The 144,179-nt window shown below is 41.3% G+C and overlaps 2 protein-coding genes across 2 annotated transcripts; one reads left to right on the plus strand and one right to left on the minus strand.

Moving 5' to 3' along the window:
* Window positions 1-3,753: 3,753 nt before the first annotated feature.
* On the plus strand, window positions 3,754-6,576 carry LOC108717244 (integrator complex subunit 9-like). Its single transcript, XM_018264108.2, has 2 exons — window positions 3,754-4,116; window positions 6,185-6,576. Exons 1-2 carry the CDS (start codon window positions 3,938-3,940, stop codon window positions 6,291-6,293), a joined length of 288 nt encoding a protein of 95 aa, XP_018119597.1. The 5' UTR covers window positions 3,754-3,937; the 3' UTR covers window positions 6,294-6,576.
* A 14,286-nt stretch (window positions 6,577-20,862) lies between these two features.
* Window positions 20,863-72,080, minus strand: extl3.L (exostosin like glycosyltransferase 3 L homeolog). The gene is given in 6 exon segments (NM_001094249.1): window positions 20,863-22,064; window positions 23,384-23,512; window positions 24,971-25,115; window positions 29,298-29,425; window positions 51,037-53,619; window positions 72,019-72,080. Coding segments are annotated over 5 exon segments (2,760 nt in total). The 5' UTR covers window positions 53,185-53,619; window positions 72,019-72,080; the 3' UTR covers window positions 20,863-21,854.
* Window positions 72,081-144,179: the final 72,099 nt, after the last annotated feature.

Consider the following 144,179-nt stretch of genomic DNA (forward strand, 5'->3'; position numbering starts at 1 on the left):
AGGACTGTCTCTGTAGAAGGAACTCTACAGAGACATTTTATTGGCTCCTCTCTCCTCACCACCCACCCACAGGTACTGTGCTTACTTACTGTACTTACTTTACTTACTGTACTTACTTTACTTATTTACTGTACTTACTTGACTTACTGTACTCTCTTGCTGTACTTACTTTACTTACTGTACTTACTTTACTTACTGTACTTAGTTTCTGTACTTACTTACTTTACTTACTGTACTTAGTTTCTGTACTTACTGTACTTTACTTACTTTACTTACTGTACTTTCTTACTATACTTACTTTACTTACTGTACTTTACATATGTACTTACTTTACTTACTGTACTTACTTACTGTACTTACTTTGCTTACTATACTTACTGTACTTATTTTACTTACTTACTGTACTTACTTTACTTGCTGTACTTACATATTTATTTACTGTACTTACCTTACTTATTGTACTTCCTTTACCTACTTACTGTACTTTACTTATTTTACTGTACTTACTTTACTTATTTACTGTACATACCTTAGTTCCTGTACTTACTTTACTTACTGTTACTGTACTTACTTTACTTACGTGCTTACTTTACTTGTTTACTTTACTTACTTATGTACTTACTTTAATTACTGTACTTTACTTAATGTACTTACTTTACTTATTACTTTACTTACGTACTTACTTTACTTACTGTACTTACTTACTGTACTTATTTACTGTAATTACTTTGCTTACTATACTTACTTACTGTACTTATTTTACTTACTTACTGTACTTACGTACTTTATTTACTGTACTTACTTATGTACTTACTGTACTTACCGTACTTATTTACTGTACTTACCTTACTTACTGTACTTACTAGACTTACTGTTCTTAATTTACTTACTGTACTTACTGTACTTTCTTGCTGTCCTTACTTTAATTACTGTACTTACTTTCTGTACTTACTGTACTTTACGTACGTACTTACTTTACCTACTGTACTTACTTACTGTACTTACTTTGCTTACTATACTTACTGTACTTATTTTACTTACTTACTGTACTTACTTTACTTGCTGTACTTACTGTACTTACATATTTATTTACTGTACTTACCTTACTTATTGTACTTCCTTTACTTACTTACTGTACTTTACTTATTTTACTGTACTTACTTTACTTATTTACTGTACTTACCTTACTTCCTGTACTTACTTTACTTACTGTTACTGTACTTACTTTACTTACGTGCTTACTTTATTTGTTTACTTTACTTACTTTAATTACTGTACTTTACTTAATGTACTTACTTTACTTATTACTTTACTTACTTTACTTATTGTACTTACTTACTGTACTTATTTACTGTAATTACTTTGCATACTATACTTACTTACTGTACTTATTTTACTTACTGTACTTATTTTACTTACTGTACTTACGTACTTTACTTACTGTACTTACTTATGTACTTACTGTACTTACCGTACTTATTTACTGTACTTACCTTACTTACTGTACTTACTTACTAGACTTACTGTACTTAATTTACTTATTTTACTTACTCTACTTGCTTTACTTACTTACTAGACTTGCTTTACTTACTGTCCTTACTTTACTTATTTACTGTCCTTACTTTACTTACTGTACTTTACTTATTTACTGTACTTACCTTACTGTTACTGTACTTACTTTACTTACTGTACTTGCTCTACTTATTTACTGTACTTACTTAACTTATTTACTATACTTACTTACTGTAATTACTTTACTTACTGTACTTTACTTACTGTACTTTCTTGCTGTACTTACTTACTGTACTTTACTTGCGTACTTACTTTACGTACTTACTATACTTACTGTACTTACTTTACTTACTTTACTCACTAACGTACTTACTGTACTTACTTTACTTACTTACATACTTATTGTACTTACTGTACTTACATACTTATTTACTGTACTTACTGTATTTACTTTTCTTTCATACTGTACTTGCTTTACTTACTGTACTTACTTTACTTACTTTATTGTACACACTGTACTTTACTTATTTACTGTACTTACCTTACTTACTGTACTTACTTTACTGTTACTGTACTTACTTTACTTACTTACTTTACTTACATACTTACTTTAATTATTTACTTTAATTACTAGCTGTACTTACTGTTACTGTACTTACTTTACTTACGCACTTACTTTACTGTACTTACTTTACTTATGTACTTACTTTACTTACTGTACTTTCTTACTGTACTTTACTTATGTACTTTACTTACGTACTTACTGTACTTATTTACTGAAATTACTTTGCTAACTATACTTTCTTACTGTGCTTACTGTACTTACTGTTCTTACTTTACTTGCACTTGCTTTACTTACTGTACTTACTTTACTTACTGTACTTACTTGCTGTATTTACTTTACTTATTTACTGTACTTGCGTACTTACTTACTGTACTTACTTACTGTACTTGCGTTACTTACTATACTTACTTGTTGTATTTACTTTACTTACTGTACTTACTTACTGTACTTACTGTTCTTACTTACTGTGCTTACTTTACTGTACTTACTTTCCCTGCCCATTCAGCTGTCCATCTTCCACTGTTTGAATGAGGGTAGACTTGCAATGATTAAAGAGAAAGTTGCAGAAAGGCAATTTGTAGCTTTGCCAAAATAATAAATGCAAAACCAATAATAAACAAAAATTATAAAAAACAGAAGAAAAATACTCATAGTTCACCGAGCCTATGGGTGCATATGTATAGATACAACAACAAGGTTTGTGAGTTTTTGTAAAAAAATAATAAACCAAAAAGTGGTTAAAAATTTTAATACATTTATCAGGACAATACAGGTGAAGGCCTAACGAGTTTTATGCCTGTTGGGGCAGTTACTCATAGGCTAATGGGCACAACCCTGTACAATTCTTATATAGGGGCTGTGACCAATCACAAATGTGAAATCAGATGACAAATTTACCTGTATTACATACAAACTTGCATTTACAAGTTATAGACGAATTGTACAGGGGTGTGTCCTTTAAATAAATGTATTTACATTTTTAACTACTTTTTGATTTATTGTTTTTTTTTTTTAAACTCACAACCCTTGTTGTTGTATTTAGACTTGCAATGACACATGCCTGTGCTCTATGACTGGCCCCTGGCTCATTTAGGAATTTGCATAATCAGTCACATTTCCCCCTGTCGATAAAAGAGACCCTTTATGTTTAGTGGTTACGGGATTTTGTCATTGAGCAGGTACCAGCCCAAGGCAACCACAGCCCTTTAGCAGTAAAGATCTGTGTCTCCAAAGATGCCCCAGTAGCTCCCCATCTTCTTTTCTGCTGATTCACTGCACATGCTCTGTGCTGCTGTCACTTACTGAGCTTAGGGAGCCACTCACAATATACAGTACACATAGAATAGAAATGTCACAATATAAGGCTGATTAGTAATTAATACACATAATTACTACATGGCAGCACAGAAACCAGCGCAATTAGCATCAGAATTGAATAATCAGCAAACCTGTAGCATCAGCTTATATTACAGCCAGGGAAGCTCATTTTCTGCTGGATAATTAGTGACGAGCCCTAAGCTTAGCTTCTCAACAGCCAATCAGAGCCCACTGAGCATGTGAGTGTCACAGACACTTTCCAAGATGGTGACCCCCTGTGACAAGTTTGAAGTCCTGGATCATTGCTGCTATTGACAAGCTCAAACTTTAGCCTCGTGCGATAAGTTCACTATATAAAATATGCCATTTTAGCCCTATTCAATTTTAGGGTTTAGTTCTCCTTTAACAAACCAGTGAAGTCTCAGCGGCAAGAGAGGTGACTTTTGGTGCATTGTTTCAAGAGTCAGAGCAAGCGGTGCAGAATGGGATAAACATTGTCACTTGTTGTTAATCATAGAATCTCATTTTGTCCCATGAACAGCCATGACTGTAAGCAGTGGGGGCAACGTGCTGGTTCCCGGTTATCTCTCCGGTGTAATATACGACCTGTTGGAGGGCCTGTACCAGTACATCGACTCTGCCCGACTTTCCAACGTCCCTTTCTACTTCATCTCACCTGTAGCCAACAGCTCCTTGGAGTTTTCCCAGATCTTCGCAGAGTGGTGGGTTCTCGACGTCTCACGGCCCATTGTTGCGTCGAATCCCTGCAGCTGATCGAGAATAACGTGATAATATGGTATTTCAGGGTAGAAGAAAGAGAGATGGGAGCACCAACCATCAATTGGAGAAACAGAAGATGGTGTGCAGGGTGATCGCATATAGGGACAGAGAGAAAGACTGACACATATACAGTAGCTGCACCTTCCCATCTATTGGATCCAAAAGCTCATATGTGTAAGTTAAAACGTAACTTTTAATAAATATTTTAAAATAATGTCCAAAAGAACATCCGTAAGGCTACAAATGTATTGTTATTGTTACTTTTTATTACTCATCTTTCTATTCAGGCCTCTCCTATTCATATTCCAGTCTCTTATTCAAAGCAATGCAAGGTTGCTTGGGGAATTAGGACCCTAGCAACCAGATGGCTGAAATTGCAAACTGGAGAGCTGCTGAATAAAAAGCTAAATAACTCAAAAATCATAAATAGTAAAAAATGAAAACCAATTGCAAATAGTCTCAGAATATCCCTCTCTACATCATAAAAACAGTTTACTCAAAGGTGAGCAACCCCTTAAAAACTAAAGTTAGGAGCAGAAGGACAGAACAATTAAAGGGGAAGTAAAGTGTAAAATAGAATAAGGCTAGAAATGCTGTATTTTGTATACTAAACATAAACATGAACTTACTGCACCACAAGCCTAATCAAACAAATGATTTATGCTTTCAAAGTTGGCCACAGGGGGTCACCATCTTGTAACTGTTATACATCTTTGCAAGACTAAGACTGTGCACATGCTCAGTGTGATCTGGGCTGCTTAGGGATCGTCATAAATGATCAAAACAGCACAAGTCAAATAATATCTGCCAGAAGCTGATACAGCAAGACTGATTAATAATCAGAATATACAGACTGCACTGGGTCCTGTGTTGTCATGTAATCTAATGTGGATTTTATAGTTTTTGTATTGTTTAATACAAACTTTCTCCAACTCTGCAGAACCAGTGGCTGCAGCAAAATAATCCTCCAAATAGAATCCCAGTTTATCTGTTTAAATCTGGCTCCATGATCTTTGTCCCTGCAGCTGGAGTTGGAAACAGTAAAGGGGATGTAAAGTCAAAAATAAAATCCAATACAAATCTCTACAAAGTCGCCGACTGCTCTACAGGGAAACAAACAAAGCTGCTTGAGTTCTGCATGGCTGGGAAGTAAGGCGGGGGCTCCCCCTGCTGTTCATAAGTATGATTGTTTCCTGCAGAGCAGTTAGGGACCGTCTGACAATTCCTATCCACAGCAGTAAATGAAGGGGGGATGTCACTGCATACAGTCAGGTTTCTTATAAAAACGGTGCACATTTTTTAATTAAAGTATATTGGAGATAGGTTTCTTTTTCATTAAAGAAAGTAAAAATGGGATTTATTTTTTTGCCTTTACATGCCCTTTAAAGGCAGTAGGGTTACAGCATGTAAATGAGCTGTTGTGAGTCCAGGTATTGAACCTGCCTAACCGATTTATATACTATACTGCAGCTTAAAGGCACAGTCCAGCAGTTTCTATTATGAGCAATTAGGTATAACCCATATGTTCCACTCCAACATCAGCCCTTCACCCACATTGAGTCCCCTCCCGGTTGTAAGATAGGTCAGTTTCCCATTAAAGTAAAGTTCCAATGCCCTGCCTTACCGTTCTTCAAATGCTCCTGACTCCTACATTCGGGCTTTATCAAAGGCAAATAAATATAAAAATAAAATATATTTATTTAAAGTTACATTTTATACACATGAGCTTTGGGATCCAATGGATCGGAAGGTGCAGCTATAATGTTCAGTCTTTCTCTCACCCCTATATGTGGTATTTCAGGCAACCAGCAGTCGCAAGACAAATATTGCACAAACCCGTATACACATTATAGACATGATACTGGATATAAATACATGAGTTATTTCCCAGTGCAATTCTGTGCCAGGCTTTACTGCTAATTCCAGTTATGACACAAGAATAACGCAATACATTGTTTTAAACACTAGATGGCATATTCAGACTTTACCTTTTTTTAATCATTTTCTTAGGCTGTGCCATAATAAGCAGACCAAGGTGTACCTCCCAGAGCCTCCCTTTCTGCACGCTGAAGTAGGTAGTTCTTTTCTATTAACCTGTATTTGCCTGTCTGTTAAGTGACTGAATGTAGTTAATTCACCGCACATCTGTCAGTCAACCTTAGACTACACTGGTGCTGCAGGCTCTCTATTTGTCCGGCTAAGTACAGTAGAGAAGCCGCACACAAACACTTATATGTAGTTGTGCAGTTTATCCCATTTGTTCAACCAACAAGTATTAACGTTTTCAGGGGGAGGGGGTACAACCCTCCCTTTGTCAGGATCCTGATCCCTAATATAAGCAGCAGTCCTGTCCTGCTTTATGGCAGCTGAGATTCTAGCTATCTGTATAACAGAACATTCTGTCCCAGTGGCTGCACAGATCCTATCTGATCCCCATTGTAAGCAGCAGTCCTGCCCTGCTTTATGGCAGCTGAGATTCTAGCTATCTGTATAACAGAGCATTCTGTCCCAGTGGCTGCACAGATCCTATCTGATCCCCATTGTAAGCAGCAGTCCTGTCCTGCTTTATGGCAGCTGAGATTCTAGCTATCTGTATAACAGAGCATTCTGTTCCAGTGGCTGCACAGATCCTATCTGATCCCCATTGTAAGCAGCAGTCCTGTCCTGCTTTATGGCAGCTGAGATTATAGCTATTTGTATAACAGAACATTCTGTCCCAGTGGCTGCACAGATCCTGTTTGAAGAAAGAAGAATAATACCTAAAATCTATAAATGTAACAGTTAAATGATTTATTTAACGGACTGTTCCCGCACGGTACTAGACAGTGATCAGAATCATGAGCCCATCATACATATACAATATACAATCCATACAATGATATGTTCCAATGTTCCAAACTAATGGCAGAATGATGTCATCTTACATGTTGGAATAACATTTATATATTCCTCATGTCTTGCCTGTAGAGACAGTGATGTAATGGAAACTATTTCCAGTGTGACAGATATGTCAGTGTGAGACAGCTGGAGAGGGAAATGTAACAGTAGGATCCAGAATTAAAACGGCTGGACTATTCTAGTCTGTGGGACATATTTCCCTATAGCACGAGACTTCCCTCTGTCCGACCCCAAGCCTATAATAAACCTATAATAAGCCCAGGGCAGGAATAGCAAGACTAATACATACTGTAATGCAGAGAGAGAAAATAGATGGGCCTTGGTATTTGGAGAATTCTTTAAAATCCATTGCTGGTGTAGTTTATGCTTTTTACCCCAAAAAAGTAGATAAAATCCGCTGTGTGGGTCACAGGTTGATACTAGAATGCGATTGAGCCTCAACAGCCCAACAAATTGCCCACTGTTCTGTTAGATCTTCAATGTAAATGGTATAGAAAAGGTTCCCTCACATATTAGAGGAGGAAGTACTACAGGTATGGGATCCACGGAAACCCGTTATCCAGAAAGCTCCGAATTACAGAAAGGCCGTTTCCCATAGACTCCATTATAATCAAGAAATCCAAACTTTTTAAAATGATTTCCTTTTTCTATGTAATAATAAAACAGTCGCTTGTACTTGATCCCAACTAAGATATAATTAATCCTTATTGGAAGCAAAACCAGCCTATTGGGTTTATTTAATGTTTACAGGATTTTCTAGTAGACTTAAGGTATGAAGATCCAAAGTACAGAAAGATCCATTATCTGGAAAGCCTCAGGTCCCGAGCATTCTGGATAACAGATCCCATACCTGTATAGATAAACTCTTTAAACAGGAATCTAAATTATTATTTTTATCTGGGTACTAGACAACCATTAGGAACGAATCTTGACTAGTGATGGGCGAATTTCTCCCGTTTTGCTTTGCCGAAAAATTCACAAATTTCCTGGAAATTTTTTGAAATGCCGGAAAATTCACGAAACACGAATTTCGACACCGGACAATTCTGACGCCCGCAACAATTTGACGCGCATTAAAGTCAATGGCCGTCTGTGACCTAGCACTTCCGGCGCAGAAATTTATAGATTTGCACCTGCTCCTTTTGTGATGTCACTGCGGGGCCAGTCGGGCGCAGGTCTATAAATAGAGGGGTAACAGCGGGCCGGGCCAGGTGCGGATTGGGAGGGGGCCAGTAAGGGTCGGGTGCAGGTCGAGAAATTCTCCAGCCTATGATTAAGTGTCCACAAAGCACGAAACGCGTAAGGCTACATCATTTGTGATGTTTCTTTGTTACATAAAATCTACTTTTAATCGCATGAAGCATTGGAGTGAAGTCCTACTATGAATATCGAATCACATTTATTGCCTCCCAAAAGCTGAAAGTCTGGGGCTTGTGCACCTGGTCCCCCCATCCTTATTGGTAAGTCAACCCTGTATTGTACTACAATCAACACTGGACATTCATTTGAACCTCAGAATAAGAGGAGCCCATTGCAATAGAGGAACAAGTTGTTGTATTTGCCTTTGTGTTGCAGCTGATCCAGAGCAACAAGCTGAAGCATTAGCCCAATATACCCGGAGACTTCAGCAATGACTTCAAGCAGCCGTGCGTAGTCTTCACAGGACACAACACTCTGCATTTCGGGGACGTGGGGCACTTTATGGATCTGTGGGGCTAGTTCAGTCTTAAGTTATACTCTATACCAGGGATCCCCAACCTTTTTCACCCATGAGCAACATTCAGATTTAAAAAGAGTTGGGGAGCAACACAAGCAGGGAAACCGTTCCTGGGCGGTGCCAAATAAGGGCTGTGATTGGCTATTGGTAGCCCCTATGTGGACTCTTCATCTACAGAAGGCTCTGTTTGGCAGTACACCTGGTTTTTATGCAACCAAAACTTGCCTCCAAGCCTGGAATTAAAAAATAATCACCTGCTTTGAGGCCACTGGGAGCAACATCCAAGGGGTTGGAGAGCAACATGTTACTCACGAGCCACTGGTTGGGGATCACTGATCTATACAGTGTCACACTGACTGGAGGAGACTGGAAATTGCATTTAACGCACCAATAAAGGCCAAATCATAAGCAAAATAATGATATTGTTTCTCCCTTCTTGTCTGTGGGCAGAGCCAGATTGATGCCCTGGCCCCGTATCAGCCTTTAGCCATGAAATGTGTTTATTGCCCAATAGACACTCACCTCAATTTCATTCAGGTCACCAAACTGCTCAAGGAGGTGCAGGTGAATATTGCGCCCCATTTCCCAGAATTCCTGCTGACATCACACATGTACAGTAACACATTGGGGCTCATTTATAAACACCGCGCAAATTTATTCCTGGGCCGTAAGACAACCAATCAGTGATTAGCTTTTTTTTTAGCCAGCAGCAAGATGAACACTGAAAGCAATCATCTGATTGGTCTCTATGAGTTACTGCCCAGGTGCAAATGTGCACAGTGTTTATACATGAGCCCCACTCAGTTTAGAAACGAGTTATCATGCAGAGTACATTGGCACCATATAGTCTGAATTAGGGAATAGAGGTAGGGATCCCAGGAACTAATCTCAATTAGGGGACAGAGGCATATAATCTGAATTGGGCGATATAGATCAGGGTCTGGTGCATATAATCCGGATTAAGGAAAAGAGGTCTGGATCTTGTACATATAATCTGGATTAGGGGACAGAGGTGGGGGCTGTTGCATATAAGGAACAGAGGTCTGGGTCTTGTACATATAATCTGGATTAAGATACAGAGGTCTGGGTCTGGTGCAAATAATCCAGATTAAGGGGCAGATTGCTCTGGTGTATATAATATGGATTAGGGGACAGATATGGGGGCTGTTGCAAATAATGAACATAGGTCTGGGTCTTGTACATATAATCTGGATTAGGGGTCAGCGGTCAAGGTCTGGTGCATATAATTCAGATTAGGTGACATGGGGCCTATTGCATATAATAATCCTTCATTAGGGGACAGAGGTGGGGAATGTTGCATATAAGGAGCAGAGGTCTGGGTCTTGTACATATAATCTAGATTATAGGACAGAGATCAGGGTCTGGTGCATATAATCCAGATTAAGGGCATAGGGGGGTCTGGTGCATATAATCTGTATTAGGTGACAGAAGTGGGGTTGGTTCCATACAATTTTATTAGGGAACAGGCCGGCAGAGGAAAGCCCAGAGACCCCGCCCTTCAAACCGCTGCTTAGTGGCTCCAGCCCCGTGGAGCAGTTTGTACAGACCCTGGAGAAGGTAAATCGGTCCCTTCCATCAGCTGGGCCAGGTCACAGGATCCAGAATCTGGGGAAGAAAAATACTCATTTATCTGTTAAAGGGGTGGTTCACCTTAAACTTAACTTTTAGTATGTTATAGAATGGCCAATTCTAAGCAACTTTCAATTGGTCTTCATTTTTTATGTTTTATACTAGGGATGCACGGAATCCACTATTTTGGATTTGGCCGAATCCTTTGAGAGAGATTCGGCCGAATACCGAACCGAATCCTAATTTGCATATGCAAATTAGGGGTGGGAAGGGGGAATATTTTTTCTTCCTTGTTTTGTGACAAAAAGTCACACAATTAGGATTAGGATTTGGTGCAGCCGGGCAGAAGGGCCGAATTAGAATCCTGCTGAAAAAGGCAGAATCCCAAACCGAATCCTGGATTCAGTGCATCCCTATTTTATAGTTTTTTCATTATTTGCCTTTTTCTTCTGACTCTTTCCAGCTTTCAAATGAGGGTCACTGACCCCCCTCCATAAAACAAATGCTCTGTAAGGCTACAAATGTATTGTTATTGCTACTTTTTATTACTCATCTTTCTTTTCATCTCCTCTCCTATTCATATTCCAGTCTCTTATTCATATCGATGCATGGTTGCTAGGGGAATTTGGACTCCAGCAACCCGACGGGTGAAATTACAAACTGGAGAGCTGCTGAATAAAAAGCTAAATAACTCAAAAACCACAAATAATATAAAATGAAAACCAATTACAAATTGTCTCAGAATATCCCTCTCTACATCATACTAACAGTTAACTCAAAGGTGAACAGCCCCTTTAATACTCTATTGGAAAAACCTATAGCGAAAAATGGTCTAGTTCCCCTTTAATATAAAGCACAAGGTATTAATCCCTATAGGATCCCACAATAAAGAGCAGAGACACGAGGAATGTAATATTCCTCTCACTCACACGTGGCTCCTACCCACCTCCTTCTCCTTTATTCGTGTCTAGGAGTTATGGGGGCTCCCGGGAGTTGGCACTTTCCTCATATCTCACGTCTCAGCGCCTTTAATACATTCTGCTGAGTCCCCCAGAAATATAGAGCCGCGTCTCTTTAAATCTCTGGAGCCTGATTAGAATTTTAATAAACTCACTAATTGTAATTACTGGAAGGGGAAATGAATGCCGTTCCCTTCTACAGGCCCCAAATTATCCTTATTATAAAGGTTCTCTCTTCCCTCCAATAAAGAACTGGTTCAGTATTAACAGCCTGAGCGTCTCCCCCCTGGATATAATATTCTCCTAGAATTATGCTTTTAATATAATAACTGCACTCTTTATAGGAAAAACAAACCCTTTTTTAGTTTACCCTGGGGACCCCGAAGAGGCTTCTGCTGCCTCCTAAAGCCCCTCCTCCCCACACAGCCCCCCAATATCACCCCAGGACCTCCTTATAAAAAGCAGAGGAGCACAGTGAGGTTATGGCTGCCATATGTTCCTGCTTGACTCCTCTTCCAGAATTATGTTCTACTGATCCAAGATCTGCTTCTGCACATGTTTCTGGTTGAGATCTATGAGCAAACTTAGGGGCTGTTCCTGCTGAATTGTGCTTAGTACAGAGGAATACCTATGCTGCCATAGTTTTATGGGATCTCTCTGTACAGACTATGAACAAACTTAGGGGACTGTTCCTGCTGAATTGTGCTTAGTACAGAGGAATACCTATGCTGCCATAGTTTTATGGGATCTCTCTGTACAGACTATGAGCAAATTTAGGGGCTGTTCCTGCTGAATTGTGCTTAGTACAGGGAATACCTATGCTGCCATAGTTTTATGGGATCTCTCTGTACAGACTATGAGCAAACTTAGGGGCTGTTCCTGCTGAATTGTGCTTAGTACAGGGAATACCTATGCTGCCATAGTTTTATGGGATCTCTTTGTACAGACTATGAGCAAACTTAGGGACTGTTCCTGCTGAATTGTGCTTAGTACAAGGAATACCTATGCTGCCATAGTTTTATGGGATCTCTCTGTACAGACTATGAGCAAACTTAGGGGCTGTTCCTGCTGAATTGTGCTTAGTACAGAGGAATACCTATGCTGCCATAGTTTTATGGGATCTCTCTGTACAGACTATGAGCAAACTTAGGGGCTGTTCCTGCTGAATTGTGCTTAGTACAGAGGAATACCTATGCTGCCATAGTTTTATGGGATCTCTCTGTACAGACTATGAGCAAACTTAGGGGCTGTTCCTGCTGAATTGTGCTTAGTACAGGGAATACCTTTGCTGCCATAGTTTTATGGGATCTCTCTGTACAGACTATGAGCAAACTTAGAGACTGTTCCTGCTGAATTCTGCTTAGTACAAGGAATACCTATGCTGCCATAGTTTTATGGGATCTCTCTTTACAGACTATGAGCAAACTTAGGGGACTGTTCCTGCTGAATTGTGCTTAGTACAGGGGATACCTATGCTGCCATAGTTTTATGGGATCTCTCTGTACAGACTATGAGCAAACTTAGGGGCTGTTCCTGCTGAATTGTGCTTAGTACAGGGAATACCTTTGCTGCCATAGTTTTATGGGATCTCTCTGTACAGACTATGAGCAAACTTAGAGACTGTTCCTGCTGAATTCTGCTTAGTACAAGGAATACCTATGCTGCCATAGTTTTATGGGATCTCTCTTTACAGACTATGAGCAAACTTAGGGGACTGTTCCTGCTGAATTGTGCTTAGTACAGGGGATACCTATGCTGCCATAGTTTTATGGGATCTCTCTGTACAGACTATGAGCAAACTTAGGGGCTGTTCCTGCTGAATTGTGCTTAGTACAGAGGAATACCTATGCTGCCATAGTTTTATGGGATCTCTCTGTACAGACTATGAGCAAACTTAGGGGACTGTTCCTGCTGAATTGTGCTTAGTACAGGGGATACCTATGCTGCCATAGTTTTATGGGATCTCTCTGTACAGACTATGAGCAAACTTAGGGACTGTTCCTGCTGAATTGTGCTTAGTACAGGGAATACCTATGCTGCCATAGTTTTATGGGATCTCTTTGTACAGACTATGAGCAAACTTAGGGACTGTTCCTGCTGAATTGTGCTTAGTACAAGGAATACCTATGCTGCCATAGTTTTATGGGATCTCTCTGTACAGACTATGAGCAAACTTAGGGGCTGTTCCTGCTGAATTGTGCTTAGTACAGAGGAATACCTATGCTGCCATAGTTTTATGGGATCTCTCTGTACAGACTATGAGCAAACTTAGGGGCTGTTCCTGCTGAATTGTGCTTAGTACAGAGGAATACCTATGCTGCCATAGTTTTATGGGATCTCTCTGTACAGACTATGAGCAAACTTAGGGGCTGTTCCTGCTGAATTGTGCTTAGTACAGGGAATACCTTTGCTGCCATAGTTTTATGGGATCTCTCTGTACAGACTATGAGCAAACTTAGAGACTGTTCCTGCTGAATTCTGCTTAGTACAAGGAATACCTATGCTGCCATAGTTTTATGGGATCTCTCTTTACAGACTATGAGCAAACTTAGGGGACTGTTCCTGCTGAATTGTGCTTAGTACAGGGGATACCTATGCTGCCATAGTTTTATGGGATCTCTCTGTACAGACTATGAGCAAACTTAGGGACTGTTCCTGCTGAATTGTGCTTAGTACAGGGAATACCTATGCTGCCATAGTTTTATGGTATCTCTCTGTACAGACTATGAGCAAACTTAGGGACTGTTCCTGCTGAATTGTGCTTAGTACAGGGGAATACCTATGCTGCCATAGTTTTATGGGATCTCTCTGTACAGACTATGAGCAAACTTAGGGACTGTTCCTGCTGAATTGTGCTTAGTACAGGGAATACCTATGCTGCCATAGTTTTATGGGATCTCTCTGTACAGACTATGAGCAAACTTAGGGACTGTTCCTGCTGAATTGTGCTTAGTACAGGGAATACCTATGCTGCCATAGTTTTATGGGATCTCTCTGTACACAGTGCTACGCAATATGTTGGCGCTATATAAATACATGTTAATAATAATACAGCCTATGAGCAAATGTAGGGGTTGTTCCTGTACAGAAGCAAATCATTGAGTTAATGCTACACAACATTATGTTAATTTAGGATCTTTAGGCATCAGATTAAGATTAAGAAGAGCTTGCGCTTCACCCGTCCCAGCTGGAGCCTCTCGAGTATCGTTAAAGTATTTTCACAAGATGTTTTTCCCTCCACATGACGCAGTCGGAGAGGAATGAAAGTGTTGAGTAATCCAGTGAAAGGGAAAGTAAATTCTCTGCTTCTAATTACAGACGAGTTAATAAAGAAGGGGGCCCCGGGGGCACATTCCACAACAGAAAGGGCCCGGTTTTCTCTCTTTTTCTGCCTGAGATGTTACTGTTATAAATTCCATTCCGCATAATGTTTCTGTAATTAGGGGATATTGATGTCCCACACCCCAAATAAATACAGGCAGATTCATTGGCTCCTGATAGAACTGACCTGAGTGTGTGTGACTGTGATAGGGACATTAGATTGTAAGCTCACTGGGACAGGGACTGATGGGAATATTCTCTGTATATGTACAAATAAAGCACAGAGATTAGTACTTTATATATATATTCCCTGCCCCCATTAAACTGAGTTGCCCGGTAAGATTTCGGGGGTGATTTAATATCAGATGAGGGGCCCCTTAGCCTGGAGGGTCCCAACAGTTCAGCCTATTTATCTGCCCTTGTAAAGAACTTGACCTAGAGAATCACATCTCTCAAATGGGCCTTTAGCTGAGAGTAGCAGTTCTACAGCAGCTGAGGAGATGAAAGGGGAACGCAACCCCAAAACTGCTTTTTGCCTTATAAAAGTAAACATTTTAAAGGGATGGTTCACCTTTAACTTAACTTTTACTGTCATAGAATTGCTATTTCTAAGCAGCTTTTCAATTGGCCTTCATTTTTTATAGTTTTTGAATTATTTGCCTCCTTCTTCTGATGCTTCCCAGCTTTCAAAGGGGGGTCATTGACCCCATCTAAAAACAAATGCTCTGTAAGGCTACAAAAGTATTATTATTGTTACTTTTTTTTTACTCATCTTTCTATTCAGGTCTCTCCTGTTCATATTCCAGTCTCTTATTCATATCAGTGCATGGTTGCTAGGGGAACTTAGACCCTAGCAACAAGACTGCTGAAACTGCAAACTGGAGAGCTGCTGAATAATAAAAGCTAAATAAGTCAAAAACCACAAATAATAAAAATTGGAAACCAATTGCAAATTGTCTCAGAATATCCCTCTCTACGTCATACTAACAGTTAATTTAAAGGTGAACAACCCTATTAAGGCTTTAAAGTGCTTTGTAACTGGAGCAGAAATCCAAACCTGGTTAGGGTGAGATGGGCTAAAAGGAGCCAAAAAGCCTTTCACAAGCAATTAGATGTATTTACTAGTCTCATGTCATACACACAGCACTGGCTAAATACCAAAAATGAGAGATTTAATCCTCCCATAAGGCATCATGGGAGGAGACATGCAAATCACTCCTTTATGTCCCTTTGGAAAACTGGAACAGTAACAGTTTGGCTGCTCTTATTCTCTGCACTGTGGGGCAAATTCACTAACAATCGTAGTTTCGCCAGGCGCAACTTCGCCGCGCTTCGCCAGGCGTAGTTTCGCCAGCGCTACGCAAATTCACTAAAATCCGAAGTTGCGCTCAGGGGTAGCGTAAGGTTGCGAAGTTGCGCTAGCGTTGATTCGCTATGTAAAGCGAAGTTACGCTAGCGAAGGCTAATTTGCATACGGCGCGAAATTCAAATTTCAATGGAGGAACACGTATCTGCACTACAAATGGCTAGAAAACCTTCAAATCTGCAAATAAAAATTTAATTTTGCCCTACACATGTGCCCACTGTCTAGGTAAGTTGCCATGAGTCAGGAAATGTAGGGGGGAAGGAGGGGAGCCCCAAAAAATGTTTCGATCTTTTTCAGCCTATCACCCATAATGTAGAAAACACGCCAGCGTTTTTTGGGACTTAGAAAAAAATTTGACTTTTTTTGAAACAATCCCTATCTACTCTATTGCGCTTCGCCAGGTCTGAGGTGGCGAAGGAAGTCTAGCGTAAAAGGTAGCGTTCAGTACACTGCGCAAGTTAGTGAATTTGCGTAGTTACGTCGCTAGCGAAAATTCGCCAGGCGTTTTGGCGAAAATGCCAAACGCTAGCGAATTGACGCTAGCGTTCGGCGCTTCGCGCTTAGTGAATTTGCCCCTGTGGGTTCTGATGCCTGAAACAATGTAGCAGAAGCCGGCGGATTGACTGAATCAAAGAGAACTGCTACGTTTTATTTCATTATGCATAAAAAACGTTTAATTCTGGGATGTAGATCCTCTTAAAGGGCAGAGACACAGGCTGCTATTTCGGGAGATTAGTCGCCCAGTGACAAATCGCTTCTTCTTCGGGCGACTAATCTCCCCGAACTGCCTTCCCACAGGCTAGAATGTAAATCGCCGGCAGGATGGCACTCGGATTGAGTTTCCTCGTCAGGCAACTAAGGAGAACGAAGTGTTCCGATTTACAGCCTGCGGGAAGATACTCGGATCACTTCGGCTTTCCTGAAGTTGCCCGAAGTTTCACTTCCCAGTGCCACCCAGCTGGCGATTTACATTCTAGCCGGCAGGAAGGCAGTTCGGGGAGATTAGTCGCCCGAAGAATAAGCGATTTGTTGCTGGTCGACTAATCTCCTGAAATAGCAGCTTGTGTCTCTGCCCAAAGTGTCGCACTGCTTAATAAGTCCCCCCTAAAAGGGTCCATGTGATGTTTTCTTCCTGTCTAAGAACCATCTCTGATCTGCTCATCCCTATCCCATTCCCTGTTTGTTCTGATCCTATGGGAATCATCAGCACCCCCCTCCCAACACATTCCATGTATCTGCTCATTTCTGTACCTTTATTGGCCTAAATAAGGGGGGCCTTTCATGGCTGCTGGTTTGGCCCTAAGAGGAAAAGCCAGTTTAATGGATCCCCTTCTTCATCAAATACTGAGCTGTCATCAATGAAGCAACATCCCATTGTCCTACGTATGAATAGAAGCCGATCCCACCAGCAATGGTCCAACATCAGAGAAGAGACCAACTTCATATCATTCATTATAATAAAGGTTTATAGGTGACATCACAGACGTGGTTGTCCCATAATATAATAGACTTTCAGTATAATAATAGAATTTCATACCTTGACTTCCACCTTCTGGAATCTCTAAGGAGCCAAGAACTATTTGCTTATATCTCAGGGTTTTTGTGGATATAAAATCAATGGAAGGAGATTATTTGTATCCGGTCAATGGCAATTAGGGAGGAAGATGATCAGAATATTGTCCAACTACAACTTATCCGGCCAAGTGGTCAGTGCGGTGTCTGGGCAGTTGTATTAAACTTGAGCGGAGGATGTGCTGCTCCATATCACTTTCTTCCCACATATTCTTCCTCATATTCCCTGGGCTCCCAGCTCACGTGTCCATAGGGCTTCTTTGAATACCCCAAATATGTCTTTTACCCATAACCTCTTCTGCTCATGCACAGTCCATCAGTGGCTTCCCAATGTGCTTCTCCTGTTGAGTTGGCAGCTTAGTGACCAATATATGGGTCCAAAATGACCCCTTGGCCAACACCATCGGAACCATTAAGCGAGGACTGTGTGAGGCTGTGGTTTTCATGCTGTCGGTCTGCAATGGGCCCCATATAACCCCACCACGGGATCAGCCAAGTTTGTCTCACCAGCTGCACCAACAAGAGAGGCAAAGATGTCCCCAAACAAGTGGATCTCCCTGTGTACGGCCAATGTTAGGGGCAGTTCTCCCTCCCCATCCACCTCCAATCCCATGATTCATATTTAGCCTTTACACTACTAACCCTACTCACTACTCATGTTATCCCATGGCTACAACATAATCACATCTAAACCCTCATCATTGTCAGCCATTCACAAGATCCGAAGCCTCAGCAGCCGAACAGAATGAACGGACTCAAAACAATGCGCTGGTGCAAACTTCCTGCACCCTTATGTGGATATCAGGATTTTAGATTAAAATGATATATATAAGGGTTATGTATTGTATAAACTGCAATGATTATAGAACAGGACTCTACACTTCAAGGTTAGAGGCCTTTCTACTAATTAGGGTTGTAGAATGTTTGCACAGAACTAGGAATACATCTGTTGTCTCATGTCACAAGTATCCCTAGTGTAAGGTTGAGACAGACACCTATAGCCTCAAAAACACCCACAGATACCATTCTGGACACTGCTAGCACAGTAAATGTATTTATTTGGACTATACTTGGGTCAGGAAGGATTATACTAAAATGTACAGAGAGGCATAGTTATGTTAAACCAAGGACGATGATTGGATGTCAAGGGATCAGCCCCATGAGGGAAGAAATGGTTAAATGGTTGCATGTAATATTACTGAAATGTCCCCCAACGTCCTCAAGAGCTTTCAGGACGTGTGAGCTATTATTTAATACTCTGTATTGTAATACTCTGTATTAATGTATATCTCAAATAAAGCCGTCTGGTTAATTTCCTGAGAGAATCTGTTTGGTTCAAGTCAGGCCCAGGGGGAACTTTGGGGCCAGGCTCGATTTGAGAAAGTATTTATTCAAATCCAAGAGGGACTAAAGGTGGCCATACACGGGCCAATAAAAGCTGCAGACAGACCAAGTCGGCAGCTTATTGGCCGTGTATGGGGGCCCCCAACGGGCTTCCCCGATCGAGATCTGGCCGAAAGTTAGCCAGATCTCGATCGGATGGTACTAAAAAACCCGTCGGATTGCGGCCACATCTGTTCATTGCTACGGTCCCGCAATCCGACCGCCCGTTGTCTAGGATCCGATCGTTGGGCCCTAGGGCCCACTATCGGATCGGCACGATATTGCCCATATCGGAGAGAGATCGCTTGTTTGGCGACATCGTCAAACGAGCGGATCTCTCCGTGTATGGCCACCTTTACTCATCGTGGCTCGAGAATCTTATATCCCTGGAGGACTATAGGAGGATAAATCCGACACCTTAAATTTTCCCTTTCCGACTTCAATTCCATTTGCATTTCTTCCATACATTTCTGCAAAGCTTCATGGTCCTCCTGACACTTCCCAGTAGCAGCTGTTCCCTCGGACTATATTACTGCCCATTCTCCTGATTTAATTCACTATATATTTGCTTTATGAAGGTGTTCCTGGTATGTTGGTCTGTTTCATTTTCACTGGTTGAGTAATACCATGTGACACACAACTTTTTGGGATTTTTAGGAAAATATTGTAGCAGAAATGTATCAGATCATTTTTCACCTCATTCGTATTTGCTGTGGTTCCCAAACTGTGGGCCTGGCCTGGATGGAAACCAATGTTGGCTAGGAGGGACAGTCTGAAGGCCACTTAGTAAACTTGTTTGTGTTGAACACCTATTTTTCATCCTAGACACCCATGGAGGCCCATCATGAAGATAAATCAGGGCAATATTTCACTCGATTTCATACAGTTGTAGCCAAAAGGCTATTATTTTTTTTATAATTTATGAAGGACCCTGATCAAATGTTGGGCCTCCAATAGGTGGGCCTGGAACAAATAAGTCAAACAATCCCTATGTTAGATCTATAAAAGGGTCCCATGATGGAATGTGCAAGTGTGGACCTCATCTACAACTCAACTTAATATTTGTCTATGGGATCATTATCTGAACCCTGATTGGATGTCATTCATTGAGGGCATCATTTTAAGCTCAAGAGTAGAGCGAGTCAACAGCCAAGGTCTTGTACTCAAGTGCCCAATCGTGGACTCCATGTTACAGTGCATTTACCCAACAATTTTTTTTTAATAAAAAAAAAACAGTCAAGATTAAAAGGAACCTGTGAAATACTTTATTAAGACATCCATCACTTTTTAGGTTGCCATGGTCCAAATTTCATAAAATTGTAAATGTAAACGTTTCGGAGTCTGAGAGTATTAAATATGCTCATCTTTCGATTCGTACTCTGGAGCTTCAAAAAAAACAATCACAAAAAGAAGAAGATCCGTGTAAAAACCAAAAAAAAAAATAAAACTGTAAACCTCATGAGGACTCGCGAGAGTTCTAAAATAATGGGGGGGGGGACTCAATCTACAGAAGAGTCCCGATGACCGACCAACCCTTAAATCAGTGAACTAAATAAAAGAAACTGCTCCAACACCGTAAATCCTTAGTGTCGAGGTTGCAAATCTTACTAATGGGTGGAGACTACGAGCCAACGAGTACGTCAGAAGTGTTTTGTGCTTGATCCGCGAGACGTAAAACCGCTGTGGTCGTTCGTATTGGTTCTTCATGGTCTTAAAACACAACATTGAGACAAACTATCCCTGGTTGGAACCAGAAACACAGACACGACTCCACACCAAAAATGGTCGAAAGTGACTTCATACACTGATTTTGAGGGTTCCTTGAGTGTGACCTACAAGAGTGAGGGAAAAGCCACAGGTTTGATTTCCTTTTTTTTTTACATTTTTTTTTTTTGCTCTTCTTAGAATTTTCGTTTGGGAGGCAATCTTGTCTCATCTCTATAGAGGAACGAGCATCGCTGGCCATCCAGAGGGATCTGAGAAGACTCTCCGTTGGACATTTGTGTGACTGCGAATACTAGAGTGTCTATAAAACAGTTACCACATTAGAACCACTGATTTGCCCAGAAAACCCGTCCATAGAGGCTCTAAATATATATATATTCTACATCTCTTGACCTGTACAACATATTTATTCATGTACAAACGTGAAACCAGTAAAAAGCAGTTCTGTGCTTTCTTTCATCTATGAGGTCTACGTGAGAGGTGGAACTGGGAGGAGAAGAAGGGGACGAGGAGGCCGTTGCGACTGAATTCATTGGAGGTCATCGCCGAAGTTCTGTTGGCGGTTTCTGTGCATCATGATTGTTATGAGGAAATCCCTTCATTTCATCCAAGGCTTGGTTGCACCTTCCTGCTGACGATTATCTAAAAAGAAGCTTACCCATAATGCACGTGTGCTCTATACTAGTCATAATTAATGCCATTCGGGAGGCCATGATTTTTAGAAAGCAGAGGAACAATCTACGGTCTCTATGAAATCGTTGCAGATGAGGTGGATGGGATTCAATGGGGTGCTGGAGAGAGCGCCACCCTATGACCCTACACATGCACGTCATTTCTAGTGAATGCTCATGGAATAGAAGAGACTACAAAGGGAATAAAAGCTTCACCATACAAATAAAACCTCTCTCTGCGGGGTTATAAAAAGAAAAAAATTACAATAAAAACATAATTTGTCTGGCCGATATACAAAAAAAGGTTATTTGTCCCAAAGTCCTTCCTTTCTTCCATGTAAAGTAGTGTTCTAATTCATTAGTAGTCTACGCTCTACTGTTTTTAAGACTGGAGAGAAGATTTGAGTCAGTTTTTGGGGAGCGAGAGTACCTATGTATTTTAGAAGGGCCTCGGAGGGACCCCCCAGCTACGTGGCCGTTAGATGAACTTGAAGCACTTGGTCTTGTCGTGGGGGAGTCGGGTTTTGAAGAGAACAGAGTCCACGCGGAACTGGGTGTAGAGAAGTGGCATGTATCCATACACCTTGACGAAGAAGTTAATGCATTTGTGGCGCTCGTGGAAATGGGAGTCGTCATGAGAGAGAGCCTGGGGGCAACCGGGACAGCGGAACGTCCAACGAGAGGTCACCTGATAATACAAAAATAGTCACCAACCTGATGTGTTGCACCATATGCTGCATATCAACAAGGTGGGGACCCCTGGAACTATAGCAGGGTGACACCCCAATGTTTCTATATATCTGTAACCTTGTTATGAGCTAAGGTGGCCCAGTCTGAAGGCCAGTTAGGGGGAGATTTGGGGTGAGTGTTTATTTGTACCCTGGGTACCCCTGGAACTATATCAGGGTGACAGTTACCCCAATGTTTCTATATATCTGTAACCTTGTTATGAGCTAAGGGGGCACAGTCTGAAGGCCAGTTAGGGGGAGATTTGGGGTGAGTGATTATTTGTACCCTGGGTACCCCTGGAACTATAGCAGGGTGACTGTTTCCCCAATGTTTCTATATATCTGTAACCTTGTTATGAGCTAAGGGGGCACAGTCTGAAGGCCAGTTAGGGGGAGATTTGGGGTGAGTGATTATTTGTACCCTGGGTACCCCTGGAACTATAGCAGGGTGACTGTTTCCCCAATGTTTCTATATATCTGTAACCTTGTTATGAGCTAAGGGGGCCCAGTCTGAAGGTCAGTTAGGGGGAGATTTGGGGTGAGTGATTATTTGTACCCTGGGTACCCCTGGAACTATAGCAGGGTGACTGTTACCCCCAATGTTTCTATATATCTGTAACCTTGTTATGAGCTAAGGGGGCCCAGCCTGAAGGTCAGTTAGGGGGAGATTTGGGGTGAGTGATTATTTGTACCCTGGGTACCCCTGGAACTATAGCAAGGTGACTGTTACCCCCATGTTTCTATATATCTGTAACCTTGTTATGAGCTAAGGTGGCCCAGTCTGAAGGCCAGTTAGGGGGAGATTTGGGGTCAGTTCTTATTTGTGCCTTGGGTACCCCTGGAACTATAGCAGGGTGACTGTTACCCCAATGTTTCTATATATCTGTAACCTTGTTATGAGCTAAGGGGGCCCAGTCTGAAGGCCAGTTAAGGGGAGATTTGGGGTCAGTTCTTATTTGTGCCTTGGGTACCCCTGGAACTATAGCTATGGAGGACCTTGAGCACAGTTTGAACCTCCAAGGCTTGTAGTGAAACCAGTCCAACAATTACCAGTGTTTGTGTAAGTTTCCTCCAGTAACTCACTCTTTTTTGGTCTCTGTAACTAACTGGCTTATTATGCAACTCCATTATCTAAATTCACATAACTCTACTGTTACCTGCCAGTGTCTGATGAGTCCGATATAATTCTCATGGGAATGTCTGGAATATTGTGAGACTTGCTATATAATCTCTGCCCCAGACAGATCATTCACACAGTAGTCGGTCACTGAGCCGTTACCTTGATAGGAGGTTTCCTGGTGATGTGAGAGACCAGGAAGTTCATGGCGATATCCTCACAGTTGATGTACTCATCCACCATATCCCGGATGGCTTGTGGCATGACGTAGGAATACAGATACGCGTAGTACTGAGGAGGGAAGGGAAAGTTCTGTGAATTTCTTATTCTGTTTCAGCAGCAGAGGAACCTGAAGCAACAGCCACACTGCCCACATGGAGCAAATCCTGGATCATCACACATCTCCAGGGACTCAACATGCTCAGTGGGACTCATTCATTTGCACCTATGAGACCATAATGACCCCCGCAGAGCAATCCCACCCCACAGGGCAATCATTCCCTGCAGAGCAATCCTCCCCCGCAGAGCAATCCTCTCCCGCAGAGCAACCCCTCCCCCCGCATAGCAATCCCCCCACAGGGCAATGATTCCCCGCAGAGCAATCCCAACACACTCCTGCCCTACACTGAAGGCTGTAGAAGATCCAATTCAAACTCATGGTGCACCAGAGGGGGGCCCCATCGATCCTAAAACAAATTCCAGTCAAAGGATAAGTAAACCTTAAAGGGATACTGTCTTGGGAAAACATTTTTTTTCAAAATGCGTCAGTTAATAGTGCTGCTCCAGCAGAATTCTGCACTGAAATCCATTTCTCAAAAGAGCAAACAGATTTTTTTATATTCAATTTTGAAATCTGACATGGGGCTAGACATTTTGTCAATTTCCCAGCTGCCCCAAGTCATGTGACTTGTGCTCTGATAAACTTCAATCACTCTTTACTGCTGTACTGCAAGTTGGAGTGATATCACCCCCTCCCTCCCCCCCCCCAGCAGCCAAACAAAAGAACAATGGGAAGGTAACCAGATAACAGCTCCCTAACACAAGATAACAGCTGCCTGGTAGATCTAAGAACAACACTCAATAGTAAAATCCAGGTCCCACTGAGACACATTCAGTTACATTGAGAAGGAAAAACAGCAGCCTGCCAGAAAGCATTTCTCTCCTAAAGTGCAGGCACAAGTCACATGACTGGGGGCAGCTGGGAAATTGACAAAATGTCTAGCCCCATGTCAGATTTCAAAATTGAATATAAAAAAATCTGTTTGCTCTTTTGAGAAATGGATTTCAGTGCAGAATTCTGCTGGAGCAGCACTATTAACTGATTCATTTTCCCATGACAGTATCCCTTTAAAAATAAGTGAATGTAAAATAAAGAAAGAGGCTGCTCTGATGTTCTTCTGCTTAGGAATAAAATTAGAAACCTTTCTCACATCTTTCCTAAGCAGAAGAACATCAGCCTCTTTCTTTCTCCTGACAACTTCCTTGACTACTTGGTGGTCAGACTGGTGGGAAAATGACCAGCAGGTGGCGCTGTTGTAACACAATTCATTCATATTAACAGTACACGTATCCCTTAATATCTTGGAATTAAAAATGAATAAATAATGAATGTACATTGCAAAAGTGCTTAGAATAGCCCCCTCGTTAATCTTACATTCACTTATTTTTAAGGTTATTTATCCTTTAACACACCTAGTTTTATATATCTACACAAATGTCATTCCATATGAAAGAGGTTAAAAATATTACCTTGTGAAAAAAGGCGGCGCCAGTCAGTACCATGGAGAGTTCACAGGAGTAGTTGGAGTTGTAAAGCCAGGACCTGTGAGAGATGTCCCAGGCATGATAACGACCAGGGAAACCCACAATCCGATCTCTCGCCTCTCTCCAAACTCTGCGGGAAAATGGCAGAAAAAGGGATAAACGGAGATCATAAAATAAGATGGGGGTTCAAGAAACATTTTCAGTCTTCTAAAGAAGCTTCAAAATCGTATGCAACGAACATGCAGCTCAATCACGAGACCAGAATTGGGGGTTCGGAACCTTGGCTCTAGTTCATCTGGAATACAGTGAATAAAGTGCCCCCTCTTGTAAAATATAAGGATATTATAAGTTACAGAAGAGTTCCATGACCCTATAAAACATGAGCGAAGGACATGGAACTCCGAGGTAACTTCTAATATCCTCATACTTTGCAATTGGGGGTACTTTATTTATTATAATACACAAATTTCAGAGACATGTGACAGAAATGACATCAGAACTCACCGTTTATAACTGATGACATCAGAACTCACCGTTTATAAGGATATAATTTATAGGATATTCATGGCTCTTGTGTATTATATTTTGACAAATATTACATACAGGTATGGGACCTGTTATCCAGAATGCTCAAGACCTGGGATTTTCAGATAAAAGGGATCTTTCCATAATTTAGATCTTTATACCTTAAAAGGGTGGTTCACCTTGAAGTTAACTTAGTATCTTATGGAATGGCCAAGTCTAAGAAACTTTTCAATTGGTCTTCATTATTTATTTGTTAATAGTTTTTGAATTATTTGCCTCTTTCTTCTGACTCTTTCCAGCCTTCAAACAGGGGGGTCAATGACCCCATCTACAAACAAATTCTCCGTAAGGCTACACATTTATATTTTTTATTAATCACTTTTCTGTTCAGGTCCTCTCCTTTTCATATCCCAGACTCTTATTTAAATCAGTGCATGGTTGCTAGGATAATCTGGACCCTAGCAACCAGATGGCTGAAATTACAAACCGGAGAGCTGCTGAATAAAAAGCTAAATAATTCAAAAACCACAAATAATAAAAAATTAAAACCAATTGCAAATTGTCACAAAATATCGATCTCCACATCCTACTAAAAAGTTAACTTAAAGGTGTACAAACCCTTTAAGTCTACTAGAAAATCATGTAAACATTAAATAAAGCCAATAGGCTGGTTTTGCTTCCAATAAGGATTAATTATATCTTAGTTGGGATCAAGTACAAGTTACTGTTTTATTATTACACAGAAAAAGGAAATAGTTTTTAAAAATTAGAATTATTTGATTATAATAGAGTCTATGGGAGATGGCCGTCCTGTAATTCGGAGCTTTCTAGATAATGGGTTTCCGGATAACGGATCCCATACCTGTATAGTGTCTACAAAAAAGAAATCAGTGACTATAATAAAAAAGGTGGCCTATAATGACGCAGAATGACAATGTTATTAGACATTATGTATCTCTCTGAATAAACAGATTTTAGAAAATGACGGGAGAATCAAGGCTTAGACTGTCGGGGGGAGAGACGAGAGAAAAGTCGTTATTCAAATGAAGTGCCGAGCTGGATGCAGAATATCATTATAGAGTCATTTTATGGACATGAACGAGAGGACAAGCCCATTAGCACATAATTAAAATGAGTGACGAGAGACAGAGGAGCTGGCGCTTATGTTACTGAAACAATACGGACGCACAACATACACTTTAGCACAACAAACGCCTCTTCCCGTTACAGAATGTGTCTCAGAAAGGAGGAGGCAAAATAAACAGAATATAAACTGCTAATAATTTCTATCATCACAGATTGACGAGCGACTATTAAACACCACTGCCAACACTCACACATCAGCTATGAGACTCACTGTTACATTCTCTAATAATGGCCTCTGTCAGACACCGTATTAATCATGTGACCGCTCTCACTCTATAGCACCCAGGCCCCCTGCAGAAGGAATGTGAGTGGGAAACAAAGGGGTTGTTCCCCTTTAAATTAACTGGTAGTATGATGTAGAGAGTGATATTCTGAGACTATTTGCAATTGGTTTTCATTTTTTAAGATTTTTGAGTTATTTAGCTTTTTATTCAGCAGCTTTCCAGTTTGTAATTTCAGCCATCTGGTTGCTAGGGTCCAAATTACCCTAGCAACCATGAACTATGAATAAAAGACTGGAATATGAATAGGAGAGGCCTGAATAGAAAGATAAAAAGTATCAATAACAATACATTTGTAGCCTTACAGAGCATTTATTTTTTAGATGGGGTCAGTGACCCCTATTTGAAAGTTAGAAAGTCAGAAGAAGTGAAAAAATTCAGAGTAGGGGAAAAAAATTAAGGCCAACCGAAAAGTTGCTTAGAATTAGCCATTCAATAACATAATAAAGGGGTGTATGATGTAGAAAATTTGCAATTGGTTATATAAATTTGTAGCCTTACAGAGCATTTGTATTTCGATGGGGTCAGAGACCCCCATTTGAAAACTGGAAAGAGTCAGAAGAAGAAGAAGGTAAATAACTATAAAAAAAACTAAATAATGAAGACCAATTGATATAAGTCCTTAATTATGTCTCTTTATAGGTCCCTGGTGAGGCCTCATCTGGAGTATGGGGGCAGTTTTGGACTCCAGTCCTTAAGAGGGATATAAATGAGCTGGAGAGAGTGCAGAGACTAAGTGCAACTAAACTGGTTAGAGGGAGGGAAGAGTTAAATTATGAGGGGAGACTGACAAGGTTGGGGTTGTTTTCTCTGGAAAAAAGGCGCTTGTGAGGGGACATGATTAGACTTTACAAGTACATTAGAGGACATTATAGACAAATAGCAGGGGACCTTTTTACCCATAAAGAGAATCACGTACCAGAGGCCTCCCCTTCAGACTAGAAGAAAAGAAGTTTCATTTAAAGGAACAGAGTAGGGGGTTCATCACAGTCAGGACAGTGAGGTTGGGGAATGCACTGCCGGGTGATGATTCAGTTAATGACTATAAGAGGGACTTGGATGATTTCTTGGACAGACATAATACAAAGGCTATTGTGATACTAAACTCTATAGTTAGTATAGATATGGGGATAGATCATTTATGTGACAGTAGGGAGGGGCGTGTGTATGGGGCTGGGTTTTCATTTGGAGGGGTTGAACTTGATGTCTTTTTTTCAACCCAATTTAACTATGTAACTCTATGTAACTATATACTGTATGTAATGTCATTCCCACGTTTCTATCCCTTTAAACAACCGCTCTGCTACTTGTCAGCCAGCAGGGGGCACCAGTGCATTGCTATTAATACAAACCTGCCTTGAGCTTGTGAGCTCTGCATTATACAGACTTTATTTTACAGCATTCACTGTAGAGTTTTGGGGGGTTTACAATGAGAAAGCTCAGTAATATAAAACCAGACATTGCCTTTTACACCAGCCCGGGTTATATTACTTACGAGCCCCCAGGGTTTTGGTTCTTATTCTTGGAAACAGCAATAATTCTATAAAAGGGATACAAATAAGTGAAGTGTCAGCTCCTTTAAATAACACAACTGCTCTGTTGCCATGAAAGCAGACAAACAGATTCACCAGGGGCTGCACATTCAGGTTACTGATTGGATTTGACTTGAGTTTCTAATTAAAGCTCAAGTGCTGAATTAATCAATATAGAACTATAGCAGGGTGACACCCCAATGTTTCTATATATCTGTAACCTTGTTATGAGCTAAGGGGGCCCAGTCTGAAGGTCAGTTAGGGGGAGATTTGGGGTGAGTGTTTATTTGTACCCTGGGTACCCCTGGAACTATAGCAGGGTGACACCCCAATGTTTCTATATATCTGTAACCTTGTTATGAGCTAAGGGGGCCCAGTCTGAAGGTCAGTTAGGGGGAGATTTGGGGTGAGTGTTTATTTGTACCCTGGGTACCCCTGGAACTATAGCAGGGTGACACCCCAATGTTTCTATTTATCTGTAACCTTGTTATGAGCTAAGGGGGCCCAGTCTGAAGGTCAGTTAGGGGGAGATTTGGGGTGAGTGCTTATTTGTGCCCTGGGTACCCCTGGAACTATAGCAGGGTGACTGTTACCCCAATGTTTCTATATATCTGTAACCTTGTTATGAGCTAAGGGGGCCCAGTCTGAAGGTCAGTTAGGGGGAGATTTGGGGTGAGTGCTTATTTGTACCCTCCCTATACACAGACAGGCAGAGAAGAAAGTAAAGTTGTTCTAATCCTCCAACCAAACAACTCTGCCCATTTACACCTTCAAGGCAAATACATGGCTGAGACATAGAATAAGAACCCCCCTAAACAAACAACCTACCGAAAGCCAAACATGATTTCGTCATGGCGGAGATGGGCATCATCATCAATAGAGAGAACGGCTTCTGTCTCAATCTGATCCCAGGGAAGGAAGCGATTATTCAGACTGTTCTTCTCCGTGCGGACAATCTGCCAATAAAATCACACGGTTATGCCGAATCATCAATGAATAAATGTAACACAACCCCTCGAGCCCCAAAAAGAGCCCGTATGATGGGTACTCGGCTGTAAAGGAGGTCTGTGAATGCAGCGACTCTGATCAGCTGAATTTGAAGATGAAAAAAAGTGCTTCTTTGTGCCCAACAATTGCATGTAAATACGGCTGGATTTATCTCTATTTACCAACCTGTGGCCGGTAGTGGCAGGCTGGGAGCTGTAGTCCAACAACTAATAGGCAGTGGGTACTGGTGTATGGAACCCATGCACACGTTATATACAATGTTCATCCACGGTCTTTAAGTTAACTATTAGTATGTAATAGAATGGCAAATATCAAGCAACTTTTCAATCGGCCTTCATTATATATTTTTTATTGGTTTTCAATTGCCTTCTTCCGACTCTTTCCAGCTTTCAAATAGGGGTCACTGACCCCATCTAAAAAATGCTCTGTAAGGCTATTGTTACTTTTTATTTCTCATCTTTCTATCCATATTCCAGTCTCTTATTCAAATCAGTGCATGGTTGCTACGGGAATTTAGACCTTAGCAACCAGATGGCTGAAATTGCAAACTGGAGAGCTGCTGAATAAAAAGCTAAATAACTCAAAAAACACAAATAATAAAAAAAGAAAACCAATTGCAAGTTATCTCAGAATATCCATCTCTACATCATATTAACAGTTAATTTAAAGCTGAACAACCCCTTTAAGATGACTGTGACTATACGGGCCCCAGTGCACCCTCCTCACTCACAAAGCAAAGGGAAGGCAGGAGCAGCCTAATAGTCTCTGTGCTTCAGTCTATGATAGAGGAATATTCTCTGTGTCCTGGTTCTAGAAGCACATGCCCCCCTCAATTTGCTCTGATGAACCCCTTTTTGGATGCCTGACCTTTCAGTGCTTGGTCTGCGACTGCTTTGCTCTAGATATAATGAGACTTTTACCTCCTAATATCAACATTAACCAATTACAAAAAGATACAGGATCAATAACAGGCGTGGGATCTGTTATCTGGAGACCCACTAACTAGAAAGCTCGAATGCCATTTCCCATAGTGCCCAAGACAGTTGGAATATTACTGCTGGTTTTTGGATCTCTCTGGATAGCAGGCTTGTGGATAACAGATCCCACATTCCACCAGGTCAGTTTCAGACGAAGCATGAGGGAGATATATATATATATATATATATATATATATATATATATATATATATATATATATATATATATATATTTAGTATTTGGGGCGGCAGACGGGTGCCAAAGTCAAAAGTGCTGTGATCACCCATTTGCCATTCTTGGGGTTTGGACGTTTCCCTGCAATGCACCGACTGCCTTATAACTTACACTGAGAAAGATCTGAGGTCGCAGCCAATGATTAATGAGAGGAGAGTGAAGTTGTTTCTCTGCGAGATGCAAAAGCTTTTGGAAAACATTTTAATGTTCCGTCTGCCAGTTCCAATAAAAGAGCAGCTATATAACATACTCCAGCCCACTATATAAAGCCGCTCACTGGAGATCATCCTGACCTTGGCTAGACAGCACCCCACCCTCACCAGAGCAATGAGCTTCATTAGCATTAGATGGGCCTATATATATATATATATATATTTATATATATACACATGTATAGTGAGTGAAATGGTATGAAATTAAAGTAATCCTCCAGTAAGTCACAGGATATTTAATAAGATTTTACTTCTCTGCACAGAACCAATAAATCCATTTGTTGCTTTGTTTAAGGGCCTGTTAAACACTAGAGGAGATCAATCAATATTTCCATATATTTTTTGGCACCAATTAGAACCCAAGAGAGGAACCTGCTGTACATCTGCTTGTGTAAAATAACAACACACAAAACCTGTAAACAGCCAACATAGAACCTGGAATTTGCCCCTACTGGGACAGAATGTTCTGTTATACAGATAGCTAGAATCTCAGCTGCCATAAAGCAGGACAGGACTGCTGCTTACAATGGGGATCAGATAGGATCTGTGCAGCCACTGGGACAGAATGCTCTGTTATACAGATAGCTAGAATCTCAGCTGCCATAAAGCAGGACAGGACTGCTGCTTACAATGGGGATCAGATAGGATCTGTGCAGCCACTGGGACAGAATGTTCTGTTATACAGATAGCTAGAATCTCAGCTGCCATAAAGCAGGGCAGGACTGCTGCTTACAATGGGGATCAGATAGAATCTGTGCAGCCACTGGGACAGAATGTTCTGTTATACAGATAGCTAGAATCTCAGCTGCCATAAAGCAGGACAGGACTGCTGCTTACAATGGGGATCAGATAGGATCTGTGCAGCCACTGGGACAGAATGTTCTATTATACAGATAGCTAGAATCTCAGCTGCCATAAAGCAGGACAGGACTGCTGCTTACAATGGGGATCAGATAGGATCTGTGCAGTCACTGGGACAGAATGCTCTGTTATACAGATAGCTAGAATCTCAGCTGCCATAAAGCAGGACAGGACTGCTGCTTACAATGGGGATCAGATAGGATCTGTGCAGCCACTGGGACAGAATGTTCTGTTATACAGATATCTAGAATCTCAGCTGCCATAAAGCAGGACAGGACTGCTGCTTACAATGGGGATCAGATAGGATCTGTGCAGCCACTGGAACAGAATGCTCTGTTATACAGATAGCTAGAATCTCAGCTGCCATAAAGCAGGACAGGACTGCTGCTTACAATGGGGATCAGATTGGATCTGTGCAGCCACTGGGACAGAATGCTCTGTTATACAGATAGCTAGAATCTCAGCTGCCATAAAGCAGGGCAGGACTGCTGCTTACAATGGGGATCAGATAGGATCTGTGCAGCCACTAGGACAGAATGTTCTGTTATACAGATAGCTAGAATCTCAGCTGCCATAAAGCAGGGCAGGACTGCTGCTTACAATGGGATCAGATAGGATCTGTGCAGCCACTGGGACAGAATGTTCTGTTATACAGATAGCTAGAATCTCAGCTGCCATAAAGCAGGACAGGACTGCTGCTTACAATGGGGATCAGATAGGATCTGTGCAGCCACTGGGACAGAATGCTCTGTTATACAGATAGCTAGAATCTCAGCTGCCATAAAGCAGGACAGGACTGCTGCTTACAATGGGGATCAGATAGGATCTGTGCAGCCACTGGGACAGAATGCTCTGTTATACAGATAGCTAGAATCTCAGCTGCCATAAAGCAGGACAGGACTGCTGCTTACAATGGGGATCAGATAGGATCTGTGCAGCCACTGGGACAGAATGTTCTGTTATACAGATATCTAGAATCTCAGCTGCCATAAAGCAGGACAGGACTGCTGCTTACAATGGGGATCAGATAGGATCTGTGCAGCCACTGGAACAGAATGCTCTGTTATACAGATAGCTAGAATCTCAGCTGCCATAAAGCAGGACAGGACTGCTGCTTACAATGGGGATCAGATTGGATCTGTGCAGCCACTGGGACAGAATGCTCTGTTATACAGATAGCTAGAATCTCAGCTGCCATAAAGCAGGGCAGGACTGCTGCTTACAATGGGGATCAGATAGGATCTGTGCAGCCACTGGGACAGAATGTTCTGTTATACAGATAGCTAGAATCTCAGCTGCCATAAAGCAGGACAGGACTGCTGCTTACAATGGGGGATCAGATAGGATCTGTGCAGCCACTGGGACAGAATGCTCTGTTATACAGATAGCTAGAATCTCAGCTGCCATAAAGCAGGACAGGACTGCTGCTTACAATGGGGATCAGATAGGATCTGTGCAGCCACTGGGACAGAATGCTCTGTTATAACAGATAGCTAGAATCTCAGCTGCCCATAAAGCAGGACAGGACTGCTGCTTACAATGGGGATCAGATAGATCTGTGCAGCCACTAGGACAGAATGTTCTGTTATACAGATAGCTAGAATCTCAGCTGCCATAAAGCAGGACAGGACTGCTGCTTACAATGGGGATCAGATAGGATCTGTTGCAGCCAATGGGGACAGAATGTTCTGTTATATAGATAGCTAGAATCTCAGCTGCCATAAAGCAGGACAGGACTGCTGCTTACAATGGGGATCAGATAGGATCTGTGCAGCCACTGGGACAGAATGCTCTGTTATACAGATAGCTAGAATCTCAGCTGCCATAAAGCAGGACAGGACTGCTGCTTACAATGGGGATCAGATAGGATCTGTGCAGCCACTAGGACAGAATGCTCTGTTATACAGATAGCTAGAATCTCAGCTGCCATAAAGCAGGACAGGACTGCTGCTTACAATGGGGATCAGATAGGATCTGTGCAGCCAATGGGACAGAATGTTCTGTTATATAGATAGCTAGAATCTCAGCTGCCATAAAGCAGGACAGGACTGCTGCTTACAATGGGGATCAGATAGGATCTGTGCAGCCACTGGGACAGAATGTTCTGTTAAACAGATAGCTAGAATCTCAGCTGCCATAAAGCAGGACAGGACTGCTGCTTACAATGGGGATCAGATTGCTACAAGGAGTCAGAACCAGCAGGGAAGAAAGGGACATATTTGCTTGTAATTGCAGTTATACATAAAAAAAACAACTGTTTTTGTGTGTGAAGTTCCCCTTTGAGGAAGACTAAAAGTGGAATCAGAGTCAGTACTCAGCAGTAGAAACTAGATAAAAATGAAGGTATTTCAGCCCTGGTACAAAAGTGGGGGGAGCAGAGCAGAATTTAGAAGGAGAATTCCATGGGAAGCCGCAGGCTACTGCCATCCACACAAGACACATGACTCATCAATTTGGCATCAGGGCTCAGAATAAAGGAACAGCACAAGCCGAGGAACATTTTACTTTAAATTTCCAGCGGCCAGGAGCAAATACAGTTTTTTTGTATATGGCCGTGAGAAGCGGTGACTTTGTCTTGTTGCAGCACATGTACAGAACGCTGGTGTTTTAGTCTGACAGGTCCTACTTAAGTCATACTGACACACACACAAATGGACTGCCCCATCCTCTTCTAATCATTAATTACATTGAGTAATTACTTTCGTTAAAAAAAAAAAAGATAAATATATATACAGATGTGGCCGCGATCCGACGGGATTTTTTGTCCCATCCGATCGAGATCTGGCCGACTTTCGGCCAGATCTCGATCGGGGAAGCCCGTCGGGGGGCCCCATACACGGGCCAATAAGCTGCCGACTTGGTCTGTCGGCAGCTTTTATTGGCCCGTGTATGGCCACCTTTATTCAGCAGCCCATACTAATTAGGAAAGAGTTTGGGGGCACACAAAGTAACTGACTTAACATTCAGTGGAAAAGACAACAGTTTGAGCAGCTAGCGTTAACAAGCAAGTAGATTGTGAGCTCTTATGAGCAGAGTCCCAGGTTCTATTTTTATTCTTATACACTTTACACTTTAGCCAGAATTTCTAAAGAAAGAGAATGAACAGAAAAAGCAGAGAGAGAAGCTTGGTGTCCCTTTAAAATGCAAATCCTGATTTAGCGAAGTAATAAGTCACGCTGTGAGACTTCATGGGGGTGGGTCGGTCGCACAGGGACAGTCATTGAGAGAAAGAGAGCGCTCTGCTTCAGGATGTGTTTTGGGAATCGCACTCACTATATAAATTGACTTTCAGAGGGATGAATAATTAAATAATGTACTAGTGAAGAATGAAGGGACGTATAATACAGAATAGAATGAAGGGGAAACATAGGGTGCAACGAACAGTTTTAGGATTGGTCTCCTGCAAAACGTCAGATAATGCTGCGCTAAAACTCCCGGCACCCCTGGAAGCTTCAGCTACTAGATGCACGCTGCGTATAGGTTTTACTTGAACATATACAGTTTCCCATAAAACACTGAAAACAGTATCTCACAGAGCAGAGTAGTCATTTCTCCCCCCGAGTTCAGTCTGTCTGTCTGATTGAAGTTTATCACAGCACAAGTCACATGAGTGGGGGCACCTGGGAAACTAACAATATGTCTAGCCCCGTGTCAGATTTCAAAATGAAATAGTGCAAAAGTCTGCTGGCGCAGCAGTATTAACTGATGTGTTTTGAAAAAAAAAAAAATTTTCTCATGACAGTAGCAACACTGTGTATTATGAAGAGTGCACATGGGACGGCTCTGGGAGTAAAAGAGCAGCAATACTCCGGGGCGGGCGGTTAGTGCAAGCTATTTTTGAGACCCCTGAAATACACATTGTATTCCTCTCCCCTTCTGCCGCCGACTCTGTCACGAACTTAAAATAAAACTGAAAAGTAGGGCAGGTTAGAGGGAGCAGAGATGTGCACATCCGCCTGGCATATCTCTCTCTCTGCAGGAAACGCTACACCCAGGAAATTAGTACCTCTGCACCCCCACAGGAACCTGCCCCACTCACAGGCACCCCCAGCCTCCGAGATGGACCAGTCTCATGTAACTGCTCACTGACATTTCTATATTGCAGCAATACGACTGTTTCACTGGAGACAAAGAGAAATTCTTGTCAGACAATGCTAAAGGTATTTGAAAATACATTTTTTTTGTAGGAAAATATAATTCTAAGCAACCATTGGCGGCAGTGGTTTATATGAATAAAGCATGAAAAATATGCTTTTGTAGTATCATATGCCATTGGTTAATCCATTCCAGAGACTCTGCCATTTTAGCTACCAAAGTCTGTGCCTCTGGCTAGTATGAGGCACTTTCCCCTCACACAAACCAAAGGTGCACAGAGTCGCTAGCCAATGAGTTTGCTCTCACGCTGCTTCCTGTCAGGTTATTAGTGAGAGACATAAGAAAAAGGCGGCTTTCCTGACAGGATAACATGGCTGGAATGAAGCACTGTCCCTCTGGCTGGTATAAGGAACTGTGCTCTCACACAAACCAAAGCTGCACATACTCGCTAGCTTACATCGAGTAATGGAACTAGAGGGGGGCAGGCCCTGGAGCGGGGCGCGCAGCCAGGCCCCCCGACCACCTACGTACGCCCAGAATCAGTCCGGAACCCGTGGTGCGCGAGCTGCCGGGGGGGGGGGGGGCTGAGAGGGTGATGGCCCTGGCCCAATCGTACCCCCTGCTCCCACCGGTAGTTACGCCACTGCTTACATCAGCCAATGAGTTTGCTTTCACGCTGCTTCCTGTCAGGTTATTAGTGAGGGACATAAGAAAAAGGCGGTTTTCCTGACAGGACAACGTGGCTGGAATGAGGCACTGTCCTTTTGGCTGGTATGAGGCACAGTGCTCTCACACAAACAAAACGCGTACATACTCGCTAGCTTACATCAGCCAATGAGTTTGCTCTCATGCTACTTCTTCCTGTCAGGTTATTAGTGAGAGACATAAGAAAAAGGCGACTTTCCTGACAGGACAACATGGCTGGAATGAAGCACTGTCCCTCTGGCTGGTATGAGGCACTGTGCTCTCACACAAACCAAATGCGTATATACTCGCTAGCTTACATCAGCCAATGAGTTTGCTCTCACGCTGCTTCCTGTCAGGTTATTACTGAGAGACATAAGAAAAAGGCGCCTTTCCTGACAGGACAACATGGCTGTCCTAAGAAAAAATTCATTGGCCGATATGAGCTAGCATGTATGTGTGCCCTAGGTGTGTATGAGAGCTCAATGCCTCAGACCTATCTTTGACAGACATATTAAATATGTTCATGACACAGAAGTTCTCCATTAAAGTGCATTGCACACTCAGGCTACTACACTTCTGAGCACACCACAAGCCCCTGCTGGAAAGGAGGGAGATGAGCCGAAAGAGAACGTGTCTCCTAAGTGCTACTTAGCCATGATAATTGTACAGAACATCCATATTCATTGTTTACAAGACAAATTCAAGCAGCACTTGTCCATATGTCTGTGCCATAATTATCTCTCATCCTCAGACTGAGGGCGGGAACGGGACAATCAGTACTCTAGGGGAGAGAATAAAGAAGCTGCCTCTCTAAGGGATTATCACTAAACATCACAACACACGGGAAAGAGAGTTTATATCAGTCTGAGGCTGTATGGGGGATTAGTAATGCTGCTGCAGACTGTACTGCTTTACACACCACCTTGTAATACAAATCTAACGTACCCACTGAACCCACTAGCACAAATATCACGTGGCACAAGTGAGCTGACCAGAGCACATTTACCAGTTGTAGTGGGCTACTTACAGGATACTACACAGGCCGATACAGACTACAGACAGGCGGAGTATCTTCACAAGCATGGTAAAGTGCAGTGCTGGTTTTCCAAAGTCGTCCATAGTTGCCTCACGGGGAAACTTCTGGGGACTTCGGAAAACGAAGCACTGCGAGTGCCATCCCGCAGGCGATTTACATTCTAATCAGCGGGAAGGCTTTTCGGAGAGATTAGTTGCCCTAAGGCTAGGGCCACATGGGAAGATTCAGGGAGATTGGTCGCCTGGCGACTAATCGCCGCGTCTTTGAGGCGACCAATCTCCCTGAATGGCTTGCTGGTATCTCGTACCCGCTAGCGCTAAAGTCGCCTGTGCCTATTCACATGCGGCGATACGTTTTTCAAAATCGCTCGAAATTGCATCACGAGGCAATTTCGAGCGACTTTGAAAACGTATTGCCGCGTGTGAATAGGCGCAGGCAACTTTAGCGCTAGCAGGTGCAAGATAACAGCAAGCCATGCAGAGAGATTAGACGCGGCGATTAGTCACCAGACGACTAATCTCCCTGAAATCTTCCCGTGTGGCCTAGCCCTAAGAAGAGATTTGTCGTTGGCCAACTAATCTCCCCGGAATCTTAGCGGGTGTCACCACCCTTAGGTGAGTGGCATATGCTGCTACTGGGGGGGATTAGTCAACCAGTGGCAAATCGCCTCTTCTTCAGGTGACTAATCTCCCCTAAATGCCTTCCCGTCGGCTACAATGTAAATCGCCGGCGGGATGGCACTCGGAACGCTTTGTTTTCCGAAGTTTCCTTGTGAGGCCGGCTTCGTAAAGCTGAAGTGATCCGAGTGTCATCCCACCGGTGATTTACATTGTAGCCGGCGGGAAGGCTTTTAGGGGACATTAGTCGCCCAAAGATGAGGCGATTTGTCGCTGGTTGACTAATCCCCCCCAGTAGCAGCGTGTGTCACTGCCCTTAGATTTTATGGTGGGCTGCAGGTTGGACATTATTTACTTTTCCCCTATAAGGGGGCCCTAATTCTCATGCTCTGCTAGGGCTCACTCTTTTTTCTAACCTCCCAAAAACAGAAGGCACAGAATTTGTAGCCTTATTGCTCGCTGTGTTTTAGCTGGTTTTAAACACAAAGCATAATGACATTTCAGAAGGTGCAGCTGAATTGTAGCGTCAACACGGTCTTTCTGTGGTTTGTATAATCACAGTATCTACAGATGTACATAGACCTGCATTTCCTGCCTGAGATAAGGGCCCCAAACTCGCAGCAGCTCTCAGCCCTGGGGCCGTGTGTATTATGACTGAACTTGCAAAACCTCCAACCACAGCCCCAACCACACAGCCAGCTATCTGTGCTGCAATACCTTACATGCTCTCCCCAAAAGATAAAAGGAAACCATCAGATGAGATACACTAACACCACCTACTTACGGCTCTCCAGGCGGTTACAGCAGGACTAGGGGGGGGGGTCTATCCTCACACATATTTGAAAGAAATAAACAAAGGAACCTATAAAATATATCCATAGAAATTGTGTTGCGTGATGTCATCAGTTAAAAAGAGCGATGTCACTGTGTGTCACAGCCAAAGGGGCCTTGCCTATCCTACAGGTACAAAAATGGAATGGAGCTTGTTGAACTACTCCTCATCCTGCAGAGCATTTACCATTGGGATACAATACACATGGAATTTCAGTGTAAAGAGTCCAGCGGATTTGCATAATCACCTGCAACGCAATAAATTCATCCGCCAGGGAGGCCAGCGGGGTTTAGTCACGTCACCTCCAGAAGCAGGAACAGCCCCGTCATAATGTTTATTTTTATAGCATATTCAAAATGAAACAAATTGTGTGTAAACACAGATACTTTTCATACAGATACCCCCAGGTAGTTTTCACAATTACTATGTTTCTGAGATGTTTAGGCTCTGTTAAGGCCCTATACATGGGCTGTTGATTGAACAGCCATGGATTAAGGCTCAAGATGGCCATAGACGCAAAGATCCTATCGTACAAATCGAGGATTCGTACGATTTTTGGACCGTGTGTGGAGAGTCCCGACATTTTTCGTCTGGCGGAGATCGGTCGTTTGGTCGATCGGACAGGCTTGATTTTGTCCCGACCTCCCCGCCGGAGCCCATTGCGCTCTCATCGTAATCTGATCAGATTATAGCCACGGCCGTTAGTGGTATATCGGGGAAAGATCGGCGATGCCACCAAATGAGCGGATCTTTGTGTCTATGGCCACCTTAAGAGAGACATTTGGAATTAGTTCCAGTTCTAGTTGGATTGATGTTGCCCACTACCTGCGCATCCATCACCATTATGGGGAAAAGGATATCCACTGCCCGGCTAGAGAATGCATTTCCTTATTTATCAACAGGGATTTCTAATAAAAAGGTTCCCATGAGAAATTCTGCCTAGTTATGAAGAAGCAAGGCAAAGTTTTTTCAGACCATATCCAATAAAAGTCCATTATATTCAGAAGAATTGGTTTCTTCTTCTAAGGTCTCTTGGAAATGTCCTGTTGTGATGTCCTGGTGGGGCAATGACATAGGTAGGCAGGTTGTGGGCAGACATTGGATGGATTGGAGCAAAGTACAGGGTGAAATACCTCAAAAACTCAAGGAGAGGCCAAATAACGCCAAAACCATGCATCTACTCTTACATCGCTGAATAGGTTTGCTATGTAAAACTCGTTAAAGGGGTGGTTCACCTTTAAGGTAACTTTTAGTATCTTATAGAATGGACAATTCTAGCACTTTTAAATTGGTCTTCATTTTTTTTTTTTATAGTTTTATAATTTTCTACCTTTTTCTTCTGACTCTTTGCAGCTTTCAAATGGGGGACAATTTGCAATTGGTTATCTTTTTTTTTTTTTTTAGTATTTTTGCTTTTTGAGTTATTCAGCTTTTTATTCGGCAGCTCTCCAGTTTGCAATTTTGGCAATCTGGTTGCTAAGTTCCAAATGACCCTAGCAACCATGCATTCATATGAATAAGAGACTGGAAAATGAATAGGAGAGGCCTGAATAGAAAGAGGAGTAATTAAAAGTGACCATAACAATATATTTGTAACCTTACAGAGCATTTGTTTTTTAGATGGGGTCATTGACCCCCAATTGGAAGCAGGAAAGAGTCAAAAAATGTAAAAACTAAAACAAATAAAAAACGAAGACCAATTGAATAGATGCTTAGAATTGGCCTTTCTTTAACATACTAAAAGTTAAATTAAAGGTCAACCACCCCTTTATTAATGATGTTATTATCTATAGCTGCCTGGGACCTCATTATTAACATGCATTTTCTATGTAGCGCAGGTTAAGGCCTAGGAATCCCTGTCAATCACGGCTTTGAGATTCTGGGCTCTTGATAAATATCAACGATCGGCACATTTTCTGCTCCCGAGTTAACTCCCACAGAAGCTGCTCTCACACGACTGGGGAAAAATAAACAGAAAAATAACGCAGAAGGAATACTTTTAGTCATTTTAAACAAGGCCACTTAGTTGCGGCCCATTAAGCCTGATCTATAACAACAGCAGCCACTCGCTCCTCCGGCACGTTATAATGGCGCTACAGCGGTTGGAACATTTATGTCATGGAAATGCAATATACCTGACAGCTTCTCTGTGTAAACACAAAGGCAGGGAATCTCTCAGGAAGCATGCGGGAGGTTAGTGAGCTTGAGTATCACACAATGCGCACAGCCTCGTTGTATAGTGCTTAAAGGGTAAATGACCCCAGACTTTGTCAGGCTTTAATATAAAGAATGGGTCATTAAGCAGAGGACTGCTTTGTCTTACTGCCTCCTCCTCCTCAAACAACGATTTCTTAAAAGCAGGTGGAACGTGAACGTTATTTTAATTTCAGTTTGGGCCTGTTTAGTGAAACCATGGATAGTTTTTAATTAAAACAAGTATTTTTTAGTACAAGTCCTATTCCTTGAGCTCATGGGGGGGGGGGTATGCTGCCCATTAGAAGGAGAACACAACCCAAGAATTAAAAAAGCCCCTACCTAGTAAGCAAGACAGTCCCCCCTCCCTGCTTAGACTTCGACTCGAATTCAATTTGTCTCAATACGGCCGTAAGATTTTTCCCACCAAACAGTGCAGAGTAAACGCAGTGGAGCATCTTCTGAATCTTCCGTTTTTTTCGGGTCCTCTTCGGGATCTCTTCGGGGCCCTCTTCGGGATCTCTTCGGGGCCCTCTTCGGGATCTCTTCGGGGCCCTCTTCGGGGCCCTCTTCGGATCTCTTCGGATCTCTTCGGGGCCCTCTTCGGGATCTCTTCGGGGCCCTCTTCGGGATCTCTTCGGGGCCCTCTTCGGGATCTCTTCGGGGCCCTCTTCGGGATCTCTTCGGGGCCCTCTTCGGGATCTCTTCGGGGCCCTCTTCGGGGCCATTCCACAATACTGCTCCTACTGCGCATGCACCAATACATTGCTCTATTACAGATGAAGACTCTCGATCAGGCAGATGGCGCCCACAAGCTCCAATTACGTTTACTCTGCACTTTTAGGTGGGAAAAATTTTACGGGCATTTTCAGACCTTTTGAACTCTGCAAGGGGAAGCAGGGGGCTATCTTTCTTACTAGGTAGGGGCTTTTTTTAATTGGATTGAGTTCTCCTTTAAATAACTGCAGTGCCAAGAATACACACCCCTGTATTAGTTATAGAACTGTGCCAAGCAATGGGATCATGCAGGATCATGTGATTATTAGTCAGGTAGTCTGCGTGCCGGCACACGTGCCCATGAACATGCAGTCAGGGTTTAGTGACAGGCACAGATCTATTGAGATATGGAATATTCCCATGAGCAGCTGGCTCCAGCCTACCTTCCCTCTGCCTACAGCCGGCCCCACAGCCATGTGCATAAAGCAAGTCTAAATCCAACTTACATCTAAATTTGGCAGCGACAACTATAAATCAGCACCAATGTTAAATAGTCAGTAAAGAAGATTCACCCTAGAAGCACATTGTGGCCTCAAAAAGTGTCCAGGTCTATGATTTTACTCAAGCAAAAGGAGCCAATTCTGATGTATGGGACCAATCAGCCCACGCTGTGAATGGATGGATACCACCAGCGGCCATACATGTTATGGGCACCTTTTGATTGGTCCTCCATTCAGGCCGAAAAATCCAAACAATCAGATCTGCGACTCCTTTTTACTTGTTTATGTGCAAATGCACTAGTGATGCTCATGCATGGCTCGATAAAAAAAGTCTGTGCCCAACCCAAAACCATTGTGACCCAGTGAGCTGTCATTAATTATATACCCACACTTGCCCATGTGTGTGGCGACTAGAGGGGTTGGTGCAAACAAGAGTATATAAATAAGCAATGGCCGTCAGACGGAGAAGGAATTGGAGAGTGCAGATGTCACAGTGGGGTGGGGGGCAAGAACAGAAGATTGGTGCACCAGCTCAAACCCACCAACCACAGCTTTTGGCCGGCCAATACAACATCCAATGGCTGACATGGTGCACTGGCACAGTGAGTCAATGAACCATCAGATATCCATGGAATGCAGATAGAGTTGTTGGCCAACATGTACATGCCTTAAAACATACAAAACAAATGTTACTGGTCAGTGTTCAGCTCAATGGTTTAGGCTTCTGTACCCAGTAGTGGGGCTGCTACTATAAAGGCCCAACACCACAGAAATGAAAGTCCCCACCCCTCCTGACAGCGTACCTCAGAGTAGAGCAAGCTCCTCTTGCTTGAGGCTGCCTCAAAGTAGGGGGTCTAGGGTGGTTCGGCCCACTGGGTTTTTTCCTGGTGCCCCAGAGGCCCAGCAGTCTGTACCTCTGTCCCATTTGACACCCTCCTCCTCAACTGGACCCTCAGTTGCTTCAGCAGCACCATATAGTGCCAGGGCTAAGGGCTTCTGATGCATATGAAGAAAAAAATAATAATAAGGGGGTCTAATTTGCCAGTCGACACAGGGCAATGAAGTTCCAGGATCTTGCCCAAGTCCCCAGGGCACCCTCAAGTATCCATTTAAGAAAAATATCCCATGAACTGGTTATAAAAAAAAAAAAGTCAAATTTGTATTAAGTTAGCATATTAAAAGTACTTCATACCGACCCCATATGACCCACCTTATTCGTTTCGTACCCTCCGGTACTTAATCATAGGTGCCTTTGGCAGCATCACATTAGTCACAAAATTTAAAACCAATCAATGAGGTTGACCCAACCTCCTTGTATCATTTAAGTTAGGCATTTCCGGGGGGGGGGGTTGTGTGTGGGGTTGTGTGGGGGTGTGTGGGTGTGGGTGTGTGTGGGTGTGTGTAGCACGAAAACAGTCCGATTTGTTATGTTAAAACCACACACTGATGTTTTTTTTTTAAAGCAATAAACATCACTTCTCCGATATGAACCCCATTGCTCTTGTAGATATATCAGTACCAAAGGGTCATATGGGGTCGGTTTGTACTACTTTTAATATGCAAAGACCCACCAGCACACCCTGGCCTCTCGAAATACAGTTGGTCCGGTGCTCAGTTGAAAGGGATCGGCAGCCCTTAATTAACACACTTGGAAAAGAAAAAAACCGTCACTCAGAACTCCATGCAAGCGGGCCAAGCCCTGCGTGTTTAATGCAACGTACAGACGAAGGGGCGCGCCCCCAAAACGTTACGTTGCATTAAACACGCAGGGCTTGGCCCGCTTGCATGGAGTTCTGAGTGACGGTTTTTTCTTTTCCTACTTTTAATATGCTAACTTAATAAAAATGTTACTTTTTTTTTTTATAACCAGCAGTTCATAGGATATTTTTGCTAAATGGATTCTGATGCATATACCTGAATGCCTGGGCATAAGCAGAGCATCATCAGTAGGGGCAAACATTTAATTGGATCAGAGAATAAAGACTAATTGTAGAGCGCAAGAACTATATTTGGGAGGTGACACCTTATCCAGAAAACCCCAGGTCGTAAGCATTCTGGATAACAGGTCCCATACCTGTATACTTTGGCTATGGAGGTCCTTTCCTGGGAAAAACAGTAATAGATTAAAAACTCTTTAATCATTTGTGTACGAGTTTATAATCGTGTGATGCACAAACCTGCTAGAGATTCTTGGTCGAGGATTTACTAAATTATAGCCCCACCACGCATGGCTGTGTATTTAGCTTTCTGCCAAATGAGGACACAAAGCAGCATTTTTACTTTCACCAAGAACATTCCACAGAGAAGTCGGATTCCTGGACAGAAAATACCTGCACACGTATGTCCCGAGGAACTGCCCTAAGCAGGTAACACAGACAAAGGTCAGGAAAATCAGTATTGAGAAAAGAAGTGCTCTCTCTCCTCCCGAACTAAAAGCAATCTGTCCAGACTGTGTTATGTTATGGTCACAGGCCCACAGCATGCCTCATGCACCACACTGCTGGTCTGTCTGGGCTATTATTATTATTATTATTATTCCCATAAGCATGTTTTTTTGGCCCCTGAATTGTGCTGTGATTTAATGGCAAGATAAAATGACTATGAAGATTTTCATTCATCCAGGTCATGGTATATCTAGTATAGGTCAATCTAAAAAACAGAAATATCCAGTGAAAATTTAATCTCCTGTTCACCTTTAAATTAAAGGGATACCGTCATGGGAAAAAAAAAATGTTCAAAATGGATCAGTTAATAGTGCTGCTCCTGCAGAATTCTGCACTGAAATCCATTTTTTAAAAGAGCAAACAGATCTACAAGGCAAGTCACATGACCAGGGGCAGCTGGGAAATTGACAATGTCTAGCCCCATGTCAGATTTCAAAATTGAATATAAAAAAAAATCAGTTTGCTCTTTTGAGAAATGGATTTCAGTGCAGAATTCTGCTGGAGCAGCACTATTAACTGATTCACTTTGAAAATTTTTTTTTTCCCCATGACAGTATCCCTTTAACCTGAAGTAGAGAGTGATATTCTGAGATAATTTGCAATTGGTTTTCATTTTTTCTTATTTGTCTTTATTGAGTTATTTAGCTTCATGTTTAACGCTCCAGTCTGGCACGTCAGCACTTTTCTAGTTGATAGGGTCTACATCATCCTAGCAACCATGCATTGCATATGAATAGGAGAGGCCTGAATAGAAAGATGAGTAATAAAGTAACAACAATAGTTTTTCGGCTGTCGTAATCCGTGATTTCCCCCATTATGCAAGCTGGAAAATAATTCAAAAACTATACAATGAAAAAATGAAGACAAACTGAAAAGTTGCTTAGAATTGGCCATTCTATTACATAGTAAAAGTTAACTTAAAGGGGAACTATCTCGAAAATGTCATATAAGCTTCCTCATACTGAAATAAGAAACTTTATAAATACAATTAAAAATTCTGCATCGTTTCTGAAATAATCAAGTTTAAATTCACTATCCCTCTCTCAGCATCTGTTTCTCTTCATTCTTTCTTCATGCAGCAGTTGGGTGTCAGATATTAATTGACAGTTGGATCCAATATATCTTATAGGGGGCTCCTTTTGTATTAGAGCTCACTCAAATAACCGATTCCAGTAAAAACAAAATCTAACAAAATAACTGCCTTTTGCAAAAATTCTACATGTAGAGAGACATGATGTCTGGTGATTTTAAAGTGGACCTGTCACCCAGACATGAAAATCTGTATAATAAAAGTAATTTTCAAACTAAACATGAAATCCAAATTTATTTTTTTATTAAACATTCATAGCTGTTGTAAACGCATTTAAAAAAATCTTAGCTGTCAATCAAATATTGCCTGCCCCTCCTCTATGCAATTACTTTCACTTTCCATTCAGCACTTCCTACATGGCACTGCTCTCCCCACATTCCCCCGTTCTCTTTACCATTTAATTGTGTAGCCAGGACATGGGGATGGACATCAGGTCCCCCATTCTGGTGCACAAACAAGATTCTGAGATGATACAAGGCTTGTCTTAATAACAGTGTCCACAAAATGGCTCCTGCCTGCTTGTTATAATTATGAGTTCCCAGATGGAAGGAAACAAGATTCAAATACATTTTAACAGGTTATTAAAGTTCATTTTGCTTGACTAACATGATAAAATAGGATTTGAAATATTTTTTTTTGGGCGACGGGTCCCCTTTAAGAGTGAGCTCTAATACATCTTCTAGGCAAAAGGAGCCCCCCTATAAATTATATTGGATCGTTCATCTGACATTCAACTCCTGAATGAAGACAGAATGAGGACAGACAGATGCTGAGAAAGGAATAGAGAAGATTAACGTATTAACTTATTATTTCAGAAACGGTACAGAATTTTTAATTGATTGTATTTAGAACGTTTCTTATTTTAGTATGAGGAAGCTTATATTACATTTTCATTTTCACGATAGTTCCCCATTAAAGGTGAACCACCCCTTTATGTGTCTGACTTGGAGTAATACATAGTCATACATTTGTGGCTTATATTTTTTTGTCTGTCTGATGTTACATTGGTTTTCTGACTAGTACAATTGCAATTGGATGGCGAGCATACAAAACATGTTATGGGTAGCAAAGCGACCACTCCTGAGCAATCTGCAGCCCTACTGGTCCCTGTTTGGGTCAAATATTGGCCACAGAGATGGATATCAATCCAGGGATGAGACAGACATTGGTTCTCCCCCCAGTGGGTCTGCATGTTCTAGTGCTCATGGCACAGTTAAGCCTGGAAATAAAACATTGCGTGAATGGAAGGAGTAATCAGATTAAGATTCAGACTGCGTGCCAGCAAACATACACTGTAGTAAACATTAATAGATCAGCCTTGGGAATAGCCATTAATAGCAGCTTTCCAATAATACTAAGCTTGCTATTAACCCAGACTGTACACGTGTTCCTCCACCCACAGCCTCACAGTTACTGAAACCCTTATTTATTATTGCCCGGAAGGACAGAGAACTGCTTAAAGGGGTTGTTCACCTTTATTATGATGAAGCGAGTGATATTCGGAGACAACTTGCAATTGGTTTTCATTTTTTATGATTTGCGGTTTTTGAGTTATTTAGCTTTTTATTCAGCAGCTCTCCAGTTTGCAATTTCCGCAGTCTGGTTGCTAGGGTCCACATTGCCCTAGCAACCATGCACTGATTTGAATAAGAGACTGGGATATGAAAAGGAGAGGGATAGAAAGATAAGTAATAAAAAGTAGCAATAACAATACATTTGTAGCCTTTCAGAGCATTTGTTATTTAGATGGGGTCAGTGACTCCCATTTGAAAGCTGGAAAGAGTCAGAAGAAGAAGGCAAATCGTTCAAAAACTATACAAGATAAATAATGAAGGCCAAATGAAAAGCTGCTTAGAATTGCCCATTCTATAAGTTATCTCAAGGGTGAACCACCCCTTTAAAGGGATACTGTCATGGGAAAACATGTTTTTTTCAAAATGCATCAGTTAATAGTGCTGCTCAAGCAGAATTCTGCACTGAAATCCAATTCACAAAAGAACAGATTTTTTTATATTTAATTTTGAAATCTGACATGGGGCTAGACATATTGTCTGTTTTCCAGCTGCCCCCAGTCATGTTTTCCCATGACAGTATCCCTTTAAGTTAACTTGGTTATACAATGGCCACTTCTAAACAACTTTTCCAGTTGGTCTTCATTAACCCCTTTTTTAACAGTTTTCTTTTCATTATGTGCCTTCTTCTTCTTACTCTTTCCAACTTTCAAATAGGGGTCACTGACCCCATCTAAAAAAAACAAATGCTCTGTAAGGCTACAAATGTATTGTTATTGCTGCTTTTTATTACTCATCTTTCTATCCAGGCCTCTCCTATTCATATTCCAGTCTCTTATTCAAATCAATGCCTGGTTGCTAGGGGAATTTGCACTTTAGCAACCAGATTACTGAAACTGCAAACTGGAGAGCTGCTGAATAAAAAGCTAAATAACTCAAAAACCAGAAATAATAAAAAATGAGAACCAATTGCAAATTGTCTCAGAATATCTTTCTCTACATCATACGAGAAGTTCGTTTAAAGGAGAAAACCCCTTTTAAAATACTTCAAATGTTCCCATAGAAAAGGACAAAGCTCACTATACATGGAGAAATAAAGACAAGATGGCACACGCCATTACACTGAAGTTGGAAGCTTAAAATCTGGTCATCAAATCCAGGTGTTGCAGCCTGTCATTGGTTTTAATGGAAATCACCAGACAATACATTGTTGGGTTCAGGTGCTTCTCCTACACTTAAAAAAAATGGTGGAGAATGCGCCATTATGTTATGACTTTTAACAAGATGTACTATAAAGGGTACTTTTTAGTAGAACTTGAGTAATAAAAAGTAGCAAAAACAACAAAATTGTAGCTGGGGTCAGTAACACCCCCCATTTGCAGGCTGGAAAGCGTCAGAGGAAAAGGACAAATATCATTCAAAAATGATAAGAAATAAAAAATGAAGATCAATTGAAAAGTTACTAAGAATCATCCATTCTATAAAATGCTAAATGTTAACTTAAAAGCGAAGCACCCATTTAAAAACTTGACCATGACTCAAAAGTCCCATGCCAACAAGCATACTAATCTTTAGGAGAGCATTTTCAATATAGATTGGGCAGTTATTAAAACTGCTGCACTGCCGTAACTCTTCTGATCTTATGTCCAACAAAGGAGAACGTGTCGACAAATACAAGGAGTTCCTCGGACTCAACATTTAGTGCCTTAAAGGGATACTGTCATGGGAAAAAATCTTTTTTTCAAAATGAATCAGTTAATAGTGCTGCTCCAGCAGAATTCTGCACTGAAATCCATTTCTCAAAAGAGCAAACAGATTTTTTTATATTTAATTTTGAAATCTGACATGGGGCTAGACATATTGTCAATTTCCCAGCTGCCCCAAGTCATGTGACTTGTGCTCTGATAAACTTCAATCACTCTTTACTGCTGTACTGCAAGTTGGAGTGATATCACCCCCCTCCCTTTCCCCCCCCCAGCAGCCAAACAAAAGAACAATGGGAAAGTAACCAGATAGCAGCTCCCTAACACAAGATAACAGCTGCCTGGTAGATCTAAGAACAACACTCAATAGTAAAAACCCATGAGACACATTCAGTTACATTGAGAAGGAAGAACAGCAGCCTGCCAGAAAGCATTTCTCTCCTAAAGTGCAGGCACAAGTCACATGACCAGGGGCAGCTGGGAAATTGACAAAATGTTTAGCCCCATGTCAGATTTCAAAATTGAATATAAAAAAAAATCTGTTTGCTCTTTTGAGAAATGGATTTCAGTGCAGAATTATGCTGGAGCAGCACTATTAACTGATGTGTTTTGAAAAAAAAACATGTTTTCCAATGACAGGATCCCTTTAAGCAACTAAAAATGCCTTACCCTTTATACAAAACAGGGATTGTTTGTCCATATAACACAATCTATTTAAGCTGGCCAACTACATCAAAGTCAAAGAGGAGAACATGTCCCCCAGAAGAACACTAAGCACATTTCTAGATGCAAAATATATTAGAGACTCTAACATGACCTGTCCAATGATATATGGATATATACATGTAAAACAAGGCAGCGCATCCAACACTGAGTTTGTACAGGTGTAAAGGTTATTTACAAGGAACTAACACAGCAGGTTCCACGTACACAACCTTGGCTAGGTCAGGGAACTTGCCTCTTCAGCAATAAAATCAACCGGCACCATGTATTTGTCTGAAAGTAAAATTCCAACCCCCTATATATGCGCAGTAATGGAATTTCCCTAGGAAGTAACACCAGCACTGTACTGTTGGTAGTTAGCTTTTGCCAAACAGTCACCCAAGCCACTCATTCAGCATCCAGTTGGTAGTTAGCTTCTGCCAAACTGTCACCCGAGCCACTAAGTTTGCTCATAGTCTGTACAGAGAGATCCCATAAAACTATGGCAGCATAGGTATTCCCTGTACTAAGCACAATTCAGCAGGAACAGCCCCTAAGTTTGCTCATAGCCTGTACAGAGAGATCCCATAAAACTATGGCAGCATAGGTATTCCCTGTACTAAGCACAATTCAGCAGGAACAGCCCCTAAGTTTGCTCGTAGTCTGTACAGAGAGATCCCATAAAACTATGGCAGCATAGGTATTCCCTGTACTAAGCACAATTCAGCAGGAACAGTCCCCTAAGTTTGCTCATAGTCTGTACAGAGAGATCCCTTAAAACTATGGCAGCATAGGTATTCCCTGTACTAAGCACAATTCTGCAAGAACAGTCCCCCAAGTTTGCTCATCGCCTGTACCTGCCATTGGAATCCTCTCACTTTTATAACATTTTGAGCTCATATTATTTCTGAAAAACTGCAGATGATATTCTGAAAATTCAATAGCATTGACTTAATTCCCCAGAAACACTTAACTGTGGTCCATCTTCATGATCTTTACGAAACGTCAAGAGCAGAGCACTTATTGAAAGCCAATAAATATGATCATATTGGGAAAGCTTAACAACAGCATACATACAGTATCTGCACACAATCTGCAATAGTTTTTGTACGGTAAAAACATTATTTTAAAAAAAGTCAAAACTTACCACGATCGGTAGCCCGATATCTGGCCACAGCAGGTCTTCAGACGGCAGCTTAGGAGAATTCCATACCACTACTACTTTATTTAAGTAAGGTAGCCCATTCAACCTTTCCAACGAGTTCATCAACACTTCCTCTCGCTCGTACGTTAACATTACCACCGTGAATTGTTCTCGAGGCACATTCCCTCCAAGGGCCGCTTGAAACTCTTTTCCTGAGCCACCAGCTCCACCACCGATTGGCCGAAAACCAGTACCAGAACCAAGAAATTTCGCTTCGGAGGGTAAGAGAGGATCAAACGGCGTGTGTGGATATAGATGAAAAGGACCGGGGGCTGTATTCCAGTTACGGTAGATATCTGCTGCAGTTAGTGTGAAGTTTCTGAGATACTTAGGAGATGCATAAGGAGGTTCTGTTTCCACCGGCCCCAAATCTAAGTCTCCATTGTCTGCCATGTTGGGATCGGTGCCTGCAGCTTTGCCAGACCGATGAGGAATCTCTACTGCTGGTTCATCTTTAATGGGAGCAGCAGGGATTTGTAGTCTAGTCCTAATAGTCGCTAAAATAGTATTAAATACTGTATCGGATGTAGAAAAGTACGTCTCCCACAAGAAACGGCCTTGTCTCCTCAGTGACAGGAGGTCATTGTCAGATATGCTTCTCAAGAGGAAATGGACTTCGGTTACACGTGGTTTTGGTAGTATTAACACTGCCTCGTTCCACCGAATAGTATCGTGATACGGTAGTTGAACCTGTTCTCCGAGGATAACGGGAATAGCTCCTACCTCCAGAGCTTCAAAAAGCCTCATGGCACTGCCAGCAGATATAATTAGCTGTGAATCTCCCGGCGTAATAATCAGTGCAAATGTAGATTGCTTCAGTAGCTCTAACCTGTCATCCCTCTCCCCACACAAAGCCCACTCAGTGGGCAGACTTGGCTTCGCCTGATTTTTACAAGTGAACTCAACCATGACAAAATCCAACTTACTGTCCTGGACAGCCTTGAGGGTAGCAATGATACGGTCATCATAGTCTGCTGGTGCATTACCTTCAATTTCTTCCTCAAATGACCTGGCCTCTTGCAAACTAGAATGCAGCGACTCAATCTTTTCTCCCTGAAAGCTGAATAGGTACTTCCGTTTCACCGGCACCTGAGGTGGGATCTCCAAGAAGTTCGGTTCAGACATCGCATGGACTAATGGTGACACCACGATGTCAAACCCAGGCCTGTACTGTGAGTCATAAAACGTTGATTGAGCAATCATGGCACGCCCCGTGCTGACATTATAAAGATAGTTCTGTGTTTCGGATTTTCTGGACAAGTTTATAATGAGATGGTTGTGGCCATCGGTCCTCCAATATGGCAAAGAGTGCAACTGTTCCTCCAGTTCAGTAGGTTTTGGCATCACTGGCTCCTGCATTTCCCCCATTAAGACTACATATATACAAGCATTATTTGCATTTTCAGTCACATAGACATTATTTCGGACACTCGCCTCCAAGGCTTGCCTGATTAAAGGATCTATAAGGTTCCCAAAAGGATATTTATCACTGTTGTAGACAAACACAGGGAACCCAGAAGTAAGCGGGCACCGTGAGTAGTCGAAACAATTGTGTAGCCCGCAGTTCCTTTTGGACTTTGGCAATGGTATGTTAATATCATCTTTCTCTGGCAACAGCCGGATTGGCAACGAAAGTTTTGGCTGATTTTGTGCCATCAGTTCCTTATATGAATGTTCCGTTTGACTGATGACATTTTTAAGCTGCAGAAGGTCCTGCTTAGCATTCTCGATGCTTTTCTTACACGCCTCAATTTTAACGTTCAATTTAGCAATTTCACTATTAAGCTCCTGACGCTTGGCTTCGAGCTGGAGGAGCTCTTCACTTACCGATTCTCTGATTCGACACAAATCCTGGACGTGCTTCACTTCACAAAGTTCATTCCCCGTTCGTGGGCCGAAGATTCTCCTGTCTGGATCGTTTGCATCATCGATGGTGGTGAGGTAATAGTGGGCGATCAAGGGGAAGAAAACGAGGATGATGAACAATGTGAAGCTGAGCCAAGAGAGCCGGATTCGACTGGACCAACGAAGCATCCACGGCTGACCTCCGTTCCCCAGTCCCCCATTTCGCAGCATGGTATACCCACTCATGAGTCTAAAAGTGATGCCAGCCAATCACGTTGGATCAGTAGCCATGCCCATAAAATTTCGTAGCAGCAATCTTCTTGAAAGAATCACTTTATTTGTATCAGAAAGAGATAATAAAATGGAAATTTCATTTTCTTTTCGAAAGAAGCAGACCCGTAGCGAAAGCTGTCCTCCAAAGAACCAAAAAGGAACCCTGGCCTCCAGTCCTCATCCAACGCAGTTTTATCCAACATTTATTATACGTGTTGAAGAGTTATGCTGAAAGAGTGCAAGGGAGCCAACCTGGAACTGGGGAACTTTCTTCACCGAGCTTGACATTATCAAGTCTGTGTATGTCAGTTAATAATGTAATTAATATCCATGATGACAAGTAAAACGGAAAGAGGTAAAATAGACTCCTACATATGTCAGCCTTACTTGACCCTTCAGCTTTCAGACCTACGGAAAAAAACAAAAATAGCAAGAGGATATTAAAGCAGCCAGACATCTAACATTATTCAGACTCTTGCCTAGGGTACAAAGAGCCAAAATGTAACACAAATAACCAAATTGTAACACAAATAACAGTATAACCCTGGAATATCAGACTCACAGCTGTTTGGTTGCAAAGAACTGAAGCCCTGAAGCAGATATGTCAGACTTGCGTGCCTAAAGTCACTTGGAATGTCAACCCGGGAGCCCAACATAGCAGCTAAAGATACACGCGGTTAAAATGAACTTGACACATTCCACAGTCTAATGCTTTTTAAAGCAGAATTAAACTATTAAAAATGCTAGAAATACTGAATGTACTGTATTAGCCCTATATCTGTCATGACCCAGGCCTTCAAAGTTGTCCACAGCAGCTCGCCATCTTAGATTTTGTAAAGCCATCTTTAATTAAGTGGAACTGCACATGCTCAGTGTGCTCTAAGCTACTATTGAGAATCTAAGCTTAGAGGTTGTTGGTAGCCATGGACAGGCATAGAAGCTACTGGGGTCAAGTTCAGAGGCACAAATCTTTAATTCTAGCCTTGGACTTGTACAGACACCCAAGTGCGCCATTACTTCTCCTTTAAAGGGGTTGTTCATCTTTAAATTATCCTTTAGTATCATGTAGAGAGTGATATCCTAAGACAATTTGCAATTGGTTTTCATTTTTTATCATTTTTAGATTTTGAATATTTTGGTTATTATTCAGCAGCTCCAGTTTGCAATTTCATCCATTTGGTTGCTAGGGTGCAAACTACCCTAGTAACCATGAATTGATTTGAATAAGAGACTGGAATATGCCTGAATAGAAAGAGGAGTAATAAAAAGTAGCAATAACAATACATTTGCAGCCTTACAGAGCATTTGATTTTTAGGTGGGGTCAGTGACCCCTATATGAAAGTTGGAAAGGGTCAGAAGAAGAAAAATCATTTGCTCCCCAAGACCCCACTGTAGAATGTTATTCCTGGTAACCAATCATAGTGTAATCCCCAGGAGCGCAGTCCATAGTTTACATTTTGATATTTTTAAAACAGATTACAATTCTATATACAGTATTTAAATTCAATGCTATGTTCATATAAACCATTTGTAATGAAGTACATGGTTATATTACCCTGTAATTCTATTATGCTGAGGTTTTCTGATCAGTATTGACAGTGTAGAAAAGGATTTAACGTAATATCACTGTGTGTAGGAGAGCTCGGTACAATGCGTCTGTTCCCTGACATTTACAGTACGGCATTTGCAAAGGCTAAGTTCAACTACATTCGAGTACACAAGAAATAAATGTGAATTAAAGGCATTTTTTTCCCCACGTGGAGGAGTGGGTATCCAGCCAAACTGAAAAGTGATGGAATACATCTAATATCTCTATAGTGTTTCTAAACAGAGTCTATCGTTATTTTACTTTAGAGCTCGGGCCTAAACACAATGGGATGTATTTATCAACACTGGGCCAAATTGCCCATGAGCAGTAACCCATAGCAGCCAATCAGTGCTTGACTTTTCTTCCTGCCTTTTTATCTCTTTTTGTACTTGATGGATTTTTGCCCCTGATGAAGACCTCTCCTGTGGTTGAAAACGCGTAGGGCCAACTACTGGGCTATTTGCCGATATGGGAGTGTTTTTGATGAAATACATTTTTGACTTTTATAATGGAGTGTGCAACCCTTATGTTTTGTTTTTTGGATTTATGTATAAGGAGGCTTCATTTGGGCGGTCTCCAAGGGATTAGCATGGATTTTACTCAGCATTTAATTTGGGTGTGCACCCTCCAAAATATAGTCTTGACTTTTCTTCAGGCAGCTGCAGGCAGAACAATGAATGCAAGAATTTAATTGGGGCAAATGCCCAGTGTTAATGACAGCCAATGAATAAGTCCACTTCTGCAACTGTCCCGTCCCCCAACACCAGGTCATTAGCCTCAAAGTTTTAGAGACACTGGCTTAGAATGGGCATACACAAGCCTATTTAAAGGAACAGTAACACTAAAAAAAGTAAAGTGTTTTAAAGAGATATATATATATATATATATATATATATATATATATATATACATACATACATACTGTTGCCCTGCACTGGTAAAACTGGTGTGTTTGCTTCAGAAACACTACTATAGTTCATATAAACAAGCTGCTTTATAGCAATGGCGGAAATTGAAAAAAGGCTATATGGCACAGGTTAAATAGTGGATAACAGATAACACCATTATAATCTACAGAGTTTATCAGTCATCTCCTGTGTAACCCGAGTGTATCTTCCTTTGAATGGCTGCCCCCATTGTTACACAGCAGTTTATTGAAATAAACTATAGTTTTTATACCAGTTTTACCAGTGCAGGGCAACACTGCATTATATTTTTATAAAAACAATTAAATTTTTTGATGTTACTGTTCCTTTAAGCTAATTGGGTACCTTGCACCTGGAGGTAGAGTCCTGCTATTTTTTGGGACCCGTACCCGCAATCCGGACTTGCATTCTTACCCGCTTGGAACCGCTACCCGACCCACTGACCATCAAGAATCAGGAAGTGCTGTCATTGTAAACCGGAAGTGACATCATCGGAAGTAGACATGATCAGAAAAAAAGGACTAAATATCGCTATTGAGAAGACCCGCGGCCCGACCCGCAGAACCGCCGACCCGCGTCTTTACCGGCACCCAGAACTTCTCCCCTCAACCCGCAAGGTACCGCAGGTTTTTGTGGGTAACCCGAGGGTACCCACGGGTACCCGACCCACTGCAGGTACCCGATCCACTGCAGTTTATCAGCCTGTGTATAGGCCCACCCCGGAGGTCAACCCAAATGATCTGGGCAAATATTCAGTTGGGCGAGGACTGCACCAATACTCCAATGTGGTCCCCCACCCACAAGCATAGCCACCTGTTATGGCCAAATGATTGGATCAGCCCAATTTGGCTAGGAGTGTTGGTAGAGATATTGGGGAAAGACCTTGGATATTTATATGTGTGTGGCCAGTTTTAGACTTTGCCTTGAACCTAAGGAACACATACGTGAAGCGACTCTGTAAAGAGCCCGTTAGATAGGGTTCCTCAGTTCCCTGCACTAAATGTTAGGAATTGGGAATCCCAGCAGTTCAATATGTTCCCTATTTATCAAAAATCCCCTGACAAATTTACAAAGATTCCTGCGTCAATTCGTCAGTGTTTCCGCACCGCAATCGTACACAAGCTGATACATTTGAAAGACTTGGTGAAGTACAGGTATGGAATACATTATCCGGAAAGCCGTTATCCGGAAAGCTCCGAATTAGGGAAATGCCAACTCCAATAGACTCCATTTTGTTCAAATAATTAAACATTTTCTCTGTAATAATAAAACAGTCGCTTGTACTTGATTCCAATTAAGATATAATTAATCCTTATTGGAAGCAAAACCAGCCTACTGGCTTTTTTTAGGGGGTTATTTATCAACGGTCGAATTTTAGAGTTTTAAAACCTCACAACTCGAATGGAAAAAACTCAGCGACTTTGGGGTTAACAACCCAAATGAATTGAGTTTTCCCAAGGGGAAAAAACTCTAACCGCTCAAACTGATTGAGTTTTCTAGCGAAACCTACAGAAAAAAAAACTTCAAATGGTTCAAGGACCTCTGCCATTGACTTCTACATGACCCCACCAGGTTTTGGATGCTGGTTTTCTTAAGATTCAAGCTATTTCCAGAGTCGTGGTATAAAAAAAATCTCGAGAAATTTGAGTTTTTGAAAAAACAAAAACTCAAGATTTTAACCTAAAAAAAAACCTTTAACTGAAAAATCACCTTGAAAACTCGAATTTGGTGGAAAACACGAGTCAACCCTTAATCAATCTGCCCCTTAGTATTTACATGATTTTCTGGTAGACTTAATGTATGAAGATCCATTATCTGGAAAACCCCATTTCCCAAGCATTCTGGATAACGGGTTCCATACCTGTATTATTAATGCTCCGTTAGATTTACCAAACAATAAATCAGCCCCTAAAGATTCATTCTGCTCGGTGAAGTCTGCTGCCTTTTTCTTTTGTATATTTTGTATGATTTTCCCCTGATGAAGACCTTAACGGTCGAAACGCGTAGGGCCTATGGTTTGGGGCCATTTTTGTGATTATTTTCTTTTGATGGAATAAAATGAATTTATTTTAATTGAGTGTGCAGACTTCACTTTTTTGGAATGTTCCACTAACCTTGGTGACTCTCCTGGGGAGTAATGTAAGTATTGCACCCTATCTCTGCTCGTTCCGCTAGGTGAACAGGCAGCTGCCATCAACAAACCACCCCACACACATATAAAGAAAGAGCAAAAGATTGGAGTAAAACATCTGAAACTAAGCAACGGAAATTTGCATAGATTTATAAAAGGAAATTTCTTTCCTTACTTGCCTTTTAAGTGTCGCTCCGGAAGATGAAAGCACGTATGGTATAAATGTCAGCTGTGCAGACGGATTGAGTAATTATATTGTAAATACGGTTTTAAAGGCATTATGGCCAAAGTCTCGGCAGGGGAGCTGACTCCGCCGTTGGCTTTCCATTAGCCGCCCAATAGGGAAGCGGATACTTAATGCCAGTTGCTTAGTATAAATATACTGATGCCCAGCAGGTACCCCACTATATCTGTGCATGGTGCATCCTTATGATATGCCAGACATATTTTAGTGCGTCTCTAGCAACAGTCAATTATCTACTGCAGCTCTAGGGGTCAAAGATGTCTGGAACGGTGTTAACCATCAACTGGATCCTTGCTGCAGCAAAAGTCTATAAAATGGGTATTGGCCTGTGTATAGCTCCAACACAATGGCCTACCCAACCAACGTCTGCCTCACTATTGGCAATATACCTATCTCACAGGTTGGACTAGATCAGGCCATTGGGGAGGTCTTTTACCGATGGGTCAACCTAGGCCCCATTATGATCAGATAGTTGGCCCATCGTCAACTCAACAACTAAGCAGATCTTCCAGTGAAGGACTAGCTCTAGTCTACTTGCTTCAACCTTTTCTGTTGAGTACTGCCTCCTTCAAAAGTTGAATTTTTTATTGCCGCTGCTGAATAACCCACCAACTAAGCTGCATCACTACTAGGGGTCATCAGGAAGTGACTATTCAGGTATGTGATAGTGCTGAGAGTTGTGGAGCATTAACAACCCTTAAGGTTCTATACATATGCTAATGACGTATCCTCTCCACCCAGTAAGCCAAAACAGACGGGGGGGGTTACATATGGTACATTCCTATAGTTTCAGTTGTTTGCACCCAGCACATGAATGATTGGAAAAGCAGGAAGTGATGATCAGTGGTGGCTCCTCTTCACTTCCTTCTGCTTTACCAACATGTACGGGCCAACTTGGTGCACTTCGGATTCTATTTTCTAACATGCTCGATTCTGGAATAAACCAATATCCATTGCACATGAATATCAGTTTGGCTCAGCAGGGTGCCATAAAAGTTTAATCAATGTAACTGGTAGATGTTTGGCCATTGATGAACTGACATGGGTTATTAAAGGGATACTGTCATGGGAAAAACATTTTTTTAAAAATGAATCAGTTAATAGTGCTGCTTCAGCAGAATTCTGCACTGAAATCCATTTCTCAAAAGAGCAAACAGATTTGTTTATATTCAATTTTGAAATCTGACATGGGGCTAGACATATTGTCAATTTCCCAGCTGCCCCAAGTCATGTGACTTGTGCTCTGATAAACTTCAATCACTCTTTACTGCTCTACAGCAAGTAGAGTGATATCACCGCCTCCCTTTTCCCCCCAGCAGCCAAACAAAAGTACAATGGGAAGGTTACCAGAAAGCAGCTCCCTAACACAAGATAACAGCTGCCTGGTAGATCTAAGAACAGCACTCAATAGTAAAAACCCATGTCCCACTGAGACACATTCAGTTACATTGAGAAGGAAAAACAGCAGCCTGCCAGAAAGCATTTCTCTCCTAAAGTGCAGGTCACATGACTTGGGGCAGCTGGGAAATTGACAAAATGTCTAGCCCCATGTCATATTTTAAAATTGAAAATAAAAAAATGTTTTTTTTGTTTGCTCTTTTGAGAAATGGATTTCAGTGCAGAATTCTGCTGGAGCAGCACTATTAACTGATTCATTTTGAAAAAAATTTTTTTTCCCATGACAGTATCCCTTTAAAGGAAAGGTAAAACTAAATAAACCCTTTAAAATAATGCTGATCCGCTGTCAAAAACAGCTTTCTAGGGGTGGTTCACCTTCAAACAACCAGTTGTTTTCAGATAGATCACTTGAAAAAATGACTTTCTCCAATGACTTTATGTGACTGTTTTTCTATTATTGAAGTGTAAAGAGTAATTTTTCACTTTCTGAAGCAGCCCTGGGATGGGGGGGGGGGGGGTCGCTGACCCTGTAAACTGTTCTAAATTGATACATTTAGTTGATCCATTTTTTATCTTTGTCCCTGCTGAGCAGAATCCCTCGGTTTCATTACAGGCAGCTGTTAGAATTGATACAATAGTTGCTGATACTCCAGAGATGCTGCTGAGAAATTAGAATCTGCACCTGAATTACTGAGCTGTCAGACTCAAACCCCAAAGACAGGAACATTCAAATTTAACCTTAGATTTTGGAAAAACAGTAAAAAAATCCTGGATTCGTGCATCCCTAAAAAAATACAAAGTAATTGGAAAAAGTTGTTATTTCTGGTGATCTATCTGAAAACAACTATTTGTTTGAAGGTGAACAGCCCCTTTAATTTGTCGATTAATTTTTTTACAACAGGAATCACACCGTATTTGGTATCCCAAGTTCATATAAACAAAGATCAGGATCATCGACCAACACCATCTCACTGGCCAGAGCCTTTGCTTTATTATTTTAATGCACGGAGAGAAAGGCAGAGCAGTAAGAGAGGGATAATTGTCCCTGAGAATAACAATCATTACATGTAGAAATAAAAGGTGCATAAAGCGTAGGAAGAGGAACGTGTGCCAAACAAACAGGCCTAAAGCTGACACAAAGCACTGCGTATCTTGACAGCGCTATATAAATAAATGATGATGACACACACGAGATCTGGCAATTTGCTGCTCCCTAAGGAGACGAGTGGGACATCCGCAGTTGGCTGCCCTTGGGATAAGTAACGACGTACACAAAAATGTCATTGGTCTCAAACACACGATCAGTCCTTAAAGGGATACTGTCATGAGGAAAAAAAAATTTTTCAAAATGAATCAGTTAATAGTGCTGCTCCAGCAGAATTCTGCACTGAAATCCATTTCTCAAAAGAACAAACAGATTTTTTTATATTCAATTTTGAAATCTGACATGGGGCTAGACATTTTGTCAATTTCCCAGCTGCCCCTGGTCATGTGACCTGTGCCTGGACTTTAGGAGAGAAATTCTTTCTGGCAGGCTGCTGTTTTTTGCAGTACAGCAGTAAAGAGTGATTGAAGTTTATCAGAGCACAAGTCACATGACTTGGGGCAGCTGGGAAATTGACAATATGTCAATATTGTCAGCACTATTAACTGATTCATTTTGAAATTTTTTTCCCCATGACAGTATCCCTTTAATGTATTATATGACCATGATCTCCTACAATGTACATTTTCCCATTAAACCAATCAGTCAGTCAGACTCACAAACACTCTTTTTGTGTGTGCGGCGCTTTTTTATATAAATAACTAGGGATGCACTGAATCCTTCTGCCCGGCTGAATCGATGCAAATTAGGATTCGGTTCTGTACTCGCGGGTTGGCCGAATCCAATGAAGTGGATTCGGTGCATCCCTATAAATAACCCCATACACAACATGTAACAGAGGGGCCTAGTCAAAGGGCAAGTCAAATGCAAAATAAAAAATTGCCAAATAAAAGAAAACATAATTCTAAGCAGCCTTCCCATATACATGTATTAAACATTTCCAGTGCTTTTAAAGTTATCTACTGAAAGCAGCATTTGCCCAACTCCTTTTGTTACTTTTTAAACAATGTTGCAAAAGTCTTAGTTCCCCAGCAGCAAAGACAGGTCTGTTAATCAGCTGCCTCGTCTTACACCGTATCAGTAGTCTGAAGCACCAGTGCAGAGACTAGAAATATACAGACACACACTTATTTCAATAGCAATATATATACAAATAACTTATTAGAGCCATAGAAGATGTGTAAAGGTGGCCATAGACGTAGAGATCCGTTAGTTTGGAGATGTCGCCAAATGAGTCGATCTCTCCCCAATATACCCATATTGGGGTGGGCAATATCAGGCTGATCCAATTGGTTCATAATGCCTTCAATACGGGTGGTCGGATCGCGGGACTGCATAAACGCACAAAGGGATTTTTTAACATACCTGATCGAGATCTGGCCGACTTTCAGCCAGATATCGATCGAGGAAACCCGTCGGATGGCCCCACACACGGGTCAATAACCTGACGACTCGGTCTGTCGGCAGCTTTTATCGGCCCGTGTATTGATTATTTTTTTATAGTTATTTGCCTTTTTCTTCTGACTCTTTGCAGCTTTCAAATGGGAGTCGCTGACCCCTTATAAAAACAAATGCTCTGTAAGGCTACAAATCTATTGTTATTGCTGCTTTTTATTACTCGCCTTTCTATCCAGGCCTCTCCTATTCATATTCCAGTCTCTTATTCAAATCAATGCATGGTTGCTAGGGGAATTTGGACCCTAGCAACCAGACTGCTGAAATTACAAACTGGAGAGCTGCTGAATAAAAAGATAAATAACTCAAAAACCACAGATAATAAAAAATGAAAACCAATTGCAAATTGTCTCAGAATATCCCTCTCTACATCATACTAACAGTTAATTTAAAGGTGAACAACCCCTTTAATGAATGTATATTGCAAAGCTGCTTAGAATTCTGTTTTCTTTTATAAGGCAAATTTTTATTTTGGGGGTTGACACCCTTTAAACCAAAATTGATGTTTAAAGTTCAATGTTCCTGTCTAGTGTATTAGTCTGGGCAGCTCAGTAATTCAGGTGCAGATTCTGTTACAATTTTGCTCCATTTAGTTGATCCATTTCTCAGCAGCATCTCTGGAGTATCAGTAACTATTGTATCAATTCTAACAGCTGCCTGTAATGAAACCCAGAGATTCCGATCAGCAGGGACAAACATAAGAAATGTATCAACTAAATATATCAATTTAAAATAGTTTCCTATCAGTAGTATATATATATATATATATATATATATATATATATATATATATATATATATATATATAGTATTGTACACAACTCAGTCACTGCTTCCTTGAGCTGCATATGGATTTGCTCCTATCAACATAATATTAAAGGGGATGTTCACCTTAGAATTAACTGGGGCCAGTGACCTAAATAAGAAACAAATACAGGTATGGGACCATTTATCCAGAATGCTTATGACCTGGGGGTTTCTATAATTTGCACCTCCATACCTTAAGGGGCAGATTTATCAAGGGTTGATTGAAAATTCGAATTAGGGATTTTTTAAAGATTCAAAAAATAGATTTTTATCATGCACCGGCCCTTTAAGAATTTGACTATTTACCACCTAAAACCTGCCGAATTGCTATTTAAGTCAATGGGAGGCGTCCAGGGATAAATTAAAATTTTTTTCAGAGGAAAAAAAACAAACTGAGTTTTTAAAATTCTAATCAAATTCAATTCGAGTTTTCCAGTTGACCATATTCACCAGAGTTTTCAAAATTAGATTTTTATAATACATTTTTTTTAAAAATTTGAAATTCGACCATTGATAAATGTGCCTCTAAGTCTACTAAATAATCATTTAAACGTGAATTAGACCCAGTTTTGCCGCAAACAAGGTACGGTTTTATTATTACAGAGAAAAAGGAAATCATTTCAAAACATTACAATTATTGGATTAAAATAGAGTTGATGGGAGACGGCCTTTGTGTAATTTGGAGCTTTCTGGATAATGGATCCCATACCTGTAATTTAAAGTCCATATAAAATAAAGAGTGAAAAACATTTTAAAAGCTGCTGAGAATAAGTCCATCTAAAAGATAACAACCATCTTGTGAGACTGGCAGTTGCACTTCCTTCCGATATGACAGTTTCTTCTATTTCCCTGATATTACGGGCGGTTACAGATCATGATGTCACAGCGCTGGCTGATAAGCAAACTGCAGGCAGCATGGCACTATTTCACGATAAGTCCGTGCTGATATCCCATCATTAATCAGCGGAGATCTTACAGTTTGGGGAACTTGCCATAGCAACAGAGGTGTTCATCTTTAATATATATATATATATATATATATATATATATATATATATATATATATATATATATATATATATATATATATATATATATATATATATATATATATATATATATATATATATATATATATATATATATATATATATATATATAGTGAATAAAGTTCCCCCTCTTGTAAAATATAAGGATATTATACGTTACCGAGGAGTTTCATGACCATATAAAAACACGAGGGTGAATATATATATATATATATATATATATATATATATATATATATATATATATATATATATTTTTTAGTGTTTCCCTCTGAATTTAAATTGCCAGTGGTTACTGCATTATAGTAGGGTATAGAATGGCTAATTCTAAGCAACTTTTCAATTGGCCTACATTTTTTCTTTTTTTTTTTATTGCTTTTGAATTATTTGCCTTCTTCTGACCTTTCCATCTTTCAAATGGGGGTCAATGACCCCATCTAAAAAAAAACAAATGCTCAGGAAGGCTACAAATGAATTGCTATTGCTACTTATTTATACTTTCCTCATCTTTCTATCCAGTTGATTTCCATATTTCACTTTGTTTTTCAAATAAATGTATGGTTACTAGCAACCTGATTCTTAAAACTGCAAGCTGGAGCGATGCTGAATAAAAAGCTAAATAACTCATAAATAATAAAAAATGGAAACCAATTGCAAATAGTCTCAGAATATCACTTTCTACATCATACTTAAAAGTTAATTTAAAGGTGAACAACCCCTTTAACGCCAGTGAGAAATGACAGTTCACAATATATACCAATTCACAACAGTAAGGAGAATGTCTTCTTGTACATTCATAGTCAAAGCCAATAAATTGACTGTAATATTACTGTAATTTACATTTCTCAAAATCGCTAAGCCAGAAAAAAGGGCTATATACTTGCTGAATTGTGCTTAGTACAGGGGAATACCTATGCTGCCATAGTTTTATGGGATCTCTCTGTACAGACTATGAGCAAACTTAGGGGACTGTTCCTGCTGAATTGTGCTTAGTACAGGGAATACCTATGCTGCCATAGTTTTATGGGATCTCTCTGTACAGACTATGAGCAAACTTAGGGGACTGTTCCTGCTGAATTGTGCTTAGTACAGGGAATACCTATGCTGCCATAGTTTTATGGGATCTCTCTGTACAGACTATGAGCAAACTTAGGGGACTGTTCCTGCTGAATTGTGCTTAGTACAGGGGAATACCTATGCTGCCATAGTTTTATGGGATCTCTCTATACAGACTATGAGCAAACTTAGGGGACTGTTCCTGCTGAATTGTGCTTAGTACAGGGAATACCTATGCTGCCATAGTTTTATGGGATCTCTCTGTACAGACTATGAGCAAACTTAGGGACTGTTCCTGCTGAATTGTGCTTAGTACAGGGGAATACCTATGCTGCCATAGTTTTATGGGATCTCTCTGTACAGACTATGAGCAAACTTAGGGGACTGTTCCTGCTGAATTGTGCTTAGTACAGAGGAATACCTATGCTGCCATAGTTTTATGGGATCTCTCTGTACAGACTATGAGCAAACTTAGGGGCTGTTCCTGCTGAATTGTGCTTAGTACAGGGAATACCTATGCTGCCATAGTTTTATGGGATCTCTGTGTACAGACTATGAGCAAACTTAGGGACTGTTCCTGCTGAATTGTGCTTAGTACAGGGAATACCTATGCTGCCATAGTTTTATGGGATCTCTCTGTACAGACTATGAGAAAACTAAGGTGGCTGTTTCTGCTGAATTGTGCTTCTTACAGGGCTGCCGTAAGTTTATATCTTTCTGTACAAACTATGAGCAAACTCCCTGTAAAAGAACTATAATACAACATTAGGAGCTACAGGAGGAGATACGGGAGGACATGGAGGGGGGTATCAGCCAAAGAGAAGTTAAGTCTTATGGAAGCCAAGTGTTGGTGCTTGCCGTTATCCTCTCAGGGAGAATAGCTGTTTTCAATCCATGGTTCTCCAATGAGTGCAGTAGCTTAGGGCAATCTAATTGTTTGCTTTTATTATTCTTACTGCAGCTGCTGAATATTGCTGCTCACTGGCTGGTTGCTATGATTTGATGCCTAGGTGCAAATTTGTCAGTAAATGACCCTAAATGATTCTTATGGCTGGATATTATATTGGTATTGCTTGAATACAGCTTAAACCCTTTCCTATAAAGCTGTATTGCTGAAATTCAAATGTTTGGCTCCTAGGGACTGTCAGTCTAGCAACCGGATAACAGTTTAAATGCCAAACCGGTCACCTTCTCAACATAAAAGTTGAATAAAAATAAATGCAAATTGGAAAGTGCTTTTTCCATCATATCTGTCCAGCTAAATTACCCGTGGGCTGGGTGGGGGCCTTTAAGAGATTTTTATGGACTGCAGCATGCCTACACAGCTCGTTTTACAATAATCCAAACATGTGAAAACATGAAATCTCTTGTCAAACAAAATGTCTTACTTCCCCTTTAATTTCATCTACAGCGGTGAACCCAGCTAGAGGCCCATAAACATTAATCAAGCACACAGCACAGTGCTCAGGCTGTCCAATGATCTGGAGATTTAGACACTGGGAGATCTGCCCAAGAATCCCCAGCTTAATGCTAGTGTTTCCCATCTCCGTGCCGCCCCCTGTAGCTGCCAATTCCTGGGGCCTCAGTTTAACGACTGCAGTAATATCCGCCTGTAACATAAGTCACTGATGGTATATAAATATCACTCCCTGGACTATTTGTCATGGAATTTCCCACTTTACCACTGTGATACCTGCAGGCACTCCCTTAAAGGGGAAGTAAAGTCTAAAATAGAATAAGGCTAGAAATGCTGTATTTTGTATACTAAACATAAACATGAACTTACTACACCACAAGCCTAATAAAACAAACGATTTATGCTTTTGAAGTTGGCCACAGGGGGTCACCATCTTGTAACTGTTATACATCTTTGCAAGACCAAGACTGTGCACATGCTCAGTGTGGTCTGGGCTGCTTAGGGATCAAAACAGCACAAGTCAAATAATATCTGCCAGAAGCCGATACAGCAAGACTGATTAATAATCAGAATATACAGACTGCACTGGGTCCTGTGTTGTCATGTAATCTAATGTGGATTTTATAGTTTTTGTATTGTTTAATACAAACTTTCTCCAACTCTGCAGAACCAGTGGCTGCAGCAAAATAATCCTCCAAATAGAATCCCAGTTTATCTGTTTAAATATCTGTCCCTGCAGCTGGAGTTTGAAACAGTAAAGGGGATGTAAAGGCAAAAATAAAATCCAATACAAATCTCTACACAGTCACCGACTGCTCTACAGGGAAACAAACAAAGCTGCTTGAGTTCTGCATGGCTGGGAAGTAAGGCGGGGGCTCCCCCTGCTGTTCATAAGTATGATTGTTTCCCTGCAGAGCAGTTAGGGACCATCTGACAATTCCTATCCACAGCAGTAAACGAAGAGAGAAATTCACTGCATACAGTCAGGTTTCTTATAAAAACGGTACACGTTTTTTTAATTAGAATATATTAGATATAGGTTTCTTTTTCATTAAAGAAAGTAAAAATAGGATTTTATTTTTTTACCTTTACATGCCCTTTAAAGGGGTGGTTCACCTTTACGTTAACTTTAAGTATGTTATAAAATGGCTAATTCTAAGCCACGTTTTCATTACTTCATTATTTATTTTGTATAGTTTTTTTCATCATTTGCCATTTTCTTCTGATTTGCAAACGGGGGTCACTGACCCCATCTAAAAATCAAAGCCCCTGTAAGGCTACACATTTATTGTTATTGCTAATTTTGATTACTCATCTTTCTATTCAGGCCTATCCTATTCATATTCCAGTCTCTTATTCAAATAAATGTATGGTTGCTAGGTTAATATGGAGCATAGCAACCAGATGGCTGAAATTACAAACTGGAGAGCTGCTGAATAAAAAGCTAAATAACAGAAAACCACAAATAATAAAAAATTAGCAATATCCTAATGTAATAAAACTGTCAGTGCTGGTACAGAACCATTACACTGTTACAATGAGGCAGTTCTACTGGATCCACACTAGAGTCCTGCACGGGTCCATTTTTGGGAACTCGCACCCGACCCGTACCCGCAACCCAGACCTGCATTCTTACCCGATTGTACCCGATTGGACCAGCTACCGGACCCGACCCGCAAGTACCTTATGCGCAACCCGGACCCGCTGGCCATCAAGAATCAGGAAGTGCGGTCATTGTAAACCGGAAGTGACATCATCGGAAGTAGGCGTGATCAGAAAAAAAGAGTAAAAAAGGAAGTGCTGTCATTGTAAACCTGAAATTACATCATCGGAAGTAGGCGTGATCAGAAAAAAAGAAGTAAAAATCGCTATTGAGAAGACACGCGGCCCGACCAGCGATCCCGCAGAACCACCGACCCGCGTCTATACCGGCACCCGGAACTTCTACCCGCAACTTGCAGGGTACCGCAGATTTTTACAGGTAATCCACTGGTACCCAACCCGCTGCAGGACTCTAATCTGTTCTATGAATCAATCACCAGGCTATCCAACACAAATGGTGACAATCATATCAGTATTTGACTATTATAACTGTAATAACATTGTTACTGTAACAGCCAGTCTTGTTGCACAGTAATGTTACAGTATCAGTAATGACACGTAACCACTACAAGTTTAAGTTCTTTTGTCTCAATATAGCAACTAATATCCTGCTGTCTATGGACTGGGGGTGACTGCATCATCATTCTGCATATAACTACACTTCTGCCAGTTCTAGTACTTAAAGGGGTGGTTCACCTCTAAGTTAACTTTTAGTATGTTGTAGAATGCAACTTTTCAATTAGTCATCATTATTTATTTTTTATAGTTTTTAAATGATTGACTTTTTCCAGCTTTCAAATGGGGGTCACTGACTCCATGTAAAAAGCAAATCTGCAAGGCCACAATTGTATCGTTATTGCTACTTTTTATTACTCATCTTTCTATTCAGGTCTCTCATATTCCAGTCATTTATTCAAATACATGCATGGTTGCTGCGGTAATTCAGACCCTAGCAACTAGATTGCTGAAACTACAAACTGGAGAGCAGCTGAATAAGAAGATAAATAAAAAAAAACACAAATAATAAAAAATGAATTACAAGAAGAGTCAATTTCACTGTACCTGTACAATACAGACATTGCCAAAAAATACATATTATACAGAAATTTGGTTGGGGGCTGTAACATCAGTCTGAACTACAACACTGTAACTCCCAGTCATACTCTACTGTAATGTTACACTGAGGAGTAGTACATAACCATTACATTGTCCGTTCTAATGTATTTGTACAACAGCTCATATCTGAATCTACTACTACAACTACTAAATCTGCCAGTGCCTGAACAACTGTTCATATCCCAGGGTCACTTGCCCAGGACTACCTACATTACTGTAACAGTCAGTGCTCTCCTACTAGAATACTACAGTTTAACTGGGTCATAACTAGATAACTGGCTGCACAACAGTTAATACCCTGCTGTCTCTAGACTAGGAGTAAAGGTGGCCATACACGGGCCGATAAAAGCTGCAGACAGACAGTGTCGGCAGCTTATTGGCCCGTGTATGTGGCCCCCCGAAGGGCTTCACCGATCGAGATCTGGCCCGAAAGTCGCCAGATCTCGGACGAAAAATCCCGTCGGATCGCGGCCGCATATATTCGTTGATGCAGTCCCGCGATCCGACCACCCATTACTATTCATTAGGATCCGATCGTTGGGCCCTAGGGCCCACGATTGGATCAGCCCGATATTGCCCAGCTCAAGGTGGGCATATCGGGGAGAGATCCGCTCGTTTGGCGAAATCGCCAAACGAGTGGATCTCTCAGTGTATGGGCACCTTTAGTGTAGCATCAGTCTGCAGATAACTAAACCACTCTATGATCCCCACATACCCTACACTAAGACCAGTCTCTGCTGAATTATTACAGTAAGTATTGGCATATAATACACAAAAGCCATGAATATCCTGTAAATTATATCCTTATAAACGGTGAGTTCTGATGTCATCAGTTATAAACGGTGAGTTCTGATGTCATTTCAGTCACATGACTCATTGAAATTTGTGTATTATAATAAATAAAGTACCCCCAGTTGTAAAATATGAGGATATTAGAAGTTACCTCGGAGTTCCATGACCTGTATAAAAACACTCGGCCTTCGGCCTCGTACTTTTATATGGTCATGAAACTCCGAGGTAACTTATAATATCCTTATATTTTACAAGAGGGGGTACTTTATTCACTATATAATCATTACACAGGCCCAAAGAGAGACAGTTTTACTATAACTATAAACTATATATAACAGCTTGCTGTGAAAAGAACTGCAGTACAGGCAGTCTCCTGTATATTAGAGGCAGTGACAGTATAGTCAGTACAGTGCTACAGTTACAAACAGTGTTACTTTATCAGTAGAAGAGAAGTAATGTCAGTATCTAGTACACTATATGTAAGGGGTGAGTAGAAGAGAAGTAATGTCAGTATTCAGTACACTATATGTAAGGGGTGAGTAGAAGAGAAGTAATGTCAGTATCCAGTACACTATATGGAAGGGGTGAGTAGAAGAGAAGTAATATCAGTATCTAGTACATTATATGGAAGGGGTGAGTAGAAGAGAAGTAATATCAGTATTCAGTACACTATATGGAAGGGGTGAGTAGAAGAGAAGTAATATCAGTATTCAGTACACTATATGGAAGGGGTGAGTAGAAGAGAAGTAATATCAGTATTCAGTACACTATATGGAAGGGATGAGTAGAAGAGAAGTAATATCAGTATCTAGTACACTATATGGAAGGGGTGAGTAGAAGAGAAGTAATATCAGTATTCAGTACACTATATGGAAGGGGTGAGTAGAAGAGAAGTAATATCAGTATTCAGTACACTATATGGAAGGGGTGAGTAGAAGAGAAGTAATATCAGTATTCAGTACATTATATGGAAGGGGTGAGTAGAAGAGAAGTAATGTCAGTATCCAGTACACTATATGGAAGGGGTGAGTAGAAGAGAAGTAATGTCAGTATCCAGTACACTATATGGAAGGGGTGAGTAGAAGAGAAGTAATATCAGTATTCAGTACATTATATGGAAGGGGTGAGTAGAAGAGAAGTAATGTCAGTATTCAGTACATTATATGGAAGGGGTGAGTAGAAGAGAAGTAATGTGAGTATTCAGTACATTATATGGAAGGGGTGAGTAGAAGAGAAGTAATATCAGTATTCAGTACATTATATGGAAGGGGTGAGTAGAAGAGAAGTAATATCAGTATTCAGTACATTATATGGAAGGGGTGAGTAGAAGAGAAGTAATGTCAGTATCCAGTACATTATATGGAAGGGGTGAGTAGAAGAGAAGTAATGTCAGTATTCAGTACATTATATGGAAGGGGTGAGTAGAAGAGAAGTAATATCAGTATCTAGTACATTATATGGAAGGGGTGAGTAGAAGAGAAGTAATGTCAGTATCCAGTACATTATATGGAAGGGGTGAGTAGAAGAGAAGTAATGTGAGTATTCAGTACATTATATGGAAGGGGTGAGTAGAAGAGAAGTAATATCAGTATCCAGTACATTATATGGAAGGGGTGAGTAGAAGAGAAGTAATGTCAGTATTCAGTACACTATATGGAAGGGGTGAGTAGAAGAGAAGTAATGTCAGTATCTAGTACATTATATGGAAGGGGTGAGTAGAAGAGAAGTAATATCAGTATTCAGTATAGGGTGGGTGAGGGGAGAGGAGTATTATTTATATATATATATATATATATATATATAGTCCCAGTGAGTAGAGAGTCACAAGCAGCAGTGAGGGCAGAACTGTAACATTTCACTGATTCCCAGACCCACTCCCCGCACTGTATGACACTGACCTACAACTGTCCCTCCCACCATCTCTCTCTCTTTCCCTCCAGACCCGCAGCCTCGTGAGTTCTACCCCGGTCACCGATCAGCGCTCGTTAGTCATTGTCTCTAGTCCCAGTCAGAGGGTGTCTCAGCCCTGCTCCTGTCACTCACACACCCCATCTACTGTTCCTCCTCCTCAGCACCTCATATGTTCCCTGCCACTGCCTGGCCGTCCCTTTCCCACTTACCGATCCCGCTCTCCGCTGCGACTCTCCCTCACCGCCTTTCACCCGAGACCACTGCCTGCGCGAGATTCCACCGCGCTCCCAAACCTCGCGAGACTCTTGCGCCTTCCCTCCTGCCTTCGCACCGCCCACTCCCGCGCCCCAGACAGAGGCGAGAACGAGCACGCGGGAAGCGGAGCGAAGAGAGACGTCAGTTCCATACAGACGCATACGCCGTTACTCTGGAGACTGTGTACCTGTGTTTCACAGCAGCCGTCTTTGGGGTAGAGCTTGTGTATTAGATGGGAATGTGTGGCTCAATTATCTGCTATACAGATAGAATCTCAGCTGCCATAAAGCAGGACACACGACTGCTGCTTACAATGGGGATCAGATAGGATCTGTGCAGCCACTGGGACAGAATGTTCTGTTATACAGATAACTAGAATCTCAGCTGCCATAAAGCAGGACAGGACTGCTGCTTACAATGGGGATCAGTTAGGATCTGTGCAGCTACTGGGACAGAATGCTCTGTTATACAGATAGCTAGAATCTCAGCTGCCATAAAGCAGGACAGGACTGCTGCTTACAATGGGGATCACATAGGATCTGTGCAGCCACTGGGACAGAATGCTCTGTTATACAGATAGCTAGAATCTCAGGCATAAAGCAGGACAGGACTGCTGCTTACAATGGGGATCAGTTAGGATCTGTGCAGCTACTGGGACAGAATGTTCTGTTATACAGATAGCTAGAATCTCAGCTGCCATAAAGCAGGACAGGACTGCTGCTTACAATGGGGATCAGATAGGATCTGTGCAGCCACTGGGACAGAATGCTCTGTTATACAGATAACTAGAATCTCAGCTGCCATAAAGCAGGACAGGACTGCTGCTTACAATGGGGATCAGATAGGATCTGTGCAGCCACTGGGACAGAATGTTCTGTTATACAGATAACTAGAATCTCAGCTGCCATAAAGCAGGACAGGACTGCTGCTTACAATGGGGATCAGTTAGGATCTGTGCAGCTACTGGGACAGAATGTTCTGTTATACAGATAGCTAGAATCTCAGCTGCCATAAAGCAGGACAGGACTGCTGCTTACAATGGGGATCAGATAGGATCTGTGCAGCCACTGGGACAGAATGCTCTGTTATACAGATAGCTAGAATCTCAGCCATACACTTGAGTAAAGCTGGCCATAGATGTAAAGATTTTTAAAAGATCCAATCGTTATCGTGAGACCACGATTATCTCGAAATGATCGTTTAAATGTACGATGTGTCCATCAGCTAAAAAGACCATTTCAGGCGATATTGCCAGAAAAACTGAAGAACATAGATAGATTGCACTGGAACCGATAAAGATTTTTAAACCTGGCCGATCAATTTTCTGACGTCCAAAAAAATCATAAGGTGTACGATCATTCGAATCCCACTAACCGCACATTTGACGGATTGGTCTTGGGCTTCTTTTTTTTTTTTCCCCTTTTTATCCCTGTTTCTTAGGGTACTGCTAAGGCAATGCGTTCATTTCAAGCCATGTTCTCCAGATGGCTTCAAATTTACCTGAGCATCCACGAGCCTGAAAGAGTCATTGATGAGTTTTTTCCAAAAGTTCAATAAGTGTGGCTGCATGGATTTCGAGTGTAGCAGTATTGCCTTTTTTGCATAATAAAACAGTTGTAAGTAACACAGTTTGGCAGAGGGTCTCATTTGTAGTGTTTCCCTGATACCTAAAAGACAAAGTTTGGGTGACATAAAATTGGGGAGAGCTAAGGGTAGGGCCACACGGCGCGATATCGCCGCGATTCTGCGCTGGGCGAGTTGCGAGTCGCTGCGGTTTTTAAGCCGAAATAGCTTTGTTAACTTTGGCGCTGGCGTCAATGCAAATCGCGGCGAAATCGCTGCGCTAATTCACACGCGGCGATTCGTTTTCTATTGTCGCCCGAAGTTGCCTCGCTGGGCGTTTCCGGGCGACAGTAGAAAAAGAATCGCCGCGTGTGAATTAGCGCAGCGATTTCGCCGCGATTTGCATTGACGCCAGCGCCAAAGTTAACAAAGCTATTTCGGCTTAAAAACCGCAGCGACTCGTAAACTCGCAACTCGCCCAGCGCAGAATCGCGGCAAAATCGCGCCGTGTGGCCCTAGCCTAAAGTAGTTTTGGCATATGTAAGAACCTCTCACCAAAAACCCTGGATTATTGGGCATTCCCAGAAGATGTGGTTGAATGTACCTACAGCATTGAGGCATTTGGGACATTGATCTGAAACTCCAAGTAGATCCTAACTAATCGATGTGGAGTAACATATACTCTGTTAAGGAATTTGGTCTGTATATATCTGTCCCTGCTAGAGATAGTGAGTTGGGTACCAAAGCTAGGGCATCTTTCCACATCTCCTCTAGGTCTGGGATATCTTCACACCAGTGTTCTTTGACTTTATTTAGTTGGGTTGTATTCAATTGCATCAATATGATGGACATGTAGGTTAGTATTTTTGCCATATATGGTCGGCGGAGATAGACTTCCAGTGTGGTATCCGTGACTACTAGTGGTCTTAGAGGAAATTGAGACTGGAAGGTGTGCTTTAACTGAAGGTATCTAAATAACATATTTGCTTGGAGTTGGAACTCATTTTGGAGTGCATTAAATTGTTTACAGTCCCCATTAGCTGTGATATCTCCTAACGTTTTGATTCCAGCAGCCGCCCATCTAGCAACATCTGGCACCGAAGTAAAGTGCGGGAGATGTTTAATGCCCCAAAGAGGGGTCAATTTTGACCAGGCTGGCTGTTAATCTGGGCGATTCTGAGTGCCACCTGAAATGTTTCCACTACTGTTCTAATGGAGGGTGTTGTTCTTTATGATGGGGAGATGCCCCTATAAAGCAATTTAGCTAGAGCCAGTAGACAGTGATCCCCAACCAGTAGCTCGTGAGTAACATGTTGCTCTCCAACCTCTTGGATGTTGCTCCCAGTGGCCTCAAAACAGGAGCTTATTTTTGAATTCCAGGCTTGGAGTCAAGTTCTGGTTGTATAAAAACCAGGTGTACTGTCAAACAGAGCCTCGATTTAGGTTGACAATCCACATAGGGGCTACCAAATGGCCAATCCCAGCACTTATTTGGCACCCCAAGAAGATTTTTCATGCTAGTGTTGCTCTCCGACGCCTTTTACTTCTGTATGTTGCTCATGGGTTCAAAAGGTTGGGGATCCCTGCTCTAGAGAGCCTATAATATTGGCTTCAAGTACAAGTGCTCAATTGTCTAATTGTTAGGCTAGCCACCAATGCGCAAAACTAGCTGGCTGGCCAGAAAGTATTTCTCAAAATTAGGCAGGGCCAGTCCATCCCCGCGGGGCTTGAAGCATCTGTAGGGCCAGTCTGGTCCCTTCCCCTGACCATATAAAGCCCCTTATAATTGAGTCAAGGGTTTTGCAACAGGTATGGGAAAGTGTTTTGGGTTCATTATGGAAAACATAGGAATTTGGGTAGAAAAACCATTTCCAATAGATTAATTTTCCCCGGGACTGATAAGGGAAGATTTCGCCAAACCAGCAGTCTCTCACAAAGTCTGGGAAGAACTGGGGAGATGTTCAATCTTTCATACATGTCCAGGTTAGTTGTGCAATGGTACGTGGGCTGTTTGGCGGGGGGTCATCTATATTAAAGATTGGGGACATGTCATAATTGACTTTTAGTCCTGAGTAATTTCCAAAATTTGTCAACAGCCGTATCAAGGCTTGAAGGGAGTCTTTGGAATCTGCAAATTATAAGAGCATATCATCGGCATATAATGATACTTTCTCTTCCAAATCTCCCAATTGGGGCCCCACAATTTCTCTTTTATATCTAAACTTGGGCTGCAGTGCATTTCAGAGGAATACTTGGTCAAAGTGCAGCCTGATCCGACGTCAAGTTCTGGATTCACACAATAGGATTGCCTAAAGGATTTTGCCTTTTCCAGCCGTCAGTTCCTGGAAGGGGTCCGGGCAGATGGTGTGTACTGAAGGCTGCAGTCGCAGGCAAGTGTCAGAACAGGAACAGAACAACTAACACAATGTTGCTACAGAAGACAATGAGGCAGCCCAGGATATAAAGGTTCAAACGCACAGTGGAAGGTCTGACATTAAAGCTTGAAAGTATGGTGACTTGTCAGCCAATAGAGACCTGAGCGCAAAGATTCAGAATGAAGCGAAGTCATTTAGTTGGACAGTTAATTAGGCCAGACCTGCTTGTTTGTTAAATCTAATAGTTAGGGCAGTTAATTTATACTTTCTCCTACTATCTGATCAGGAAAACCATTTTTATAGACATCCCTACTTTTATGTCCACATACAGCTGCCCAAGATTTTCTTCCTACCCTGATTCTTTGGGCAAGAGGGGGCAATTACTATAATCCTGGACAAAAGTGCAAGAGAAGGCACAAAAGCACACCCGTAGTGCTCATTTACAAAGCACCTCTCTATGGGGTCTTGCTGCTCAGCTGATAAAGGATATTGCACCAGGTGCTGCATTGGTGGACACAAGCCAACCCTGTCTTTACCGCCTGCCCATAGGGTTGCCTTACTTAAGTGCAGTATCAGACTGGAGTGTCCAGGGCCCACCGGGACTGCTGCATGGGAGGCCCCACCCCAGTTGTGAGCTCCATACCCCCCCTCACAACACGTACCTCACTTTTTGTGGATGCGATTGCTGGGGGGAGCGCTGCATTTGGCACTTGCAGTTGGAAGTGGATCTGGGTCAGCAAGGCCCGGGGCAGACCAAGTTCTTTACCGGTGCCCCTCCAGTAAGACACTGCTTGTGTGCCTGATATAGGGGGTGGGAGGAGGACACATATACCTCCCCACCTCTTCATGAATACAACCCAGCAGAAGCAGGTAGCTCTGTATTCATTGTGGAAATGCAGGGAAACTGAGGCAATTCTATAAATTGAAAGGCTGGTTGCAAAATCATAGCGGATTGAGCACTTTGCACCCTTCCCTGCATATAATAAATGATCCTTATAATTTTTTTCAGCCACGTTGCTCAAAAATTTCACTTTACCAACAAAAACCACTTCTTTGCAAGGTGTATTTCAGCTTTCCCAGCATGCAGTGTACCTGTCTATAAGTGATTGCTGGAGGCCACGTTTTCCAAAATACCACCACTTGGGCTTATTTATCACTGGTCAAAACAAGAAATGGAGCTAAATCTTGACTAAAAATCTTATTTTTACTTTAGTTTAAGGCTATTAGAGATATATCTGTGGTTCTCATTTTATTTTCACTAGATCATCATTCAAACCAAGTTGCAAATCATTGTGTGTTTATATATAGTGAATAAAGTACCCCCTCTTGTAAAATATAAGGATATTATAAGTTACCGAGGAGTTTCATGACCATATAAAAACACGAGGCCGAAGGTCGAGTGTTTTTATACAGGTCATGGAACTCCATATTGGCCAATCTTTTATTTTTACTCATGGGTGTACATTGTTCACATTGTGTGCATTTTACTATGCACTTACAATTTTTTGGTATTTTAATTTATGTTTTTGTAGTTACAAATAATTGGAAAGAGACAGATTAAGAAGAAACCTGTAGTATTACTTTTTTCTTTTCATCAATAAAGATAAATAGTTCTAGTAACATAACTCAGTGGATATGAGAAAGTGAGCTGTAAATGTTTAACAGTTGATGAGAAAAATTAAGGTTACACATTCAGGTAAGAAGTTGGCTGGAACGCTGACTAATCAGATTGTTAAATAATGAAGCTGTTCCATCAGTTACAATATATTCTGAAACAATTCTATTTGCATGAATTTATAATGAGACAGAAAACCACCTAAAGTAACGGCTGTATTTTAAAGAAGAAATGGTGAAATCAACAGAATTTTATCATATTATTTTATCGAATGGGATGTTTAATATATTAAGCTTAAAAGGGTTATTCACATTTAGGGGCACATTTACTTTGCTCGAGTGAAGGAATAGAATAAAATATAACTTCGAATTTCGAATGTTTTTTTTGGCTACTTTGACCATCGAATTGGCTACTTCGACTTCGACTTCGAATCGAACAATTCAAACCAAAAAATCGTTCGACTATTCGACCATTCGATAGTCGAAGTACTGTCTCTTTAAAAAAAACTTCGACCCCCTACTTCGCCACCTAAAACCTACCGAGGTGCAATGTTAGCCTATGGGGAAGGTCCCCATAGGCTTTCTAACAATTTTTTGGTCAAAGAAAAATCGTTCGATCGATGTATTAAAATCCTTCGAATCGAACGATTCGAAGGATTTACATTCGGCAGTCGAATATCGAGGGTTAATTAACCCTCGATATTCGACCATATGTAAATCTGCCCCTTAAAGTAACTAATGTAGAGAGTGATATGATATTTGCAATTGGTTTTCATTTTTTATTATTTGTGGTTTTTGAGTTATTTAGCTTTTTATTCACCAGCTCTCCAGTTTGCAATTTCAGCCATCTGGTTGCCAGGGTCCAAATTCCCCTAGCAACCAGGCACTGATTTGAACAAGAGACTGGAATATGAATAGGACAGGCCTGAATAGAAAGATGAGTAATGAAAAGTAGCAATAATAATACATTTGTAGCCTTACAGAGCATTTGTTTTTTAGATGGGGTCAGTGACCCCCTTTTGAAAGATGGGAAGAGTATAATACATAATTCAAACACTATAAATAATGAAGACCAATTGAAAAGTTGCTTCGAAAGTCCAAATGGTAAGAATTTTAGTTTTTTTTTACCATAACATCCAACTTTTTAGTGGGAAAAAAAAAAATCAAATTTTATGAGATTTATTTTACCCCCCGAGGCTGCAAAAAGTTTGAATCTGGGAATACTCCATCTTCAACCTGTCAAGGTCCTGTAGAAGGCAATGGCAGTGTCCTATCTGCAATTTGAAGATATTATTATCTGTGCAGGGTTTTGTACGATAATCTGAACATTTCGGGCTTTTATGACGATTTCACACAAAAATCTGACTTTTCTGGTGTCAAATCTGAAAAATTCAGACTTTTCAGGCGTCAAATCTGAAAAATTCATTTTTTTTTGCGCGACAATACGAATACATCTCGGTTTTCGTGCGACAAATCAAAACAAGTCATGGTTTTTGAAGATCTGATTTTTTTTACGTGTATTTTTATTAATAAATAAGGGTAAATGGTGGATTCTAGTTTGGACTGACTTTTTTTATTTAAAAAATCAGAAAAATAACCCCCAAAAAGTTAACATAAAGGTAAAGGAACCACCCCTTTAATCCTTTATATTCCCCTGGTTTGATTAAGGGGTATATTTCCATTCTTCATGGAGTGCTCCGCTACCTGTTTGGAATTTTGTTACATAAACACAATGGTGGATGCACTCGGTAGCAGTTAGATTTATCCGTTTGATATGAATGTTTATCCGCGAAGATTAATTGTAGGGTTGAGGCTGATCATTGCATTTTATTGCAGAATTTCTTGAAAAGGTCTCTGAATATAAGAGATTAATGACAGGCCTGGTAAGAGTAAGAGGCAGTGCTGCAGAGGAAGATAGAAAAACCTGTGCAAGAAGGGAATACCTCTAGAAGATACCTGAGAACAGTGAATCACTTGTGAAATATATAATTAAGTGTGAAAAAGGGATTTCATCTCTGAGAATGGGTGTTTTTTTCACCTCTTTGATGTAATTAGCAAGAGAGCATTCGCTGAGTATATAGAAGATTCAGCGAATTCCCTTTAGATTTTAAGGGCCTTCATCATCTTTTGTACCGGTATTGGTTGTGATGTATGTAACTCCATATGGTCTATGTATGTAATTAATGTGATTTAGTTGTATAAACAAATTTACTTTACAGCGCCGCGAAATATGCTGGCGCTATATAAATAAATGTTAATAATAATAATAAAGAGAGAATGTAGAGAATTAAAGGTATATGAACAAGTGCCACTGTTGCTTAATGGCAAACATTGAGATAGACAGATTGTGTTGCAGAAGTGTAGAACCCAGGGCTCCTTTCAGAAATTGCTAAAACCTGGATAGCCCAGGGCCCATCTGTTACATAAGGAATCTCAAACCCAGAAAAACCCCAAGGTCGCGGCCTTGGCTCACTCTTCCACCTATAACTGTCACCTTTCACATTGGGAGGAGCCCTCCGCCACTCGGATGCCACCAGGTCTTATAGTGAGAGGACCAAGGGGAAAGTTCTGGACAGACACGGTATAATCCTCCCCGCTGGGAGGAGGGAAGGGGCGCCTCGTGTGCGCAATCGTGCAATGATGACAGCGTGCATGCCCAGCACGATGGCGTCATCACGATGCGCATGACAAACGTGCCCGACGCGATGACGTCATTAGCACGTGCTTTGTTTATTAACAAAGATTCCTGGCCTTCTGATTGGTTCTCTACCTGTCTATTAATCAATTACTCTTTTCCTATTGCTTCCTCTATTTGCCTAAACTGGCTATTGTTAATCAGACCCTGCTAAAGCTATTGTTTGTTTTCTAATCTGGTTTTTGACTTTCTGCCTGACTACCGACTCTGATTCCTGACCTGACCTTGACCTGTTCCTGTGTTCGTCTTTGTCTGCTCCTAATCTGTACCTCGTTTACCCCAGAAGTGTCCAGGTGCCTTGTCCTCCCCACCGCAGAAAGTTCGAGGCCCAAAAGGGCGTTGGTGAATACTGGGGTCAATAAGGATTCTCCCTGTTACACGAAAAAGGGGCCCTACCAGCTGTCTCTCCAGGGTTCCACTCTAAAAATATCATTACACACGGGAACCAAATGTTAGCAGGAGGAACAGGCAACAAGGAGCATGGTTGTGTGACAAGCTGGGTTAATACCAAACGGGCAGAGCAGTAACAGAGAGTAGTCAAACACAACAATAGTGAAGTACAAAATCAAGATCCAAGAGAGTAGTCTATAAACGGGCAAAGGTCAGGACAGGCAGCAAACTAGGAATGGTCAGGGACAGGCAAGATCAGGAACAGACAAGACTAACTAGAAATAGCACCCAGGAACAATGAAAATAGACCTACATTGGGCAATGAGTAGTAGGTTGAGGGCCCTTTAAATATTTGAATATTGCGCCTTGACTTGAGAGCGCACGTCAAAACGCACCCTTGTCAGACTGAAGGAAGCGGCAGCTGTGGGCAACCCCCACTGCACCACTGGACCACCAGGTGTCCTTACACCATCGGAGTGGGGGGGGTCACCACCAGTGTTTTGAACTTTTGAATAAAGCACCCAGCTGGAAGAGCTCCAGTTCTTAAAGGTGCACCATCACTGCAAGTCCAATTTCAAAAACACACACTGCAATCCAAACCTCTGGCAACACCCAACCCTCTTACTTGCTTCCTGGGTCCAACCTGTTACCTGCAGACCCCCTGCTGGAACCGCAGCTAATGTCCTGGAAACTAGTCAGGGTCAGGAAGAAAATAGTATATGCCTGGATACCCCCACCCCCAAATGATGTGTACACAGAGCAGAGGTCACTTTTACACCTGTGTTCTGACCTAATCTTACTTGACATGGTCCAACTGAAAACCACCCCACGATATAGTAATCACCCCCTTTTTTAACCGTAACCCTCTAATGTGTCTGTACCTGACGCAATAAAACACTGGAACTTTCTGCCTAATTCTGCTGCTAAATTTTAGGAAGTCCTGGGAAATGCAACCATATCTAATGAAAGTTTCTTTACACTTTATATTTTAAGGAATTGTTTTACAAGCGCTGGTAGGTAAAGTGTTTGGGGTCTGGGAAGGGTGTCTTTTATTTATGACAGGCACAGTGTTGTTTGGGGTCTGAGTAGGAAATCCAATAGATTAAGAAAAGCAAAAGAAGTAACAATAATACTGACTGAAAGGAATCTTCGATGTTTTATTTAGTTAGAATGTTATTCTTTATCTCGCTGGGATCTTTTAGCAGAAAGGTAATTCCAGGTAAAGTTATTGTACGGTGTCAGCCTGTCAAAATATTCCAAGATAAAAAGTTTGATATGAAGCTTAACAAAGTGGAGCAAAGGTTTATTGGCTTACGTATATGATGATAAAGAAAATGAACGAGCACTCCAGCTGCCAACAGGAGGTAAAACTAAAGTGTATTTCCTATGATTAAAAGAAGACCACCTGACGCGTTTCCTATCAATAGACACAAACATAGGCTTAAAGTGGACCTGTCATCCAGACACAAAAATTTGTATAATAAAAGTCCTTTTCAAATTAAACATGAAATCCAAATTCTATTTTTTATTAAAGCATTCATAGCTGTTCTAAGCTCATTTAAAAATCTCAGCTGTCAATCAAATATTGTCTGTCCCTCCTCTATGCCAGTGGGATAGAGGCGGGGCAGACAATTACTTTCACTTTCCATTCAGCACTTCCTACATGTCACTGCTCTCCCCACATTCCCCCGTTCTCTTCACCATTTAATTGTGTAGCCAGGACATGGGGATGGACATCAGGTCCCCCATTCTGGTGCACAAACAAGATTCTGAGATGATGCAAGGCTTGTCTTAATAACAGTGTCCACAAAATGGCTGCTGCCTGCTTGCTATAATTTTGAAATCCCAGACTGAAGGAAGCAAGATTCAAATAATTTATACAGTGTAATTAAAGTTCATTTTGCTTGACTAATGTGATAAAATTGGATTTTGAATAATTTTTTTGGGTGACGGGTCCCCTTTAACATTTTGTTTCCCATTCCCAAAAACATTAAAATGGGCATGGGGTAAAGAATATGACATCACATTACGATGACCCTATAACCGTCTAAAATGTAACTCTTTAAACCAGTAAAAAAAAATCAGGTAAAAGTGTAAATCTTACTGGTTCCTAAAATGGTCGAAGTCAAAGCTACATAATAGCTTTGATGTCAAATCACCACCCCTATTAGATGGAAAACCCCCCTATCTACAGCTTAAATTCAAGATCAAACCCTATCTAGACCTCCACTGTATTCAAGAAAATGCTTAGAGATTATAGACACCTCCGCACGAGACGCAATTTTGCTAATATGTTCACAAATTCTGTTTTTTAAGGGCCTTGAAGTATAGCCCACATATTGTATGTATATTTTTATTTATACTGTACAGCTCTCCTTGAGAACGAAGCCCTGTACAGCAGAACAATAACTAAGTAGAACAAACAGGATCATTACAATAATTAATACAAATAATTACAAAGTACAGTTACAATAAAGATTAAAGGAGACATATAGGATATGCAAAAAAAAACTAATTTTGTAGGCAGACAGTGCTGGTTTTACTTGGAGCTAAAGATTAATATTCTCTTCAAAAATTCCCTCATTATTGGAGCTCCCCATATATCTGTAATGGTCCATGTCTGTGTTTCAGATGAGGGGTGGGTGCAGGGTCGGACTGGGCCGATGGAACAAAAAACCCGGTGGGCCCCTGGCTTTTTGGGCCCTGGCCCCACCAGCCCAGACCCACTCCCTGCACTCCCTCTCCTTGCCTCCCTCAATAACCCCGATCGTGCTCGTGCTGATGCGCCAGAAAAAGACACGTGAACGGGGGGGGTGGCGTTGGCCCTGGGCACCCCAGTCTGACAATAGGTAAGCACAGTAGGAGGGGGATAACCAATCACAGCCCTGCAGTCACACAAGCAAAGACAGGCTTCAGTTCTCTATCAGGTCAGCCTAGCTGCTGATTGCTTCCTGTCCTACAATGCAGCGTGCTGAGTGCTGCCGCCTTTACTGCACCGTCAGAGAATTTAGTGGCCAGGAAGTGGAACAGATAGGCGGGGCTAGTTAAGTTTTGGGAGAATTTTTGAATAAATCAGGCCCAAAATATTTTGTAAGCATATTCCTTTTACAGTTAGAGGAGTATAATGCACAGGCAGATTTTTGTTTTTACACAATATGTCACCTTTAATGGCAGAGACACACGCTCAGATTCAGGGAGATTTAGTCGCCCGGCGATAAATCGCCTCTTCTTCGGGCGACCAATCTCCCCAAACTGCCTCCCGCCGGCGATTTAGATTCTAGCACTCGGAGAGCTTCGTTTTCAGAAGTCGCCCGAAGTTTCCTCCTGAGGCAACTTCGGGCGACTTCGGAAAGTGAAGCGCACAGATTGCCATCCAGCTGGCGATTTACATTCTAGCCGGTGGGAGGCAGTTCGGGGAGATTAGTCACCCCAAAGAAGAGGAGATTTGTAGCTGGGCGACTAATCTCCCCGAATCTGAGCATGCATCTCTTCCTTAAGAGCTTTGTGTCAAGAAGGCAAGGGGATGGAGGTCCCTGCCCCGTAGAGCTTACAATCTAAATGAGAAGGTACAAATAGGGTAAATGTTGACTGTTGCAAACAAAATAAACCACAAAACAGGTTTTACAATTAATATACTGTAACTCTGCATCTCCTAGATCTTCCCCGCAGCACTACATATTGTTTGGACAGTAATTCAAGGTAAAGTTGTTGTACCGTGTCGCCTTGTCCAAATATTACAAGGTAATACGTTTTATATAAAACATAACAAAAGTGGAGGAAAGGTTTATTGGCTTACCTGTATGATAATCACAAATTCTTTGTTTATGTTATATGTCACTGTGCAACTGCAGCAATTAAAAAATATCTTGTAATCTTACAGTGCAGCCTCGATTTTACACACCCTAATTTTAAAGGGGTAGTTCACCTTTGAAGTAACTTTTAGTATGTTATAGAATGGTTCATTCTTAGCAACTTTTCAACCAACCTAATTTTTTTTAAAATTTTGTATAGATTTTGAACATGTTTGTTCTTCTGGCTCTTTCCAACTTTCAATTAGGGGGTCACTGACCCCGGCAGTCAAAAAAACTTTTTATTACTTAACGTTCTATTCAGAACGTCTCCTATTCATAGTCCAGCCTTTCATTTAGACTACTGCCTGATTGCTAAGATAATTTAGACCCTAGCAACCAGATGCAGGTGCTGAAATTCCAAACTGGGGAGTAAATCAAGAAGCTAAATAATTCCCAAATCACAAATAATAAAAAATTACCAATTACAAATTGTCTCAGAATATCAATCTGTACAACATATTAAAACAGTACATTTTAAGGTGAACACCCCCTTTAAGTTTTCCTGCATTTTACACAGTTTTTTTTGTGTCCCACCAATATATAATGCATAATGCATTTCACTTTATACTTTCCTGACTCTTACACCATTTTTTCTTGTCCCCTGAAATACATAAAATGGGGGTCACGCTGTATGTCAGTTTAGGGGCAGATTTATCAAGGGTCGAACTTCGAAGTACAAAAAACTTCGAAATTCGACCATCAAATTGAAAAACTTTGAATTCGAATTATCGAATGGTAGAATATTTGAATGATTTTTACTTTGAATCGAAGTCGAAGTAAATTCGAAGTCGTAATATTCTATTCAATGGTCGAAGTATCCAAAAAATTACTTCGAAATTCGAACTTTTTGTACTTCGAAAACCTTAAGGGATCCTGTCATCAGAAAACATGTTTTTTTCAAAATGCATCAGTTAATAGTGCTACTCCAGCAGAATTCTGCACTGAAATCCATTTCTCAAAAGAGCAAACAGATTTTTTTATATTCAATTTTGAAATCTGACATGGGGCTAGACATTTTATCAATTTCCCAGGTGCCCCTAGTCATGTGACTTGTGCCTGCACTTTAGGAGAGAAATGCTTTCTGGCAGGCTGCTGTTTTTGCTTCTCAATGTAACTGAATGTCTCTCAGTGGGACATGGGTTTTTACTATTGAGTGTTGTTCTTAGATCTACCAGGCAGCTGTTATCTTGTGTTAGGGAGCTGTTATCTGGTTACCTTCCCATTGTTCTTTTGTTTGGCTGCAGGGGGAAAAGGGAGGGGGTGATATCACTCCAACTTGCAGTACAGCAGTAAAGAGTGATTGAAGTTTATCAGAGCACAAGTCACATGACTGGGGGCAGCTGGGAAATTGACAATATGTCTAGCCCCATGTTGAACTTGATGGACATGTGTCTTTTTTTCAACCTTACTTACTATGTTACTATGTTACTATGTCAGATTTCAAAATTGAATATAAAAAAATCTGTTTATTCTTTTGAGAAATGGATTTCAGTGCAGAATTCTGCTGGAGCAGCACTATTAACTGATTCATTTTGAGAAAAATGTTTTGTTCCCATGACAGTATCCCTTTAGTAAATCTGCCCCTTAATGTTTAGAAGGAAAATTGTATTTAATATAGGGAATAATGTGCCCCCTTTTGTAAATTATATAGTGAATAAAGTACCCCCTCTTGTAAAATATAAGGATATTATAAGTTACCGAGGAGTTTCATGACCATATAAAAACACGAGGCCGAAGGCCGAGTGTTTTTATACAGGTCATGGAACTCCGAGGTAACTTCTAATATCCTCATATTTTGTAACTGGGGGTACTTTATTTATTATAATACACAAATTTCAGCGAGTCATGTGACAGAAATGACATCAGAACTCACCGTTTATAACTGATGACATCAGAACTCACCGTTTATAAGGATATAATTTACAGGATATTCATGGCTTTTGTGTATTATAAGGATATTACAAACCTGCTCTATAGAAATAAGCACATTTAAGCAATAGCTTTTGTTGTTCACCTTTAAATTAACTGTTAGTATGATGTAGAGAGTGATAGTCTGGGACAATTTGTACTTGGTTTTCATTTTTTATTATTTGTGGTTTTTGAGTTATTTAGCTGACTTTAGTCAGTGCCGGGCCAAGTCCGTCGGGTGCCCTAGGCAACCCGGCTGACTACGTCGCTGATCGCTTTTCGCAAATGTGCAAAAGTGCGCAAGTCGCAAGGACGTTCCAGTGCGCATACGCATAAGAACGGCAAGGACGTGCAAGTGTAAATGCATCAGAGAGCACTGCAGACGTGCAAGTGCGCATGCGTCGAAGAGCGCACACTAGCATGAATTACTCCGCAGCTTTTGAGCAAAGCGGTAGGAACTAGGGGAAGACGTCAGAAGAGGTACCGTGCCTGGCGCCCCTCAGCCTTTGCACCCTAGGCACTTGCCTCTTATGCCTACCCTGCCTTTCGTTGGGTTACAGTAGCTTCCTTAGCATACTAATAGATGCTTTTTTGCATTCTTGTTATGAGTCTGTGGGTTTCCCGAGAAGTTTGTATGGGGAGTTATTTAGCTTTTTATTCAGCCGCTCTCCAGTTTGCAATTTCAGCAATCTGGTTGCTAGGGTCCAAATTCCCCCAGCAACCATACATTGATTTGCATAAGAGACTGGAATATGAACAGGAGAGGCCTGAATAGAAAGGTGAGTAATAAAAAGTAGCAATAACAATACATTTGTAGCCTTACAGAGCATTTGTTTTTTAGAAAGCTGGAAAGAGTCAGAAAAAAAGGCAAATCATTAAAAAACTTTAAAAAAAAATGAAAAAAATAATGAAGACCAATTGAAAAATTGCTTAAAATCGGTCATTCTGTAAATAACATCTTCCAGCATGTTGCACGTCTCAGCCGAACACGTTTAAAAAGGGACACTGTAAATATCTGCAATTTTTCCCTGTGTTTATAAAAAACAACAACCAGCTGGCGACTGGAGATAAGTGGAATTTTCTGACCTTTACCACCCATTTCCCCTAGCAACCTATCATGGTCTGCTCCAATCATAAGCCTGGGATCCCACGCTAAGCTTCCCAGCGCGTCCCACTCCGAGTTTACAGAGGTTTTCATTTGAATCCCTTGGCACGAAGGCCGAGTGTGGGAGAAGGTCTAATCAATGGCAGGAACGTGCGGAATCCTCGGAATATTAGGATGTGATTATTTGGCAAGCGGATGAATCCAGCTGTCTCTGCTACAAAGCCCATCGCTACATCTCAGTGGGAAAAATCCTGCCATGCACCAGACTATTCCCGTCCCTCCTGAATCTGCACATTCTCCCCCCGAGATGTCCCTTGTCCTTTGTTTGGATCTGAATTCAGATGCACGCTCCTATGTTTCCTCTGTCTGAGGGTTCAGTTCTGTTGTACGGAAATCTCTGCTCCAGTGGCGTAACTAGATGTTACTGGGCCCCACAGCAAATTAATTTTAGGGCCCCAAACATATCCAGATGTTGTCCTGTTTTACCAAAATGTATTGAAATTGTATGAATTTGAGCCTCATGGGGCCCCCTATACCTCCTGGGCCCCCTGCAGCCGCAGGGTCTGCTTCCTCTGTAGTTACGCCCCTGCTCTGCTCGTTATCAGTAGGATCTGTTATCCGGAAACCCGTTATCCACAAAGCTTAGAATTACAGGATGGACGTCTCCCATAGACTCTATTTTAATCAAATAATCCAAATTATTAAAAATGATTTCCTTTTTCTCTGTAATAATAAAACAGTAACTTGTACTTGATCCAAGGTATAAAGATCCATTATCTGGAAATCCCCAGGTCACGAGCATTCTGGATAACAGGTGCATACCTCCCAACATTTGAAAAATGTTTAACCTCGCCCATTTTATGGCTACACCCTCTAAATACCCATTTACAAACATACATCGATTTTACAAAATTTGGCAGGTTATGGAAAGTTTGAACCAGGGTCAGACTACGAGCCTTGCAGGCCCACCGTGGCTGCAAGCAAAGGGACCTCCTCGCAGTCCCCAGGGGCTCCCTCCCGACCGATTACCTGGTCCTCGCGAGTGCATGCGAGAACATGGTGCGCAGTCTTATTTCTTTTTGCGGCAACTGGGGGGAGCTGGTCTGGACCAGCGGGGACCCACCGGGTTTTTTCCCGGTGTCCCGCCTGCCCAGTCCGACACTGGTTTGAACTCATTTCTTGAGTTATTACAGTTTTGCTAATGAAGGTGACTTGCCCTTTAAGCTGTATCTTTTCTTATCTTAAATAGTTACAATTGTATCTAAGTGCGGCGTATTAGCAATGTGTAGCCTGGGCTAAAATCCTCGGGTCCCGAAGACTGAACAGGATTGGGCCAGTTGCCACGGGTTGTGGGCGGGTTTTGGTTGAGTGGTTCCTTTCACTCTCCCCGCCCAGAACATAACACTTCTTGCTTCCGTCTCCTCCATTTATAGGGGCAAATTTACTAAGCACCGAAAATTCACCAACGACAGCTTCGCATTCAGCGCAACGTTTCGCCAGGTGAAAATTCACTCAGAAAACGCTAATTCACTAACATGTGAAGTTGCGTCCTAGGCACCGAACGCTGGCGAAGTGGCGCTAGTGTTAATACAGCAAGTGAAGTTGCGATATCGTTGGCTAATTTGCATACGGCTTGAAGATAAAGTTGAATGGACGTATATGTTGCAGCAAATACATTACATTACACAAGTCCAGGGAACCTTAATAGAAAAAAAGTTGTTATATTGCCCTTCACATGAGCCCACTGTATAGTTTATGTGCCATATGTTAGGAAATGTAGGGGGGAGCCCGGGTACCCAAAAAAACTTTTACGCACTTTTGCAGCCTATCACCCTGAAATAGGGAAAGACGCCAGGGTTTTTTTATTGAGGAAACCCTATACACTCCATTGCACTTCGCCTGGTCTGACGGGGGAGGGGGGCAGCAGCAACTGCTGCTGCCTCAGGCGGCGGAGGGGCCAGGATCGCCCCTGCATACAACTTTGTATCTTTTTCTGGCTGTTCAGTGCAGGAGATAAAAGAGAAAGTCGGGACATTTCAGTAACAATCCGGGACTGCTGGTTGTGCTGTCAAAATTGGGACTGTCCCTGAGAAATGGGACAGTTGGGAGGTATGCAGGTATGGATACTTGTTACTTTGTAAAGGAGTACAGGTATGGGATCTATTATCCAGAATGCTTGGGACCTGGGGCTTTCCGGATAATGAATCTCTCCGTAATTTGGATCTTCATACCTTAAACCTACTAGAAAATCATTTAAACATTAAATAAATCAAATTGGCTGGTTTTGCCTCAAATAAAGATTAATTATATCTAATTTTGGATGAAGTACAAGGTACTATTTTATTATTACAGAGAAAAAGGAAATCATTTTTTAAAATTAGGATTATTTGGATAAAATGGACTCTATGAGAGACAACCTTTCTGCAATTCGGAGCTTTCTGGATAAAGGGTTTCCGGATAATGGGTCCCATTCCTGTACTACATGCTGCACCATATAATTCAAGTTTGTGACAGGGCTCTATTTAACACTCAAGGTCCAGTGCCTAGGGTGGCAGCTTTAGGGGGCAGCCCTTGGATACCTATATGGTAAATAAAAATTCTGAGCAAGAAAAAAGAAAAACCTCATCCCCTACAAACCAACAAACTGCCCTGGGTTCTGAACCAGATCACCATAATCATTTGGCAGGGAAGATCTGTAGAAGATGATTAGGGACCCACTCACAATATACTGTACTGACAATATATATATTTATATACCCATGTATGGGATCCGTTAAATGAAAACCCATTATCTGGAAAGCTCTGAATTACAGGATGGCGATTCCATTTAATCCAAATTTTTAAAAATCATTTATCCAAATTACGGAAACATATATTATCTTGAAATCCCTAGGTCCAGAACATTCTGGATAACAGGTCCCATATATATATATATATATATATATATATATATATATATATATATATATATATATATATATATATATATATATATATATATATATATATATATATATATATATATCTATATATATATAAATATATATATATATATATATATATATATATATATATATATATTCCCAAGTTTGACCCCTACACTTAGAGAGCATGTGCAGTGCCACCAAAATATGTCCAAAGATTGGCAAATTTTAAAGATCCAGATCATTGTTGGTATAGGGCTGCTGAAAAGGGTCGAAGTGAATTTTCGAAGTTAAAAACTTTGAATTTTGAACTATTTTTTGGGTACTTTGACCATCGAATAGGCCAAATTAGATTCAAAGTAAAAAGTTCGACTTCGAAAATCGAAGTACTGTCTCTTTGAAATAGTTCGACTTCGATACTTCGCCACCTTAAACCTGCCGAATCGCAATGTTAGCCTATGGGGACCTTCTAGAACCTATAGCCAAGATTTGGCTACGTTTTTAGAAGTCGAAGGAAAATCATTTGATCGATCGATGAAATCTTTCGAATGGTTTGATTCGAAGGATTTCATTGTGTGATCTAACTATTTTCGTTCGACCGAATTTGGCCAAATTTGATTAAAAAAACGTTGAAGTCGAAGTAATCCAATTCGATGGTCGAATTTCGAAGTATTTTCCACTTCGAAATTCAACCCTTGATAAGTCTGCCCCTGAGTGGTACAAGTTTTTTCTACCTTGAATTAACTCGAAACTCGAATGGTACCTTATTCAAGAAAAAACTTGAATGGCAAAAAGCCGAATCTGCGAGTCTGATCAAACTGATCAAGTTTTCGGCGATAAAGTAAACTTTTATCGCTCGAATCATTTGGGATTTCGGCCAAAACCCTCTGAAAAAAAATTTAAACATGAAACAGGCTGTTAACATTCTCATCTGGTTCAAGGGACCTCTGCCATTGACTCCTACATGATTTTGACAGGTTTAAGATGGTGTATTTTTGGATTCAAGCTATTTATATAAATTATAAATAATATATATTATATTTATAAACATTATAATCATAAATTTCAAATATTAGAGTTCTTTTTTAACCCCAAAAAAAAACTCGAACCTTAATAAATCTACCCCTATGTTTAGTATATAAAATACAGCCTTTTTTCTCCAAACAGAATCATTATATTTTGCATCCAGGTTTATAATCTATGCCGAAACAAATGGACCCACCCATTGTGCTCAGAGTGTGGTTTAGGTTTAGGATTTATATGAGGACTTATACGAGGATGACTTCACATGGCAAATCCATTTTTCCTTTTTTATTTGCTGAATGGGAATTGTAGCCCTATCACATTATGCCAACCTTACCACTGTTTCACCGAGATTATATTACAAGTGTTTAGAGAAACCCTGCGAAATAATGACCACAACATAGTCCAATAAATACCCTTCTAATATTCAATCAAAGTCCCGCAAAAACGAGGCGATTAGTCGTCAGGCGACCAAATCTCCCCAAAACGCCCTTTGTGGACTTACCCTAACAGATATCTGCCTCTCAGCAACTTGACTGGTCCACTAATTAATTACTATCTCGGCCAATTAGGCTGCTGTAACGTGGACTGGGAAAGGGCAGAGCCCACTGTTCTGGACTTGTGCCCCTAATTCAAAGGAGTGAAAATTCTGCTGTTCCCTCTCAGCTATTTGGCCCCTTCTCAGGCTCAAAAGGTCTCTTGAGGAAACAATAATAAAACATCAATGCAGAGGAAGCAGAAAAAACTGAAGACAGAGATCCTTTTTGAATTAACTGTTAGTATGCTGTAGAAAGTGATATTCTGAGACAGTTTGCGATTGGTTTTCAATCTTTCAATTTAGGTTAGTACAAGTCTGCTCTATAGAAATAAATACATTTAAGGAATAGCTTTTGTTGTTTACCTTTGAGTCAACTTTTAGTATCATCTAATATGATATTTTGAGACAATCTGCAATTGGTTTTCATTTTTTATTACAGTATTTGTGTTTTTTGAGTTATTTAGCTTTTTATTCAGCAACTCTCCAGTTGCAATTTCAGCCATCTGGTTGCTAGGGTCCAAATTCCCCCAGCAACCATGCATTGATTTGAATAAGAGACAGGAATATGAATAGGAGAGGCCTGAATAGAAAGATGAGTAAAAGTAGCAATAACGATACATGTGTAGCCTTACAGAGCATTTGTTTTTAACAAAAAAAAGGGGGGGAGTCGTTAACCCCCCCCTTTGAAAGCTGAAGAAAGCAATGCGCTCACCCCATAATTAAAAAACTATAATAAACAAAAAACGAAGGCCAATTGAAAAGTCATTCAGAATTAGCCATACTATAACATACTAAAAGTAACTTAAGGGCAGAGACACACATAAAGATTTGGGGAGATTAGTCACCCGGCGACAAATCGGCTTTCTTCGGGGCGACTAATCTTCCTGAAAAGCCTTCCCGCCGGGTAGAATCAAAATCACCGGCCGGATGGTACTCAGAGCGTGTGCCCTTACCCTAAAGGTGAGCCACCCCTTTACAATCCTATGATTCTAATCATATCAGCTGAAGGATTGTGCAAATGGAATAATAAAACATGAGGTGCCTTAGTGTGTGCCTATTGTACAGCATTATTGCATTCAACCCGTGGGACAAATTGTTTGATACTGTGGAGGGTCAGCCAGTTTACACCCAGATTTATTTCCTTAAAATAAATACATTTGTTGAATAAAAGTCAACACTGAGAATTGCCAAACTCCAGGAGTTTATCAGCAAATACAACACAGCAGCCAGTGTGAGAGTGCCGGCAGATAAGCAGAACAAACGGCAATGCCACATACAGAATGTTCTTGGCTGGTACAAAATAAAGACTACAGACTGAATGAACAAAGAACCTAATAACATGAATTCTTAGCTTCTTAGGTATCAGCTCTGTTTTATTCTGCTCTTTATTGTTAGTCTTACAGCCATCGTACAGTATATTTCATTCTCACCTCTCAATGATCCAGATCGGTGGTCCGGGTGCAGCGCCCCTAACCCGCAGCAAGGGGAGATAACGGCCAATCCACAGAAATATGACGCACACTAAAAGGCACACTAATGCCTTTAAGAGTGGCTTGGATGTTGTGATACTAAGCTCTATAGTTAGTATAGATATGGGTATATAGAATTTAATTAAAAGTAGAGAGGGGTGTGTGTATGGATGCTGGGTTTTCATTTGGAGGGGTTGAACTTGATAGACTTTGTCATTTTTCAACCAAATTTAACTATGTAACTATGTAACTATATAACTCCACGGACTCCCAGGCAGCTGTGGATTTTTTTTTTTAAAAAAAACAGCTTTATTTCACAAGCACATTTCCTAATGCATCATGTCTGTGATTACGTGTGGCCTCACACAAAACGTGTTAAAGGAGAAGGAATACCATTTTCTACTTGGGGGTACCAAAAGTTAGTTAAGATAGTACTTTTACTAACCTGACACCCCGGACTGCGGTTCTTCTAGCGAGAAACACCGAGCGACCCTCTTCCTGCTTCTTCGTTTTTTAAATCTCCCGGACAGACGCATGCGCAGTACAGTGAAAAACTGAACTCTAACCAAAAAGCCGACTATTCAGCTCTACTGCGCATGCGTCTGCCCCGGGAAATTTAAAAACCGAAGAAGCAGGAAGAGGATTGATCCGTGGTGCTCGCTAGAAGAACCCCGGACCGGTGCAGTTTTCTGCTGATAGAAGCACAGGCCCGGGGTGTCAGGTAAGTAAATACAATCACTTGGGGTACCTAACTTTTGGCACCCCAAATGTAAAATGGTATTCCTCCTCTTTTTAGCAATGTGCTTGCGAAATAAAGCTGTTTTTTTTAAATCGTCATATTTCTGTGGATTGGCTGAAATCCACTTCTGTCCCCACAGGTGAGAGGCAATGCCGGGTTGGCATTCAAGTCACCTACCAAGTTCTTATGGCAGGAAACATAGGGAGTGACAGGCACTTCTCTGCTGGATCATATTGCCCCATAAGCCTTACTCTTCATGCATTGCACATCCATACAATCATTGAGAGCTGCTAATTTATAGTTTGGTTTTATGTTTCCCCTTTTCGCACTTAACCTGGTGCCAGTTTATTATATTTCATACCATCTGAAGGCTTTGGACCCAAGCTGTCCATGCTCCAATGTTGGGCTGGGTTTCATAGAGGCCACTCTCACTACAATCAGATGTAGATAGAGCCAAATGTTATGGCTTTTATACAGACCCAATGGCTCTTACACTTGCATCTGGGCTAAAAGTGAATGACTCATATTCTATGGCCTTATATTTTTCTGGGTTATTAAAGGAGAATAAAAGGTTAAAATTAAGTAAGCTATATTAGTAAGGTCTATATAAATACACAAGAAAACCCTCAAAGTAATGCTGCTCTGAGTCCTCTGTCAAAAGAAACAGCACATTTCTTTCCTTCTATTGTGTACTCATGGGCTTCTGTATCAGACTTCCTGTTTTCAGCTTAAACCTCCAGGGCTAGGGCTTGAGCATGCTCAGTTTGTTCCTCTTTCTCCTCCCTTCTCTGCTGTAATCTGAGCCCAGAGCTATGAGTGAGCAGGGAGAGACACGGGCAGGAAGTGATGTCACACCAAGCTAATATGGCAGCTGCTATCCTAAACAAAGAGAGAGCGTCTAGAGCTGTTAACTCAGGTATGGTAAAGCATTCTACAGAATAAATATAGTGTTATAGCTTGTACTATTGTGGCTAATCTATTGGCAATAATCTGCTTCAGTAGCTTTCCTTCTTATTTAATGATTAGTTTATGGATTTATACATTGTATACCGTCCCTAATAAAGTGTGCCAGATTGGTTTCTGATAATGCTAGAATCTCATAACAGGAAATCATAATACAGGCATGGGACCTGTTATCCAGACTTCTCGGGACCTGTGGTTTTCAAGATAAGTGGAATTCCCTGAATTTGGACCTAGATACAGGGGTGTTACTACAGAGGAGGCAGACCCTGCTGCTGCAGGGGGCCCTAATTCTTATATAATTTCAATCAAAGAGGTCAACCCCTGGACATTTTGGGGACCTGAAAAAGAATTTTCTGTGGGGCTCAGTAATATCTAGTAACACCACTGTCTAGATACCTTAAGTATACTAAAAAAAATCACTTAAACTTTAATTAAACCCAATAGGATTGTTTACAGATAACAGATCCTTTACCTGTACTGTATACTGAATGAGACCAGAATATACACTAACATATGTATAACCCTAATTTGGTTACTGTCTCTTTAAATAGCAATTAAACCCTTGGCAATCCAGGACCCTGAGTCCCTTTAGCATATGAAAAGTAGGGATGCACCAAATCCAGAATTCATTTTGGGATTCGGCCAGGATTCAGCCTTTTCAGCAGGATTCGGATTTGGCAAAATCCTTCTGCCTGACCGAACCAAATCCTAATTTGCATATGCAAATTAGGGGCAGGAGAGAAATTGTGTGACTTTTTGTCACAAACAAGGAAGTAAAAAAATGGTACCTGACTGTTTCTCCAGCACAGTCCTTTTTATTATAAAAGTCCCAATCCTCTGGGAAGGGTTAATGACCTCACAGTTCAGTTCAAATGAAATGTCCATTCCCCAGAGCCCCAGGTAGCGCTAACTTTCCCAAAACTACCTCTCCCTTTGGAACTTAGCAGCCGCTCCCACCTAGTAGGTAAATGCACAAGACCTGTCTTGCACAAGAGCCCCACATTTGTATCCTTGCCAGTATCCTCCCTTGGGTGTCTCATACCTCCAAACATTTTGGAAGTAAAAAGAGGGATAAAAAATTTTTTCACACATAGTGTAGCGAATTTTTTGTGACCACACCCCCAAATTACCATGTTAATTTTACAAAATTTGGCAGGTTATGAAAGTTTGAAAATATTTCTCCTTATCTAAACTGTTTTTTTGTGTCTCAAAATTATTACAATGTATGTTATTTGCATCTGTTAGGTGTTCTGTGCTCTCTGCTAAAAGCCAATTAAGTTAGAAACTTTGTTTCTTTTTCTGTCTGTTCAGTGCAGAGAAAATAGGGACTTTTTCAGTACAAATGAGGGGCTGCGGGTTGAGCTGTCAAAAGAGGGGCTGCCCCTCCAAAAAATGGACAGTTGGGAGGTATGGTGTCTCAGAAACCGGGTGCTCTCAGAGGCAGTCACACTGGAGATTACAGGCAGCTCTGCAGCAGGATCAATCTCACCAGTGGCACCTTTCACCTCCTGAGTCTCTAGCAGCTTGTCAGGGAACAGGATGGGCTCTCTCTGTATTTCTAGAGATGCAGCAGCTTGGACAGTCTCACAAAAACTGGTTTTGTCTGGGTGTTGCAGCATAAAACCCTTTTTTAGCTCTGTTGGAGACCCTATACATTTGGCTCCAAAGTCAGCCAATCATACGGCTCTCCAGCCTGTAACTGGGCTGGATGATGTCACAGACAGAAAAACAGGGGTTGGATTTGCCTGATACCCTACATATGGATAAATGGGGTCACACATGGAGCTTGGAAGCATATAAATCCATTGAAAGGTTGTCTCCATTCCTTGGACCTGCAGCTGAACAGTACTCACCTTGCTGTAGCAAACAATGTCAACCCGGGGGCAAAAATATTGTTTTCTATTAAAAGGACTGAAGAAAAGAGTCACAAAATCAATAAAGGGAATGGGAGTAACCAATTGGTAGATATTAGCTCCCTCTCATGTTTATATCCCATCCATAAGGTGTCTGAGAAAAAAAGTGTCACATAAGATTGATTAGTCTAAGAGAATATTTAATTCATATAGAAATTAATCAGCGTTGCTAAGAAACTACTAAACTGGTTGCCAAAGGCCAAACTCCCAAAAAAATAATTAATAACATGAACACGGAGCATAAAGATGAGACTATGTTTGGATCTAAATCACTGCCAAATGGACCATCATTTGTGGTTTGAGGACATCACTTCTTGTGAACAAAACACTCAGGCTGACCAATAAGATCTGAGGACTCAGCCCCTCCAGACCAAGTTGGCAGCTTATAGGCCCATGTATGGGGCCCTTGGGAGATCCTGCAAGATATCCATCTAGTAGGCTTTAAATTGCCGTTGGCCAAGGACTATAGTCACATTGATGCAGTCCACTCCCAACAGGTTTTTGTAGGCCCTTATGATCCAATTGTTGGTCTGGGGGCCAAACCTTTAGATCATCTCAATTTGACCTACCGCGTTGAGGCAGAATATTTTACACAATATATACACAGTATACTCTACTCTATATTTACATTGTACAATTGTCATCATAGGTAAATGTGTGACTTTCCATTGCATTTTGTCAGAAATTAGTGGTGTAAAGGGGAGGACGGGTTCCTTAGTTTATTCACTGTGCTCTCCTGAATAACTCCTTATTTTAGATGGGTATGGGACCTGTTATCCAGAATTCCCGGGAGCTGGGGTTTTCTGGATAACAGATTTTTCCGTAATTTGGATCTTCACAAGTCTACAAGAATATCATGTAAACATTTAATAAAGCCAATAGGCTGGTTTTGCTTCCAATAGGGATTAATTATATCTTAGTTTGGATCAAGTACAAGCTACTGTTTTATTATTACACAGAAAAGGGAAATCATTTTTAAAAATCTGGATTATTTCATTATTATGAAGTCTAGGGGAGACAGCCATTCTGTAATTCAGAGCTTTCTGGATAACGGGTTTCCAGATAATGGATCCCATAAATGTATATAGGGGAAACAGATGGCTCTCATCCTATTGTCTTTCTTCTTTTCTCCTGTGTTTATCCAACCTTCTTTTACCGCTTATATTCTAATTTATTTTACATTGTCTTTTTTTCACCTCTATTCCCTCCTCCTTTCATGTGCTCCTCCAGATCAGCTACCTTCCTGCACATGCTTCTCTCTTCTTCATCTTTCATTCCTCTTATATCATTTTCCCTTTCTTTTTTCACTAAATTGCTAATTTGAGAGGACAGTGAAAGACCAAAAACTGTGTGTTCTTTATCATGTCATACCAGTAAAATACCCCAATATACCCCTTGTTCAATCTAAGTGCAATTAATAGGGCTTGTGCCAAAAATACTTTTTGCCTATTGTTTAAATGAAGAATAATTTCTTGTTTTTAGTCGTTTCTTGTGCTAATCGAGTTAAACAGGGAAATTGAAACAACTTCATGATTCATAATTATTTTCCACTGCACAGATAACCCCTTCATAATGGACTTCTGCTTATCTGAAAGCCAAAACAGTCACAACAATGGGGTGAAGGAGTGGGTTGTTTTTACATCTTCAGTTGAACTAACAAAGTTAATTAAAGGGAAGTTACAGTGTAAGCTATATGTATTTTAGTATATTGAAAATTATGCATATATGTGTGTCCTGGCCTTTTAAGGGTTCAGCAGGTGATTTTTGGCAGGAGCATTTGTACAAGACTGGAGCTGCGCGAAGAGTTAACACTTTCCTGTTTAAACTTGCCTACAGAGTACCTGAAAGGGCACATTCTACTCTTAACACCCCAGGAGTCTAATATGACCTGTGCAGGTAACTTTGAGGTAAACAAATATGTTACCATGCAATAGGTTAGTGTGCCTGCAGCAAGTTCCTAATAATACAGTTTGGGAATAGGATGGCACTTCTCTCAGAGGCAATCAGTATTTATATATTTCTTTATAATAACAGCTTAGGTTCCGGGAGGAGCATGATTCTGTTGCCTTTTATGTACTTGATATATGGAACAAGTGCATAGAAAATAGTGGAAATTACCCATGACATATTAAAGGGATAATTTTCACTTGTTTGCAAAATTGAATTATAAAAGATATTAGAAGTCACTGAGAAGTTCCATGACCATATAAAGGCACAAGGCTGCAGGCTGAGTTACACAGGGAACTCTGAGTATCTCTCATGTATTATAATGGATAATGTACCCCCTACTGTAAATGATAAGGATATAAGAAGTCACTATGGGGTTCTGTGACCAAAAGGCACAAGGCTGCAGGCTGAGTTATACAGGGAACTCTGAGTATCACTCATGTATTATAAGGGATAATGTACCCCCTACTGTAAATGATAAGGATATTAGAAGTCACTGAGGGGTTCTGTGACCATATAAAGGCACAAGGCTGCAGCCTGAGTTATACAGGGAACTCTGAGTATCACTCATGTATTATAAGGGATAATGTACCCCCTACTGTAAATGATAAGGATATTAGAAGTCACTGAGGGGTTCTGTGACCATATAAAGGCACAAGGCTGCAGCCTGAGTTATACAGGGAACTCTGAGTATCACTCATGTATTATAAGGGATAATGTACCCCCTACTGTAAATGATAAGGATATTAGAAGTCACTGAGGGGTTGTTCGGTGACCATATAAAGACACAAGGCTGCAGGCTGAGTTATACAGGGAACTCTGAGTATCACTCATGCATTATAAGGGATAATGTACCCCCTACTGTAAATGATAAGGATATTAGAAGTCACTGAGGGGTTGTTCTGTGACCATATAAAGGCACAAGGCTGCAGGCTTTACAGGCCAAACTGACTTTACATCTGCCTGTATATACTGTAGGTTAATGTAAGTCAATATTCCAACACACACACATTACAAGTCCAGGCCGATATCAGTCTTTCCTCCTCCTCATTCCATTACTTGGTTTTATTACCCACACCTTCCACTGCTCAGTCTGCTGTCTCCCTGTCGTATTGACAAACTCTGTGGCCTTTAGCCTTTATGGTCATGGAAATCATCAGTGACCTTTAATATCCTGATATTTTGCATAAATTTACAAATAAGGAATAATGATATGTGCAAATGTATTTTGTTTGGCTTATGGTTTCCATGCAATGTTTGGTTTTAATGTGGCCGTGTATATCAAGTGACAATGAAATTAAATGTTATTATACTAGAGTTAACGCTAGAGAAAAGAGAGGCAACATGACCTGCTTTGGTTGTGTCCCCATAAGAAACAGGCTTCTAAGTGGACCATGACATGTACAAAGAGCATAAAGGCAATAGATATCCTTATGGGGCTTGATATTAGAATTATGTAGATTTTATTAGAAAAGGAAAGGCAATTTCAGATGAGCACATTTGAGAACTGGTGTGTCCTTGAAATGTCTCCAACCACTAGCAGATGTTCTGAGGCACATGAAGTCACAACTATCTGCTGCTGGAAATTGATTCTTTTATGATTGGTTTATTAAGCAGAAAGTCTTGAGGTTCTATCCTGGGATCTGTGTAAAATCTGACATCTGTAATATTCCTAGCAGTTGATTTCACTGTGTGTGTATATATATATATAATACACAAAAGCCATGAATATCCTGTAAATTATATCCTTATAAACGGTGAGTTCTGATGTCATCAGTTATAAACGGTGAGTTCTGATGTCATTTCTGTCACATGACTCATTGAAATTTGTGTATTATAATAAATAAAGTACCCCCAGTTGTAAAATATGAGGATATTAGAAGTTACCTCGGAGTTCCATGACCTGTATAAAAACACTCGGCCTTCGGCCTCGTACTTTTATATGGTCATGAAACTCCTCGGTAACTTATAATATCCCTATATTTTACAAAAGGGGGTACTTTATTCACTATATATTTATTTATTTATTTATTTATACAGAATATATATATATATATATATATATATATATATATATATATATATATATATATATATATATATATATATATTGTTACCACCGCCTCCTACAAATAGCACACAGTGAGCCTACGGTTCCTCTGTATTCAACACATTATCAATGTATTAAGGACATAAAGACATATTGTGCCTTAAGCTATTAAAAATGCCTTACCCTTTAAAAAAAACAAGGATTGTTTGTCCATATATTGCAAATTATTTACGCTGGTCAACTACGTCATAGTCATCCCTGGTCTGGTCAGTCCTACGCTCAACTTTCATCTGATTTAAAAAAAGACAAAAATTTTAAAAACTTAATGAATCAGATGAAAATTGAGTGTAGGACTGGCCATGCCGGGGATGACTGTGACGTAGTTGGCCAGCTTAAATATATTGTACAATCCCTGTTTTGTTTAAAGGGTAAGGCATTTTTTAGTAGCTTAAGGCACAAAATGTCTCAATGTCCTTAATATATTGGTAATGGGTTGAGTGCAGAGGACTCTTGTATTTGTCTGTATGAATTTTGTTTTGAACCCCCCTTTAATGGCGGGAAGAGGGGCAAAATTATTTGGCACAAGTCATTGAAAACTTTAGCAAAGGCAACACTAATGTCATTTTACATTTAAACCAAATAAAAACACAAATAAGAATTGCTACATGTTTCATAAAGGAACCAGTAAATGGAATAAACTGGTACTTTTTCCTCTGTGTATTAATTCTGGTATCGCCAAACAAAGCCAACAATACGTGATTCCAACGTGTAGGGGCGGATACAAAACAGCGCAGAGGTTCTGCTGCAAAAGTGCCTTTATTTACAAACACGACATGTTTCGAGCACCAAAGCTCTTTATCAAGTGTATGATAATAGAACCAGAACATGGTCAAAACCATAACATTTTAGTGGTAAAACCCGGACGTGTGGGAGCCCTACATTTATACTGATTGGGCCCTTCATAATCAGCAAGAACAAACTGTACTCTATCAGAGTAGTAAAAGAGAATACAATTCTGTGTATACAGATTCCCCAGGGAGCCCCCCTGACTTGGATGGATTCTGTTCTAGTCTTGGTCACTAGTACCCTGGCCTTGAGGGCAGAGCCACCTGTTTGGCTGTAAGAGTAGTTACTTGTTTTTCTGTGCCGTGGCGTGATATCTCTTCCACCGCTAAGGGTAAGGGCACACGCTAAGATTTGGGGAGACTAAAAAGCTAGAATCTAAATTGCCGGCGGGATGGCACTTCGAGCGACTTCGGAAAATGAAGCGCTCCGAGTGCCATCCCACTGGCGATTTAGATTCTAGCCGGCGGGAAGGCTTTTCGGGAAGATTAGTTGGCGAAGAAGAGGCGATTTGTCCCTGGGCGACTAAATCTCCCCAAATCTTAGCATGTGCCCTTACCCTAACTCCCTTTTTACAAGTCTATAAAATCTCTTAGAGTCCTGTGCGGAACCAATTTGCTAAACCAGAACCCGACCCGCATACTTACCCGATTGGACCCGCTATGCGCCCTCAAGTACCTTATATGCAAACCGATCCGCGACCCGCTGACCATCAAGAAACAGGAAGTGCTGTCATTATAACCCGGAAGTGACATCATCAGAAAAAAAGGAGTAAAACTTGCTATTGAGAAGACCCGCGACCCGACCCACGACCCGCAAAGCCGGAGAACCGCTGACCCGCGTCTATACCCGCTCCCGAAACTTCTACCTGCAATCCGCAGGGTACCACAGGTTTTTGCGGGTAACCCGCGAGTACCCGGCCCACTGCAGGACTCTACCTGAGTTTACTAGACCTTTATTTATCCTAGTAAAGGGATGTTATAGTGACAAAGAAATGATGGGGCCCTCATTTCAGTCATCTGAACATATCTATTCCCTTTTCTCTCGTTATCCAACCTAATATGTAAATGTATCAGTCAGACTGGATGATTTGATCTGTATGTATTCACCATGTGCCAAACATAACACAGAAAGAGACTGTGAGCCAACATGACCTGTAACACAGTTCCTGCTTGACTTTGCCTAATTCTTTAGAGATAGGAAATGAAACTTGCCCAATTTACATATCTGTTTAGCTCTTCCATCAGGTGATTAATCTCTCAGAGATCTTCTCAGATAGAGAGTGACTCAGGGGCAGTGCAACTTCTCTAGACATTCACACACACCTGAAGCCCCAGGATATATGTGTCGTTCTGTACCTTTGAAGTGAGGATAAATGAGGATATAATTGCTTAGCCTTTGAGCAGTAGGGAATTTAGTTTAGCAGAACAATCCCTGAGCATCTCATGACAAGATTCGCCATTGTACCCCCAGGACAAGAGGACAGTCAATGACAAATATCCACATGGATGAGATTAGAAATCATCTTGTGTGCCATCTATTATACTCTCCATTGTCTTTCTGCAGTTGTATAAATCTGCAAACTGCGCATTGCGAGGAAGCCAGTGCCATTGTGTAGTTAGTTGTATTAATAACTACATCACATCCATCGACCTAGCAAAGAAGTTTGACTCTAAAGATCCATAGAGGTGTTTTGTGTTCAAACACATAAAGGACCTACTGTGTTTATTTATTCTTGACTCTGAGCAAATAACACAAAGGTGTATCTGTGAATAATTCCTGGTGCACAGGCTAGTAACATGGCCAGGGCATGTAACATGGCTTTGTTGATTTTGTATACAAACCTGCGGTGCCCTGTGTGGCTCATTCAAGAAATTGGACTCTTCTGTGACCGACCCTACTCAATACAATATAAGCAAATGTGGTTGAGTACGGTTGCTTGGACTTTTCCATGGAGTGGAGCAAGTGTACTGCCACATACTGCGGTCTTGCCCATGCCCCATTAGCTCACTGCAATGTCTTAATTGCCTAACCCAGTGATCTCCAATCAGTGGCTCACAAGCAAAATGTTGCTCCCCAAACCCTTGAATATTGCTCCCAATGGCCTCAAAGCAGGTGCTTCTTTTTTGAATTCTTGCTTTGGAGACAAGTTTTGGTTGCATAAAAACTAGCTGTACTGCTAAGCAGAGTCTCCTATAAGCTGCCAGTTCACATAAGGGCTACCAAATAGCCAATCACAGCATGTATTTGGCACCTGCCCGGGACTTATTTCATGCTTGTGTTGCTCCCTAACTGTTTTTACATTTGAATGTGGCTCATGGATAAAAATGTTGGGAACTCTTAGTCTAAGGCAGGGCTGTCTGACTAGCGGCCCTCTGGGCACATACAGCCCTCGACCCCCCTTGTGTGCCCCCCCACATGAAAGTCTGCCTGCTGTATGTGCTTACCATGTGTAAGATTTAAAATGTATCAGTACAGAGATTAACTGGCCCCCACATTGTTTAAAGGAATTGTTCAGTATAAAAATAAAAACTAGTTAAATAGATAGACTGTGCAAAATAAAATAATTATCTAATGCAGTTAGTTAGCCAAAAATGTAATGTATAAAGGCTGGAGTGACTGGATGTGTAACATAATAGCCAGAACACTACTTCCTGCTTTTCAGCTCTCTTGGTTTGCACTGACTGGTTACCAGGTAGTAACCAATCAGAGACTTGAGGGGGGGCCACATGGGTCATATCTGTTGCTTTTGAATCTTAGCTGAATGCTGAGGATCAATTGCAAACTCACTGAACAGATATGTACCATGTGGCCCCCCTTCAAGTCGCTGACTAACTCAGAGTTAGAGAGCTGAAAGGAAGTAGTGTTCTGGCTATTATGTTAAACAACCACTCACTCCAGTCTTTATACATTACATTTTTGGCCAACTAACTATATTAGAAACATTTTTTATTTTGCACAGGCTCTCTATTTACATCGTTTTTATTTTCACACTGAACTGTTCCTTTAAACCCCAAAATTCAGACTGTAATCCCCTGTATTGTTCATATGTAATCCCCCCTGCATTGTTCAATCTTGTGACATCTTTATTGTTCAAGACCTGTACTGTTCACACCTGAGAACCAGACTGAAAGTGCCCACATTGTTCACACTTTCTAAACTGCTGGAGGGAAACAAGCACAGTATGAACTGTCCATCTTAGAGTCCTGATAGGTTTCCCTGTCTCCTGCTCTGTTCTGCCTTCCCTAGGCTCACTGGACATGCCATTCTCTGATATCCCAGTGCTTCTTGTCAGCAGCGTTCCTAGAGGGGGATGGGCCCTGTTGCGTGATGCACAGCCGGGCCCTGCCCCCTCCCTACGGCGCGCTGCCGGCTTGATTTCAGTGGCATGCGGCGCTGCCGGGGGGCCCTGAGGGGGTGCGGGCCCTGGCCCGCTTGCACCCCCTGCTCCCCCAGTAGTTCCACCACTGCTTCTTGTGCGTGCCATTCTCTGCTATCCCAGTGCTTCTTGTGCGTGCCACAAACATATTCAGAGGGCAACCTCTGAATATGTTTGGGGCCCTAGAATTAATTTTCTGCAGGGTCCCAGTAACATCTTCTTATGCCACTGAATGGCTCATCAGTTTCAACCCAATTCTTACCCTAGGAATTGTTGTGAAGCCGCCGGGGTAAGGATGTCAAAGCGGTATTTTACATTTATGACAAGTGGTGTCACAGGCCCCCTCCTCTGTTCAGGGATGGTTTCTGCACTTTGGCACAAATGGACTCTGTAAACCACTGAAAAAGGGGGCACAGGACACAATATATATTGATCACTCCACACATGGAACAGGTAGTCCAGGTACACCAGCCCCAGACCCTCAGCTTAGGGAGTGGATAAACCAGCAAAATACAAAAGAGGGATATTGAGCACTCAGAAAAACTCCACAAGGCTGCCAAAAGTAAAATTAAAAAATGTAATATTTATTGTAGTTTCATTAAAAACTGAACATTATCTCCATTGGCCCTACGAGTTTCATGCCCCCCAGGGCACTTAGTCATGGGCTAAATGGGCTCTTTCACACCTCTTTCAAGCCATCTTTCCTCTCTATTCAAGATGTGTGCATTGTTGTCCTCAAAGGAGTGACCCTTTTCCTTGAGTACATAGACTGCTGAGTCTAGTCCTGAGGAGTTAGTCCTTCTATGTTTGACCGTTCTCTTATAAAGCGGTTGTTTTGTCTCCCCAATGTATAGATCGGAGCACTCCTCACTACACTGGACAGCATAGACCATATTGCTCTTCATGTGCTTTGGTGTTAGGTCTTTAGGGTGCACCAACGTCTGTCTTATGGTGTTGTTGGGTTTGAAATACACAGGAATGTGATGTTTCTTCAAAATTTTCTTAAGTTCCGATGTTCCGGTCACAAATAGGATGACTATGTTGCTTCGCCTGCTATGCTCTTCCCCTCTATTTCTTGGTTTGGCCTTTTTGCTTGGCTTTGAATTTGTTTTTATAAAGGCCCAGTCCAGGTATCCACAAGTTTTCAGAGCTTTCAGATTTGAATTCTTTATCTTTTGCTTCTGCACTGGTTGTTGAAGTTTCAGCCCAATCTTGTAAATTTCTTATGACCCCCAGTTTATGTCCCAGAGGGTGATGGGAATCAAACAACAAATACTGATAGGTGTGAGTGGGTTTCCTGCTTACTTCGATATCCAGTTTCCCCCCCTCTTTAATAATTCAGTGTTTTGATATGTGGACAACACCTGGGTCATTAGGTTCCAGCTTTCACTAAACATAAATTCGGTGGACAAAAACATTCAAAAAGTTCACTAGGGAAGATGTGAAAGAAGGCAAACTGGCGTTTTTGGACTGTGCAATGGTTGTCAAATCACTTGCTAAACAGGTATCTCACCAGAAAGGACATTCCAATGGAGCAGATGTAAGTAAATTGAGTGCAGTAGATCTACATCAGCTATTGGGCAAGTAAATGATGTCTATGAAGTGTTCATGCCAGCTATTTCCCAAAAACATTATGCAATTTACAAAGCGTTTACTGTTACTCTGGGGGAAAGCCCATTAATGCCTGAGACATTTATTTACTCTAACTAGAACATTTGGCTCAAAAATTTATATTTTTCCGTTTCCTTCCATGTTGCAATCTGTTTAATGACTACATAAAGGTGGAAATCACTTTCCTGTCAAATGGCAGGGGAATTGTGGGAAGTCATTAGAATCTGCACATAAAAGAGACATTTTTTTCCCTCTGTGTGACTTTTTTCGTTCTGGTCAATAATATATAGTGTGGGGAGATGCCGCTGCATTTTTGGAGCAGGGTGAGAATTATGGCACATGCATAATGGTTTCAGTTGTTAGCTGGTGACCAGCAACTCTCAGCACTCCCAGTTTTTGGGTTTCAGTAGGATACTGGGAGTTACAGTTAAATATTTTTTTTTTGCCCCAGGTTGTCTCCATGATAAATGTATGGAGCAGATTTGTTTTTTCCTTACAATTACCCAGTGTCAAGGATAGGGAAGTAGACTCACCAGTATTAACGATGGACACAGGTGCATATGCCCCAGACCTACAGCTTGAGGAGTATATCATTTAAATTAAACTAAGAACTAAGAACCAAAAAGTATTAAAAAAAACCTCAGATATGTCTAAAGAAAAGTCTACAGTAGTAACAGCAAGAACTCCAAGAAGAAACTTAATTAATTATGGTGGGATTATGAAGGCAGAACCAGAACAGACCCAAGATGGACTGTAAATAATAAGTTATAGTCTTTAATTGAGCATGGCCCCTACAACAAATACAACTCTTCCATGGTATTAAACAGGCCTGTATGTGGTGTAGTTAAACTTGAATTCGGACTAGAAGCATAAAAAACTCCACTTTTACCCTGCTGAGAACTGCCACGTGTGCCAATGAATTTTTCTACCTATCGGATTGTGTACACTTTCTCATACTGATTAGCCCATGCACCAAATTGTTCATCTTCTCATCATCTTTATCTATAGATGCTCTATGCAAAGGGCAACATAGTTAAGTGACAGTTGCAGTTCTCAAACCTGCCCACTTTCCAAAGTGGTTTGTTGGCAATGGCCAACAAGTAAAGGAGCAGATTTACAAAAAAGCGAATCTCCATTTAGTTTGCTGGATTAGTGTCCATGAAGTTGCCTGCAACTAAAAAAAATGAATGAAACCTGAAGTTGAGATGATGTTAGAATAATTTCTGGTAGGGATTTCATTCCGCCCAGATGTGTCTCCCATGTCTTATTTAGGGTTTTACCCATCACGGTAGAGACAAAACCCAGCCAAAAGTAACAGGGGGAGAAAACAACGGTCTTTGGATTATCGCATTTAATCACCTGCCATATTCCTTCTTGGCCAGACATTCATGGATTCATTCATTCATTTACCAATTTTGCAACTGAGAGCAATCAAATCCTCTAGATGGTTGGGCACATCTATAGACCATTGGTTATTTGACATTTTTCAGTTAAAACTTTTTTTGAGGGTTCAACCTTTAGTCACAATGCCATAGTTCATTACAGATATAGAAACATCAGTGTATCAGTCATTCGCTGTCTCAAACTGGCCCACCGGGATACCAGGAAAACTTCAGGTGGGCACAGGTGTCATTGGGCCTCTTTGACCTATTTGACCTATTTTATGGAGATTCCCTTAAGGCTTAATAGACTTAATAATGGAAGAATAAAGTATAGTAAGTAGATATATAAGACTAGGAGAATAAAGAGATTGAGTGAGGAGAGGAGGAATAATAGGTTGGAAAGTGGTCATATGGTTTAAGCTTTGTAGGTGGCCCCCTGGCATCCCAGTCCGACACTGGTCATGCTAGTTACTAGTTCCAGGAATATCTAGGATAGCAATATTTCCACCCTAAATCTCAACCTAATTGACCTTCAAGCTGGGCTTCAGGTAGAGCAAATAGGTATTGGTATTGAGTCCTCATGGGGTGCAAGCTACACAGTTTGGGAAACACTGCCCTAGACATAAGCTCAAGTTTATCCAACAGTATCTGCCCAGATGCCACCTCATTTTTCAGGAAGAAAATGGTGTCAAATTGTATTGGTATTGTAAGCGGGTTTAGATAATGTTTATGAAGATATTTTTGAACTAGATATATTACGGAAGGAAAGGCAAGCAAGAACAATTTACTGTACCTGCAGATCTGTGCAAAGGATGTGTCAGACAATGCAAACTGAAATGTTAATAGCCTGACAGGAAAGTGCAAATTGGCTGCACACCAGGAATGGCAGGATCTTGCATGTCTCTAAAATTACCTTGACTGCCGCTGTGTTTTTATTTAATCTGGCAGAAATGTTATTTGCTTAATGGAAATGCACATATAAATTAACTCTATTACCCCATCTTGTGTGATGAAGGACAGCACTGTGTTTGTCTGTTCAAGAGTACAATTTGGAAATTAGTAATTCCGTGGGATCAGCTAGGGCAGCAACCACAGCATATGACCTAGTTTATGGTTTAATATCGCCTGACTTTCCTATATTTAGAGACGTCCTGTTGTTGCTTTTGGGAGAAGACTGATATGTACTATAAGCATGAAAGGCCATTCTGAGATCCATGCAGACCATGACCCCTTGGTAGGGCCGCCATCAGGAGGGTACTGTTGTACAGGGCCCTGGACTAAAGGGGGCTCGTCTGTACTACACTTTTTTCAAAATAGCCCCCTTGACATCGCTGAGACCATGCCGCACCTGCGGAAGTCCCGAACTGCTGAAGTCCCATAGAAACGAAGCCCTGAAGCAGTGAAAAGATCCGAAGCCACCAAAGGAGCAGAAGTTGAAGTCCGAAAAGACTTAAAGCCACAAAAAGATTCAAAGTTAAAGTCTCTAAAAGACCCGAAGCCACAAAAGTAGCTGAATTTGAAGTCCTGAAGCCGTGAAAAGACCCAAAGCCAGGAAAGGAGCCGAAGTTGAAGTCCCAAAAAGACCCAAAGCCACAAAAGGAGCCAAAGTTAAAGTCCCGAAGCTGCAAATAGAACCAAAGCCACGAAAGGAGCCAAAGTTAAAGTCCCGACGCTGGGAAAAGACCTGAAGTCACAAAAGGAGCCGAAGTTGTAGTCCTGAAGCCACAAGCTCAGTTCTACTGAACACCAATGTTTTTTTTATTTTATTAAACCTTGAGCCACCAATGTATTACTTTAATAGGCCCCTGCCACCGATGTTTATAAAAAAAATATTCTCTGGGGCGCCAATGTTACTTTTTAACTTCTAAGGGGGACCCTGACACCAATGTTTTTTTTTAAAAAAAACAACCTTTTTGAATGGTGCTGGCGCCAATGTTTTTTTTAACTTATGGGGGGGCTCTGACAACCAATAATTTTTTAAAAACTTTTATGGGGGGCCCGGGCATTTTTTAGGAGCTGAATGCAAAAAATGTCTCACTGTTCTTAATATATTGATAATGGGTTGAGTGCAGAGGATCTCTTGTCTTGGTCTGTTTTTCTATTGAATTTTGTGGTTGTAGCCTCAATGCACCCCGGACTAATGGTTTAAAAATCAGTGGTGAGCACAACTTTCCCTTTGTTTGCTATAGGATATGCTAGAGGTTCCCATGGGATTGACCCAGCCTACAGGCCAGTTACTTTGATTAAAGGATGAGCCTTGGAGCTTTGTACATTCCTTGACCTACAGAAGAATGTTCTGTAAGACCATGCTTTCATATATCTAAAGCCTTTTTGAAAGTTAAGGATGACATTATAACATTACATTAGGGGGGGGCAGATTGAACCTCAAAAAATGTATGAAAACCACCGATTACCATAGATTGTTCTTCCCATCCCTACTAACGGTGTTGTACAAGTACAAGCAAAGCACATTCATGAGTCACATTCCTGTGCAATTGCAAAAAAAAATGAAAGGAAGGGGTGTTGTTAATTAACTATGAAATAAATGGGATTGGCATGGATTAGGACTTTAACCCCCACCTTTTCCTTTCATCAGGATCAGTTTAATCTCGTTAATAGTCTCCATGAAGCTGTCAGACCCCATGAAGATCAAACAGAAGCACACACAGTATCTACTACTTTCCACTTTAAAGTTTGAAGAACATGAAAAGCTTCAGAAGTCGCTGGTGGCAGTGACATTCACATGATGAGCTTGGCGAATATTTTTGACTAATACTGTATTTGGAATTAATTTACTGTACAGACAGAAACGTCCGTTTGTACAACGTGCTACTCAGTTTTGTTGCAATGTTAATTTAAACACGAGCAGCAGCTCCGAGGCGTTCTCTAAAGACTTCAATAAACTGTAGTAAACCGGTGCTGCTGCTCTGTTCTGTGGAGTTTTGGGGTGGAAAAGTTTTATTGTCTTCATTAATTTTGTTGCTTACCAGTGCACCTTTTTTAGGGAAAAATCTTCTAAAATCTGATATCCTGTAATATTACCGTCTGTGGTTAGACTGCACATATTCATTGCATGGCAATGGTGAAAAAGTGGTACATTTGTTTTTATGTTCAGTATGGGTCTGTTGTGCCAGTTCTCCATTATATTCCAATTGTCCTGTAAAATAATCTACCCAGTAGACTTGCTTAATTTTATGCTCTTGGTTGAGTTTAAAAACATGTTCTTGAGTTTCCATCTAACGTTATTCATGTTCTGGTATGAGGCAGCAACTCTAACAAAACATCCATGGCAAGGGCTGGGTGGTCCAGGTCCCATTGGGTCTTCTGTCTCAGGGCCCCCCACACCCTCCAGACCCCCATGTCCCAGCCACAACCCCTCCCATAATTTGTACCCTGGAAGCAGCACAAAGTAGTCTCAGGAGGGGAGTGGGTCAGGGTTGGCAGGGCCCACCAGGTTTTTTCCCCAGTGTCTCTCCAGCCCAGTCCCACCCTAGTCCCACCATAGTCCCACCCTAGCAATCGCTGGATCAGAAAGAGAGGAAAGCTAGACAGTGTTGTTATGATGAATTTTCGGCCAAAGCCTTGTGAAAATTCTAATGCACTAATGAGTTATGAAATGGTTCTATCGTGTTGTAGTAGAGCAGGCAAGTCAAAGACCAATCTTCCAGGCAGACTTGTAAAACAAGGAAACAGCCTTACGCGTTTCGTATCTTACTGCCACTTAATCACAGACTAAAACACGGGAACCCACTCCCTTAGCTGAAGGTTCAGGGTGGTGCACCTGGACCTCTTCTTGTTGGTGAGTTTTACGTTTTGAGACCTGAAAATTTTATAAAATGATTCTAGTCAACCTCAAAGTTAATTATAAAGTGTGTGCACCCCTGGTTCCAGGCCAGGACTGGCAATCTGTGGGTTCTGGCAAATGCCAGAGGGGCTGCTGTAAGATGCCATAGACACTCAGTATTTAGTTGGCTGGTGGGAGGCTGTTTGGGCCTCTGTGTGGCCTGTTAGGGCCTCTTGGTACCTGAAATGTCAGGATCTACCAGGGCTGCGACCGCTCCAGTTCTCGCAACCTCTCGGGGCCCGTCGGTAGGTTTGTGCGTGCGCTTATCCACAGTGAATACTGCTTTTGGATGGGGGGTGGGGGGCCAGACTGCACAGCTTGCACCCAGGCCCCCGGGGGGTAGTTCCGTTACTGCCCAAAAACTATAAGGTTATTCCCATAAGGGGGGCACAGAGCAGTGGCCTGATAGCTGAAATATGGGGAGAATAATTGCTTGTTCTCTTTTAGGGTGAAGACCTATTACTGGTTTTCGATAATTCTTTCAATCATTGCTAAACGGCTAACAAAGCAGTGTTTTTGTTATATATTTGTAATTATTGAGTTAAGGGGGGCCCTGAGTACATTTTGTACCTCATAGTAGGGCTTGATCTAAAGAAGGCTGACCGAGGACATACTGTACATTGGGAGATATGCCATTGATATTTGAACCCTACTAAGACTTAATTAGGGAACCAAAAGAATCAATATCACAAGTTGAAATAATACCCAGAGAAATGACACAGTATCCCTTGATATCTATGTATATATAAGCTGTATCTCTATGTGCCCTGCATGTTCTGTTTCACCCTGTGTTGGTGGGTTTGAGCTGGAGGGATTATCTGGGCTAATTTGGGAGGACTGTGGACTGATAGTGTTGCCCACAGGGGTCTAAATCTCAGCAGCAGAAACACATTAGCAGAATGGTAAACTGGAGATCGAGGCCAATGAGCTGACTCAGCTCTCAGGACTCAGATATCAGCAGCTGGAAGTGTTCATTCACTTAATCCAGAGAAAAACACAAGGAGGAAATCTTTGCTCTGACCTGATTTCCCCACTATGGCACAAAGTATCATCAGTGATGTCTAGTGCAATTAGGGTTGCCATCTTTTCTAGAAAAAATACCGGCCTTCCTATATTCTTGCTGTTTTTTCCTAATAATAACCTTGGCATCAAACATCATTTTTACCGGCCCGGATGGTAAAATACTGGCAACCCTAAGCAATGCATATAGGGGTAGCAGGCAACGTTGAACTGGGGCCCACCAGCTTCCACATCAGGGCCCCACTGGGCTCCCACCCCAGCCACAACCCCTCTATGGCCCCCTATGCACGTGTTGGGAACCTTCCCTCCTTGCGACTGTAATAGGGGCCAGAGATGGGAGGTCACCAGGCAGACAGGTCTCATCAGGCAGCGGGTCTGGGTCAGCCGGGCTCATGATGGCCAGGCCCCACAGTTTTTTTACTGGGTGCCCAGTCTGACCCCGAGAGCCGTCTATTGAAGGTGATATGTAAGCCTTTGGCCAGCCTCCCTGAGAGACAATAGCAGCTAAGACAAGGCTGAAACGGCATAAAAACAACATAAATAGTAGTGGTAATAGTCGTACAAAGAGCTACAGTTAATTAAAAAAATAAAATTCAGCGTAAATATTCAGAAGCAGGGTTGGATTTAGAATAATATAGATTAAAGGAGCCTTAGCCTCCTCATAAACTGCAATATATTTATAGACTGTTTAAGGCAGGGGTCCCCAACCTTTTTCACCCATGAGCCACTTTACATTTTGAAAAAAGATGGGGAGCAAAACAAAAATGGAAAAAGTTTCTAGGGGTGCCCCATAAGGACTGTAACTGGTTATTTGGTAGCCCCTATGTGGACTGGCTGACTAAAGGTGAGTCTGTTTGGCAGAGGTCTTTATGCCTCCAAAACCACCTGTTTTGAGGCCACTGGGAGAAACATTTAAGAGGTTGGGGAGCGACGTGTTACTCTTGAGCCTCTGATTGGGGATCACTGGTATAAGAAATGGAAATTCCATTTATAGCCTCCAGAAACAAGTACTTCACCCTCCTCCCCTGCTTGCAATATAGTAATATACAGGTAATAGGAGAAGTATTTCATATCAGATATGCCAATTTGGAATCCCTCCTGCTATTGTTGAATTACAACTCCCAGACCCCCAGTTTCAGTTCAACTGGGTGCAAATCCCTCCTTCACCCTCCCCTAACACCTGCCCTGCCTGGGTAAGACATAAATGACAGACAGACAAACACAAGCTCAAGAGACAGAAGAGATGTTTATCAAATGCCCCATGCAAAGAAAAATGGGGAACATGACCTTTAGTTAATGTATAATGAGATTCTCTGATTGAGTAATGTATTAATTAAATACTTAAATGATGTGTCAGTAAGAATTGATCACTCTGTGTTAGGATAAAGGCCCGGCGCCTTTCTTATCTGAAATAAAAGCCTGCCCGAAACCTGGCAATGAGAGATAAAAGGAATTCATGAAATATTAGTATATCAAGAATTTAAAGGGGCAGTTCTCCTTGAAATTTACTTTTTAAGCATTCTGTGGTCAGTGATATTGTAAACATGGATGCAAACGAACCCTGAATTTATGGGAAGCCTAAACCTTAAAGGGATACTGTCATGGGAAAAACATTTTTTTCAAAATTAATCAGTTAATAGTGCTGCTCCAGCAGAATTCTGCACTGAAATCCATTTCTAAAAAGAGCAAACAGATTTTTTTATATTCAATTTTGAAATCTGACATGGGGCTAGACATATTGTCAATTTCCCAGTTGCCCCAAGTCATGTGACTTGTGCTCTGATAAACTTCAATCACTCTTTACTGCTGTACTGCAAATCGTAGTGATATCACCCCCTCCCTTCCCCCCCCAGGAGCCAAACAAAAGAACAATGGGAAGGTAACCAGATAACAGCTCCCTAACACAAGATAACAGCTGCCTGGTAGATCTAAGAACAACACTCAATAGTAAAAACCCAGGTCCCACTGAGACACATTCAGTTACATTGAGAAGGAAAAACAGCAGCCTGCCAGAAAGCATTTCTCTCCTAAAGTGCAAGCAAAAGTCACATGACCAGGGGCAGCTGGGAAATTGACAAAATGTCTAGCCCCATGTCAGATTTCAAAATTGAATATAAAAAAATCTGTTTGCTCTTTTGAGAAATGGATTTCAGTGCAGAATTCTGCTGGAGTAGCACTATTAACTGATGTGTTTTGAAAAAAACATGTTTTCCGATGACAGGATCCCTTTAATAAAAATGCTACAATATACAAAAAGGGGGGTTGTGGGAGCGCTCAAAAGGCTAAGTAAAAATATATTTAAGTACAATGGAAGTGCTACTGATTTGGGCAATTAATCAATGCTCATTCCCTGGTCCCCTGTCTCATAAGTAGTTCAGTATAAATGCAAGTGCATGTATTTACAAACACAGGGGTTTTTAGTTACAAAGTTATGATCATAAAGTTGATAAGCCACCATACCACATCAAGGTAAACCCCATACGGTGGTCCTTTACATGTTTAATTCCGGTCATAGTATAAAAAGGCTTGTAACTCTCTGCATAGTAGCATTACTAGCAATAAGTGTCCCCTGAACCTTGGCTTCAGTCTGTGGGCTAGATCCTTCCCCGCCACTAGCTGTTGCGGCTTTTAAGAGAGAGATTGCCCACACCAACACCCATTTTTTAAAAAAACGTAATAATGGAAAAACAATGGTGAAGGCAAAGTAAAGTTGTATGTATAGGTGCACACTGTGTATGCATGTGTATGGGTATAGGTGTGAGTATAGGAAAACCAAGGTTCAGGAGACACTTATTACAAGTAATGCTACAATGCAGAGGTACAAGACTTTTTATACTTTGAATTTTGTGTGGAGGGTTTACATGTCCTTTAAATCTGCCATGTGTGGCCACCAGGTGAGCCCTTTGTTTTTCTATGGTTTCCAGTGGTATAACTGGATCAGTGAATGCCAAACCCTCCTAGATATGAGGAACATCTCATTTAAACTGCTTGTTAAAGGCCCCCTCATTCTGTACTTCACATGGTATAACTAAATTGGTGAAGGTCACCTAGAACCTCACCTAGACATGAAGAACATCTCATATAAACTGCTTGTTAAAGCCCCCTCATTCTGTGCTTCACATGGTAAACCTACATAAGTGATGGGCATCGAGAACCACACCTAGATATGAGGAACAATTCATTTAAACTCTTTGTTAAAGCCCCCCCTCACTGTATGTGTTACATGGTATAATTACATTGGTGAAGGCCATCTAGAAACCCACCTAGACATGAAGAACATCTCATATAAACTGCTTGTTAAAGGCCCCCCTCATTCTGTGCTTCACATGGTATAACTACATTGGTGATGGGCATCGAGAACCACACCTAGATATGAGGAACACCTCATATAAACTCTTTGTTAAAGCCCCCCCCCTCACTCTATGTGTTACATGGTATAACTACATTGGTGAAGGCCATCTAGAACCCCACCTAGACATGAGGAACATCCCATATAAACTGCTTGTTAAAGGCCCCCTTCATTCTATGCATCACATGATATAACTACATTGGTGAAGGCCACCTAGAACCCCACCTAGATATGATCATCATCTCATACATTATTGTATGCTGGGAGTTATTTGTGTTCTTGTCACCTTTGTGTGTGCATTTTTTGTTTTATCCCCACAATTTCAGCCTATTTTCGAGCTGAGAAGAACACAGCAGCTGGACTGTGCTCAAACTGTCTCTCCCTATAATAACTGAGCTCATTTCACCAGTCAGACAACTCCCCGTGGCACAAACATATTTCATAATGAGCATCTGTGGGACCTTCCCTGCTCCAACAAGATGGGATCACACATCACAAGGGGGGCACAGCTCTATATTTTAGCCCCCTTCTTCACTTGTGTCAGTTGTTTTGGCAAAAAATTAGAAGTGCTTGCGTGACAGGATCATTTGAATAATGAGATAAAGTTGCCACTCGGGGATTTTGCTCATTCATTATTCATCATCCTTATAAGACAAAAAGAACCGAACAAAAAACATAAAATCCTGAAACAAATTTGCAACAGAGAAGGTGGTACAATTGCTGTGCGCTCTATTGATATGCAAAGTAGCCAAGGCCAAATGTTCTGCAACACCACCAAGACTAGATTCGGAGAAAAATACATTTATCTGCCCTGTACCTCCTTGTAATTATCTGCAGCACACCGTAGATTTGAACAAATGTGAAATTTATTGATAACTGCTTGGACTGGATTACTTGTGCCTGAAACAGGCGTGGGTCCTTCAGTACAGCACCTGGTACCACAAAGGTATGTGTTCAAGGTTTTAAGCTCTCCACCTTGGTCTCTGCTTGTAATTATTTATCCCCTGCTATGAGCCAAGGGATCCTGACCAAATGTTGGTCCTCAAAGGGGAGCTTAAAGCAAAAAACCCAAAAAACTCTGCCTTACACTATAACACACCTTAAACCCCTGATCCCCAACCAGTAGCTTGTGAGTAACATGTTGCTCTCCAACCCCTTGGATGTTGCTCCCAGTGGCCTCAAAGCAGGGGCTTATTTTTGAATTCCAGACTTGGAGGCAAGTTTTGGTTTCATACAAACCAGGTTCACTGCCAAACAGAGTATCAGTGTAGGTTAACAATCCATATAGGAGCAACCAAACGGCCAATCACAGCCCTTATTTGGCACCCCAAGAACATCTGCTAGTGTTGCTCCCCAACTCCTTTTACTTCTGAATGTTGCTCACGGCTTTAAAAGGTTGGGGTTCCCTGCCTTAGACTATAAGCTATTTACACTGTAAAGTTGGAAATACATTGGCAGATCTGGTGCTCTCTCTGACCCCTGGCCCTGATAAAGAGTCAGGATAGGACTGGGCTTGTGGAACACTGGGAAAATCCAGGGGGCCAGATATCATGGGCCCCACAACCCAACCCCGCTCCCCCGGGACTCTGGAAACTCTTCACCACCTTCTCTGGCCAGAAAATGTGTTGTTCCCCCTGCTTCACTCCTGGGCAGAATCATCATATCACAAGTGCCAGAAGAGATGAACATTAGTGGGGCACATGCACACAGGGAATCGTGGGTCAGATTGGCAATCTAATGACAACCGTCCTTTCCTTTTCTTGGGGTGGGCATGTTGTCTTCAGTACACATGGACACATCAGACTTGCAAAGTGATGACATCATGCATAGTCACTCTAGCTGAGACAACCCTAATAATTACCCCCATAAGGTGGTGATCCTGAGCCAATCCCAGGGTACACACAAGAACTCATTCCATAAATACCATTGTGAATGGGATCATGCTAATGTGATTTTCCCATCACGCCGCAGGCAGAGATCTGATGAACTGATTAACACAATGTGACAGCGGCACAGAAGAGGAAGTGCGGAGCATTCACACGGAATATCCAGGAGATGCACCTTGATTAATTAGCTTTGTGTTCTTGCACTTTTTCCGAGACAGGGTCCTACATTTATATTTAAAGGGGGACTATGCGGCGTGATGGGAAAATGTAATATAAGCTTCAGCATACTGCATTAAGAAACTTTCTAAATACAATCAATTAAAAGTTCTGTACTGTTTCTGATATAATCAAGTTTATCTTCACTAATCATTTCTCAACATCCATTTCTCTTCATTCTGTCTTCATTCAGGAGTTGGGTGTCAGATATTCATTGACAGTTACAACCAATATATCTTATAGGGGGGCTCCTTTTGCCTAGAAGATGTATTAGAGCTCACTCTATTAAAATCATAAGACATATTGGGGCAAATTCACTAAGATGCGAAGTTGCGCCAGGCGCAACTTCGCCGCACTTCGCCAGGCGTAGTTTCGCCAGCGCTTCGCAAATTCACTAAAATCCGAAGTTGCGCACAGGGGTAGCGTAAGGTTGCGGAGTTGCGCTAGCGTTGTTTCGCTATATAAAGCGAAGTTGCGCTAGCGAAGGCTAATTTGCATACGGCGCGAAATTCAAATTTCAATGGAGGAACACGTATCTGCACTACAAATGCCTAGAAAACCTTCAAATCTGCAAATAAAAATTTTATTTTGCCCTACACATGTGCCCACTGTCTAGGTAAGTTGCCATGAGTCAGGAAATGTAGGGGGGAGGAAGGGGAGCCCCAAAAAATTTTCGATCTTTTTCAGCCTATCAGCCATCATGTAGAAAACACGCCAGCGTTTTTCAGGTCTGAGGTGGCGAAGGAAGTCTAGCGTAAAAGGTAGCGTTCACTACACTGCGCAAGTTAGTGAATTTGCGTAGTTTCGTCTCTAGCAAAGATTCGCCTGGCGTAAGGTTGCGAAGTAACACTAGCCAAACTACGCCAGCGTTCGTTAGTGAATTTGTGCAGTAGCGAAAATGCCAAACGCTAGCGAATTAACGCTAGCGTTCGGCGCTTCGCGCCTTAGTGAATTTGCCCCCATGTCTCTCTACATGCAGGATTTGTGCAAAAGGCAGTTATTTTGTTAGATTTTGTTTGCACTGATAGGAAAAGAAGCCCCCTATAAGATATATTGGATCTAACTGTCAATTAGTATCTGACACCCAACTGCTGCATGAAGAGAGAATGAAGAGAAACAGATGCTGAGAGAGGAATAGTGAAAATAAACTTGATTAATTCAGAAACAGTACAGAATTTTTAATTGATTGTATTTAGAAAGTTTCTTATTTCAGTATGATCAAGCTTATATTACATTTTTATTCTCGTGATAGTTACCCTTTAATCGTTAAAGTACCACACCATCTAACAAGAACCCAAGGAGGAAACACATAAACTAGCCCAGCCAAACTGAAACCAAACCCTTAAAGTGGACCTGTCACCCAGACACAAAAATCTGTATAATAAAAGTCCTTTTAAATTCAAACATGAAATCCAATTTCTATTTTTTATTAAAGCATTCATAGCCGTTGTAAACTCATTTAAAAATCACAGCTGTCAATCAAATATTGTCTGCCCCTCCTCTATGCCCTGGGCATAGAGGCGGGGCAGACAATTACTTTCACTTTCCATTCAGCACTTCCTAGATGTCACTGCTCTCCACATATTCCCCTGTTCTCTTTACCATTTAATTATGTAGCCAGGACATGGGGATGGACGTCGGGTCCCCCATTCTGGTGCACAAACAAGATTCTGAGATGATACAAGGCTTGCCTGAATAACAGTGTCCACAAAATGGCTCCTGCCCGCTTGCTATAATTATGAATGAAGGAAACAAGATTCAAATAATTTATATAGTGTTATTTATGTTCATTTTGGTTGACTAATGTGATAAAATAGGATTTTGAATATTTTTTTTGGGTGACGGGTCCCCTTTAAATTCATATGACATTATTTTAACAGGTTATGCAAATACTGGGAAGCAAAAGGGAAATGAGCAGCAAAATATTTCCTTATATCGGATGTCAGAGTTCAGCTTTGAGAAGGTTCAACACAAGGTAGTGCAAGCCCATGGTGTAAAACATTTTCATGGGTGCAACTCTACAACCATTTTAATCCATAGCCCATGTCTAGTGATCATAAAAAATTATGCAAATGTAAAAAGTTAATATCAAATTATAAAGACATCTGTCAGTCCTTCCATTTAGTAATGGGCAGGTTGGACATTTTCCATCCACCACCCACTTTATCCTGCTCTTTCTCAACTTTGGCCCAACCCTGGCTGAGCTTGATAAAGGGTTTAAAGACCCAAGCCAACCACAAAAACACTATAATAGCAATGGTGACGCTAGTTTTCTGGAGGAAGTAGGTGGGTTGTGGCTGTGTTTTGAGTGGGAAAAAAATGCAGTTGTCCACAAGTTGTCTCATGTGCCATAAACCTAAGGTCTAAGGCAGGGATCCCCAACCAGTGGCTCACGAGTAACATGTTGCTCACAAACCCCTTAGATGTTTCTCTCAGTGGCCTCAAAGCAGGTTTTATTTATGAATTCCAGACTTGTAGGCAAGTTTTGATTGCACGAAAACCATGTGTACTGCCAAATAGAGCCTTCAGTAGGCTGCCAGTCCACATAGGAGTCACCAAATAGCCAATCATAGCCCTTATTTGGCACCCAACAAGGACTTTTTTATGCTTGTGTTCCTCCCCAACTCTTTTTACATTTGAATGTGACTCACAGTTAAAAAGGTTGGGGGCCCCTGGTCTAAGGCATTCTTGTTGGTTTCATTGGCATTGCATGTTGGAGATATCTTGCCATACAGCATGCAAAAAAATAATTGCCATGCCAATATGCCCCATCACAATCTTCTATCCAATTTATGATCCCAGAGGAGAAAAGTATTTGTATAATAACAAGAGAGGCAGGGAATGTTGTATTCACACAAATATTAGGCAAACAGGCAGGCCACATTGTATTAAAACCTAAATTGGGCAGGCAGGCAATGCAAAGGCAAGGTTTCTGTAAAGAACATTAATAATTTGCATCTTAGAAGAGTCACAGAATAGTCTCGTGTGCATTACGCTTTCCTTGCCAAGAGACCTATCTCCGGCTCTTGCTGAGAATGTTGTATCTTTACAGTAATCAGCGTGTGCCATAAAGATTGCTCTGTGGATGAGCTCTCAGGCACAATAACAGTGTGTGCTCTGATTACAGCCGAGCTGAGTACTGACCACTCAAGTGCATGGAGAGAAAGTCAAATAAAAGATCAGAGCTACATGGAATTGCTAGGATTGGGCTTGAGTCACTTATCTATCAAGCCTTTTCCACTCAAGCTCTACAGAGTGATGCTAAATACAGGGTTAAGTCTTGCCTTATCAAATGCGCAGATATCCAAGGATCTAAACGTAAACACAAAGAGTATTATTGGACATAAGTACCTTCAATGAATGGTGTAAAATTTTGCAGCTCAGCTTGGGAATGACCCCTACACTGTTAATTTTTGGTTTTCATATGAGGAACAAGGTCCAACCTCAGTAGAACTATAACAAACAAGGGAAAGTTGTGCTCACCACTATTTTTTAAAACCATTAGGCGGGGGTGCAATGAGGCTGTGACCACAAAATACATATAGACAAATACACGATTCCTCTGCACTCAACCCATTATCAATATATTTAAGACAGAGACATTTTGTGCTACTGCTACTGAAAAATGCCTTACCCTTTAAACAAAACAGGGATTGTTTGTCCATATATTGCAATATATTTAAGCTGGCCAACTACGTCAAAGTCATCCCATATCTGGCCAGTCCTATGCTCAATTTTCATTTGATTCATTAAGAATTCTATGGTTTCATTATACAAGGGACGAATACGTTTTACCTGCAACTTACTAGCTGCTTTCAAAGTAAAACTACCAAACTTGGCTGCCCTTTTATTAGACACCAGTGGGATCACCTGACTATAGTTGGAGAGGGTGGGAGCTACAACATGGAGCTGGTCACTGCTCCTGTAGAACTATAACAAACAAGGGAAAGTTGTGCTCACCACTAGTTTTTAAAATCATTAGGCGGGGGTGCAATGAGGGTGTGACCACAAAATACATATAGACAAATACACGATTCCTCTGCACTCAACCTCAGTAGAAGTCAGATGTTGCAACTGTGTCCTACACAATCTGAGATTTCTTGATCTTGGTGGGATTTATGTCCAGATACCTTCTGCAAACATAGGCCTAGGCTGACATTTCTGGAGTCACCAACCTGCTTGTAGTGATTCATAGATGTCCCTATGTAAGGTTACCACCTTTTCTGGAAAATCTGACCTTCTTATATTTTTATATTTCATTGGTATCAAGCATCATTTTTACTGCCCAGGCCAGTAAAATGCTGACCTGCTGTCAACCCTATTCACTCTTTCCCATATGGAGATGCCTTCGCTCTTCATTCTCTCTCCTGGTATCTCCACTGTAGTTGAGCTTCATCTCTTTGTGTATAGTTCCAGCTGGAATTGTCTATCCCTCTTCATGATAGCTCATGGCCCACTCAACCTCTCCAACCTTCTGCCACTCTTGCAGGTCATTAAGTCATCATGTCACCTTCCATGTTTTGGGGATATGTTAGAGAGCCTTCAGTATATTTTCCCACAAGTTACTAGACATGTGCAGACCACCCTCATTTGGCATAGGGAAAATAAAATGTTCTAATGTTTGGTCATAGCCTTTACACTGATATTTTTAATTTACTGCTGTGGTGGGTAAATATAATCGTATTTGTATTATAAATGCCTTCCTATAAGATAAAGCCCGTTGTCATCAGAGCCCCAAAATCAACATTAATTTAAAGTAAGGAAGTTTGTAGAGCGTATTTGTGGCTCCCAATTAATTCCTAAGCACATTACATTTCCTATTTAAATGATAATGATCTAACGATCTAACAAGCAGCATTATATTAACCTGGAGGCGAGGCTGCTGGAATTTCAGAGGACGGAGCGCGCCATTGTAATAAAGCATGTTTGAATTAATTCGGGTTTAAATTAAAATACTGAATCCTAATTTAGATCTCCAGATATCTGCCACTCAGTTTAATCATATCAGGCATATTCTGATATATCAAGGTATATTAACCCGTCAAGTTCTTTGTCATTGCAAATAAGAGAATATTGCAGGCACATCGGACCTCCTTAGTTGTACATTGATCTGTCAATATTTCTTCTGCTTCGTTATTACACTGCCAGTAAAAGCTAACTGTTGTTATTGGGTCATGATGTTAATTGCACTAGTTGAATTGCAAGCTAACTGTTGATTTGTTGCTATGGCTTACAAAAGCAAACCTTGAACCTGTTGCTCTCCCTCAGGTTTTTATAGCAGGACATCCCATGATAATTTTAGGGTAGAGAGGGCCTTTACTTTGGTCCCCTAGCACCAGAGAAGCCACTTTGGCTATTGGCACACACAGATTTTTTTCTTCCAGTGTATTTTCTACATAGGAAATTAGTAAAGAGGTTGGTTGGTGCAGAGGACCTGTTATCTAGAATGCTTGGGACCTGGGGCTTTCCGGATAACAGATCTTTCCATAATTTGGATCTTTATACCTTAAGTCTACTAGAAAATCATGTAAACATTAAATAAACCCAATAGGCTGGTTTTGCTTCCAATAAGGATTAATAATATCTTAGTTGGGATCAAGTACAAGTTACTGTTTTATTATTACAGAGAAAAAGGAAATCATTTTTAAAAATTTAGATTATTTGGATAAAATGGAGTCTATGGGAGACGGCCTTTCCGTAATTCGGAACTTTCTGGATAACGGGTTTCAGGATACCGCATTCCAAACCTGTATATTATGTATTTTTGACTTTAATAGACATGGGTGACCCTGACAAAATAGTGGCCCTAAAATATGGTATGGGTGGTTCATTTGAAAACCTCTAGTTTACACTAAGGCAGTGATCCCCAACCAGTAGCTCGTGAGCAACATGTTGCCCCCCAACTCCTTGGATGTTGCTCTCAGTGGCCTCAAATCAGGTGCTTATTTTTAAATTTCTGGCTTGGAGGCAAGTTTTGGTTGCATAAAAACCAGAGGTACTGCCAAACAGAGCCTCTTGTAGGCTGCAAGTCCACATAGGGGCCATCAATAGCAAATCACAGCCCTTATTTGGCACCAACCAGGAACATGTTTCCTGCTTGTGTTGCTCCCCAACTCTTTTTACATCTGAATGTTGCTCACAGATGAAAAAGGTCGGGGACCCCTGCACTAAGGGTTAAGTTAAGTCCCTGAAGATGTGCCCTACAAAGGCAGTTGCTAAACCCTGAGTGTCAGTACTGTAACCTAGATCTGTTATTCTGAAAATACAGTATTGGGACACTTGAACTGACCCATTTTCTATTTAAAAAAAAACCTGTTCAGAAACTACCGGGGCCCATATGAATGATTTTACACCACACTGATTAGTAGAAACACATTCATTTTTCGCCAACATTACTACTTTGCCTTAAGAGGACCTACAGGGCTGGATTTACATAGTGGCCGTCCCTAGGCCCACTGCCATTCGTCGCCCCTGTTTCCTGCCCTTTATTCGTGCAATTTTTCATCATCTGGACCGGAGCAATGGGGATTGGTGCATGGGAAATTTAAAAAATGATTGTATCTCCAGCGCATGCCCAGTGTTTTTGAACCAATGTTGGCGTGGTTGGGCATCATGCCGGCCCCCTAAAATCCTGCTGCCCTAGGCCCGGGCCTACGTGGCCTTTCCACAAATCTGGGCCTGAGGAGCTATGGCCTTTGACCGCCCCTTGTTTTCTTTTAAGATGTTTCCACTTTAAGAAGTGACACATTTGTAAAATGTCGTACGAACGTCAAATTCACAAAGGCAAATGTTACCGTCTCTGAATGTCTCGTAAGTCTGACAATTTTCTAAAATGTCGTATATAGGACATTTTAGAAAAATAGTTGTAATTATCGCAAATTCAAGAAAAAATGCAGTATCGCGGCACAACTGTAATTAAAGTCGTTTAAGCAAATTAATTCCCTCTTTTAGTGTAGTAATAAACATTGGGTTGTAGTTAATCCCAACTAAAATATAATTAATCCTTATTGGAGGCAAAACCAGCCTATTGGGGTTATTAAGGGGCGCATTTACTATTGGTCGATTATTGAGGGTTAATTAACCCTCTATATTCGGCTGTCGAAGTAAAATCCTTCAACTTCGATATTTTAACGATTAAATCCTTCGATAGAACGATTCGTAGGATTTTAATCCATCGATCGAACGATTTTTCCTTCGATCAAAAAAAGCTAGGAAAGCCTATGGGGACCTTTCCCATAGGCTAACATTGTATCTCGGTAGGTTTTAGGTGGCGAAGTAGGTGGTCGAAGTTTTTTAAAGAGACAGTACTTCGATTTTCTAGTAGACTTAAGGTGTGAAGATCCAAATTATGGAAAGATCCGTTATCCACAAAACCCAAGGTCCCATCCCAGTACTAATTAAAGCTTTGGTGTATAACAAATGGGTACAATCCCATCCCATATTATATCATTTAAAAATATTACTCAAATATAAATAACAATTGGCTCTTTCCAACACTTCTAGTCTAGTAATCAGTGAGTGACATTGCTGAATAAAGCGTCGGACAGACGACATTTTACGGAGCGTTTCCAAAAGACAATTTGACCGATATTTTCATTTTGGAGAGCATGATGTATCGGAAAAATTTTCAGCAAAACAAATTCATTTGCGAGCAGTTCCTAAAAATGTTGGGAAAAGTGGTGCCGAAAAAACCACGCCCACTATTAACGACACTTTCAAAAGTGTCGTACATGTCAGAAAATTGTCGGGTAAATGCTCTGTGAATTTGTCGGCTGTTACTACGACACCTTCTACGTCATTTAAAGACATTTTTTTGTTCCCGGCACTTTTGTGAATTCCCCCCAATGCCTTTGATGCTGATTTTAACCGGCAGAACATGCTCATTAGTCGCCTATGTCTCCTCGACTCGTTGTGCAGCATGGGTTAAGAGAATTCCACCCAACCTGGCAATTTTGTTTTTCCATGTGAGGCGCTTCTATTGTGTTGATTTAGGCTAATGCTTTGGGGCGTCCTCCCCTCAGCCTTTATATCATGTTCAAAGCACAGTGTGTAAATTCCACAAATGGACCCATTTGATGCCTGGGTAATGCAGCACGCAAAGCCGCGGATAAATCTGTGTTTTAATACTTTATTATAAATTTCCACAAAAACAACCCTTGAAAAAAATTCCAGCCGTATAAACACAAACCCTGTATCATTATCGACCTCTGTAGTTAGATGATGAAACAAGGAATAAAAGCTTTAAAGAAGTATTTCTCGAGTGACTATAATACACCCAGGATGGCTAATTCCATTAATCCATCCAAAATAAAAGATTAATTTGCCATTGTACTTCGCTGGTGAAGTGGAATTATCCGTCATTTGTTCTGCAGAAATCACAGGCATATTTGTAGCCTACCTCTCCTGAACCTTGGGGATGTCCTTACAAATCAGTGAATAGAAGAACAAGTCTTGGAATCTGTTTTTTTTTTCCTTTGCTACTGAGAACAGTTGATACAATTCCCATTCGCTCAAGAACACAAATATACCCTATGTGATGATACACATGTGTTCTACAGCTCGGACCTGTGTGCCAGAAAGCTATAGAATCCTAACTAAGAACCAGCAGCATTAAGGGGTCATTACATAAACTAATATTAATTATAAGTTTAAGTTATTTAAGTTGCATTGACAAAGAGCAAAGTTAACTAAAATGTCTTTGGTGTACATATCTCTACCGTTAACCCAAACTTAGCTTTCGTTGAGTTACCCCCTACAGCCCAGCAAATGGCATAGCCTAAAGCACTCCTTGGGGGTAACTATGGCTACAGTACATCTGACAGTTGTCAACAATAATCTAAGCAGTATTTTTTGGTATTGTGTCTTAAAACCAAAGGAAAGGCAAGTGTGACCCAAGGAACAATGGAATATCCAAGAAGTAAAGTTGTTGCCCAAGCACATACTTTGCCCGCTAGTACCTGATGGAGTGGTGACACCTCACATGTATTGATGTCTAGATCACCCCTTTTTATAGCTCTTTGCCCCTTTCCCCGCGCTGTCCTAGCGCCTGCCTACACATCCCCTTCCCAGCGTGCCGGCGCAGCTGGTGTAATTGAATGGGGACGCGCACGTCCCCATAATGCGGCTGGGCGGCATGCCGCCCCTATTTTTTCCCGCCCTAGGCCCGGGCCTATGCGGCCTTGCCGCAAATCCGGGCCTGCCCTTTCCAAATATATCCAGGACTGATGGAGGGCAGGGCCACCACCAGTACCCATGAGGCACCAATGCCATACTAATAAGTTAGCAGGACTTGGGTCTGGGCCAGGTGTGGACTGTGGTTCAAAATAGTCCATGGCATTTCCACTAAACAGAGGCCCAGCCAGCCCCCCACCAGCCCCACCAGTCTGTCTATGGTATATGTCCTTAGCAACCCTCCTTACTGGGGCCCCAATTATTAGCCTTCTGGTCACTTAGATGGTGGGCCCTGCCAGCAAGTAAAATAGAGCCCCAAAATGCCACTAACACTCACCGCTACACACCTGATCCACCCCAGCCACCCACCACTTATAATGAAACCCTGCCCCTGATTATCCAAAACTTCGCCTACTCTCCTCAAGTCTTTTAAGACCCATTCCTTTCCAAATCAAGGCTCTGCCACTGTGCCCCTGACTACAGTACCCCTTTACCCCTGATGGCAGTCCTGATTGAGGGTATGTAAGGTATACGGGACACTGTGGGAAACATCCCTGATTTATATAATCAGGCTGAGGACCCCCCTCTTCCTTAAATGCTTGAATGGAGATCTTCTGTATAAAAGGTACACCTTGCTGTTATGTTTCAGTATAATTAATTCCCACCAATGTGACAAGGGATTTTGTTTCCAAAAGTCTGATGAATCATAGAGCTTGTTTCTGAGCTATGTGTTAATTACAGGGATATTTCCTTGGCTTAGCATTTATGGGCTTGTTTCCATGGAAATTCAGTCTAATTAAAGTTCAACAAGCATCGCTCAGAAATGTTCTTGCCCTTTTAATTCTTCCTCCCTAACATTTGCCTTCATATTCTGTACCACAAGTAAAGGACAAGTTATATGTATGGACTCATATACAGGCACTTTTTGTTGATGTTACCTGACCGCAGTTGGCTCTTTCAACAGTTCTGTTGGGTTGTGATTGGCTACAGGTTGGTCTAGCCTTGTGAATCTTCAGATTTTCTGATTGGCTAAAGGCTGATCCAGCCCTAAGAATGTTTCTCAGCATAGTTAGCAGTTGGCTCAATTCTGAGGTGTTGTGATTGGCTACAGGTTGGTCTGGCCTTTCTAATGTTCTGATTGACCAAATAATGGTCTAGCCTTGATACTCTTCTAAGGCTCTGATTGGCTACAGTTTGGCTTGTGAATGTTCAGTTGCTCTAATTGATGTCTGATTGACCTGTGAATGTTTAATGCTTAAACTACTACTTTAAGTCTTGCCCAGTGATCCCCAACAGTGGCTCAACATGTTGCTCCCCAATCCCTTGGATGATGCTCTCAGTGACCTCAAAACAGGTGCTTATTTATGAATTCCTGGCTTGGAGGCAGGTTTTGGTTGCATAAACTATATATGTAGGCCAAAAAGTCTCCTGCAGGCTGCCAGTCCACATAGGGGCTACCAAAATACCAGTCACCGCACTTATTTGTCACTCCCAGGAACATTTTTCATGCTTGTGTTGCTCCTCAACTCTTTTTATATAGTACTGTTTATAGCTCATGGGTAAAAAAGGTTGGGGACCCACGACCCATCCCTTAGAACAGGGATCATTAACCTTTTTTACTCATGAGCCACATTCAAATGTAAAAAAAAAAAGTTGGAGAGCAAAACACACATTTAAAAATGTCCTAAGGGCACCAATTATTAGCTGCGATTTACCATTGGTAGCCCCTATGTGTACTGGCAGCCTACAGGAGGCTCTGTCTTACAGTACACCTGGTTTTTATTCAACCAAAACTTGCCAAGCCTGGAATTCAAAAATAAGCACCTGCTTTGAGGCCACTAAGAGCAACACCCAAGGGGTTGGGATCACTGTTCTAAAATATGCTAATGCTTTGATTGGCTGCAGGTTGTTCAAGCCTTGTGAATGTTTCATATTTCTAATTTGATATTGGTTGGTCTTGATCTTTGAAGGTTTCAATACTGTGGTTGGCTTCAGGCTGAAATACAGTAGCTCATGGAATGTTAATGGATACTAGTTGATGTTGCCCTACGAAAGTTTTTAATGCTCTCCTGAACACCATATGTGTGTAAGGTTGTTGTTTATTCCCTTTTAGAACATTCCTTCCATATTCTCAGGTATGAAATGCACTCAAACAGAAGAGCCCTAGTATCATATGTGTTTTCATGGTTACAATAAATCATGGATAAAAACAATGACCTCGCACACACAATTTTCAGGTTCTTCCCTGATGTCTTTTCCAATGGACTATTCTCCAAAGAAAATGTTTAGCGTATATCAACCCCTTCACCTGTATTACTTTACAGACCCCAAAGGGTGGGAACTACCGGAAAGAAGGTGGGGTTTGTGTGAATTGTAGGTGTCTATGGGGACAACAATATGTACACATATACAGGTCCAGATGTAAAATAGAGCTTCCCACTCCTGAATGACATTCATCTGGGGCATAGAAAACGACAGGTAACGGTTGTAGAAGGAGAAAGATTCCCTGTCTCTCATACGAGGACATTAAGAAAGAGCCGGTGTTGGGTGCATCTCCTTGTTATACATCTCTGATACACATAACAATTCACTGGGAATGAAAGGCTAAGGCCCCTCTCGGCATAATCCTGATTTGAGCTGACAGGTATACGCCATTCTTTTTTATTAAACTGTCTGCGTGTCTCCTTCTATCAACTCCCCGCAGCACAGGGAGGGTGAACTATCAGCACTCGTAGGCTCCGGCAGGGAAAGGGTCTTTCTATAGGAGCTGCAAATTATTATTTGTTTAATCTACTAATGAATAAAACAAAACTGCGAACATTTGTCAACCTATTTGATCCTTCAAGAATCCTTCATAAATCCTAGACCCTGGAACTTTTTTTTGGGTATTTGTGGGAATCAAAAACCTGTAAGTATTTAGACCAAAATGTAAAGAACACAGATAATTGTTTTTATTTTTTAGGGGGTTATTTATCAAAATCTGAAATCTTCTTATGTTTTAAATGCAAGCTAGAATCCATCGGGCAAATTCACTAACATTTGTAGTTTGGCCAGGTGCAACTTTGCCGCGCTTCGCCTGGCGTAGTTTCGCCAGCGCACCGCAAATTCACTAAAATCCGAAGTTGCGCTCAGGGGTAGCATAAGGTTGCGAAGTTGCGCTAGAGTTGATTCGCTTAGTGAAGCAAAGTTACGCTATCGAAGGCTAATTTGCATACGGCGCCAAATTCAAATGTCAATGGAGGAACACGTATCAGCACTACAAATGCCTAGAAAACCTTCAAAACATCAAATAAAAATTTTCTTTTGCCCTACACATGTGCCCACTGTATAGTTAAGTTGCCATGAGTCAGGAAATGTAGGGGGGAAGGAGGGGAGCCCCAAAAAATTTTTCGATCTTTTTCAGCCTATCACCCATAATGTAGAAAACACGCCAGCGTTTTTTGGGACTTAGAAAAAATTTTGACTTTTTTTGAAGCAATCCCTATCTACTCTATTGCGCTTCGCCTGGTCTGAGGTGGCGAAGGAAGTCTAGCGTAAAAGGTAGCGTTCAGTACACTGCGCGCGTTAGTGAATTTGCGTAGTTACGTCGCTAGCAAACTTCGCCAGGCGTAAGGGTGCGAAGTAACACTAGCGAAACTACGCCAGCGTTCGTTAGTGAATTTGCGCAGTAACGAAAATGCCAAACACTAGCGAATTAACGCTAGCGTTCGGCGCTTTGGCGCTTAGTGAATTTGCCCCTATGATTTAGACTTATTGATGATTACAAAACCACGGGAAAAACCACGACTATTTCAGATTGTCCCACGTAAACCATGATTTTTTATCACACAAAAAATTTAATTTTTTGGGGGATTTGAAGCCCGAAAAACCAGAATTTTTCATGAAATTGGTGGAAAAGCCCGAAATGTTCAGATTATTGTATGAAACCCAGCTCAGACCATAATATCTCAAATTGACTTCTACAGGACCCAGACAGCTTGAAGATGGAGTATTTTCTGACTTTTTGCAGCCTCTCAGTTTGTTTTTCCACTAAAACTTTGGATTTTATAGTAACAAACTAGAATTTTTCGAGTTTTTACCATTCAGCTGTTAATAAATTAATGTCAAATCGTAAAGCTTCTTGTACACTGATTTTACTTAAAAAATACATCACTTCTTTTGCTGATAGTACTTCCTTTTCCAAACAACAAGGTCAAATTCATTTCCTCATAGTGACCACAAGGAAATTAAGTAAAACTAATAACTATTTATTTTGATTAAATCATACCATCATCCAGAACAAGACAAACAAGGTTTTATCTCTGTTGTTAAGTTATTGGAGAGATAATCATCATTGTCTAGGGTGGGTTTATGAGTTGGTTGATGAAATGGTTGATGAGTTGGTTGATGAGTTGGTTGATGAGTTGGTTGATGAGTTGGTTGATGAGTTGGTTGATGAGTTGGTTGATGAGTTGGTTGATGAGTTGGTTGATAAGATGGTTGAGGAGATGACAAGGGGATGGGAATGGATTTTCACAGTAAACAGAGCAGTTATAATCAAATCATAACATGGCAGGGGGAGGGCATTTATGAAACCTTTCAGTTGGCATACAATTTGCTAAATGTCTAATTTAGGATTTGGATTCATGGCTGCGACTATAACCACAAACCGTTGTACTTAGCGGCACGTCAAAACAAACAAATCAAATGCCGTCACAGTCCATTACTCAATATTAACACGACTCACTAGATTTGTGATACTATTCAGAAAGAGGGAATGAAAAGGGAATGTGGTTAGTTCTAAACTTGGGCTACCTGGGAATAAAGGGACAGCGTGGCTTTCTCTGATTTGCCTTTCAGTGGTGGCTTCTGACTCAAAGCTCTAAAATTGTTGAGTTTAGACTCCCAGAATCCTCAGTCGTATCTATCTATAATTTCATTTAGTTTATATGGACTAACAACCCTCAGCATTGCATTTAGATGTTGATGGTTCTTGAATGTTTGTGAAGGTTCTCCTTCATCCAGGTCATGGTATATCTGTAGAAATAAGTCAAATCAACTGGACTTGCTCTGTTTTTTGTAGAAGATGTTCAACCCAGGGTATTTATTCCAGAAAGATCTTTTTACAAGTCATTCTGAATTGAGAAAGCCAGTCAGATGACTGTGAAACTTTTTCAAGAAAAAACACAGCAAGTCCAGTTGATTTGATTTATTTCTACAGATACGGTTCTTGAATGTTCACCATCATGACCTACTGTTGCCATCTTGCCTTAGTGTGTCCCCGTGCCCTACTATTTTCATCTTACCCTACTGTCACCATCTTTCCCTAATATTGCCACCTTGCTTTACTGTCTCCATCTTGTCTTACTGTCTCCATCTTGCCCTACTGTTTCGATCTTGTCCTACTGTCTTTATCTTGCCCTTCTCTCACCCTCCTGTCCTGCTGTCATCATCTTGCCTTAATCTTGCTATATTGTCCTACTGTCTCCATCTTGTCCTACTGTCTCCATTGTGTCCTACTGTCATCATATTGCCATATTGCCTCTATTATGCTCTACTGTCCCCATCTTGCCTTACTGTTGCTATCTTGTCCTACTGTTTCCATCTTGTCATACTGCCTCCATTGTTTCCTACTGTCTCCATTGTGTCCTACTGTTACCATCTTGCCCTGTTGCCTATATTATGCTATACTGTCCCAATTGCCCATTCTTGCTATTTTGACATACTGTCTCCAACTTACCCAACTGTTGTGTTCTTGCCTTATTGTTGCATTGTGCCTACTGTTTTTTTTTGTTTTACTGTCGCCATCTTGTCTCTCTCCATCTTGCCCTACTGTTATCTTCTTGCCCTACTGCCTCCACCTTTCCCTATTATCTCCATCTTGCCTTACTCTCTATATTATGTCATTCTGCCTAAATCTTGTCCTACTGTCTCCATCTTGCCCTACTTTGTCCCTCTTTCCGACTGCCTCCATCTTTCCCAGCTGTCTCCATCTTGCTTTACTATCACCATCTTGCAGTGCTGTTGTATCACCATATTTCCCTACTGTCTCTATCTTGCTCTACCTTTGCCTTTCCTCATATATCCCTTTAACCCTACTGTTACTATCTTTCACTATTGCCTATTGTCTCAGTGGTTAAGTGGACTTTGACCTAGCGAGGCGTGGGTCCAACTCCCCATGGTGACCCCTGTTTGACTAAATCACTTGATCTCCATTTTCCTTTGACTGTGAAACATAAACTGAATGTTCTTTAGGATGGGGATTCATTCAATGTGTTTTATCAAAGCCTCTTTAAAATTGTGTTTAAAAACATGCTAAACATTTTTAATAGTTCTAAGATGTTTTTGTGTTTTTGTAGTTTAATTTAGACGTTTGGCCTGAGTAATTATTTGCTGAGCAGAACCAACACAACTCCTGACTCTCATTAATGAGCATAAGTGCAGAATCACATCTAGTACCCACTATTGTGCTAGAATGTTTGGATGACACTATAATACACATTAATAAGGTATGGAAAGGTCTATTTAATTATCTCTTGCCCCTTCACTTCCTTTTTGTTTATATTTCAGTGAGAATGAATGTACATTGCAGATTAGGACAGTATAATGGTATATCATCATCTTGCTCCTATTAGTCAGCCGGTACCACCCGAGATCCAGACAGAAGCCACACTCCTCTATTAGTTTCTGACCTCTGACTATTAAGCGGTTCATTACAAACAAGCAGACGCAGGATCACCGGCAGCACTTGATTTTGCTCTCATTATAGCCACGTGCAGAGACATTGGCATCACAAAAGGTCAATACACTGTAACCTGTCTCTCTATTTATATTGCGGAGTTGTTACATTAAGTAAAGTATTTCCGCTTGTTCAACAACCAACAGCCATGTCTGTGACTGAATTGCCAATGCCTGGGATTGGGTCTGATTGACTCTAATTGCGCAGATCTGATTGCTCACTTTGTGATATAGAGCTAAAGAGGATGTGCAACCAAATAATTCATTTTTGTTCTGCATAAACAATCTGCAAATTAACTGAATACTGATACAATGGTTTAAAGGGGGGCCTGCCTTTAAGTTAATTTTTATTATGTTACAGAAGGGCTTATTCGAAGCAAATTTGCAACTGTCTTTTATTTTTTTGTCATGGTTTTCTTATCATTTGACTTCTTCTTCTGGCTCTTTCCAGGCTGCAAGTGGCTCATACAATATAATATATAAAAGTAACGGCTGCATTTATTTCCATGTAGCAACTAAAAGAGGAAGGCTGGAATCAGATAGGCTGATCCTCACAGAGAACAGATGAGATTATTGTTATTATTATCTTTGTCAACTGCCAACTGCCTTTCAGTTAGAACCCAGTAGATCAGAACCTCAATCTCATAGTATTCTCTAGCAAATATAGGGCAACAGTTTAAGCTTCACTAATACAGTGACTGATGTTTATAACATCGATATATATAATCATAATACCTATGTTATGTTCCTGCTGAATTGTGCTTAGTACAGGGAATACCTATGGTGCCATAGTTTTATGGGATCTCTCTGTACAGACTATGAGCAAACTTAGGGGGCTGTTCCTGCTGAATTGTGCTTAGTACAGGGAATACCTATGCTGCCATAGTTTTATGGGATCTCTCTGTACAGACTATGAGCAAACTTAGGGGCTGTTCCTGCTGAATTGTGCTTAGTACAAGGGGAATATCTATGTTGCCATAGTTTTATGGGATCGCTCTGTACAGATTATGAGGAAACTTAGGGACTGTTCCTGCTGAATTGTGCTTAGTACAGGGAATACCTATGCTGCCACAGTTTTATGGGATCTCTCTGTACAGACTATGATCAAGCTTAGGGGCTGCTCCTGCTGAATTGTGCTTAGTACAGGGAATACCTATGCTGCCATAGTTTTATGGAATCTCTCTGTACAGACTATGAGCAAACTTAGGGACTGTTCCTGCTGAATTGTGCTTAGTACAGGGAATACCTATACTGCCATAGTTTTATGGGATCTCTCTGTACAGACTATGAACAAACTTAGGGGCTGTTCCTGCTGAATTGTGCTTAATACAGGGAATACCTATGCTGCCATAGTTTTATGGGATCTCTCTGTACAGACTATGAGCAAACTTAGGGACTGTTCCTGCTGAATTGTGCTTAGTTCAGGGGAATACCTATGCTGCCATAGTTTTATGGGATCTCCCTGTGCTTGCTATAAGCAAATGTAGGGGTGCTTCTGCTGAATTGGGTATGTCTCTGATGGCATAAACTGAAAGCAGTATTTGTCTGCCCCTGCTATTCTTAAAAGCTTAAAAGGTATCAATACTGACATTAACTGGCCCCTACATTGTTAACACCTCCAATTCAGACAGTAAACACCTGCATTGTTCAAAGTTGTTACATCTCTATTGTTTATATCCCTAAAGCCCCTGTACTGTTCACATCTGAGACCCAGACTGAAACTGTCCACATTGTTCACCTGTTCACACTTATACAAACTGCTGGAGGGGCACAAGCACTGTGTCACTGTATGTAGTACATATTAGACTGGCCCTGATAGGTTTCCCTGTCTCCTGCTCTGTTCTGCCTGCCCTATGCTCCCTGTGTGTGTCATACTCTGCCTGTCCTATGCTCCCTGTGTGAGCCATACTCTGCCTGTCCTATGCTCCCTGTGTGAGCCATACTCTGCCTTCCCTATGCTCCCTGTGTGTGTCATACTCTGCCTGCCCTATGCTCCCTGTGTGTGTCATACTCTGCCTGCCCTATGCTCCCTGTGTGTGTCATACTCTGCCTGTCCTATGCTCCCTGTGTGTGCCATACTCTGCCTACCCTATGCTCCGTGTGTGTCATACTCTGCCTGTCCTATGCTCCCTGTGTGTGCCATACTCTGCCTGCCCTATGCTCCCTGTGTGTGTCATACTCTGCCTGTCCTATGCTCCCTGTGTGTGTCATACTCTGCCTGCCCTATGCTCCCTGTGTGTGTCATACTCTGCCTGTCCTATGCTCCCTGTGTGTGTCATACTCTGCCTGCCCTATGCTCCCTGTGTGTGTCATACTCTGCCTGCCCTATGCTCCATGTGTGTGCCATACTCTGCCTGCCCTATGCTCCATGTGTGTGCCATACTCTGCCTTCCCTATGCTCCCTGTGTGTGTGATACTCTGCCTGTCCTATGCTCCCTGTGTGTGCCATACTCTGCCTGCCCTATGCTCCCTGTGTGTCATACTCTGCCTGCCCTATGGTCCCTGTGTGTGTCATACTCTGCCTGTCCTATGTTCCCTGTGTGTGTCATACTCTGCCGGCCCTATGGTCCCTGTGTGTGCCATACTCTGTCTGTCCTATGCTCCCTGTGTGTGCCATACTTTGCTTGCCCTATGCTCCCTGTGTGTGTCATACTCTGCCTGCCCTATGCTCCGGGTGTGTGCCATACTCTGCCTGCCCTATGCTCCCTGTGTGTGTCATACTCTGCCTGCCCTATGCTCCATGTGTGTGCCATACTCTGCCTGCCCTATGCTCCATGTGTGTGCCATACTCTGCCTTCCCTATGCTCCCTGTGTGTGTGATACTCTGCCTGTCCTATGCTCCCTGTGTGTGCCATACTCTGCCTGCCCTATGCTCCCTGTGTGTCATACTCTGCCTGCCCTATGGTCCCTGTGTGTGTCATACTCTGCCTGTCCTATGTTCCCTGTGTGTGTCATACTCTGCCGGCCCTATGGTCCCTGTGTGTGCCATACTCTGTCTGTCCTATGCTCCCTGTGTGTGCCATACTTTGCTTGCCCTATGCTCCCTGTGTGTGTCATACTCTGCCTGCCCTATGCTCCGGGTGTGTGCCATACTCTGCCTGCCCTATATTCTCTGTGTGTGTCATACTCTGCCTGTGGAAAGTGAACCTGGTGGGAGTGTCTTAGCATTTGGAAATACTTGTTAGGGGTCCCAAGGTGTTTAATCATGTGCTGGGGGTGCTGTGTTATCCATAGGAGAGTAGGAGGCATATGGATTAAGGGTATCTCTTAATTTGACTAACATATTTCAGATATAAGTGATGAGTGATATCCCTGCAGTGAGCACCAACCATTTGGTTTTTTGGTGTGCTACCACCATTATTGTGGACATGGTCTTAAAAGAACATGGGTTTGGTTTAAAGTGGGTGTGGTTTAGGAACAGGGAATGGTCAACACTGGCTTCCATTATCGGCCCTCCACCACGTAGGCCAGAAAAATTCCAGCCCTCTGTACCACAGAAGTTGGAAACCACTTGTATAGAGAATTAGGGGTGCAGGGTTAGCAAGTGACCCACTAGACTATGTCTCCTGTCCAGATTCCTAGAATCCCGAGACTCTATAGTTATACTAGCCAAGCTCTGTCCTATAAGAGCAGCATGTAGATGAACTATGTCTTCCTTTAAGTTGGTCTGTAAAACACTCTGCTTTATTAATCCCCATGGACCGACACTACCACTTTAGGAAGTCCGGAAACTGTGGCGAATTAATTTATGAAAGAATTGATGATTCCTTGATGTTTAGGGGATTTGGAATTTATTGTCTCCCGCCAGCACTAACAACAATAACAAATCGTATGGCGGCATAAAGGTCAGGCGAAATGATGGCGAATATTAAAGCTCCGCTGTCTGCAATAAAAATAGTAAAGGGTAAGCGCACAGTGACAAATTGCCAAGATCCTTATTTTCTGCCCAGTGGAAAATTCTAAAACGAGATTATTACGCTCAGTCGATGAAGGTCACAGGTACTTTTCCATATGAAAGCTTGAGAGCCGCAGCATTTGGTCTCAGGAATTGGCACATAATGTTTAAAGGATCTGTAATGCTCGCAGGTAAATCAATAAACAGAATTAGATAAGCATACATTATATATAACTTTTATCAGGAGACCCACTTTGTTTTTATGGTCACAGAAACTCCCATGTCTTACAACACTTTCAACTGCAATGTCCTGTGCAAACCAGTAGGTGGAACTCCTGACAACTCACTACTGACTGCCCCTTGAAACAATATCATCTTAAAGAACTAGTTCACCTTTAAGTTAAAGAAACAGTAACAGAAAAAAAATGAAAGTGTTTAAAATGAATGACAAAGTAGTGTTGCTCTGCACTAGTATATTTGGTGTGTTTTCTTCAGAAACACTACTATAGTTTATAGTTTATATGCCATGGAGGAAGCCATTCAAGCACAGGATACACAGTAGATAACAGATTAGTACTACTATAGTTTATATAAACAAGCTGCTGTGTAGCCATGGGGGCAGCCATTCAAGCACAGGATACACAGTAGATAACAGATAAGTACTACTATAGTTTATATAAACAAGCTGCTGTGTAGCCAGGGGGGCAGCCATTCAAGCACAGGATACACAGTACATAACAGATAAGTACTACTATAGTTTATATAAACAAGCTGCTGTGTAGCCATGGGGGCAGCCATTCAATCACAGGATACACAGTAGATAACACATAAGTACTACTATAGTTTATATAAACAAGCTGCTGTATAGCCATGGGGGCAACCATTCAAGCACAGGATACACAGTAGATAACAGATAAGTACTACTATAGTTTATATAAACAAGCTGCTGTGTAGCCATGGGGGCAGCCATTCAAGCACAGGATACACAGTAGATAACAGATAAGTACTACTATAGTTTATATAAACAAGCTGCTGTGTAGCCATGGGGGCAGCCATTCAAGCACAGGATACACAGTAGATAACAGATAAGTACTACTATAGTTTATATAAACAAGCTGTTGTGTAGCCATGGGGGCAGCCATTCAAGCACAGGATACACAGTAGATAACAGATAAGTTCTGAAGAATCCCATTGTATACTACAGAGCTTATCTGTTATCTGCTGAGTATCCTTTGCCTTTTCTCTCTTTTCAGCTTTGAATGGCTGCTCCTGTGGCTTTTGTAGAGCGAGAGTCATGTGCACACCCGAGCCCTTCCCTTTAGATTACCGCCTGGTGAACGGACCCTACTAGTTGGTTGTATCACCTGACGAAGGGGGGATGCTCCGAAACAGTGTGACGTAAATAAACACGCAAGGGGCTTGTCCCCTGTTTGAATTTCCTCTTGTGCCGGTACCTAATTTTGTTCTTGCTCCCATGGCTACACATCAGCAGCTTGTTTATATAAACTATAGTAGTACTTATCTGTCATGCCATTGCATATAGTAATTTAACTGCCTGTCTATCAGTGTCACGTTAGAAGACACAAGAACAAACACTGTGTTATTCACATGAGCAAGCCATTTAACAGCTGAAGCCAACATATTTCTATTCCCCTATCCTGTAATTACCGTCATATTAAATATGTATGTGTTCCCATAAGTATGTAACGAATCCGGATCCCAAATTAGCAACAGCACTTAGCAAGGCTCCTCGCCCCGGCTCTTCCGCAGCTCAAAAACCAAAAGGTGTAATTTGCACTTGCAAAATATTCAAGTTATTTATAATCAAGAGCCATTGAGAGCAGTCATTTGCCAACGAGCCGGCACGTTATGGCTGAGTGAAAGTGGAAATTGAAAATCTAAACCAGCTCAAAACTGTTGTTCTGCGAATGGAAAAAAGCAGAAAATAATAATAAGATTCAGATTTTGAGTATGTCAGAAGCACTTAGTATATCTGTATATTTCTACTTCTATCACTGGCTCAGCGTGCAAGGAGGCTTCAATGATAATTATAACAATAATAATAATAATAAATTGTCACTGTATAATATTCACTGCATAGATAGGATCTGTTATACAGATAGCTAGAATCTCAGCTGCCATAAAGCAGGACAGGACTGCTGCTTATAATGGGGATCAGATAGGATCTGTGCAGCCACTGGGACAGAATGCTCTGTTATACAGATAGCTAGAATCTCAGCTGCCATAAAGCAGGACAGGACTGCTGCTTACAATGGGGATCAGATAGGATCTGTGCAGCCACTGGGACAGAATGTTCTGTTATACAGATAGCTAGAATCTCAGCTGCCATAAAGCAGGACAGGACTGTTGCTTACAATGGGGATCAGATAGGATCTGTGCAGCCACTGGGACAGAATGTTCTGTTATACAGATAGCTAGAATCTCAGCCATAAAGCAGGACAGGACTGCTGCTTACAATGGGGATCAGATAGGATCTGTGCAGCCACTGGGACAGAATGTTCTGTTATACAGATAGCTAGAATCTCAGCTGCCATAAAGCAGGGCAGGACTGCTGCTTACAATGGGGATCAGATAGGAACTGTGCAGCCACTGGGACAGAATGTTCTGTTATACAGATAGCTAGAATCTCAGCTGCCATAAAGCAGGACAGGACTGCTGCTTACAATGGGGATCAGATAGGATCTGTGCAGCCACTGGGACAGAATGTTCTGTTATACAGATAGCTAGAATCTCAGCTGCCATAAAGCAGGACAGGACTGCTGCTTACAATGGGGATCAGATAGGATCTGTGCAGCCACTGGGACAGAATGCTCTGTTATACAGATAGCTAGAATCTCAGCTGCCATAAAGCAGGACAGGACTGCTGCTTACAATGGGATCAGATAGGATCTGTGCAGCCACTGGGACAGAATGCTCTGTTATACAGATAGCTAGAATCTCAGCTGCCATAAAGCAGGACAGGACTGCTGCTTACAATGGGATCAGATAGGATCTGTGCAGCCACTGGGACAGAATGCTCTGTTATACAGATAGCTAGAATCTCAGCTGCCATAAAGCAGGACAGGACTGCTGCTTACAATGGGGATCAGATAGGATTTGTGCAGCCACTGGGACAGAATGTTCTGTTATACAGATAGCTAGAATCTCAGCTGCCATAAAGCAGGGCAGGACTGCTGCTTACAATGGGGATCAGATAGGATCTGTGCAGCCACTGGGACAGAATGTTCTGTTATACAGATAGCTAGAATCTCAGCTGCCATAAAGCAGGACAGGACTGCTGCTTACAATGGGGATCAGATAGGATCTGTGCAGCCACTGGGACAGAATGTTCTGTTATACAGATAGCTAGAATCTCAGCTGCCATAAAGCAGGACAGGAATGCTGTTACAATGGGGATCAGATAGGATCTGTGCAGCCACTGGGACAGAATGTTCTGTTATACAGATAGCTAGAATCTCAGCTGCCATAAAGCAGGACAGGACTGCTGCTTACAATGGGGATCAGATAGGATCTGTGCAGCCACTGGGACAGAATGTTCTGTTATACAGATAGCTAGAATCTCGGCTGCCATAAAGCAGGGCAGGACTGCTGCTTTGGAAGAGAAAGGTAGAAGCTAGTACAAATGTGATTATAGTATTTTAATGTTAATTTTGGTTGTTTCCAAAATCATTTTTTATACTAAACATTACACCATTTTCAGTCAAAAAAACAAACAAACATTTTTTATTATGATATTTCCCCTTTAAACAACCTCATCCATGAGATAATCCCTGTGGAAGTGGCTCCAGAGCGGGCGTCTATCAAGCAGCGAGTGTGAGGCTCAAAGACAGATTGATTTCGGAGCGACACTTTATTTCTCTCCCTATTGATTTTCTCTACTTCGAGCTCAGGGACAATATTTCTTGGTGATGTTTGTGGCTCTGGGGCCCCTGTAATGTTCTTTTCTCTGGAATCTTTTCTCTCCGACAGTCACGATTATTTGAAACTCTTCCTTCTTTATGAAACGCTGTCAGAGTGTGAATCATCTCTATGGTGGCACGCCGGCCCTTTAATCCATCATTTATTTACAATTTCATTATTTACAGTCTCTAATAAATAATTTTGCCAATATGATATAAGGATGGGGGGAGGGGCAGAATTCATTTATATTCATATTTCAACTGATATGCTTTTCCAATCTCCTGTATGTCATTCCCATGATCCAATTCCCTGGACATAAGGCTATACAGGTGTTGGATCCGGTATCTGGAAACCCATTATCCAGAAAGCTCCAAATTACAGAAAGGCCGTCTCCCATAGACTCCATTTTATCCAAATAATCCACATTTTTAAAAATGATTCCCTTTTTCTGTGTAATAATAAAACAGTAGCTTGTACTTGATCCCAACCAAGATATAATTAATCCTTATTGGAGGCAAAACCAGCCTATTGGGTTTATTTAATGTTTATATGATTTTCTAGTAGACTTAAAGGGGTGGTTTACCTTTAAGTTAAGTATTTTGTAGAATGGCTAATTCTAAGCAACTTTTCAATGGGTCTTCATTTTTTCTTTTTTATATAGTTTTTGAATTATTTGCCTTCTTCTTCTGACTCTTTCCAGCTTACAAATGGGGGTCAGTGTGACCCCATCTAAAGTAAAATGCGCTGTAAGGCTACAAATGTATTGCTATTGCTACTTTTTATTACTCACTTTCTTTTCAGGCCTCTCCTATTCATATTCCAGTCTCCTATACAAATCAGTGCATGGTTGCTAGGGGAATTTGGTCCCTAGGAACCAGATGGCTGAAACTGCAAACTGGAGAGCTGCTGAATAAAAATCCAAATAACTGAAAAACCACAAATAATAAAAAATTAAAACCAATTGCAAATTGTCTCAGAATATCCCTCTCTTCATCATAGTAACAGTTAATTTAAAGGTGAACAACCCCTTTTAAGCTATGAAGATCAAAATTATAGAGAGATCCCTTATCCGGAAAACCCCAAGTTCCGAGCATTCTGGATAACAGATACCATACCTATAGCAGTACTATATGCTCCCAATTTTCCAGGCCTGAGTCACTAAGAAGAGCTAGAAGTGAGCTCCTCTGATCCCTCACCAAAATATACTTTTGGGTTCCCCTCCCCTATGAACACATCCTGCAATACTGTAACGGCTTTCACTTTTACCCTTAGTACCACCAAGTCCAGTTGTATAACAGCAGGAAAAGCGGCCCATGTTGATATAGGGGAGGTTGAAGTAAAGAGGGGACCCCATAAGGACCCACAACCCCCATGTTACCAGATCCGGTGAAGGGAGTATCAGATTAAATATCTTCTCTACTTCCCGCAATTGTTCGGTTCAATCAAGTTTAAGAGATTAAAGGGGCTGTTCACCTTTAAATTAACTGTTAGTATGACGTACAGAGTCACAGTCTGAGACAATTTGCGATTGGTTTTCATTTTTTATTATTTGTGGTTTTTTAGCTTTTTATTCAGCAGCTCTCCAGTTTGTAATTTCAGCACTCTGGTTGCTAGAGTCCAAATTCCCCTAGCAACCATACATTGATGTGAATAAGAGACTGGAATATGAATAGGAGAGGCCTGAATGGAAAGAAGAGTAATAAAAAGTAGCAATAACAATAAATGTGTAGCCTTACAGAGCATTTGTTTTTAGATGGGGTCAGCGACCACCATTTGAAAGCTGTTAAGAAAAATAATTAAAAAACTATAACTAT

This window comes from Xenopus laevis, chromosome 5L (genome assembly GCF_017654675.1).
Source record: "Xenopus laevis strain J_2021 chromosome 5L, Xenopus_laevis_v10.1, whole genome shotgun sequence".
NCBI lineage: Eukaryota > Metazoa > Chordata > Amphibia > Anura > Pipidae > Xenopus > Xenopus laevis.

Excerpts from the sequence above, each read along its gene's own strand:
- LOC108717244 (XM_018264108.2), top strand. The coding sequence starts at position 3,938 with ATGACTGTAAGCAGTGGGGGCAACGTGCTGGTTCCCGGTTATCTCTCC. Across the intron at positions 4,117-6,184 it reads TCCCAGATCTTCGCAGAGTG|GCTGTGCCATAATAAGCAGA; the intron begins GTGGGTTCTCGA and ends TCATTTTCTTAG.